This window comes from Chanodichthys erythropterus, chromosome 23 (genome assembly GCF_024489055.1).
Source record: "Chanodichthys erythropterus isolate Z2021 chromosome 23, ASM2448905v1, whole genome shotgun sequence".
Taxonomy (NCBI): domain Eukaryota; kingdom Metazoa; phylum Chordata; class Actinopteri; order Cypriniformes; family Xenocyprididae; genus Chanodichthys; species Chanodichthys erythropterus.
The window spans coordinates 7,504,206-7,648,384 of record NC_090243.1 but is presented as its reverse complement, the minus strand read 5'-3'; the positions used below and the strand labels follow the sequence as shown (position 1 = coordinate 7,648,384).

At 36.3% G+C, this 144,179-nt stretch overlaps 2 protein-coding genes across 4 annotated transcripts; both read left to right on the top strand.

The window, feature by feature from the left end:
• Positions 1-69: 69 nt before the first annotated feature.
• On the top strand, positions 70-16,531 carry si:ch211-161h7.4 (axoneme-associated protein mst101(2)). Of its 2 annotated transcripts, none has more exons than XM_067377649.1 (23): positions 70-400; positions 911-954; positions 1,065-1,129; positions 1,229-1,344; positions 1,426-1,486; positions 1,923-2,124; positions 2,210-2,290; positions 2,366-2,446; positions 2,535-2,693; positions 2,772-3,202; positions 4,050-4,251; positions 4,337-4,417; positions 4,493-4,573; positions 4,659-4,817; positions 8,384-8,808; positions 9,311-9,700; positions 9,879-10,469; positions 10,549-11,170; positions 11,676-11,749; positions 12,005-12,166; positions 15,301-15,461; positions 15,742-15,832; positions 15,911-16,531. In XM_067377649.1, exons 1-23 carry the CDS (start codon positions 392-394, stop codon positions 15,994-15,996), a joined length of 4,374 nt encoding a protein of 1,457 aa, XP_067233750.1. In that variant the 5' UTR covers positions 70-391; the 3' UTR covers positions 15,997-16,531. The 2 variants fall into 2 exon arrangements, with proteins under 2 accessions (XP_067233750.1, XP_067233749.1); XM_067377648.1 differs by having other exon boundaries at positions 8,378-8,808.
• Positions 16,532-62,812: 46,281 nt separating this feature from the next.
• On the top strand, positions 62,813-138,084 carry vipr1b (vasoactive intestinal peptide receptor 1b). Of its 2 annotated transcripts, XR_010893738.1 has the most exons (14): positions 62,813-63,086; positions 78,966-79,056; positions 82,519-82,629; positions 104,475-104,575; positions 107,763-107,860; positions 115,700-115,835; positions 125,625-125,778; positions 125,893-125,953; positions 126,069-126,141; positions 131,947-132,038; positions 134,335-134,464; positions 135,657-135,698; positions 136,525-136,788; positions 136,875-138,084. XR_010893738.1 is itself a non-coding variant. In XM_067377310.1 (13 exons), the coding sequence occupies exons 1-13, from the start codon at positions 63,030-63,032 to the stop codon at positions 136,717-136,719; spliced, it is 1,341 nt and encodes a 446-aa protein (XP_067233411.1). In that variant the 5' UTR covers positions 62,813-63,029; the 3' UTR covers positions 136,720-138,084. The 2 variants fall into 2 exon arrangements, 1 of the variants encoding a protein (XP_067233411.1); XM_067377310.1 differs by having other exon boundaries at positions 136,525-138,084.
• Positions 138,085-144,179: the final 6,095 nt, after the last annotated feature.

The following is a 144,179-nucleotide window of genomic DNA, read 5'->3' as shown; positions in this document are numbered from 1 at the left end:
ATAACACTAGGTGGCAGCATTTCATAGTGTGTCTTCCTCCCGCACAGGAAGAAAATTGAGCGGGAGAATTTGTGTTGTTGTTGTGGGCCAAACACAGTGACGGTCTCTATGAAAGATATCAATGCTTCCTGTGGGATATTAACATTTTATTAATTCCTTTCTATATTGATTTGATCGTAAAACTATCGTAAATGTAACTGGAATTCATGAGCATCGAGACTTTCAAATTGTGTAAGCAAAGAAGAGTGTAATGTAATCGGCGAATGGCGGTCAGCTACTAACGTTAGTAATGGACATGTTTATAGAGAGACGAAGAACCGGAGTATCTGCGGGTTTGTGAGCTTCATTTGCGGACACACAGTATCTATAACCCGGGGTGGACCTCAACACGATGTCGCAGGTCAGTAACGTTAGTTATGGGTGGACTTGAAGAAAAAAATCACCGTTGTTTGTAGCAACCGTTTGTAGCGCAGTCTGTCAGTGGCTGCTGTTCAAAACCTAGTGAGCTCCCTACCTAGACAGCATCTTTGAGCATCATAGGCGCTCAAAATTCTCTCTGAGTAAGCAGTTTTGAGACAAAGCCAATGTCTACGAAACGAAAGTAGATGTGAAGTGACAGTTTAGACTATGAAATATAATTTATTAATATCTATAAGATGTATATAATAGATATGAACACATTATATTTTACAATACATTAAAATAGAAAAGTTATTTTCTAAATTGTAATATTTCACAAATATGACATTATCACACAAATATTGTCTCTTTTGCAGCCTTGAGCAAAAGAGGCTTCTTTCAAAAACCACACTCTTTTTGAATTATATTATAATTGTTATTATATGTGTTTATTACTTATTTATGTATTTTTCCCCTTAATATGAACTTGTGAAGTTTGAATCAATTTCAGGTCAAAGCCAAAAAGAAACTGCATTATTACCAAAAACAGGAAATGTAAGTAATGTGCCATTTTCAAACATTTTCTGTATGGATTAAGTTAATATTAATACTAACTAGCTCAAGTAAGAGGCACATTTCATTACATGTTTGCTGCTGATTTTCAGAGCCCATTCTGAACTCAGTGATGTCTTCCCCTTGCGTGGCATTGACACTCTCTTCGATGACATTGGTAATTATATTCTTACACTCTCCTCATTGCTAAAAATCTCCATTTCATTGTCATTTGTTCTTAGTGTGAAACCATATTTCATGTTGTTGTTATTGGTAGATGCTGACTCTGAGCTGGGTTTGCCTCTGCCTTCTCCCTTTCCCAAAAGCACTCTTGTAAATGGTCAGAAGAAAAGCTCACATTATCCAGAAAAGATGAAGGCATCATCTAAACAGGTACACAACATGGAGTGAATCATCAGAAATCGGTCTGTTTGCCCCAATGTTAATTGTTAATCAGATGACTCTGATTGTCAGGTACACAAGGATACTTTGATCCAAGAAAATGGCATTCAAGAGGATGAAATAATCGATAGAGGTAACCCTACATTCACAACAATCTGTTACAGTTGTATTATTGTGACTGTATGATTTCTGGCTCTTATTGCAGATTTTCTTTAAAGAATACTTCACATTTGATAAAAAAAAAAATAAATAAATATATATATATATATATATATATATATATATATATATATATATATATATATATATATATATATATATAATTACACAGCTATGGAAAAAATTAAGAGTTCTCCAAGTTCTGAACTCCAAGTTCAGAAATCAATGTAAAGTGGTCTCTTAATTTTTTCCATAGCTGTATATACATACAGTGTGTGTGTATATATATATATATACATACATACATACATACAGTGTGTATACATTTTTGTTTGTAAAAACATGTTTAATAATAAACATTATTTTTTGTCATTTAAAACATTATTTTTTTTGTTTCATTCCTAACAAAGAGACTCCATTTAAAGAAATTGTTCCCATAAAGACATCCAGTCCTATTGCTTTGGCAATGGAGAGGGATGAATCTGTGGATGGAGTCAGATCTGTGGCTTATCCTCTTCTCTTTGGAGATGAGGAAGAGGAGCCCATTGGTGGAGACTTCAGCAAAGTGTCCTGCATTCAGCAGTCAAAACCGGCGAAGGATTCCCTCTATGGGTAAGACGAAAAATATTCTGATAACTGATATTGTTCGTTTTTGTTTCATTATCTAACTGTTCCCTTATTTTCTCTGCTCCAAAAGGGATAGCGGGTCTCTGGTATCACCACCAGAAAGACTTGAGTTTAGAAAAACTGCTAAAACAAATGCGGGTTCCTTATCAAGGTCAGTCAACAGTATTGTACATCTGCATATTTTATTATTATAAGAAGAAATATAACCTAAAATGTTATCTTTCAGCATGAAGCTTGCAAAAAACACTAAAACATCAGTGGAAGCCACCCAGTCTTCACCTCCAGAAATGAAGAAAGATTTAACAATGTAAGGAAACTAAATTTTTGTAATGTCACAACTGAATTGTTCCTGCAGATTTCTTAATGAATCTTCTCTTTTTTTTATTATTATTAAGGGATAAAGATCCTGGTCAGCTTTCTCCTGTTTTGGTTCGGAAGAGTCAACCAAAACTTCGGGAGGAAGAGCAATGCAAAAGTCAAGTGATGGAGGATCAAGGGAAAGGATTGTCTTTCCAGCAGAAGCCTAAAAAAGCCTTGATGCCTAAATCCCCATGGTGAGTTTAAAAGTGACGTTCTGAGCTTAAACCACATGCACCATTGTTACTTTATTGTAACTCTTTTCCATTGATAAGTTCCAGGAAACAAGCAGCAGTTCCAGCTCCTCCACCTGTAGATTTAGAGGAGGACTTCATCATCCTGGACGATGAGGCGCCTGTTCATTTCATCATCCCTCGCAAGCCAGAGGTCAAGAACAAAAGACCTGTCCCAGCAGACACTGCAAAGGAGAAGGTTCTTACAGAGCCGCACTCGACAGATCAGCTCTCGCAGAGTGAAGTGGAGATGACTGATCAGCATGAGGCAGATGCTAAAAGAAACAAAGCACAAATCGAGTCTGGTAAACAAAAAATGAAAGGAAAATTTGGAAAAGCTTCAAAAAAGAGTGGCAAAGACTCTGTGACTGGTCGAGAGGATGGAGCAGACTGTGTAACCGAAGCGCTGGAGGACAATGATTGTGATCAGACCTCATCTCAGACCAAACAGGGACACAAAGAAGTACAAGCAGGTAAATCACACTTTTACCAAATTTTTGATTTATGATGTATAATAATGCAGTATACTTTATCAGTGAAGTGTAGTGTTAATTTTGTCAGCTATTTTTTTTATTCTTAGTCCTGTGTCAAATGTACTTTGCTCTTAAGCAATCTTGCGTTCTTGTAATACAATGTCATCATCAACCATCAAAGTCTGGTTACAGTAATCAAGAACAAGTACAGAGAACACATGAAAGTAAATGGATGTGTCCTTGATATCAAGGATGCATCCACTGCAGACTTGAGAGAATCAAAACGTTAAAAATCTTGTTTCATCACAATACAATGTATTGTTGGCTATTGCTGCAAATATACCACAAAACCAGTCACCTCATTGCTAAAAATCTCCATTTCATTGTCATTGTTTCGTGCCATTTGTTCATTGTGTGAAACCATATTTCATGTTGTTGTTATTGGTAGATGCTGACTATCTGCTCTTGAATGCCATATCCTCTTGAATGCCATTTTCTTGGATCAAAGTATCCTTTACTTTGATCCAAGAAAATGGCATTTAAGAGGATTAAATAATTGATAGAGGTAACCCTACATCCACAACAATCTATTATCAGTTGTATTATCGTGACTGTATAGTTTCTGACTGTTATTGCAGATTTTCTTTGAAGAATCCTTAACATTTGATTAAAAAAAATTCATAAAAAAAAAAACACATTTAAAATGTATATATTAATACATGATAAATAATAAAATGAACAGCCAGGCAAGCAGAAAAAATCCTGTAATACAGCTAATTTTTGTTACATTTTCATCACCTGCTCGGCACCTGGAATAATTGTCATATTTCTTTCATTCCTAACAAAGAGACTCCATTTAAAGAAATTGTTCCCATAAAGACATCCAGTCCTATTGCTTTGGCAATGGAGAGGGATGAATCTGTGGATGGAGTCAGATCTGTGGCTGATCCTCTTCTCTTTGGAGATGAGGAAGAGGAGCCCATTGGTGGAGACTTCAGCAAAGTGTCCTGCACTCAGCAGTCAAAACCGGCTAAGGATTCCCTCTATGGGTAAGAAGAAAAATATTCTGATAACTGATATTGTTCGTTTTTGTTTCATTATCTAACTGTTCCCTTATTTTCTCTGCTCCAAAAGGGATAGCGGGTCTCTGGTATCACCACCAGAAAGACTTGAGTTTAGAAAAACTGCTAAATCAAATGCGGGTTCCTTATCAAGGTCAGTCAACAGTATTGTACATCTGCATATTTTATTATTATAAGAAGAAATATAACCTAAAATTTAATCTTTCAGCATGAAGCTTGCAAAAAACACTAAAACATCAGTGGAAGCCATCCAGTCTTCACCTCCAGAAATGAAGAAAGATTTAACAATGTAAGGAAACTAAATTTTTGTAATGTCACAACTGAATTGTTCCTGCAGATTTCTTAATGAATCTTCTCTTTTTATTATTATTAAGGGATAAAGATCCTGGTCAGCTTTCTCCTGTTTTGGTTCAGAAAAGTGAACCAAAACTTCAGGAGGAAGAGCAATGCAAAAATCAAGTGACGGAGGATCAAGGGAAAGGATTGTCTTTCCAGCAGAAGCTTAAAAAAGCTTTGATGCCTAAATCCCCATGGTGAGTTTAAATGTGACGTCCTGAGCTTAAACCACATGCACCATTGTTACCAGGGTTGGGCAAAAGTACATCAAAATGTATTTTAAAATAAAATACCGAATACCTTCATTTTATATGTATCAAAATAAACTACTGTATTTTTGTATTTTGAAAATACTACAAAATACTTTTACAAGGGAGCATGAAATTTCTTCGCAAACATTCCATCAGTTGGTCCATTTGATCGATCCCTCCATCATTACGCTGACTTGATTAAGTAAACAATGTTTGATAGCAACAGCTTTTCTCTGCCCGAGTCATACAATAAATCTGACATATGCAACCAGTTAAAGGCACAATATGTAGGATTTTTAGATTAAAATATTAATTTTTATATTTAATATTAATTAAAAACCACTAAAACAATGTTGTATTTTTTGTTGACTTGTGTACTTACATTATTCCAAATGTTTCCATGAAATTCTAAATCCAGAGAAATAAGCAATTTTAACCAGGACATACACCGTGTCCGTGTGTCGCCTATCAATGACATCAATACCCTCGATTTCCCATTTTATTTTGTCGAAAAAACATGGAAACGTCAAAGACACTTTAGTACTGTATATTATGAGTTTTATTAGACAGGGAAGCAACTGTTTGGATACATTCATCGACAGAAAACTCATCATGTTATATCGCTTAACACATTAAAGGCCAGATTTACTAAACGGGGCAAAATAGCGTGAGAGCGCAATTCCACAAATGTGTTGATGGGAGTGGCAAGTTTTGCACATGATCTGCTGACCAAATTAAAGAACACAGACACGGTCAGTTCATTTACATAATGACTAAAGCAATCTACCAAGAGCAGTGCAAATTAGAGTTGGGTCGCAAATAAACAGAGCTGAATCCTGATGCTAATGTTCTCATCAGGTGCTGGTCGACACAGGCGCAACTTAACATGTAATCTGACAAACACGTACACATACTGTATAATAGTGTTGTCACGATACCAAAATTTGGACTTCGATACGATACCCAACTTAAATATCATGATACCTATACTTAAATGATACTATGGCAAAAACCTAAAACAGCAGAAAAAGTAAATAAATAACATATGACAGAACTTCTTTCTTCACCAGTGTGCAGGCTGATAATTCTGGATTTGAGCTTCATTGCCATGAAGTTAGAGTTAGATTTAATATAATTTTTAATGTTTATTATTTTCATGCTCAATAAAATTGTGAATTATTTGCTGTTATGCTTTTTTATACATTTAGGTGTTTTTGACAGTAAGATTATTGCAAAAATTATTGTATAGTAAATAGAGTGATGTTATTAAAGCATAAATTGGTCTAAAATAACTGTATATACCCTTCACATATTTATGTATTTTTAAATTTATTTTATTTTTGCAACCAGATATCACTTATTAAACTTAGACTCAATAATACACCTCAAGTCTGCTTGCACGAGTAAAATAAATAAATAACACTCATTTAATGTTTGAGAGCATAAACATAATGCTGGTATCACATTCACTAACCTGTCGCTCTTTAAATTCTTTGTACAAATCGGGATGTTTGACAGCAAGATGCTTTTGACTCCCTTCGCTTGCGTTATTTTGTAACCTCTTTTGCAGACGGGCTTTGTGGTGTCCATGGGCTTGCCCTGGCTGTTGGCAATGTAAGCAAAATAATGCCATATTTCGCTTTCGTGCATCTGCTTTCTCAACAATTTGTGGACGGTCTGCAAGAGCACCTGTTTTTGCAACCACACCTCTCGTTTCGTCACCATAAAAGCCGTTGCGCAGTTGAGAGGAATAAAGATTGCCCCCTGCTGTCACACATTAGGAAATACAGCTGGCACTCAAAGTACCAGTACTAATAAAATGAAGAACCGGACCGTTTTTAAAAGCATGGTATCGCGATACCTTTCTAGTACCAGTATATCTTGCAACACTACTGTATAATATAGTTTGCCAAGCTATGTTGGCCTATAGATATAGATATAGGCAAACGATATGTTCGGATAAGGTCTTACTCTGGCATTTCAAAGAAATGGGTTCAGACATGTTTTTTTAGGGCGTTAAATAATGGTGTAAATACTAGTAAACTGACAAGCGCAAACATTAGTAAATCACATTGTGTGATTCATTTAAATACACTCCAATAAATTTTGCAATTGAAAGGGAAACTCCTAAAAATACATATGCAATAAGGTCAGCTGCAAACACAACTCGGTTCACGCATTTTCAGCGCCAATATACTGCGTGTCTTTAGTAAATCTCGACAGTAGTTTTTTAATGCCAAAAGAGGGTTTGCGCTAGCACAAGCTGTTAGTAAATCTGGCCCTAAGTCTTTTTGTTTGAATCTCGTTTTCTTGATTTATCGCGAGTACCATGTTTTACCATGACTAATATCAATCTAGCTTACTGCAGTGTGCAACAAGTGTCTCATAGTAGCCGCTGAGCGAACGCACAGAGTAGCACTATACCAACTTTCAACACACAAATCTAATATGATAAGCAGCGCTCCTTTACCCTACACGCACATGACCGAAAGAAGTAGAAGCGGCGACTGTGGCATAATAAAAGTCCCGCTGCTGTTGAGCTGTGTCGCACTCGTCTCTCATTAGTAATCGCTCCAGTGGGCTCGTTACTGCTCTCACAGCATTCGGTCCTGCTCTGCTTCATACTACAGTAATGTTAATAATCTCTCCATGAGCATGATTTCTGCCTGAGTCCTGTCCCGATTCTTTTCCACCGACTGTAGACGTGAAGACAGCACATCCCATGATTCTGTGAAATCAAGGTGTCAACGAGCTTCGCCTTTTTGAATTAGCGACCTTTAGAGGCAAAAATTTACATATTGTGGCTTTAACAGATCAAACATTCATATATCCCTGTGATCTCGCAGATGAAGGTTATTTTTAAAGTAACCAACATTATAATGTTTGTAAATGACTCATAATTGTATCCTAATTTAGTTACTTGGTGTTTGGTAATGAAGGGCCTACTTTGCATCAGCAACACTGACTCAATGACAACAACTCATTTATAAGAAACAAGTGACAGCACCTGTATTCATAGTAACTAGTTTTTAACCAATTAATCTTAAATAGTAGGGGGTTGCTGCTCGGTAATGTTTTCAAGAACATTATGCAAATTGGTATACTATTTAGCCTAGGCTACCAAAATGAACACCAAAACTTAACATGAACTGATAAAAATTATAGCAATTCATGTTAAAAATTGATGGAAAGCAGCTGGCAGCCTGCACATTTTTTACCTTGACCACCTTATTCCATATGGATCAATTTTCTGTTCTGATCTCAACAAGTCTCTGCAAACTATAGAGTAGGCACCCACCAGAGGCCGCAATTTAATGATGTCATCATGTAGACTTCTTACAAAGTATTTTACAGTATTTTAAAAATACAAAGCCATTTTCATCAACACTATCAAATACAAATTACAAAATACTATTTTGTATTTGAAATACGTATTGAAATACATTTATCATAAATACTGCCCATCCCTGATTGTTACTTTATTGTAACTCTTTTCCATTGCTAAGTTCCAGGAAACAAGCAGCAGTTCCAGCTCCTCCACCTGTAGATTTAGAGGAGGACTTCATCATCCTGGACGATGAGGCTCCTGTTCTTTTCATCATCCCTCGCAAGCCAGAGGTCAAGAACAAAAGACCTGTCCCAGCAGACACTGCAAAGGAGAAGGTTCTTACAGAGCCGCACTCGACAGATCAGCTCTCGCAGAGTGAAGTGGAGATGACTGATCAGCATGAGGCAGATGCTAAAAGAAACAAAGCACAAATCGAGTCTGGTAAACAAAAAATGAAAGGAAAATTTGGAAAAGCTTCAAAAAAGAGTGGCAAAAACTCTGTGACTGGTCGAGAGGATGGAGCAGACCGTGTAACCGAAGCGCTGGAGGACAATGATTGTGATCAGACCTCATCTCAGACCAAACAGGGACACAAAGAAGTACAAGCAGGTAAATCACACTTTTACCAAATTTTAGATTTATGATGTATAATAATGCAGTATACTTTATCAGTGAAGTGTAGTGTTAATTTTGTCAGCTATTTTTATTATTCTTAGTCCTGTGTCAAGTGTACTTCGCAATCTTGCGTTTTTGTAATATGTCATCATCAACCATCAATATCTGGTTACAATACTCAAGAATGTAAGTTCAGAGAATGCATGAAAGTACATGGGTGTGTCCTTGATATCGAGGATGCATCCACTGGAGACTTGGGAGAATCAAAACGTTAAAAATCATGTTTCATGACAATACAATGTATTGTTGGCTATTGCTAAAAATATACCTGTGACCCCATATGACTGGTTTTGTGGTCCATGGTCACATTTATATTTACATTCATAAAACATTGATTGAGAAGTATTCATATTATTCATAAAACATTGATGGAAATTGTGGTGTATTGAAAGAAGTTTACATGTCATTATGTTTGAAATATTGCTTTGTGTGTTAGTTACAGGAAAGAAACGGGCAAAAAGCAAGGCACCTGAGCCTGTTCAACTTTCTGACAAAGATGAAACCGATGCAGGGTGCAGCCAAGAAATCCCAGCTCCTGTGTATAGAACCACAAAGAAATCCTCAAAATCATCTAAACAGGAGAGGCCAGAGTCAAATGAGAAGAGGGAATCCTATAAAGTCACTTCTGCAGCAGCTCTTCACTCCACCAACTCGGTGAAATTCAACAAAAATAGAAAGAACAAAAAAAAGGAGGAAACTGTCTCTAAGACAAAGAAACAAACTTCTAAAAAACAAATAGAGTTGGAACAGATAGATCCTTCCTGTGATGAGCAAGAGCATGACCCTCCACTTGCCCTCGAAGAACAAGAGGAGGAACAAAGGACAGGTTAGTTCCTCTGGACTTTTGCCTAATTATGCTGTGCATCGATAATTACAAAGCAGAATTGTCATTTTAGATAGACGGGCATCTAACACTCCCAACAACAGATTAGGCATCCCTAACAACCACCAGTCCAGTTTTGCTGAAAACTTACAATCTTCTCTTTTTTATTTTTGCATTGTAGCTGTAAATAAACAATCTTCCACCAAGGAAGATGCCATGGGTCCAGGCAAAAAACTGAAGAGAAAAACACAAATGGGGGAACCAAAACCAAAGGATCCACCAACAACTGCATCTGACATTTCGTCCGACAGTCCTCTGTGTTTCAAGAGGAAAAGGAAACCTCCAGGAGCATGGTGGCTCACTAGCCCAAATGAAAGTACCACAGAGCTTCAGCCAAAGCAGCTGTTGGTTGCAGCACAAGGGCCGAAAGCCAGTACAAAAACACCAACGAAGCAAGCAGCTGCTGTTGATTCTGAAGAAACGCAGTCCCTCAAACCTGCCAAGGGAAAGCAGAAGAAATCTAAGACTCCCAATGTGTTGGATGATGGGAAAAAGTTGATAGCAGTTGGTGATAGATATGATACTGGAGCTGAGCAGAAGACCGCTAAGAAGACAGGTGGTCGAAGGAAACCAAAATCAGCAGCTATTCCGCCTCAAGTGGCATCACCAGTTCATGTGTTAGGAGAGGAAGTGGAAGCTTGTCCAAATGAGAGTGCTGGGGAGATTAGTCCAGAATTCTGTAGTCCTAAGAGACAACACAATGTCTTACCAGGTACACTCAATCCAAAACAGGTTTTACTTTGTATGATTGAAGTTTTTGTACTTACCTTTTCCTCCAATACTTAAAACAGGTGAGAAGAGAGTGTTTGACCAGGTTTACTCAAAAGATGTTGGATCTTCACAGAAACCACCTTCCTCTTCTCTTAGAAGACCAGACAGTTCTGCATCAGACAACTTTCCACAGAAAAGACAAAGAAAGGCTCCTTCCAATTGGTGGGAGGCACCGCTGTCTCAGGAACCAGCCGATGGACTTTCACCACCTCACAGTTCTCCTCCAAAAAAGTCCAAACTATCAAACACTCCTCTTCGTGGTGTGTTTAATAAGGAGGGAAGTTCAATGAAACTGCAAAAAACAAAAAATCACACCAGGAACATAAAAAGAAACATAATCAACACGCCAAAGTCAATTAAACGATCTTTAGCGTCAATGAATGCCATTTTTGCTTCAGAAAAACCTGAAAATATGGTAAAAAGTGGACAAAGGTGCAGAAAACAGGGACGCAGAAACCTTCTTCACTCTCTTGAGGACCAGTCAGATCACTCGAGTGAGAATTTGGCCCAAAGTGATGATCAGCTGCAGGGAAACAGACGCTCCTCCTTTGGCTTCACCAGTGGTATTACCGTGCATCCGCCAGGGACCAGAAACAAAACGAGTGTACGAGTATCCAGTGGACCCAACACTTTATCTGATGTGTAAGTTGATTTATAAAAGGCAGATGCCTGGTCTAAACAAATGTTACCTGAGTGTAAATATAAAAGATGCAGATATAAATAAAATTGCCCTTGTCTAACCCCTGCACCAGAACATTGGGATAAAAATAACTGTTGCGTGGTGCACGTCCTGATATTGCGGAGTTAGATGCGTTTATGGGTCAACATATTTTGTTGATCCTGGAACAACATTCTAGTCTGAAAATTTAGTCTTAACCTTATTCCTACCCCTACCCCTAAACCTACCCATAAGTTATCCCAAAAATCAGAGGAAAATGATAGATGAATAACACTGATGTAGAAGCACCAATTCATGTTTTTAAGACTAAACTTGACATAATCTGTAAACTTGTCCCTCAAATCTGATTGGTTGATTTGAATGTTGTTGAACTCCGCAATATCAGGTTATGCGTTGTCTGGTAGTGCAAATAGTCACTCTGTTTAAAATTCTGTGCTTCAGGACTGAGTGTTTTTGCTTTTTGTGTAGTGATGCTGCTTTCAGAAGTGGGCCTTCATCAATGCTTGAGCTTCAGCAACGTGATGAAGAGGATGATGATATTGGTGAGAATTCATTATGTGTAATATATTTGAAATCTGCAATGTGTCATTTCTGTGCCACCAAATGGAATTGCAAAAATAGGTTTATCAAATACTCCCAAGCGCTCAAACTCATACAACCGGATGAGCCAATGTTACTCTGTTGTGCCTCTAAAACAAACATTGATTTGAAAGTTCCACAGAACCATGTGTTTACATTTATCAGGGAAATTGAACACAATTTGTAATTGTAACTCCTTTTCTTTTTTTTTTCCTCAGATTTGCCGTCGTCTAGAGTGACACCCCATGTGCGACAGGCTCCACGGGTGTTTGCGCACTGTGATCTCTGTGGGCCTCCATTGGAGCCTGTTGTCCTGGAAGATGAGGACTGGAACAACCTGCATGCGTGGTTCTCTCACTTGTGGCACCCAGCCTCGAAAAGTAATGACATTACATTCACAAATAAATCAACACACATTTATTTATTCTATTCATTTATTTATTCTATTTCGCATATCAGATGTAGCCATGTTATAGGGACACACTGCCTGAACAGCCTTGTGTTGAATGAAGTATTCATGGGCAAAATAGTGACAGGACAGGAGTTCCCCCTTTCTTGGTCCTGAATGTGTAAACTTTGGCCCCGTTTACACCATTGAGATGCGTTTTGGTCGATCTGATCCCAAGTGCACAATACCAAGTGCAGGTATAAATGGGATATAAAACGTTTTGAGCTTTTCCACTTTCGACCAGTCAAAAATGCATTTGACCGGATTGCTTTCGTTGAAACGCTCATGTGGTCGAATGCGTTCACAAAAGACCGTCTTCTCTCTGCCTACTGACCTACCATGTAAACTTAAGCCAGCTGAAGACCCAAGTTTGGTTTGAAGACGAAAAATTTACAAATGTTCTTTCACCATTGCTGATTTGAAACACGCACTCACCGCATTCGGCATGGTTTTGCGGCTGACGGAACAAAAACACAAAGCTGCTGCTGTTTTTCCCTCAGCTCTGATTACGTTCATATGTACATTACGCAAGCTTATTTTGTACATTAGATCGAAGATCTGAAAAAACAACATAAATTTACCCGGCCATAGACCCTCCCCTCTAAGAAGTTAGGACAGAAGTGGTTGAAAGTACATAAATGTTAATCCACACATGCAAGTTGGCTGATTGCTATCAATAATTAAAATACTTTTAAAATACTTAAGAGTTATTTTTGACTATCTAAACAGTAGAAGCCTTTTGAAATCCATACAGATTTTTACTTCCAAGTGTTGAAGTACAAACTGCTGGAAACTAACTTTAATAACGGCTTGTTTATTTGGTATTGAGTGGACCTCTTGACTGAGTTGGGAATGTGCTTTCAATGAAAATATTTGTTTCCTACCACTTAACATATTGTTTTCCTTTCATCAAGCTTATTAATTAGGGATGTCCAGATCCGATCACATGATCGGAAATCGGGCCCGATCATGTGGTTTCAGACTCGATCGGAATCGGACATTACCTCCCGATCAGGACTCGGATACACATGTATAAGGGGTGCAACGGTTCTCCACTTACGGACCGCACTTGCACTGCGGTCCATCTCGAATGACGACGCATCTATTGGTTAATATGGTTTGTTTAAAATAGCAACGTGGAAAACAGACAGAGTTCAGATAATGTATGTTTCAGTCGATGGATGCACAAAACGTTACAACAACGATAATCAGAAAGCGTGGACAAAACAGTCACTCTTTGTAAACTGTTAACTGCGAGTGCCGTCTGCTCTCATGTCCAGTCATTTACGCCGTCATCACCCGGGTGTTGACACACGTTGCACACGTTGCTGTCTGTATTTAAACTAACTCGTTTAAGCCTTGCTGATTTAAACCTTAAAGAACAAGACGCGAAAGAGAACTCGCGCGCGCTGTGAGAAGATTTGTGTGCGCTCATCCGAAGCGCGCACACGCTTATTCCAGTCAGCGCGCAAATACTGAGTTCTCTTTCAAGTCTTGCGCTTCAGCAGACAAATTCATACAAACATTATGTCAACATGCCCGTCCTAGCGAGTATCCTAGCAAACATAGTCGGTTATGTCTTAAGTGAACGTATATTAGTCGAGAAAGACAGCGCATGTGTAACAGTATATGTAGCTACTGGATCGTGCATGTCTTAAAGGGAAAACAACTATTCCTGCTGCCTGTATTAATGTTAAATCAAACAACAAATAACAAAGAAATCACTCACTGCTCTTGACTGAATAGTTTTTGTAACTTCAATAATGATTAATCTTTATTTATTTTATACAGTAAAGATAATATGCAGTGATATTTTATATTTGATTACTATTTGAAAACCGAATACCTGAAAAACCTGAAAAGCATCCTGGATCTGTTTTTTCGCTCTTCTTTATTCTTTTTTTATGTAGGCTATTAAGTATCGGATCGGGACTCGGTATCGGCAGATACTCAAAATCAAATGACTCGGACTCGGACTCGAGGGCAAAAAAACGTGATCGGGACATCCCTATTATTAATGATTCAAATCTTCTCTTGCAGTATCCAGGCCTGGTTTCACAGACAGCGGTCAGATTAGGCCTTAGTTCAATTAGGACACTTAAGTACCTTTTATAAATGTGCTTTGAGAAGATTTTTTTTTCTAAACAAGAAAAAATGTAGGGTGGGACTTTTCCATCTGGTCATTTTGGATTTGGATTGTTGGATGGTTGTGGTTTGTCTTATGTGACTAACACTCTCGTGCCGAAAAACGTGTTATCAAAGAAGAGAAAAGATGTTAGTGGGAGCAGAAATTTTTTTTGATTAAAGATTATGACTCGAGGGCACATGAATTTTAAAAAAATGATGTGCTGGATAAATCATATATTGCAATGTGCTATAACAAAACAAGAAGTCAATTTTGATTTCATTGTGACTTTTGAAATAGCATAACTATAACCATAGATCAGTCCTTACTACCATTGTACCGTGGTTTTAACAGTATTCAGCTATAGTATTTATAAAACACATTTAGAAACTAACTACAACCAAAGTATCATTCCCCCAATAGATGTTTAACATGAATTGGCAACATTTATGTCAAAATAAGAATTACTACTGTTGGCGTTTTCACAGTAAAACCATGATAAATTGTCAGTTGCCAATAAAAAGGATATTGCTGCATTTGAGTTTATCTTTGACCTTTTTACTTCTCTTTTCCTTGTCATTGCTGTTTATGATGCCGTGGCTCTCCAGCTGTTTGAGATGTTTGACTTCCTCCACAGCACATTAATGTAGAACATTCACAGTAGGATTCAAATGCGTCATGCAGTGCACCACACAGATAATTGGTCCTTGCTGTGAGGTTAGGTGCGAAGCGCATTTAATGCTTATCACATAAAACATAAAAGCCCAGGATGTGAGATGAAACCACAGTCATATTAGAGGCGGTTGTTTGAATCAAATTGAATTACATCTGCATTTTGCAGCATGAATTTTTGCTTATTTTGAATGAAAAAGTGTTGCCGCCTTGTGACTTGTTTCATATAGCTTGTTCATGTGCTGTTTTTTCCCCACCCTCCTTTCTAGATGGACGAGTGATTAGTCCTGATGACTTCCACTGGCACTCCCATGGAGGCCGAGCAATGGGTCACGCGGTTGACCTCCAGAGCTACTCTTTTTCACACGGAAAGATTCTTCTGGGGTCGTACATGAAGAAACCCTCACATGTGGACCATGATATGGTTTCTGTGAGTAGGAAGTGTATTTTTTTTAATCTCTCAGTTAATTGCATAACTGCAATTGTGTCTTGTAGCTGTTTGAGATATAATTGTAAAAATGAGAAGGTTACATGACAGTGACTTGTTTTAAATCCCCTATTCTGCCCATATGATTTTTTTCATCATCCCAAGCTGCCTAATTTGATAAATAATTCTAGAAAATGTTGTCGTACTATAAAAGCTCACTCTATAATTTGTTTACATTTACATTATATAACATTTTAACCTTACTGTGTTTCTTTTTAATAAGGTATTCAGCATTATCTCTAGTTGTGTGCGTGTTGATATTGAGGGTGTAAAGTCAGTCTACAATTCTGGAGAGGTGTTTATGATACCATCTGGTGAGTGAAAACTTATTACTAAATACTAATTACTTATGTGTTCTCGATTTCCTAAATTTTATTTTATTTGTGTTACAGGACAAGCGTATAGCATCCTCAATCTGTGTCAGGAACCCGCAGTGCTGATTTACCACAGGACACAGTCAAATGATACGCCAACCTGATTGACATGATGTGGCTTCCTTTGATTTCTTTGAAATATTCAGCTGCATAATTTTTTTTAAGATAAAACTGTAGATGATTTTGTTTAAAAAAATCATACACATATAGTTGTCTTGTAAAGCTCATAAATGCTAGTTTTTGAGTAAATAACTTCAAGAACATGTCAGACTTGAAGAGACTGTAAAGCATGATTTTATGATGCTATGTAAAAAGCTTTTCAAAACCGTGATCTTATTAATATACGTGTACATTTCTGTTGTTGTTTCCCTTTGGAATGCAACTCTAGCTAGGTTTTGTAAACAAATGTGTTGAGTGGTCAGCAGGGGTCAGCAGATCCTTATATTGCTGTGCATGTCCAACTTTGCCTCGCTTTTATACTCAGAAGTAGTGCTGTTTATTTGAGGTACATGTGAAAAACTGAAGTCTGTCCTTCATTTTATTAATAACCACATCACAGTTTCCATCAGTCTAATCTCATGTACGTGATTTCACTGCACTTGTGTTTGTAATATTAATATGAACTCTTCCTCTGCCCAGTTTGGGGATATATGTATAGATCTGAAAGAAATGTTTTTGTTTGACTGTTGCTGTGTTTAAAGCTTTTGATAAGTAAATTAAATTCAAATTTAAATTATTTTGATGTTCCATCAATTCTGAAAGAGCAATGAGCTGCAGATGCCACCATATCACTCTAAATGTGCTTTTTTTTTTATAAAAGAAAATGTATTTGAAAGAAGCAAAATGGAGACCAATAGTTATCAGATGTTTCAGTTTTGATTGAAATTGTTTATAGATAGATGCTGAAGACTTGTTTGTCTCTATAACAAGATTTAAAAGAAGCCTTGATGTTCGCTTTTGCACACCATTTTTCCCCTGGTCACTTACTCTAAACCCTTTTTGCAAAGACCTGGGGACCTTTTATTGTTTAATTATGCAGCATGCTTTTAACCTCAGACATGCAGTAGGACTCATGAAAAATATGACATGGAACAGCTTTTCATAGCAAATCATGACACTTTAAACAAGTTTGTCCCTTGGCCACCACTAAGAATATTTTGCACAAGTGTGATACTGATAACACAGACTTTTTGTTTATAAAGACAATACATTATTCTTGCTTTTGCCAGCCATGTGGTTTTAGTTAAGATGCCCCCATCTTTCTCTGGAGATTTTCAAACCAGTGAACACAAAAGTCTCTTTCATTGTGTGCCGAAAAAGAGAAATGGTTTGTTTACCACAAATTCCTGTAAATTCTGGACTACTTTGTCCAATCAAACCTTTAGCAAAGGTTGGAACAGTTTCAATTAACCACCAGTCAGATTGTGTTACAGTTTAATCACAGTGAACCTCTCATCTGCAGAAATGTGAAAAAGTTGACAATATACCATCTCTCACTTGGAATCATGCTGAAATAACAGTAGCTACGGGCATCAATAATTTATCTTTATCGTGCAAGTCCACCTGTGGATCCAGTCATTTCCCCTAGAAAAACACATCAGTGAGCTTATTGATGTCGAGAGAGAGCAAAGATATGTCAAACCAAGCCCCTCTTAAATGATTAGCAGTGTTAAATGGAATGACTTTCCTTATTTCTAATTGAATGTCTGGCTAACTGGAAAATGCCAAATGTTTGTATCCTGCAGTTGATGCATACATCTGTTAGGCACAATATGTAAGATTTTTAGATTAAAATATCCAAAAACAAACAATGTTAAATATTTTGGTGACTTACATAATCCCAAAAGAGCGCTGAGTTACCCCACATACGCATGACCAGAAGAAGCGGAAGCAGTCGACTCGTTTGCGGCATAGTAAAAGCTCCACTGACGCGTTTTTGTCTTTGTAGGCCAACCCGGAAGTTAGCGGCGCACGGTTTCCCTCGATTGAAAGCCTATGCATTTTCCCCATAGACTTTTGGAAAATCGCAGAAAATAAGCTCTGTGTTTAACAAAGGGTTATGACACTTACACGTTTTGTCTATCAAGATAATCTGTACAAGTTAACACAACATTTATAGATCCTGAAGCCTAAATAAAGTTGTTAGATATAAAAGGCTAACCGTAGGCTATAAACGGACTACAACATGGTCGCGGATCAACGTCGTCACCACCAAGCTTCCTCAAACTGTATTTAGAAAACAACTTTATTTAAAAAAAAAACATGCTCGCTGATTATGATTTGTGCTGTTATGAATACTTATCAACTTTTTCATGAGAAATGCCATCCAAATGTCCCGTTTTTAATGATGACTTGATGTCTAAAGTCCCCGCCAAAGGAAGTAGTCCCTTTTAGTAATTTGTTAGCAACCGCCGATTTTAAGACACAGTAAAAGTTTAAAAACTCACAAGTGGGTTATAACTGGTGTGTTTTATGTCATAGATCAAAACGTGAAAGTATTTAGAGGCTTTGTTAACCACAGACCTTATTTCAGGCGATTTAGCAAAAAACCCATAGACTTTACGGAGTTGGAACCGGAAGCCCTAAAATGCTAACTCGCTTTTGCCTACAAAAATGCGTCATCCCTGAGGCACTCTATATGTCACGCTTGTCTCTTATTAGCACTCTCCCAGAGGCCTCGTTCCACTCCAACAGCTTTCAGCCACACCCTGCTTCATACTACAGTAATGTTAATAAATCGTTAATACATTAGACATTAGCTCATCCATGAATATGATTTTTGCCCGAGTCCCGTCGGATTCTTTTCCACCGGTTGTAGACGTGCAGACAACACCTCCCATGATTCCACGAAATCAAGGCATCATCAAGCTACGCCAGGGTCTGTATCTCTTACCATTGGAGAAAGCGCAATGGGTAACTTTATCACGTGTGGCACCTCTCAGCCTATCATGTCGCCGTTCAAAACTTCTCCCTGCATACCGCCAATGCATACTGCACATATTAGGCCGGGTTCACACCGCAAGCGGCAGCAAGGTGGAAGCAGTGCGTTAGCGGCGCGTGAGCGTGAACTGCAGCTGCAGAGACGCGCGAGTATTCACACTGTAAGCGTTTGTACAGCGTCACAGCAGCGGCTCGAAGCTACATAAAGTGAGCATTTCTTTACAAAGACAGCTATAAATTTGTTTTTATAAGTTGGTTAAACTTGATAGTCTTGAAAGTTTGTTAATATGCAAGTTATACAACACTCACATATAAACATAAAATAAATAAAAATAAATAAATAAAAGCCTTGTGTCATCCATTGCTGCACACAAATGTGGTAAGCTTTGTGTTTTACATCATCTGACGCATGAACATGTTTACAAGACTGCAAACTCGTCGAAAAAGACAGCAAACTTGGGTTTGATTTGGGTATGCAAAAGCCTATATTGCTGTCTGTGTAATAACTAAAATAATGTTTATATATCATATTTTCTGGCTAGTTTAGTTTAGCTTTCTATAATATACCATACTTTAACCCAAACTGAATAATTAAAAACAAGTTTAAATGAGTAAATCTTCTATAAATATGTTTTAATATTAATTTTCTTTCCTGACATACTTCAGTTCTTGTTAAAACACACTAGATATGCTTATTCTGTGCATTTTGAGCACTTTTTGTGTGAAATCATATTTATTTTGTCCATTAAAGGTGTACTTTCGCTTTGATTGAGCGTTAGCAGCGCAGCTAAAATAGACCCAGCGCCGAAACGATCGCGGCACTGCTGCTTCTGCTCCTGCAACGCGCTGCCGCGCAGCCTCTGCGTGCGGTTTGAATGCTCTCTTCTGTTAACATGGGCGCCGAAAAAAATATGCGCTGCTTACGCTCTGCTGACGCGTGCGGTGTGAACCCAGCATAAGATGTTTAGCTTTTTTGGCTAAAGGTTGCAGGCTTGCCTTCCAGTGGCTTTGGCTATGCCTTTGTTAGGAATAAGCGACCTCTAGTGGCGAAAAATTGCATATTGTGCCTTTATGTTCCAGCAGCTATATCACCCTGTAGCCCAAGACTGGTTGCCCACTGAAGCTAAGCAGGGCTGAGACTGGTTAGTACCTGGATGGGAGACCTCCTGGGAAAACTAGGATGCTGCTGGAAGAGGTGTTAGTGAGACCAGCAGGGTGTGCTCACCCTGTGGTCTGTGTGGGTCATGACGCTCCAGTATAGTAATGGGGACACTATACTGTCAAAAAGCACCGTCCTTCGGATGAGACGTTAAACCGAGGTCCTGTGGTCATTAAAAATGTCCTTTGAAAAGAGTAGGGGTGTAACCCCGACATCCTGGCCAAATTTGCCCACTGGCCTCTGTCCATCACAGCCTCCTAATCATCCCCATACTCCTCTCCACCATTAAGCTGGTGTGTGGTGGGCGTTCTGGCGCAATATGGCTGCCGTCACATCATCCAGGTGGATGCTGCACATAGTTGTTGAGGAGATTCCCCCTTCCGTATGTAAATCGCTTTGAGTACCCAGAAAAGCGCTATATAAATGTAAGGAATTATTATTATTTAAGTCTGTGTCATTGTAAAGGACAAGGTCATGCATAGAAACCCACAAGGCTTGCTGAATGATGTACTTAAAAAAGCTCAGGTGTATACATCAATGTGAAAAATACTGATTAAAATTATAATCTGGACTGAGGGTTTGCATGAAGAGCGTCTTGGGTTGGCCTTTTCTCCACGTATTCACAGTCTAAATATAATTAAGGTCCTGAGGAACTCTGAAATTCAATCAACTTCAACTAGCCATGGGCTGAAAGAGGAAAACAACTCAAAGCTGGTGAGTTTTCAGTAGTTTCATAAGCTTGTGGAGGCACTCTAAGCTTAATGCATTAAAACGCTGCAACCCTTTTCCTCGCTTGGTAACATTGATTACTGCGCTCTCAGATTTGTGGTGCTAAGTGAATCTGAGTGCAGATGGATGAAGGACATGGTTCAGGGTAGAGAGAAGCTCTAAAAGGGTACCAGACACGGGGCGACCGAGAGTTGTAAACTCTGGGGGTGAATTATAAATGTAGAGGAGGACAAATCCCTGCTCCCCAAAGAACTTTTACAGGTTAAAATCCTGTCAATAAAGGGGTCATTATATACATGAGAGTTTTGCATAGTTTTGTTGTAAGGATCTTTGGGGAACCAAAAATGGTTCTTTATTGCATCACAGTGAACCCCCCGCCTTTTAGAAGCTTTATTTTTAGCAATGTATGCAATTTTTTTGTTAATATGTCACTAGTAAGTCATGTAACTTTGTTAACCTTTGGTTGGAGAAGTTAATGGTATGCATTCCTTTTCTGTATTTCAATGTGAACAATTCCAATCAGAACTGAATCTATGAAGGCGCTAATCGCAGTGTGATGGTTTTATGAACAGCAACATTCTGGCACCGAACGTTATCAGAGGATATCCAGAGTATAATGTAACTTCCTTCCATTGTTGAAAATTTTCATTTGGTGCTGCACACATCTGTTAGCTTCAACCAAAGACATTAAAATCAAATCTGCTAAACAATGTGGCTCTTTTACTAAAGCGGTCTCTTAGAACTCTGTGGCAGATCTGGCAGACTTGAACAAATCAAGGAAATTCCCAATGCAAGACACTTAGCAAGACTAATCTGTTACCCAGATGAATGTTGATTCCTTTTATCCTCTCTGCTCTTGTGCTGCAGCTGATTTTTTGATTTTTTTTGGGGGGGGGTTTGAGTTTTACTTTTTGGGATGTAGTGCTTTTTACAGTTGTGTAAATGTGATTGCATCTAACTGCATCAAAATTTGTGAATATGAGGTTCAACAGGAAGTTTAATGTAGATGGTTTGTGCTGTGTTTACATAGGGCAATGTCATGTTTGTCTGTTTTACCAGGAAGCTTTAGGTCTGACAAAACCACAGAAACATTTTGATCTGACAAAGGTAGTCTAAGCCTCTTCCTGTGCGACAGAAAAATGTTCATGTTTCGAAGATGGTCAGCACTTTTGCATTTGCATAAAATGACCTTGCGTTCTGCTTATGACATTCTTTTACATCCAAATAATCAATTCACAAAGGCTTGTCACTGACAAAAAATTGTGACATATTAAAATAACAGCAAATTAAGACTTAAATTGTCAAGGTTTTTATTTTATGTTATTTTTATTTTTTCTAGTCATTGATGAGGCTATTGCGATTTTATCCAAGAGGATGATACAATTGTTGACAAAGAGGCATTTATTTGTATATTTGCATTTGTGACTATGAAATTTGCATAAAAATAAAATAGCATTTAGAACAGCATCTTTTGATTTAGCCAATTAGAATGCTTTGGGAGTGCTTTCTGACAGCTAATTAATTCTGCACGTTCACAATATGCCGTCATTTTAACTGAGAGTGTTATAAATGTGAACTTGGAGTGGTTTTCATATGTTTTGGAGGGAGTGAAATGTTTATGATTTCTCATCCTTAAACAATGTCTTACACAACCAAATGCCCTAAAGGTAGAAGGAAGGCAAAAAAATAAAAGAGACCAACAAGAGGCGGGGCTTTGCTGAACAGTTAAAATACCATGGTTGCGTAAAAAAGTTATTTTGCTCGTCTAGCTTCACAGCGCCTACTTTCATAGAATTTTGAAGTATTGAAGTATTTTCTTAAAAATTACAATCTTAATTATAATATTTCTGATAGATGATGTCATTGATAATATTAGGCTATATTTTGATTGGACTTACAACAACTTCCTGTTTCATGGCGAAACATCGAATTTTGTCAGGCCGCAACGGACAAGCCCTTCAGCAAAAACTCAAGATCTTCAAAATTTAACATCACAAAGGCCTTTAGATTAGACTGACCAAATATGATGTTGATCTGATTAAATCTCTAGGAGGAGTTCGTTAAAGTACAATGTCTGGAAATGCCCAAAACTGCAAATATTTTGCAGAGAAAATTCAAAATATCTCACTTCCTGTTGGGTTTTCAGATTTCGCACCAGAGACTTTTTTGTAGGTATTGGGCTGCTAAATGTGTCTGCTGAATTTCATACGTGTACGTGAAACGTTAATTGAAATTTTGTAGGTGGCGCTATTGAGCCTTTTTGCCACACCTAATTCTGAAACCCATATCAGATGTAAATTTTCACCACTTCTGACACGTGTGAAAAGTTTCATGAGTTTTCATGCATGTTTAGGCCCTCAAATATGTGATTCATTTTGGAAAAGAATAATTGACCAAGCAATTACAATAGGGTCCTCACACCATCTGTGTTCATAACATAATATGAACATTAGTAAAACATTAGAACATATTTTTTGTTAGCTGGGTCCTCTCACATTTATGACATACTTTGATATGTAGCTCTATCTAAGAATCAGTGACAGTTTGGCTTCAATTTGAAAGTCTTGCTGCTTCACAAACATATTGAAACTGTCTGCTTCTCATTTATACTCATTAACTCCAAGAGAACAATTTTGCATTGTTAACAATATATCATGTGGGGTGCGGTAAACACTTCCAGTTCATTGCCCGTCAATTTGAAAATAACCCATAAATGTCTCCATAAATGTCATGTTTTCTTGTCAGTTAAGCCATTGAGATAATTTGGTGGCTGATATATCTAATCACAAACTAATTTTTCATATGCTTTCTTATTTATATTTGAGCCCACTGGATACTTCACTCTCTAGGAATGGATAAATGCTGAACCTTGTATTGTAGGATGACAATTGATTTTCTATTGCCGTTAGTTGCAATTGGACCAAAGTGGACATGAGCCTTGTCCTTGTCAATAAAATTGTTGCACCCTATGGTGATGCACAAACTACACCACCCCTCAATTTCAGCCAAGAGCTGAAAGGTTGTATGCAAAATGTTTTTTTGTTTTTGTTGTTTTTTCTGTAGACAAGGAATTTTTTTTTTAATTCATTTGCCTGTGCTTGTCAGCAAGATACAGCTTACCCACCTTATTGCAAACCAAGTCAATTACTGAGCTACATCATTGAGCATAGCACCATTTAACTCCTTACATATCCAGGGATTGAGAAATTATCACACGTGTTCACAGTCAACAATACAGACACCAAACTGTACAGATTACACAAGCACCAATAATGATCCTCTCTTCACCAAACAGAGGTGGTTAATTAAACTGTCTGGGCTAAAGCTAAACATTGCCTTAAAAATAATAAAAAAAGGAAATTAAAGAAAAAAAGATCCACTAGCCAGCTATGGTCCATTTTTCAATCAATTGATTTCAGCATGAAACTATTCATGGAAATTGAGCCTATTTAGTTTCTTAATGCAACTATTTGCTGCATGGTTTTTATAAAAGAAGATATTTTGAATGTTTCAACTGTTTTTGTCTGCACAATAAAACTCAGTAGGGTCCAAAACAACATTAAAGCCCACACAGGAACCACCTGTGTGGGCAAAAAGAGAATGCGACAGAGCTTGTAATAAAACAAGAATCAACATTGGCTTTGCTTTTTGGAGATGGTGAGACCTGAAGCATTTGAAATGTTGTAAAAGTGACACAGAGATGGCTTTTTATTACTCAACAGGTATAAAGATATATTGCCATATGTAATGCTCTAATAGAGTTTACTGTAGAGCATTATCTATTATGAAGTTTCATTTCAATGTGGTTGCTGTAGCGCTGGTCAGCTTGAGATCCCTTCTATCTGAACTTGCTATCTGTATCTCTTAAGCCTAGCAATAAATGTTTTATGAGCAATATGATAAACATATTCATCCACACAGTCAAGCAGAGCCAAAGCGCAACCAAAACGATGTTCTTCCCTAAAATGCATGCAGTTTTGTTTATTTTTCATGGAATAAATACAGCCTTGGTGAGCATAAGAGCCTTTTTTCAAAAGCATTGTCTTCAGAGCCTACCTTGTTACACAAGCTTTGCAAAAAGCCACACTGTTGCTAACATCCTCCCTCACTTGCACTATTTTCTGCCTGCTGTTTCTGCCCTAGATGTACTTGTGTCACTGCTACAATCACGCTTACAGCTTCCGTGACTGAGAGTGAATTTAAATTCTTATATGCGATATCTCTTTGGTCCCAAATGATTGATGGAATATGCTCGCTCATATTCTGGCTTTGAATCCTCAGGCTGAGATTCTGAGAAAACCGATGACAGCCTAAACAGCCACTTTCCTGCTTTAATGGCTCTGTCACACACGTGATCGGCAGTGATGCACAAGCACCCGCAGGGTGAATGACAGAAGGTGTGATCCCGCACCACATAAGGGGTGAGGCTGCTGAGAGGCTGAGAATTACACATATGTTGGCTTTGTTTGTGTGCATTTGATTCTTAGATTTATTTTTTGATAAGCGTGGTGACTAATATTGAAAACTGTTTATGCTATGTTTATGTGTCTTTGTTTGCTAGAAATTGTTCTCATATACTTAATCCCAGTCAGCAGGTATAGCTAATCCCCATCTGCGTGGCAGCATGGGAATGAAGTGGGCAGGTGGCAGTAATGTAGAGATGCATAAATGCCATCACGTCTTTCTCTGTGCTTCAGCAAATCTGACCTTTTCTGTCTGAATATAAAACCACAGCTGCCCAACTCAATGCAGAATTAGATGCGCGCCTCAACTCTCCTGTTTTCCCCAAAACTGTTCGTCGGGAGCTCCACAGACTCAATATTCATGGTCGGGCTGCAATCACTCATGCTAAATGTCGGTTTTATTGGTGCCAATAGTGCAAATCTTGGGCAATGTGAAACATGCATTGTTCTCTGAGGAGTCCACCTGTCTTTCCCTCATGTGTTAGGGTGTGGAGAACCCACAAAAAGTCTTAACACAGACTGTTACGTGCCCAGAATGAGGCACGGGGGTGGATCTGTGATGGTTTGGGCTGCAATATCCTGGCATTCCCTACTGTGGTTGATGGGAGCGTCACTGCCAAAGACTACCAAATCATTCTAGAGGACCATGTTCACCTAATGGTTCAAACATTGTACCTTGAAGGGGGTGCAGTGTATCAGCATGATAATGCACCAATACACTCGTGACAGAATGGTTTGATTAACATGAAAGTGAAGTTGAACATCTCCCATGGCCTGCACAGTCACCAGATCTAAATATTTTTGAGCCACTTTGGGGTATTTTGGAGGAGAAATTCATAAAACGTTTTACTCCATCAGCATCACGTAGTGACCTGGCCACTGTTTTGAAAGAGAAATGGCTCAAAATCCCTCAGGCCACTGTGAAGGACTTGTATCTGTCATTCCCAAGATGAATTGATGCTGTATTGGACACAAAAGGAGGTCCACTGCCCCTAAACCTACCCATCACAGAAAACGTTCTGCATTTTTTTTTTGAATTTCAAAAAAATTATGTTTTATTAACAAAGTTCGGGAGGAGCACATACAAATGTTCTACCAATCGGCATAAGAGGAGGCCTATAAATACATAGCCGATTCACCTATGTTCCTCGACAGTTTTTTTCTGCATCCCTCCACCATCTCATCTCCTCACACTTGCCTGTTACTATCCTAACCAATGATACGGGGGAGTACTCTGGGTTCGGGTGACATTCCGAGCTTGGAGCCCTCCTCCAGACAGCACGCCAAATACACATACTTTTTATTCTATCTAATCATTTGTAAGTGTGAACTCGTGAAACACTGTTAAGTATGTTTTTTAAGCAGAAAGTGTCCTCATAAACCATGTTTACGTTCTAATACCCATGTCATTAAACATATTTGTTTCCTCAGAACACACACACACACACACACACACACACACACACACACACACACACACACACACACACACACACACACACACACACACACACACACAAACACACACACATTGCATAGACTTCCATTGATTTTATATCAGGCCAATGATATTTTCTATCAGCTAACCCAACCCCTACTCCTAAACCTACCCTTCACAGAAACATGTGCAAAACACTAGATTTAAAGGAACACTCCACTTTTTTTGAAAATAGGCTAATTTTCCAACTCCCCTAGAGCTAAACAGTTGAGTTTTACCGTTTTCGAATCCATTCAGCCGATCTCCGGTTCTGGCGGTACCACTTTTAGCATAGCTTAGCATAGTTCATTGAATCTGATTAGACCGTTAGCATCGCGCTTAAAAATGACCAAAGAGTTTTGATATTTTTCCTATTTAAAACTTGACTCTTCTGTAGTTAAATCCTGTACTAAGACCGACGGAAAATAAAAAGTTGTGATTTTCTAGGCTGATATGGCTAGGAACTATACTCTCATTCAGGCGTAATAATCAAGGAACTTTGCTGCCGTTCCATGGCTGCAGCTGTGCAATGATATTACGCAGCGCCCGTGAGCCCCTGCTTGCACAGGGAACGTGCCTTACAACCATGGAGACGTTTGTGAGAGACGCTGCGTAATATCATTGCACAGCTGCAGCCATGATACGGCAGCAAAGTTCCTTGATTATTACGCCTGAATGAGAGTATAGTTCCTAGCCATATCAGCCTAGAAAATCGCAACTTTTCATTTTCCGCCGGTCTTAGTACACAATGTAACTACAGAAGAGTCAAGTTTTAAATAGGAAAAATATCAAAACTCTTTGGTCATTTTTACGCGCAATGCTAACGGTCTAATCAGATTCAATGAACTATGCTAAGCTATGCTAAAAGTGGTACCGCCAGAACCGGAGATCGGCTGAATGGATTCGAAAACAGTAAAACTCAACTGTTTAACTCTAGGGGAGTTGGAAAATGAGCCTATTTTCAAAAAAAGTGAAGTGTTCCTTTAAATAAAAAGTATTTCACAATATAAGTGAGGATATTTGGTCCTCACAAGTATAGTAAAAAGTACACACACACACACATTAAAATATTAATCAGCACAATTGTTTTTAACATTGATAATAAAAAATAAGAAATGTTACCTGAGCAGCAAATCAGCATAGAATAGCATTGGAATGATTTCTGAAGGATCATGTGACACTGAAGACTGAAGGAATGATGCTGAAAATTCAGCCTTGTCATCATCACAGGAATAAATTACATTTTAAAATATATTAAAATAGAAAACAGTTCTATTTAGCAGTATTACTGTTTTTACTTTTAATTAAATAAATGCAGTCTTGGTGAGCAAAAGAGACTTCTTACAAAAACATATTTCAAACATATTTTCATAATTAAAAAAAACAAAAATAAATTGCAATGTTTCCAAACTTTTCACATGTACATATGTGTGTAGGCCTATATAAAAGAAGTTTCTTTTCATTTATTTAATCAAAAATATAGTAAAAACAGCAATATTGTGAAATATTATTACAACAAGTATTATATTTGAATATATTTTACATTGTAATTTATTCCTGTGATGACAAATGATGCTGAAAATTCAGCATCATTGCAGTGTCCTTCAGAAATCTAAAATGCTGATTTGGTGCTCAAAGGAACAATTCTTATCATTATCAATGTTCAAAACAGTTGTGTTGCTATATATATTTTATGGAAACCATGATACATTTTTTCACGATTCTTTGATGAATAAAAAGTTAAATTAACAGCATTTATTTGAAATAGATTTCTTTTTGTAACAATATAAATGTCTTTCCTGTAATTTTTGGATCAATTTAATGCATCCTAGCTAGTTTTCAATAAAAAAATTTAAATGATAGTTTTCAGAAATGCTTTTTAATATTCCACTGCAACCTGTTTATCATTACTATTATCATATTAACACTCAAGCAGCACATTGCCAGATGCTAGAAGGATCTTCTTTCTGAGAAAGGCTTCATTTGTCTGAGGTTGCATGGCTGCTTTTGGAATGACTTTGCAAGTTGACACTCTGAGGCATTAATTAACAGAGGATTTTTGCATTATTAATAGTGAACATCCCAGAGTCAGTGAAACAACTTTCATTTCCCTTGTGTGTGATATCGCTACAGGGAAGTTACAGAGATCACTAGACAGATGATTCATCCAATCGCAAACTGCTCTGTATGCTGATATATTTCCAATTCCCACACATTCAGATTAACACTAGCGCCTCATTTATGAAAAACCTTCATGTAAAAAAGTCACCATTTATAGGTGCTTTGAAAATAAATTATATATAGCGGTAATGTGAGCATCAATATAATGGGTTATTGCAGCCCTACATTTAATTAACAAGTTGCCTCTGAATAGTTCAGCCAACGATATTATAATGAACATTGCTTGAAAGGAAGTCACAGACTGACAGAACACATGACATTTTAACCATACAACCAGCTTTTAAATACAATTTAGTTATTGCTGTCCTTGGTTGCTTTTCCCTTAAAGTCTAATATATAAGTAATTCATTCATTTAATTACAACTTAATGAAAAATAACTATTTTTCCTTCAGTTTGGAAAAAGAAAGTATGGAAACAGAGGGACAGTAATACACACATACAAGTGGGCATCACCGCGCATAAACATTTAAAATAAGCAACAGTCATAACTGATTATATATTATGTAAAAAATATAACCATAACATTTAAACATGCAAAGTTATATCTAATCTTTCAAGTCCTGTCATGAGCTGCTAATAGGCTTGGCATCCATACAAGGATACCAGAAAGATGTATGGAACAACATATATACCCCAATGCACAGCACAAATGATGAACTCAAATACAATAGGTCTGGCCACTGTTTAATCTACTTACATGTAATGCAAAATTTCAATGGTCGTGTTGTTTTTTTTTTGTTTTTTTTTTTGATGCGCCTAAATGTCTTCATTTTGATGTTTTTGACCATGAGTATATTCATGTCATGCAACATTGTCAACATGAACTCTCTTCAGCACCCCAAAAATGTGATGTCCTCTTTACTGCTATTTTTATGAATTTGTGAATGATGTTACAAACACATGCACCCTTTGGTCAAAGTGGAATAGATGTGATTAAAGTGTTTAGCTGCCTGTTTATTGCCATTAAAATCTGCATACGCCACATATTTTACTATGGTAAAATGAGCTTAAATGGTTAGTTCATCCAAAAAAGAAAATTCTGTCATTAATTTCTCATCCTCATGTCGTTCCAAACCTGTAAGACCTTTGTTCATCTTTGGAACACAAATTAATATATTTTTGATGAAATCCGCTGGTATCTGATCCACACATTTGAGGTCCAGAAAGGTATTAAAGACATCATTAAAATAGTTCATGTGACTATAGTGGTTCAACCTTAATGTTATGAAGCAACAAAAATACTTTTTGTGCGCAAAACCAAAAATAACGACTTTATTAAACAATTTGAACTGTTGTTATACGCATTGAACGCAGTTCAGCGCTTCTGTGTTCTACGTCTTCTTCTTCTTGCGGATTGCAACCATGACTTATCAGGTGCATACCGCCACCTACTGTATCGGAGTATGCAGCATGGATCTACTTTACATAATAATAATAATAATAATAATAATAATAATAATAAAAACATTAAAGGTGCCCTAGAACGTCTTTTTAAAAGATGTAATATAAGTCTATGGTGTCCCCTGAATGTGTCTGTGAAGTTTCAGCTCAAAATACCCCATAGATTTTTTTAAAATTCATTTTTTAACTGCCTATTTTGGGGCATCATTAACTATGCGCCAATTCAGGCTGCGGCCCCTTTAAATTCTCGTGCTCTCCGCCCCTGGAGCTCGCGACTGCCTTAAACAGCATAAACAAAGTTCACACAGCTAATATAACCCTCAAAATGGATCTTTACAAAGTGTTCATCATGCAGCATGGCTAATCACGTAAGTATGGTATTTATTTGGATGTTTACATTTGATTCTGAATGAGTTTGATGGTGCTCTGTGGCTAAAGCTAACATTACACACTGTTGGAGAGATTTATAAAGAATGAAGTTGTTTATGAATTATACAGACTGCAAGTGTTTAAAAATTAAAATAGCGACGGCTCTTGTCTCCGTGAATACAGTAAGAAACGATGGTAACTTTAACCACATTTAACAGTACATTAGCAACATGCTAACGAAACATTTAGAAAGACAATTTACAAATATCACTAAAAATATCATGTTATCGTGGATCATTTCAGTTATTATTGCTCCATCTGCCATTTTTCGCTGTTGTTCTTGCTTGCTTACCTAGTCAGATGATTCAGCTGTGCAAAGATCCAGATGTTAATACTGGCTTTAGTAATGCCTTGAACATGGGCTGGCATATGCAAATATTGGGGCCGTACATATTAATGATCCCGACAGTTATGTAACAGTTGGTGTTATGTTGAGATTCGCCTGTTTTTCGGAGGTCTTTTAAACAAATGAGATTTATATAAGAAGGAGGAAACAATGGAGTTTGAAACTCAGTGTATGTCTTTTGCATGTACTGAACTCTTGTTATTCAACTATGCCAAGGTAAATTTAATTTTTAATTCTAGGGCACCTTTAAATCCTATAATATACCCTATATCACTCTCACGGACCTTCTCCGGGACTGTTCCTGGCTGGTGGAATGACCTACCACGCTCTATCCGAGCAGCCGAGTCTCTAGCCATTTTCAAAAAAATGCTAAAGACGTATCTTTTTCGTCAGCACTTGACCCAGTAGTAGTAGCACTTACCTTGACTAATATTCTTCTCCTATCTGTGTATTTATTTATTTAAAAGAAAAAAAAAAAAAAAAAAAAAAAAAAAAAAATTAGCTATGAGCACTTTACTGACATAACTGTGACTTCACTCAGCACTTATACACTGTTGTTCTCATGTTGATTTAATTGATTCTACTACTCTCATTTGTAAGTCGCTTTGGATAAAAGCGTCTGCTAAATGACTAAATGTAAATGTAAATGTATATCCTTCAGGTATTCCACAACAGCTTTCTGGTTCCATTTTCTTCCTGTCTGACTTACCTTTTTGTGTTCTACGTCATTATTAGCCGGCTCCTGCGTCAGCATCACACGCATGCGTCGTGCTGCTCATGTGTACAGCATCGGCCAATACTGAGCTGGTGTTCAGATGTAAACACGGAAGCGCCGGAATGTGTTCACTACATCAACTGTATATAACAACAGTTCAAATTGTTAAATAAAGTCATTGTTTTTGTTATGTTTTTGTGCAGAAAAAGTATTCTTGTTGCTTCATAACATTAAGGTTGAACCACTGTAGTCACATGGACTATTTTAACAATGTCTGTAATACCTTTCTGGACCTCAAAAAGTGCAATGACATTGCTGCCTATATATGTGTGGATCAGAAACCCTCGGATTTCATCAAAAATATCTTAATTTGTGTTCCGAAAATGACATGAGTTTGGGTTTGGGATGACATGAAGGTGAGTACTTAATGACAGAAATTTCAGTTTTGGGTGAACTAACTCTTTAATTGCATCAATTTGATTGAAGTATTGTGTTTACATGAAGTAAAGTTTAATCGCAATATTGCCTAAATCTTATTACATTGTATAATCGCATTATGAGGGTGCAAGTAAACATTAATACCTTAAAGGCATAGTTCACCCAAAACTGAAAATTATCGCATCCTTTCGCTTCAAAAGGCCTTTATTAACCCTCTGGAGCCGTATAGATTACTTTGATTATGGATGGATGCAATTTTTTGTTTTAAAACGACCATTATAAACCTTGGAGGACTAAAAATATTTTTAAGTATATCTTCGATTGTGTTTGTCTAAAAGAAGATAGTCATATACACCTAGGATGGCTTGAGGATGAGTAAATCATGGGATAATTTTCATTTTTGGGTGAACTAACCCTTTAAGTAGGTTACATAGATTGTGTAATTAAATTATGTAAGTGAGGACTAGCTGAACTCTGCTGGGAATCAAGACACCAATATTCTTGATATATGGAAACTCCTATGCACATTGGCAAGAGTGCAGTCCTCATTAGCAAAGTGCTTAAAGTCTAACTTTTTTTTTTTAAGTACATTTAGCTCATTTTTTTATTCCAAAGTGTTTTGTTAAACTATTTTTAGTGCAAAGCAGTTGAATTTCTGTCAAAGGTCCTTAACTGGGCTTCTTGGCCGAGTTCCCTGGTTTAATGCAATGTTCGATCTGGGAGCTTTCCAGACTTCTGGACAGAATGTCCATGGTCCCCCACTCACTGCTGTCGTAAACTAGCCAATTAATGTAAAAGCTTCAGGGATATCATCAATAACACAGTGACATTTTTAACCAGTGTGTGGCACAAGGACGGTTTTAGTGTTGAACAAGAGCCATGAGGCTTTAAAACAGAATCTCTGAAAGTGATAAAAGTAACTGTCCATTACGTAAGGCTGTCAGGCCTCAGATGGCTATTTACTACCGCTCTTTTGTGTGGCCCGAGGTGTTGTGTGTAAACGCAAGCACATTGTGACTAGTGACTGTCAGAGTCTGCGCACTACCAATTGTATGCCAAATATCAACATAAGAAAGTGTGCTTGTATATTAAAAATGTTGAAATTTACAATAACAAGGCCAGTGCTTTGAACTGGATAAAACTAAAAGTCAGCATTCTGCAGGAGGCACTAGATGCATCCAGGCTCTATTTTGGCTTAATAAGGCCAAAGAGATAAACCTGGTCCCAATATGGCACACATGACGCAGGTAGTTCATAAAGCACCTGTGATGAATTATGAATCGCACATCCTCATAACCCACAGTGCTTATTGCGCAAGTTGCTATTTTATCACCGTTGAGAGTTTTGCACATTTGTTCATCAGGAGGAGGCGCTTACAGGAGGTGGCTGAATCTATAAATACAACAGGGGAACCATTTGATGGTTAGAGTAATTTTAGCTGCTGCGTGCGGAAGTTATCTTGTAAACAGTCAGTGATATCAACACACCTCACTTTCAGAAAGGTGCTTGCATGGCATCTGGGTTTGTGAGATCAAGACATGTCTCTTATGCCATCTGTGATGTCACGAGGTTTCAAAAGAGAGGAGGCAAAAGAGAGATAAGCAAAAATAGCAGACAAGCTGCATGGAAATGAAAGAATGTTTTCCCAGATATTTTCGTTTTATCTTTTCACTCCAAACCTGCCAACAGTTTACTCTTGCATGAGTTTTTATTGATCAGGAACAGAGCTCAGTTATAGATGTACAAACATTTTTTGAGACAAAAATACACTGTTTAGACTGTGGATTTGTGTGAATGAGGATCGTTTTGACAATGGTGTCATCTGTACGCAGAAAACTCAAAGGAAAAACGTATCCGTTTTAAGCATAATTGTTGTCGCGTAAATGTACCCTTAGACAAATCGATCCTACGAATTCGTATGAATTAGCCACATCGTAAAATACGTAAATTGGTCGTGCGATAGCGTTTGTAGTTCAACACAAAATTTGATTCATTTTAGACTTAGACTGTTTCTAATTTGCCAAATTTGTATGAATTCGTACGGATGACCTACCACTAACCCCACCCCTAAACCTACCCATCACTGGGGTTTAGTGGCTGTTTACATTTTCAACTAAAATGTAAAACTTTTTAATGCGTTTCATTGACATGACAACGGTGTTTTGGATGACTGAATACGCAAACATTTGAAAACGGTCTCTGTCAGTGTTGCCAAGCCCACGTTTTTTCCTCGGAATTGGGCTACATTTACACTGTTGCCGCAGGTTGTTTTTCATGTCCGCGGGTTGAATCGACCCAAAATAACGTGATATTTAGTCCCTGGAATGGGAATTTTACCTGTGGAGTCTCGCCAAAAACGCAAATTTTACCCCCCAGACCATAATTTTTACTTTGGGACCGCCATGAAATGCGATTGGGCTAGTTTTGAGGAGCAATTGGGCAAAAACCTGGCAACCCTGGTCTCTGTGTAAACAACAAAAACACGAATCTGCGAAAACAATGACGTCATGCATCAGTCTATAGTGTTTCATCGCCATCTAATGGCCTGCCAGCAGAATACAGCGATTTTTAGTTGATTTCACGGATTCATGTAAATGAGGATCGTTTTGACAATGGTGTCATCTGTACGTGGAAAACTCAAAGGAAAAACGTATCCGTTTTAAGCATATCGTTGTCGCGTAAACATACCCTTAGTCAAATCGTATGAATTCGTATGAATTAGTCACCTCGTAAAATACGTACAAATTGGTCGAGCGATAGCGTTTGTAGTTCAACACAAAATTTGATTCATTTTAGACTTAGACTGTTTCTAATTTGCCAAATTTGTATGAATTCATACGGATGACCTACCACTAACCCCACCCCTAAACCTACCCATCACTGGGGTTTAGTGGCTGTTTACATGACACCATTTTCAACTAAAATGTAAAACTTTTTAATGCGTTTCATTGACATGACAATGGTGTTTTGGATGACTGAAAACGCAAACATTTGAAAACGGTCTCTGTCAGTGTTGCCAAGCCCACGTTTTTTCCTCGGAATTGGGCTACATTTACACTGTTGCCGCAGGTTGTTTTTCATGTCCGCGGGTTGAATCGACCCAAAATAACGTGATATTTAGTCTCTGGAATGCGAATTTTACCTGTGGAGTCCCGCCAAAAACGCAAATTTTACCCCCCAGACCATAATTTTTACTTTGGGACCGCCATGAAATGCGATTGGGCTAGTTTTGAGGAGCAATTGGGTGAAAATTGGCAACCCTGGTCTCTGTGTAAACAACAAAAACACGAATCTGCGAAAACAATGACGTCATGCATCAGTCTATAGTGTTTCATCGCCATCTAATGGCCTGCCAACAGAATACAGCGATTTTTAGTTGATTTCACGGATTCATGTAAATGAGGATCGTTTTGACAATGGTGTCATCTGTACGTGGAAAACTCAAAGGAAAAACGTATCCGTTTTAAGCATATCGTTGTCGCGTAAACATACCCTTAGTCAAATCGTATGAATTTGTATGAATTAGTCACCTCGTAAAATACGTACAAATTGGTCGAGCGATAGCGTTTGTAGTTCAACACAAAATTTGATTCATTTTAGACTTAGACTGTTTCTAATTTGCCAAATTTGTATGAATTCATACGGATGACCTACCAGTAACCCCACCGCTAAACCTACCCATCACTGGGGTTTAGTGGCTGTTTACATGACACCATTTTCAACTAAAATGTAAAACTTTTTAATGCGTTTCATTGACATGACAACGGTGTTTTGGATGACTGAATACGCAAACATTTGAAAACGGTCTCTGTCAGTGTTGCCAAGTCCACGTTTTTTCCTCGGAATTGGGCTACATTTACACTGTTGCCGCAGGTTGTTTTTCATGTCCGCGGGTTGAATCGACCCAAAATAACGTGATATTTAGTCTCTGGAATGCGAATTTTACCTGTGGAGTCCCGCCAAAAACGCAAATTTTACCCCCCAGACCATAATTTTTACTTTGGGACCGCCATGAAATGCGATTGGGCTAGTTTTGAGGAGCAATTGGGTGAAAATTGGCAACCCTGGTCTCTGTGTAAACAACAAAAACACGAATCTGCGAAAACAATGACGTCATGCATCAGTCTATAGTGTTTCATCACCATCTAATGGCCTGCCAGCAGAATACAGCGATTTTTAGTTGATTTCACGGATTCGTGTGAATGAGGATCGTTTTGACAATGGTGTAATCTGTACGTGGAAAACTCAAAGGAAAAACGTATCCGTTTTAAGCATATCGTTGTCGCGTAAACATACCCTTAGTCAAATCGTATGAATTCGTATGAATTAGTCACCTCGTAAAATACGTACAAATTGGTCGAGCGATAGCGTTTGTAGTTCAACACAAAATTTGATTCATTTTAGACTTAGACTGTTTCTAATTTGCCAAATTTGTATGAATTCATACGGATGACCTACCAGTAACCCCACCGCTAAACCTACCCATCACTGGGGTTTAGTGGCTGTTTACATGACACCATTTTCAACTAAAATGTAAAACTTTTTATGCGTTTCATTGACATGACAACGGTGTTTTGGATAACTGAAAACGCAAACCTTTGAAAACGGTCTCTGTCAGTGTTGCCAAGTCCACGTTTTTTCCTCGGAATTGGGCTACATTTACACTGTTGCCGCAGGTTGTTTTTCATGTCCGCGGGTTGAATCGACCCAAAATAACGTGATATTTAGTCTCTGGAATGCGAATTTTACCTGTGGAGTCCTTCCAAAAACGCAAATTTTACCCCCAGACCATAATTTTTACTTTGGGACCGCCATGAAATGCGATTGGGCTAGTTTTGAGGAGCAATTGGGTGAAAATTGGCAACCCTGGTCTCTGTGTAAACAACAAGACGTACCCTTAGACAAATCATATGAATTCGTATGAATTAGCCACCTTGTAAAGTACGTACAAATTTGTTGTGCGATAGCGTTGGTAGTTCAACACAAAATTTTATTCATCCTCATGTCGTTCCAACCTGTATGACTTTCTTTCTTGAAAGAAACTTAAAAGGAGATGTTATATAGAATATTTACATTCTTTTCACACAATTAAAGTGAATGGTGACCAGGGGCTGTCAAGATCCAAAAAAGTCAAAAAGGCTTTGTAATGTGTCATGTCAGATTGGTGTGCCAGATTTATATTATTTTAAGCCATTTCAAATCTAATTTTTGCAATTCGATTATGCATTTGTTAATTGATATATATTCAGTTAAATTTATTTTTGTGACATGACTTGAAACATTCTATGTGAATACAAGCAAATGCAATGGATAATTTGAGAGCTATGGTGGTGCTTTATTGGTCAGTTCAGTTTGATATCACTCTATATGTCACATGCTCTGATCCCTTATCAGGTGCAGTCAGCCTAAACAGCAGATACAGGTTCATATCTTCATCTTTTAATAGCTTTGCAACTAACTTCAGTGATTGTTATGATCTGGGGTTTGGCTCAGGGACATGTAAGACCTATTTTTCCTCCAGCCATTTATAGCTGTTTGGTCTTTGACCCTACCCTATTGGTTCAAAGACTTTTGTAGCCTATGTGATGCTGTCATTTCTCTCTCTCTCTCTCTCTCTCTGTATATATATATATATATATATATATATATATATATCACAGAGAAATATATATAGAGAGAGAATGCACTATATATACAGGTGCATCTCAATAAATTAGAATGTTGGACTGTGGACTTCAGAAAACACAGTGGACCAACTGCAGCAGATGACATGGCAGCCCAAATCATCACTGACTGTGGAAACTTTACACTGGACTTCAAGCGACATGGTTTCTGTGCCTCTCCACTCTTCCTCCAGACTCTGGGAAATGTGTGCAAAATGTGTGTTCTTTTTTATTTAGTACTGTCCTGAATAAGATATTTTGCATAAAATATGTTTACATATAGTCAAAAATAGCTGAATTTATAAAAATTACATGTTCAAAAATTTACATACCCTTGACTCTTAATACTCTGTGTGGTTATCTAGATGATCCACGACTGTTTTTGTGTTTTGTGGTGGTTCTTCATGAGTCTCTTGTTTGTCGTGAACAGTTAAACTGAGCAACATTCAGAAAAATCCTCCAGGTCCTGCAAATTCTTCAGTTTTTCAGCATCTTCTGCATATTTGAACCCTTTCCAGCAGTGACTGTATGATATTGAGATCAATCTTTTGACACTGAGGATGACTGAGGGACTCAAATACATATTTAAAAAGGTTCAAACATCACTGATGATCCAGAAGAAAACCTGATGCATTGAGAGCCGGGGGGTGAAAACTTTTGAAAAAGATGAAGATGTCCAGATTTGCCTTATTTTGTTTAAATATCTATTTTTTTCATTTTGTACTGCCCATCAGAAGCTACAGAAGATACTCATGTTTCCAGGAACACAAATTAAGTAAATTGTATCTTGATCTTCATTTCAAAATGTTTTCACCCAGAAAACTGGAAAACTGAAGAATTTGCAGGATCTGGAGGATTTTTCTGAAGAACGTTTAACTGTTCAGGACAAACAAGAGACCAAGATCATCCAGGTAATGACACACAGTATTAAGAATCAAGGGTATGTACATTTTTGAACGGGACATTTTTATAAATATATGTACTCCAGAGAATGCACTACAAATGAAGCCATTTTTGTGAACATTTTCAGTATTGCTTACACACTTACGTACACAGCAAAGTTTCCAACCATCCTGTATAACAAAGAATAATCCTGTAATAATACAGAACCAAACTATAAGTAAACAGAAATTTGCATTGTGTATTAAATCAATATGGTATTTGTCCCATATTTAGCTGAGGCAACTGCATTTGAATTAGATTCACATACAAGTAGCAATGTTAAAAATTACACCCTGGACCACAAAAAACAGCCATAAGTGTTTTTTTTTTTTTTTTTAATTTGAGATTTATACATCATCTAAAAGCTGAATAAATAACCTTTCCATTGATGTATGGTTTGTTAAGATATGACAATATTAGGTCGAGATACTATTTGAAATCTGGAATCTGAGGCTGCAAAAAAATCTAAATATTGAGAAAATCGCCTTTAAAGATGTCTAAATAGTCCTTAGCAATGCGTATCCACTTACAAAAATACATTTTTGATATATTTACAGTAGGAAATTTACAAAATATCTCCATGGAACATGATCTTTACTTAATATCCTAATGATTTTTTGCATAAAAGAAAAATCTATAATTTTGACCCATATGTATTGTTGGCTATTGCTACATATATACCCGTGTGACTTATTAGAATGTAAACAAGTGGATCTCAAGACACCTTTTAAAGTGGACCTATTATGTCCCTTTTTACAAGATGTAATATAAGTCATAGGTGTCCCTGGTATGTGTCTGTGAAGTTTCAGCTCAAAATACCCCACAAAACATTTATTATACTATCTTGTAAATGCCCAAGTAAATGTTAATTGTGGATGTATCTTTAAATGCAAATGAGCTGCTGCTCCCTGCCACCCATACAGAACAGCTCTGTGCCTTCACCTTGGATACCCTGTCAAAAACGAACAAACCAAAACATTGTCATCATGAAAGTTATTTAAATGTGTTTTAAAGCCATATCAGTTTAAACTTCTGATATATGGTTTTTTGGAGTGCACACAGCTGAAGCACATGCACAGAAAGCTGGCTGTCAGATGTTGTGTTGTGTGAGTATTAAACTAAGTTCTCTTTCATGTCCTATTGAGCTTAATCTGTCAACACAGGCTGAAAACACACAAAGTTCACAGTCGGTTATGTCTGTGAACATAAACAGCAATGAATCGCATGTGTATATTAGATCTGAGAAAGCAGCACAAAATACAGTACCTATTGCTGTATGCTGTTAATATGAGTCAAACAACAAAAGAAAAACAGAAAATCACCCACTGCTCTTGATAGATAAACTTTTGTAGCTTTCATTAGAATACATTTGCTTATCCTTTATCCTTAATGCTCTGGGGAGGAGGTTTAGCTTACTCAGGAGAGGAGCTAAGCTAATAGGGCAGATTCCATCACCAGTTGTGATGCACGTTTCAGATTTATGGGGAAAATAACAAATGGAGTGGATGGATTTTTACCACAATAGGGACACACTGCAGACACATAATTATGTTCAAACACAATATAAAAATGAATTTAGGTCCCCTATGCATAATAGGTTCCCTTTAAGCTATTTGAAAGCATGCTGATTTACACTTTTTTTGGCTGTATTTTGGAAATGGTGAAAAACAAAGGTTTTAATTAGCTTGAGCATTTTATTGGAGCACTTTTTTTCACTAAATGTGTTCTTATGTTAATTAAAATATCTAAAATACTAAGTATTTCAAAGTGTTAAGTTTTTCTTCTGGAAATATTTATGTACAGTCATTCTCCACTGTTATAATTTGCCTAAGCAGAAGCTAAATTGTTATGCGTGTAATGGTCTGTGACACTTAAGTATGACATTAATATTAATTTTTACAACAGATGAAATTAAGTCATATATCAGCAGGTGATGGGATTAAAATAGCATTTTAGCACATCATAGCTGCAGGCTTACTGTGTAGCATTTTATTTCTGTTTACAATGTGGTGAATTATGACCTGACACAATTGCTTTACTTGATTCTGAGATGGAATATGTCATAAAGAAGCTGAGAGTGTCCCTTAATTTTCCTCTGCTGAAGATAGCAATTAATAGAGTGATGTAAGTTGTTCATTTGTTTTAGCATTTATTAGACACTATATATTTATTTTATTAATAAAGACGGATCAGCACTTAGACACATGCCAATGGTGGAAGAGCACAACAGACATTCAAGCCTCTCTGCCAAGGACCACATGAATCAAATGGAGTCCATGGAACGTAGACAGTGCTATTTAATAAACACAAATGCTGGATACATGTGACCTTCAAACAGATGATTCACGTACGTACATTCTTGTGATTCGGTGGAAATCACAGTTTTTTGTTTTTTTTATGTGCTTCCCTGCTGGGGATGTTACACAGCTTCAGGAGAGCAAATAAAGACCACCTCTGTTTATAGGGCTGGCTGATATATACTGCCTTAAATAGTCTGATGAACAGCTGCAGAAATGCTGGAAAACATGCTCACACAATGTTGAACATACCAAGGATGTAATTTCCTGTAGATGAATCCATAAATAGTAAATATTTATTCTATGTAAATAGTGTGATAAAACAGGTCCCCCACAATGACAACTGATTCTGAGACACTTCACTACATTTAAAGGTGCCATCGAACATTTTTTTACAAGATGTAATATAAGTCTAAGGTGTCCCCTGAATGTGTCTGTGAAGTTTCAGCTCAAAATACCCCATAGTTTTTTTTTTATTAATTTTTTTAACTGCCTATTTTGGGGCATAATTAGAAATGCGCCGATTCAGGCTGCGGCCCCTTTAAATGCTGACGCTCCCCGCCCACGGAGCTCGCGCTTGCCTTAAACAGTCCATAAACAAAGTTTACACAGCTAATATAACCCTCAAAATGGATCTTTACAAAGTGTTCGTCATGCATACTGCACGCATGCATCGGATTATGTGAGTATTGTATTTATTTGGATGTTTACATTTGATTCTGAATGAGTTTGAGGCTATGCTCCGTGGCTAACGGCTACTGCTACACTGTTGGAGAGATTTATAAAGAATGAAGTTGTGTTTATGAATTATACAGACTGCAAGTGTTTAATAATGAAAATAACGACGGCTCTTGTCTCCATGAATACAATAAGAAACAATGGTAACTTTAACCACATTTAACAGTACATTAGCCACATGCTAACGAAACATTTAGAAAGACAGTTTACAAATATCACTAAAAATATCATGATATCATGGATCATGTCAGTTATTATTGCTCCATCTGCCATTTTTCGCTATTGTTCTTGCTTGCTTACCTAGTCTGATGATTCAGCTGTGCACAGATCCAGACGTTAATACTGGCTGCCTTTGTGTAATTCCTTGAACATGGGCTGTCATATGCAAATATTGGGGGCGTACATATTAATGATCCCGACTGTTACATAACAGTCGGAATTATGTTGAGATTTGCCTGTTCTTCGGAGGTCTTTTAAACAAATGAGATTGAAGAAGGAGGAAACAATGGAGTTTGAGACTGTATGTCATTTCCATACTGAACTCTTGTTATTCAACTATGCCAAGATACATTCAATTTTTAATTCTAGGGCACCTTTAAAGGTTCAGCCAAAAATTAATATTCTGTCATCATTTAATCTCCCACATGTATGAATTTCTTCTGTGGAACCTAAAAGATGATGTTGAAAAATGTACAAACAATGAAAGTCAATGGGCTCCAATGTTGTTTTGGACCCTACTGACTTCAATTGTAAAGACAGTGCCTTTGAGCCTACCTTACAAAAGATTACTGCAGTTTTTACATATAGAATACTGCAGTTTTTTTGGACATGAAATATTGCAGTATAGCTGCAATACACTTCAAAGTACTGCAGTTGTACTGTGATTATACTTCATTATACTGCAAATCTATGGTTGTGCCTAATTATAATGCAGTTATACTACTTTGTACCGCAATTTTACTTCAATATACTGCAGTTCTTTTTTGTAAGGGTAGTAGAGTATAGACTGTCTACTTAAAGGGATAGTTCACCCAAAAATGAAAATTATCCCAAGCCATACTAGTTGTATATGACTATCTTCTTTCAGACGAACACAATCGGAGATGTATTTAAAAATATCCTTATTCCTCCAAGGTTTATAATGGTTGTGAATGGGTGGCCACATTTTGAAGACAAAAAAATACATCCATCCATAAAAAAATTAATCCATACGACTCCAGGGGGTTAATAAAGGCCTTCTTAAGCAAATCGATGCATTTATGTAAGACACATGTCCTTATTTAAAACTTTATAAAGTAAAATAACGAGCTTTCTGCGCGACAGCCATACGCATTTGACGGAAGTTAACGCTTTTTGGATGTACGTCGAATGCTTATGGCTGTAGCACTGGAAGCTTGTTATTTTACTTTATAAAGTTTTAAATAAGGATATTTGTCTTACACAAAAGCATTGATTTTCTTCAGAAGGCCTTTATTAACCCACTGGAGTCATTTTCTTTTTTTTATGGATGGATTCATTTTTTTATTTTCAAAATGTGGCCACCCATTCATAACCATTTTAAACCTTGATTGTGTTTGTCTAAAAGAAGATAATCATATACTCCTAGGATGGCTTGAGGGTGAGTAAATCATGGGATAATTTTCATTTTTTAGGTGAACTATCCCTTTAATATCCGCTAAGACTTTATTTCGATGGTCCCCCAACAGACATTGACTGTAAGTACGTACATGTCAAATTATTCTACTAACCCTAACCACTAAATAATACTGTAATGATAGTTAGTTGATATGTAGGTACAACATTACTTATTATAGTCAACAAAATGTCTAAAGGGGACCATCAAAATAAAGTGTGACCTAAAACGGTTTCATAAACATTTTTTTCTAAATATCTTCTTTTGTGTACCCCAATAATGACAGAATTTCATTTCTGACTAAAACATCTTGTTTAATACTTAAAGCCACAGAGAGTTTTTATTTTAGTGCAAATAATGACCTAACTCTAACCCACATGAATCATCCTTTACAGGCTTTGCTAAAATACTAAGTGACTAGTAAATTTCGGAGGCTATACTATAATTGACTCTCGCGGGGTCCCTGCAGAGTCAAGCGACAAAAAGACGCAGTGGTGGGTGAGTGAGTCTTTCATGTTGGCAGTTTAAGAGCTTGGCACAATCGCCGATAATACTGAGCAAAGACAGACACAAGGACACTTCAATGATGTTTTATTTATTCCTGAGAGTAAGATTAAAGTGTCCTGGCAAATATCACCAAGCTAATTTGGATTGTCATGAGCATATTGTGTCAGATTGTATCAATAAATCCAGAGTCTGTTTGACCTAATAAAAGGGTTTAATACAACCGGAGAAACTTCTGACAGGATGATGGAATTTGCTCTTCTCTAAAAATCTCTAATCTCTTTAAAAGCTTCTCCTAGCCAAATATGAGTCAGATTTAATGTAAATTTTCTAGCAGCATCAAAACGCAGGGGGGAAACGGGTCAAATATGAGAAAGCAGAAAATATTTTTAGGCTTCAAAACTCAAAGGGAACACATGACAGAATCAGGTGTCTATTTCATGGATGTTATAATGCATGCATGTTGTTGATGTTCAACCTTTTGATCCCACAGACATACTGGTCTTTCATTTATATGCTGATTTCTGTCCCGAGTGAAATTGGAATTGTATTTAAATAATTCTCCAGGTCTGCAGAGAGAGATAAAAAGTGATTGATTGGTTATGAGCAATGACAAATTAATAGATTTTTGTTTTTTGTCCATAGTGTAACGTAAACATAGATATTTGTGAGCTTTTACCATTTTATATATCACTGTTTGTTCTATTTACATTTATATGAGTTGTGGACATTGCCTGTTTTAATTAACGAATGGTATAATGACAAATTGTGCTTCTTTTCTCATATGTCTAAACTGAGTAAACTGCATTTCATTGCATAGGAAACGATAATGAATTTTTTTATATCAGTCTAGGGAGCAAATGATGGGATTGCCATGAAACATTATTGTCATTGTCTTCATCCCAATGAAGTCAAACACAAGCCTCACAAACCAAGTATGTTAAAATAGGTTCCAAAATGTGTTCCAGATATGTTCCAAACACGTTGTAAAATATGTTAAAATGCATAGTTAAAAAAGGAAAGATCTACTTCAACCTTAAAGGGATAGTTCACCCAAAAATTGGGCATAAAAGATATTTTGAAAAATGTCTCAATGTTGTTTGTTTGCACAATGAAAGTCAATGGGGTCCAATCAATGTTGTTTTGGATCCCACTGACTTTCGTTGTATGGACAAAAAACAGTAGAAATATTCTACAAAATTTCTTATGTCATATGGGTTTGAGTTTTTTTGGGTGAACTACCCCTATTAACAACACTTGTTTCATGATGCAAAGACTGCCTTTCACTCAGAAATATGTGTTTGTTTGGAAGTTAAAAATAATCATCCAAATCAACAGCCAAATGATTTTATATTCCTTAGAGAATTATGCTCGTATGGAGCTTACTGAGCCAAAGGCCTAATGTCAAAAGGCGTGTGAAATCTGTCCTCTTGTCAAGTCTCTTGTTTCCTTAGACAGCAGTGATTTCATTTTAGTGTAGCAAATGACTGAATAGTGTGCGGGCACTGACTTTGTTTAGCCTGGAAGGGGTAACTGTTCATAGTTAGAGATCGAATGGGTATAAAGCCATTGTCTGCTTCAATCAAATGAGGCTTTTAGTAGAAATCCATTTTACTGAACAAGCTGAATCATTTCATCGTTCTTTTATCCACTTGGCTTAATCAATTCTCGGCACACTCTTATGTGGAAACCTCTTCTTATTGGATGAAATAGAAAAATAATGTTTTGTTAAGAGAAACAGAGTGTTCTAAGGTTAACTGAGTTTACTTTGACTCACTGTGAGGGTCATGTGAAATTTCTTTAAAGAAATTAAAGTGCACCATGTATCTCGCAGCGTGTCAACCCTCTCAGTCGTGTTCGTACAGAAAACGTGTCATATTCACATACTGAGGCACAGGCTTCCTAATCAGCACAGAAATGATTCTAGTTTTTGTCATCAGTTTTGGTTTCCCTTTCCTACAAATGCAGGACTATGGGTGCTGTGATCACAGAGGAACTGACAAATGAGACAGGAAGTCTCTCAATGGGCTCTGACCTCATTCTACATGATAATTCAGATTAATGAACATCTTCTTCAGCATTTCTTGGTATAAAAAAGTGCAAACAGTAGACGTTTTTGCACTACTCATGGTAAGAGCATTTGCATCTATTTTGTGCTTGAGTCTGGGTGTTATCAGGAACAGGAAAGCATGCTTTTATGTTCAACAGCCTCTATTAACAATAGCAGCGCTGAACAGTTCAAAATGCTTCTCATTGGAATTGTACATTTTCAGCAGCCTCGCAAAGTTATAATGAAGAAAAGTTTGCTGAAAAAGTCAACACAAAAGAAAGCTCATAGCTATAGTAAAAAAAGGAAAAACATTTGTTCCTCTGACAAATTCCTTTTTGTAGCTCTTTTTTCTGTTATTAGATCAGATTAAGATTAGATTATTATTTTAACAAATTAATATATTGGTTTGAAAAGTAGCAGTTATAAATATAAACTGTAACCTGCACTTTTGGTGTCACAATTTTTTCACTTTTTATAAATGTAGAATTTTCATACACTGTAAAAAAATCCCAGTAAAATTTACAGTAAAAAAACGGCAGCTGTGGTTTCCAGAACTTTACCGTAAAAAATACAGTAGCAACGTAAAAAAATATGTTGAATTTACAGTAAAATAACGTATTTCATTAACTGATATAATGTTAATTTACCAACTTAATGAAGTACTAATATCTGTTTTGTACCTTTATAATACACTGACGAAAATATATCGAATGTGAAGTGTCACGCAGGGAATTGTGGGAATGTCAATTTACAGTTTTTCACTGTAAATTTTAAAATGAATTTATATTTTTCACTTTCAAAAACTGTTAATTTAACGGTATCATTAAATGTACTGTTAGATCTATTACAGTTATTCACCGTATATAGTACGGAAACTTTCTGTAAACCAATTGACAGTTTTTCACCGCAGCATTTTTACAGTCTTTTACTGTTAAAATCACGGTCATTTTTTACACACTGTAAAAAAAATCCCGTTGTTTCTACGGAAAAATACCGGCAGCTGTGGTTACCAGAACAATACTGTAAAAATGACATCAAACCGTAAACATACTTACAGTGTTACATGTGAATTTTACATTTTAAATATGTATATTTAACATTGGATTTCAGTAATATTAACATCATTGTTACACACTGTACAATGAATTGTTATTTTTCACTTCCAAAAACTGTGAATTTAATGGTATTTTACCGTAAAATTACATTAAATGTACCATTAGATCTATTACAGTTATTCACCATATATAGTACGGAAACTTTCTGTAAACCAATCAACAGTTTTTCACTGCAGCATTTTTACAGTCTTTTACTGTTAAAATCACGGTCATTTTTTATAGTGCAGTGTAGAATTGACCATTTAAATTATGCAACTGTTACAAGATTTAAAATAAGATTCTGATGTCCCCAGAGTGTATGTGAAGTTTTAGCTCAGAATACCCCACAAATCATTTTTATAGCATATTAAATTTGTCACTTTTTGAGGGTGAGCAAAAATGTTCAGTTTTTGTGTGTGTCCCTTTAAATGCATATGAGATCCCAAGCTGCTCCCAAGAAGAGGGCGGAGTTTCAAGAACTCGTTAGAAGACTCACTGAAAATGTCAGAAACTGTTCAGCCTTTTATGTTCAAATTGGAGTCGGAAAATGATGGAGAGACTCAGGAAGAATTGACAACATGTAGAATGCAACAGGATGTTTCTGAATGGGTAGTTGATGAATTTATGTATAGCTGATGTGGAGTTAACTATCTTAAAGTCATTAATTAGCATATTCTGTCATGATAATCGGTAACACTATTTTACAGTGCCGTAGTTACACGTTACTTCATGTACTTACTATAGTAATAACAGTAAATTATGCATAATTACAAGTAACTAACCCAAAACCAAACCCTAACCCTAACTGCAACTCTATAGTAAGTACATGTAGTTAATTAATAGTACTCAGTACTTATTTGAGTAATTACAATGTAACTATGGAACTGTAAAATAAAGTGTAACCTGATAATCTATAAATTGCTCGAGCCAGAGAATATATGCTGCATGAAGATAGAACAGGTATAGTTTAGTTTAGTTTAATTATGGTTATAACTTGTGATCTTGCTTTTATGACATGCTATTGCATTTGTGTTACGTATTGTATTGCAATAACATGGTCTCACTGCTTTGTTGCATGTTCTCGGGGCCAGGGTTTATGTAAATTGTAGGGTTAGTGATGTCACCAACCCGGGAAGGAACTCATTGTAGTCCCTACCAGCCATTTGTTGTAGTCCTTAAACAGAGAATTCTTTAAAAGAAAATATCTCCCTTTGCTTGAAACTTTGAGTGTCCTAACTTTGCAGATATTGTTTATGCTCTAACAGCAACATTATACACTAACTAAAGTTGAAAAAAAGTGAAATCATAATCAACCACCGCTTTAGACTCTAAATGCTCTTGAATTCTGTCATAGAGAAAGATTATAAGTAAACAAACCAGTTTTTACAAGATGTAATATAAGTCTAAGGTGTCCCCTGAATGTGTCTGTGAAGTTTCAGCTCAAAATACCCCATAGATTTTTAAAAAAATAATTATTTTAACTGCCTATTTTGGGGCATCATTAACTATGCACCGATTCAGGCTGCAGCCCCTTTAAATATCACTAAAAATATCATGTTATCATGGATCACGTCAGTTAATATCGCTCCATCTGCCATTTTTCGCTATTGTTCTTGCTTGCTTACCTAGTCTGATGATTCAGCTGTGCACAGATCCAGACATTAATACTGGCTGCCCTTGTCTAATGCCTTTCATAATGTTGGGAACATGGGCTGGCATATGCAAATATTGGGGTCATACATATTAATGATCCCAACTGTTACGCAACAGTCGGTGTTATGTTGAGATTCGCATGTTTTTCGGAGGTCTTTTAAACAAATGAGATTTACATAAGAAGGAGGAAACAATGGAGTTTGAAACTCAATGTATGTCTTTTCCATGTACTGAACTCTTGTTGTTTAACTATGCCAAGGTAAATTCAATATTTAATTCTAGGGCACCTTTAAAAAGAAAAGAATAAATACAAGAAAAAACTTCATAAGATATTGAGTACAACACTATTTTTATATATCTTGCACATATCTTAAACATGAAATATTGAGGCTTAGGTATCCTTATATCACAAAGTTTGTGATTAATCCACAGCCTAACCTTTAGAATTATAGCCGGATACAAAAATAGTTTACCATACCACAAGTGTGCGATCTCATGCCAGTAAAGCTGTTCAAAGAGCACTGACATTTAGCATTAAGAGCCCAACATGTTATCAAAATCAAAATTCCTTAAAAACTACTGCCTGTCATCTTGGAGTAGTCACTTAGTCGATAGCAGACCTCCAAGGATTGAAGGCTTTTAAGATTTATTGGGTCTTAGTAAATCTTTTAAGTCTTGTTGCCATCGCAGCATTACACTGTCACTATCTCAGTTCTCTGAGACATGAATGCAGATCCAGGGGCACTGGGTTTCTGGTCAGCAAGACAGTATAGTTTTTTTTTAATTTTTATTAAAGTGGCCTATTGGATTTACAGCACTCTGTGCGCTAAACTTAGCTTTGCTTGTTAGATTCAATGGATTTTTGAAGTCAATAGTTGTGAAAGTATATAGTGAACACTGAGATCTAGGTTATGGAAATGCTAAAATACTGAAAACAGTCATGAGTCAACAAGTAACCCAAGTGAGTTTCTTTGAACATGTTGGCAATCAATTTGTACATGATTGTATTTGCTTCCTGTTAAATTTACTCTTTAGGAATAGAAAATTGATTTCAAAACTACACTGTAAAAAAATTTGGTATCAGAACAATGTTTTTTTTGTCAAATCAACTTCGATACTTAATGTGGTTCAGATAACATAATATTTAGAGTTTCTGTTGATTAAACCAATTGCCTTCATTGTAGTAACTCAAATTTTTAACTTCAATGAAGTCAAAATTTTAAGGCAACCAGGTAACTTACTTTTTTTAAGTTAAACCAACAATTCTTTTTTATGTACTGCATTTGCCCATTAACAAAAGAAGACAGTATCATGTGCCCTGGGATCCCAACACCAGGTGGTAGAACATTAATGAGGGTGACACAGCCTCCCTAACCCTTAACAAACTGGTTACATACAGAGAAGAGAAATAAAGGTTCTGTCTGCTTCAGGGCTTTGTAGTTTAATTAGCCTCATATAAATAGGCTGTTTAGGAGTGTGGTCTGTGACCATGTTGTCCCTGTACCCTTGAAAAGCTCAATAATCTGCAGTACGCCAGCTATGGGGTCCTGCTCTCATGCAGGCAGGATAATGACCTCTGGGAGGATCTGTCGGTTTTTTTGAAAGTCAAAAGCAGATGCACTTTTATTCCGAAGTGATGCTGGGAAGCGAATAGATGAATGGTAAATGACTGCAATCCACATGAATGCATGATTTAACAACAACTTCAAAGACATGTTGCCAAATAATAGCCTGGAGATCTTTTATGATTTTTTTGTAAAGAAATAAAATACATGCACCCCTGGCATCTGAACTTCTATAGATCACTAGTCGTTTCTCGGGAAAGGGGAAGGAAATTGTTAACACTGCGTTATCCTTCCCTTGGTGTCACAGTCTCAATATGGAATAAAATCATTCTCACTTCTGACCTCATCCGTCACTTCAAAAAAGGACTGATGTGTTACCAGATGACCTCAGACCAGGATGAAATCTATTCTGAATCACGATCCTTGCATGAGAACCCATTCATCTGCTTTGGATTGATATCAAATAACAAGATTCACAGGTGAGTTTGCATACCTGGTTAATATTCATGTCTATCATATCAACACATAAAAGGTTTCATGCAGGGTAAGAATAACCAAAACTACTTTTCCCAAAACAAACAAAAGGTTTCATGCAGGTTAAGAATAACCAGAACCACTTTTCCCACACTATTCCCACAATACATTGCATTTGCAAGAAATTTCTGCAAAAATAAACAGTGTATGGCTTCTCTGCCTCTGAAACGATTTTTATTTTCAACTGACAGTAACGAGCCTTCTGATTTTTCTGTTTCTATTTTTAACGATTAAAACAATTTTCAGTGGAAAAAATTCCAGTCCTGATCTACATATTTAGCTTATTGAAAATATTGTTTCAATTGGAAATATAGATTACAGAAGTAAAATGGATTGCAAATGCCATTTCATCTTGACTTCAAAGGGGTGGTTGATTATGATTTCACTTTTTTAACTTTAGTTAGTGTGTAATGTTGCTGTTAGAGCATAAACAACATCTGCAAAGTTACAACGCAAAGGGAGATATTACCGGGTTAGTGACATCACTAACCCTAAATTATACATAAATCCTGCCCCCGAGAACACACAACAGAGAGAGCGAGGCCATGTTGGGCTGCTTTAGAGAAGAGTTGTTGTTGCCATGCTTTCATTTTACGCTGGACTGCTTCACAAACGAGGGCTGGATTTGCACAAAAGATGAACATGCTAGTCGATGAGTTCAATCAACTCCACATACATTTATCCACTAAATGTTCAGAAATGTCCAGATACTTTCTATAAGTTGTACCTTCTTCCTGAGTCTCTCCATCAGTGTCCGACTCCAGTTTGAACAATGTAAGGCAAAATACCCCATAGATTTTCTTTTAAATAATTTTTTTAACTGCCTATTTTGGGGCATAGTTAGAAATGCATCGATTCAGGGCTGCTGCCCCTTTAAATCTCGTGCTCACCGCCCCCCCAGAACTCTCGACTCTATCATTGCATAAACAAAGTTCAAACAGCTAATATAATCCTCAAAATGGATCTTTACAAAGTGTTCATCATGCAGCATGTCTAATCGCGAAAGTATGGTATTTATTTGGATGTTTACATTTGATTCTGAATGAGTTTGAGGCTGTGCTCCGTGGCTAACGGCTAATGCTACACTGTTGGAGAGATTTATAAAGAATTTTTAAAGAATTAAGTTGTTTGCGAATTATACAGACTGCAAGTGTTTAAAAATGAAAATAGTGACGGCTCTTGTCTCCATGAATACAGTAATAAACGATGGTAACTTTAACCACATTTAACAGTACATTAGCATCATGCTAACGAAACATTTAGAAAGACAATTCACAAATATCACTAAAAATATCATGATATCATGGATCATGTCAGTTATTATTGCTCCATCTGCCATTTTTCGCTGTTGTCCTTGCTTGCTTACCTAGTCTGATGATTCAGCTGTGCACATCCAGACTTTACTGGCTACCCTTGTCTAATGCCTTTCATAATGTTGGGAACATGAGCTGGCATATGCAAATATTGGGGTCATACATATTAATGATCCCGACTGTTATGTAACAGTCCGTGTTATGTTGAGATTCGCCTGTTCTTCGGAGGTCTTTTAAACAAATGAGATTTATATATGAAGGAGGAAACAATGGAGTTTGAGACTCACTGTATGTCATTTCCATGTACTGAACTCTTGTTATTCAACTATGCCAAGGAAAATTCCATTTTCAATTCTATGGCACCTTTAAAGCTCCGCCCTCTTCTGGAAAGCAGCCGTGAGAAGCAGCAGCTCATTTGCATTTAAAGAGACAATTCCCAATTCCCAGTTTTCTTATCCAAGAAGCCATTTCACACGGATATACGTCACAATACAGAAGAAAAGGCTTTTGCAACTTCTGTTTCATCCCAACTTTAATGCATAATTTTAACTTATTTAAAATCTGAGACATGGTTGAAGAGAACCAAATGAGTGTGGCTATAGAATTAGGAGCATATTTCCACACAAGTAGACCTAATATATTACGAAATGTCTCAAACAGCCAGAGTCTTAATATTCCAGCTATGCAACACTTACTTCTGAAGACAAACTGTGCTGAGTAACGTTTAGTGCACTCTTGGGTTCTAAAAATATCTATTCACCCCTGAATGTCCATTACGCCATCAAGGCTATTTAGTACCATGCTGTGAAGTGCGAGGTTGTCGTGTTTTTCAAAGCACCCTCTTTGGCATGGTTTATAGTGTCTCCCGTGTGGCTTCTCATTCCTCAATCCCATTCTGTAAACAAACACATATTATTATGGTTACTTGATTGCCCACTAAGCTCCAACTGTGTGCTTACTACAAATAAAATCACTTCTATAAATAGACAAGCTAAAAGTTCTGCTGTAGTGGCAGTTCTGTAGTATTTTGGGCTTTTGTGTGTGTTTTTCTGTGTAACCAGTCTAAATTTGTTTAAAGGTGTGAGTTGTGTGTGATGGGAGATATGGCCTTTGTTTGAGAAATTTAATTGCTTGCAACTTCTCTTACATCCCTGTGACAGAAGAGATGAAAGAAAGAAAACAGAAAAAAATACATATATAAATTGAATGGTGCTGGTCCATGTTTAAAACAATAATAAAAAAAATAATCAAATGTGTGTTATTGTTTTCATGCAATATTGTTCCACAAGTATGTGTTCTCATAGGGTTTATGATATAACACATTTTAGACACAGTATTGTCACTTGCTTTGTCTATTTTTGCTCCATCAATGAAAATAGTTCCAAAGGAAGCCACCGCAGAATGAACAACAGTAACACACAGTAGTGGAGTTCCTGAATCAATCAGTGTTCTGATGAATCAGTTGAGTGAATGATTCAATGACTCACTCATTAATCTATAAAGACAATAGATACTTGTTTAATTTTTGAACAAATGTGTTGAATTAATGATTAAGTAACTCACACATAAAGTCAGTTGCTTGTTGCCACCTACTTGCTTAATGATGAAACAGTTTTTCATACAAATGCATATCCACAGGAAAACACAGATTTATATGTTTATATGTAGAACTGTTTTGTACCATACAAATCCATATAAATGCGCTTTTCACCAAAAGTAGCATATTGTATTTTGTGCACGATAATGTACAGTGAAATTAGAAAACATTAAAGTTCTTACACAAAACACCAGCTGTGTAGTACGGAAGAGGATTAGGGCCAAGCAATAATAAAAAAATAAATCTCGAGGTTAAAGTTGTTAAATTTCGAGAAAAAACTCTTTAAATTTAGAGAAAAAAGTCTAGATAAAATGTTGAGAATAAAGTTGTTAAATTACGAGAAAAAATTCATTAAAGTACGAGAACAAATTCGTTAAATTATGAGAAAAATTTTGTTAAATTTCGAGAACAAAGTTGAGATAAAATGTTGAGAATAAACTCGTTAAATTACGAGAAAAAAACTTGTTAAATTTAGAGAAAAAAGTCGAGATAAAATGTTGAGAATAAAGTTGTTAAATTACGACAAAAAATTCATTAAAGTACGAGAACAAATTCGTTAAATTATGAGAAAAATGTCGTTAAATTTCGAGAAAAAAGTCTAAATAAAATGTTGAGAATAAACTTGTTAAATTACGAGAAAAAAAATCATTTAAAGGTCCCGTTCTTCGTGATCCCATGTTTCAAACTTGAGTTAGTGTGTAATGTTGTTGTTAGAGTATAAATAAAATCTGTAAAATTTTAAAGCTCAAAGTTCAATGCCAGGCGAGATATTTTATTTAACAGAAGTTACCTACATCTAACGGCCAGTTTGGACTACATCCCTCTACTTCCTTCTTTAATGACATCACTAAAACAGTTTTTTGACTAACCTCCGCCCACAGGAATACAAAAAAAAGGGGGCGTGGTCTTGTTGCGATCCCACGGAGAAGAGTAAGAGTTGCGTTTGTAGTGTTTGTCGCCATGTCGTCGAAACGGTGTTATTTTCATCCCGCAGTCCAATCACCTTTGTTTGGCCTTCCCAGGGACGCTGTACTTGATCAATGGTTACAATTTATGTTTAACTCTGTTCCCGAAAATTATAATTGTGGTATCCTTACTGCAATAGTTAATGTTGGACTGCAGTGCACATAATGGCCACAAGAAGGGACTATGTTTATGTATATGGCTGTTTTCCGTATGAGGTACTCTTCTGAGTGAGTGCTAACGTTGTACATTTTCTGTCGCTGCTTGTGGAGATTAAAGAGTTCAGTCTCTCGGGAATTATTGTCTTTTGTGTTCATTCGGCACAACACCACAATAATCCACATGTAAAACTATGTGCAGCACACGTTATGGTAAGAGGTGTGACCTTTCCGGGCAAGGTTCGCTAAAAAACTGCTGTCGAATCACAACACAGGAACCGCTGGCACAATCAGAACTCGTTACGTATTTATCATCAGCCCGTTTTTATGACAGTGGAAACAGCCGTATACAGATAAGTAAATTATGTGAAAAATACTGTTTCTTTACACGCGAAACATGAACACATGTTATATTGCACACTATAAACACAATCAAAGCTTCAAAAAACCACGAAAAACGGGACCTTTAAATTTCGAGAAAAAAGACGAGATAAAATGTTGAGAATAAACTCGTTAAATTATGAGAAAAAATTTCGTTAAATTTCAAGAAAAAAGTCCAAATAAAATGTTGAGAATAAACTCATTAAATTATGACTTTATTCTCAACATTTTATCTCGACTTTTTTTTCTCGAAATTTAACAAAGTTTTTTTCTCATAATTTAACAACTTTAATCTCGAGATGGTTTTAATTTTTATTATTGCTTGGCCCTAATCCTCTTCCGTAGTGTAGACTATACAAGATCATGTGGAAATTTTAATTTTTCTGTAATGTATTTTTCTGCTTTGTATCAGATGGTTTACACCACTGATGAAAGAGTTTTTGTTCATTATTACTGATTAGCGCAAACCAGGATCGTAAAGTTGACGCCTAGTAATCTTTAACAATTAAGTGATTGTTAAACCCAAGCAGCATGTTGGAGATGTTGGAGCCTACTGAAAAATTACAAGCCATTTACAAGTCTCAGTGAGTGATTTTACACAGCAATGATTAATGTAGTTCTGTCAGCACACAACAAAGTTTGTTAATTACGGAATGGCACATTTTCTTCCTCGCATATACGCCCAATAGTGAAACATGTGGAAGCTTGTGTAACTAACAAGCCTGCTACTTTTTCTGAAGCCTTGAAATATTCTCACTAATGATGTATCCATGAGGATTTAAACAGATCTTTTAAAGAGTAACTTCTGTGTAATTTTGACTCACTCTTCAAGGAAACAGACCTTCATTTTATATATAACAGTGATGCATGAAAACATGTCTGGCACCTCAAAATCCCCACACTTTCCTTAGCCTCAAAGGAACTTTATTCGAACAGGTTTCATTGATTGGTTATGGAATGTGGAAAACAGGAACTTGGCAGAAAGTCATCTTGTGCCCACATTTTGGTCATAATCGTGAAAGGGCATGTCAATTAAAATGTGAAGTCTACCCTTCTAGTTTTTGAACTTCCAAGCCTATACTGAGTGACAGTGATCTTTTTTAGGCTTCATGGTCTATTTAGTTTGAGGAGGTCTGCTTGGGAAACTGATGCAAGGGAATAGAAGCCAGACTGATCTATCTTTAGCATTAGCCCAGTGAGTTATAATTCATCGATATATAAGTGCTTTTGACATATCTCACCCCTTCATTTAGTTCCTCTCCTGAATGAGAGGGATAGATGAAATGACCGTGAGGTAAAACAGGAAACCACGCTTCCAGCTCCGAGTAATTTTCAGTGGCTATGAACAGTGGTGCAATTCTAATGATCTGCGGTGAACGACCAAATTTTGAAAATGACATCATGTGACTTAAGTTTGATACATGCTCTGAATTTTGAAACAAAAGCCTTTGAATGCCTTGAATTCTTTCACAAAGACAATGAATGATGTGGTGCTTGGTGGGGCCGAAATCGAAAAATCCACCATCATACAATACTACACTTCAGAAGGTACTATTATTTCAGAAATAGTAGGAGTACTTGCTAGTATGCTGTTCTGAATTCAGCCTGTCACATCATTTGAATTTAGCCTTCTATTCGGTTGAGTTGTAAGAGGTAAAATCAAACATGTTACTTTTTCTAATCTAAAACAGCTCTTTTCTAGGTGTGCCACCCGGAAGTGCTGTCAACCTGTTTGTTTGTAAATAGCAATTCCTTCTTTACAACAAGAACAATGAAACAGCCATGAGAGCAGTGCCAGGACCAGTATTTGCATTTACTGAAAAAGTGAACGTCAAGGGTTTTCAATGGAATGAGAAAATTATGCTCTAAAATGATTTTCTATTTGAAGCCAGATCTGAATAAGTACAATGCTATCCAAAGGTAAAAATCTGCATAAGAATACACCTGTCCTTACTGATCCAACCCTTGAATGGTTAAGTAATTAAGATTCTCATTTGCTTCTCTTTTTCAAGTGACCTTAACATCTTAAAACCCTAGAGTGAGTATGTATCTTGCATATAAACTTAGGTCAGACCTTAAAATGTACCATGTCCTTATATTATCCATTTAATTGCTTGGAAAAAAACTATATATTAAAAATGAGTAATGATGGTTTGTGATGGTATGAAGGGTACATTTACATGACAAAAATGTACTAAAAATGGAAAAATTGTTCCTTTGAGTTTAAAGGTGCCCTCAAATTAAAAATTGAATTTATCTCGGCATCGTTAAATAAAAAGAGTTCAGTACATGGAAATGACATGCAGTGAGTCTCAAACTCCATTGTTCCCTCCTTCTTATATAAATCTCATTTGTTTAAAAGACCTCAGAAGAACAGGCGAATCTCAACATAACGGGGTGTACGCCCCCAATATTTGCATATGCCAGCCATGTTCCCAACATTATGAAAGGCATTAGACAAGGGCAGCCAGTAACGTCTGGAGCAGCACAGCCGAATCATCAGACTAGGTAAGCAAGCAAGAACAATAGCGAAAAATGGCAGATGGAGCGATAATAACTGACATGATCCATGATAACATGATATTTTTTGTGATATTTGTAAATTCTATTTCTAAATGTTTCGTTAGCATGTCGCTAATGTACTGTTAAATGTGGTTAAAGTTACCATCGTTTATTACTGTATTCATGGAGACAAGAGCCGTCGCTATTTTCATTTTTAAACACTTGCAGTCAGTATAATTCATAAACACAACTTCATTCTTTATAAATCTCTCCAACAGTGTAGCATTAGCCGTTAGCCACAGAGCACAGCCTCAAATTCATTCAGAATCAATGTAAACAATATAACAGTATACAATACTCACATAATCCGATGCATGCATGATGAACACTTTGTAAAGATCCATTTGAGGGTTATATTTGCTGTTTGAACTTTGTTTATGCACTGTTAAAGACAAGCGCGAGCTCTGTGGGCGGAGAGCACGAGAATTAAAGGGGCAGCAGCCTAAATCGTCTCATATTTAATGATGCCCCAAAATAGGCAGTTAAAAAAATTAATTAAAAAAAATCTATGGGGTATTTTGAGCTGAAACTTCACAGACACATTCAGGGGACACCTTAGACTTATATTACTTCTTGTAAAAAGCGTTCGATGGCACCTTTATCGTACAGACGATAACATTGTCAAAACAATTCCTGTTCACACAGATCTGCAAAGACGATTAAAAATGCTGCATTATGCTGTCAGGCCATTAGTTGGCGATATCACTTTGTAAAGAAATATATGTGCCTAATATGCATCCGCATGACGTCACCAGTTTCACAAATTCATGTTTTTGTAGTTTACATGGAGATGATAACGTTATCATTTGCAAAACCTTGCACTTTGAAACCCATTTTCAAACGTTTGCGCTCTTCATTGTTGTGTAAATGAACGGTCAAAACACATAAAAGATTTTCCATTTTTAGCTGGAAAGGGTCTAGTGTAAAGTAAATGGTCTCTAAATGAAGAACAACTTAAACACAAAAGCCTCACTATGTTAACTGCGTATGACAACAGTTCAAATTGTTAAATAAAGTTGTTATTTTTGTTTTTGCACACAAAAAGTATTTTTGTCGCTTAATAAAAGGTTGAGCCACTGTTGTCACGTTGACTAATTTAACAATGTTTTTACTACCTTTCTGGACCTCAAAAGCTGCCTATGTGTGGTTCAGAACCCTTGGATTTCAACAAAAATATCTTAATTTGGGTTTCTAACGGGTCTTTCGGGTTTGGGACGACATGAGGGTGAGTACTTAAATGTGCTGTAGAACGTCTTTTCAAAAGATGTAAGTCTAAGGTGTCCCCTGAATGTGTCTGAGAAGTTTCAGCTCAAAATACCCCATAGATATTTTTAAATTTAACTGCCTATTTTCGGGCATCATTAACTATGCACCGATTCAGGCTGCGCGGCCCCTTTAAATCTCTCGCTGCCTGCCCTCCCGAGCTCTCGACTATAAGTGCAGTTATACAGTGCATAAACAAAGTTCACACAGCTAATATAACCCTCAAATGGATCTTTACAGGATGCTCGTCATTCATGCTGCATGCATACATCGATTCCTGTGAGTATAGTATTTATTTGGATGTTTACGTTTGATTCTGAATGAGTTTGAGGCTATGCTCTGTGGCTAATGGCTAATGCTACACTGTTGTTATACAGACTGCAAGTGTTTAATAATGCAAATAGCGATGACTCTTGTCTCCGCGAATACAGTAATAAACGATGGTAACTTTAACCACATTTAACAGTACATTAGCGACATGCTAACGAAACATTTAGAAAGACAATTCACAAATATCACTAAAAATATCATGTAATCATGGATCATGTCAGTTATTATTGCTCCATCTGCCATTTTTCGCTATTGTTCTTGCTTGCTTACCTAGTCTGTTGATTCAGCTGTGGACATCCAGTCGTTCTGCCCTTGTCTAATGCCTTGAACATGAGCTGGCGTATGCAAATATTGGGGACGTACATATTAATGATCCCAACTGTTACGTAACAGTCGGTGTTATGTTGAGATTCGCCTGTTCTTCGGAGGTCTTTTAAACAAATGAGTTTTATATAAGAAGGAGGAAGCAATGGAGTTTGAAACTCAGCGTATGTCTTTTCCATGTACTGAACTCTTGTTATTCAACTATGCTGAGGTAAATTCAATTTTTGATTCTAGGGCACCTTTAATGACAGAAATTTCATTTTTGGGCAAATTAATCCTTTAACTCTGCACTTTTAATGAATATACATTAAGATATTTATCTTATAGAGCCACAAATTCTTTTTGATGAGATGTAACACAGGCATAATAAGCTTCAGTGTAAATGTTGCATGCACAGAATTGCCGTTCCTCATTATTTGCATGGGGAAGAGAGCATATCAATCATTGAACATTTAGATGTGGGGCGGCTGAACCTCAGCAGTGTCAACACAGATATTACAGTGAGTATTTTTCTCTAAATGCGATTTAGTTAGTTTAAATGGAAAAAGATTAGAATGTGCACTGCTCTGAGACACAGAAATGAGCTTATTAATCACAAGACATGCTGTGTCCAGCCTCACATGCAAACAGATGAAAGATATTCTTCTGTCTAAATCATTCTTATTTCAGCATAATTTCATTGAGGGGCCACTGCCAGATAGGCAGATGTAAATAATAAATATTTACAACATTTGCATATATCCAATGATTTTGTGAATTGTGAATATCATACACAGGTGGACTTGTGTTTATTTAGGTTGTGATACTTTTTTCATTGGCATAAATAGCAAAACTGATTTACCCAAATTCATTCTGGTTAATTATCGTACCTGTTGAAAAGCTCACTTTAATTTAATTACAGTAATTTCTTATTTGAAAGTACAGAGGCTATTTACATCAGCATTGTGATGGATCACTGTGTGAAATGGAATATAACAACATAATCATGGCACTTATAGGCTTGTATTCAGAATAACGGATTCTATTAGTGTTTTAATTAAATTATTTTATCTCTAAATATTCCTCAGACGACATACCCAATCAACCAGTGCCCTTTCCTTGAGCATGGCACTTAACCTCAGGTTGCTTCAGCAATTATTATACTATTTATAGAGTTAAAAGTCACTTTGGATGAAATGTGTCTGCTAATGACAAAGAAATTTTCTGTTCAAATATTTGCTGAATGCTCTAGATAAATATTTCAGACAGTGTTTGAATTCAGAAGTCGAAGAACAACATCTCAGGACATCAATTTAATATATACTACACTCTTGAGAAAAATGGTTCTAAACAGTACCAAATTAGGCTTCTTCGGCTTGTAACAACAGAGAACCCTTTTTGGTGCTAAATAGAACCCTTTTTATAAGGTTCTATAAAGAACCATGCTTTGAAAGTGCTATAGGACCTTAATGGTGTTATAAATAACCTTTTTATTAAGATTTTATTTTCATTAATATTAGTATATTAGTAAGTTACAGTGTGTCTCTTCTATTTGTTTATGTAAAAACAATAATGTTTACGAAGGCCATAATTAGCAAAAATTGACAGTATGTGAGCCCTTTAAAATGTTAAAAGGAAAAATATAAAGTCATGGGATAGCTTTAATGTTTTTGTGACTGGGTATGTTTATGTGTAAACTGTAACAAGTAAAAACTAACAATATGGATCATAAATTCAATATCTCTGTTACTTAGTGGAGAGGATAACTGAACAAAGCTGCTCACACTTACATGTTCTGTTAAACTAAAAAGAGAAAAAGACATGAGTGGTAGGAAATCAGTAACAACTTTAATGTTACATTTTGACATTTTAAGAATTTACCTGTTGATAGTGTGTTGACAGTCTGTGTAATTAAATGGTTGATAGCTCCAGAAAATGGTGGCTTTGACAGTTACAGATTTGAAAAACAAAAAGGCTCGAAAAAAGAACCCTAAACTCTAACACAAAGAACCATTTTAGCATATAAAGGGTTCTTCAAGACGATATGGTTCTAAATAGAGCTGTTATACATGTAAAGAACCTTTAAAGAACCATTTTTTTTTTCTTAGAGTGTAACACATTTAAACAAAACAGCGTTAAAATACAAAGACAACACCAATGGAACACAACATTAAACTCAAATTAAACTCACAACAATAAACTCAAACTCAAATTAATGTAAGATTCACACAAAAATGGTCTCCTTCCCCATAAATTATAAGGCTTTGGCAATTCAAAAACATCTTTTTTAATATAATATATATATATATATATATATATATATATATATATATATATATATATATATATATATATATATATATATATATAAAAAAAAAAATATATATATATATATATATATATATATATATATATATATATTTTTTTTTTTTTTTTTTTTTCTCCGTAGGCTACTCAGTGCATCCTAGGCCTACTTTCGTCAGACCTGCTATTACGTGTAGCTACTGTGAAAACAAACAATTTCATTAAATGTCATCCTCCTTACTCTAGGTAGACGATATAATCCCTGAAATAACAGAAGGTTTCTGTACAACAACAAAATAGCGATCTGCAGTATGAGCAGCACAGTGATATTTTGCACGGGTTTCGAAACGACTGGAAGACGTCATCGTCCAATCGGAAGCCAGCGCAGGTACTACTATCAGTTCGCATTGTTCAGGCAACTCGCAGTTTTTGTTGTAGGCCTATTGTATTACATTTTTGGTCAAAATTACATTTTTTTTTGTACATAGAGTCCCTTTTTGATAGCCTCTAACGGTGCACAGCCTACATGGCCATTCAGACTTAAGCGTATTTGAAAGCAAACGAGACCAAACAAGCCCACACATGAATCATCTTCTGCAGCCAGGTGTTCACAAAGAACTTAGACCTTGAAATTTCATCCATTGCTTTCGCACCAGCGCCACAAAGACAGTCGTAAGCTGATGACGAACAAGAGTGATGCAGTATTGAGTTTTGTCAATATCTCGCAAGTAGTGAAGCTGTGAAGCTCCTCTCGTGCTCTGACTGTGATTCGCTCATTGGTCGCTGAACTGTCAGCAGCTCGAGCAGCGATGAGCCACTCACCCGGAGGACTGCTCGCTCACGGCTCTTATGATGTCCCCTCATCTGAACTTATGATTTACTCATCTGCCGATGAAACAGATAACGTTTGAATGAGTTACACGTTTGTAAGAGAGCAGGATAAACTTTACGGACTGTAAAGTTTTTTTTTTTTAATGGTAAACGAACATTACGGAAGAAAAAGCAGCTGCGATGGACGCTTCAAAATTGGTTTTATTAGTTTTAACGGTGAGCTGCGTGTTTTCTCCGGTAAGTATTGCATACTTTGTTTTTGTGTTATGGTATTTTAAATAGCATATACAGTTGGTTATTGTTTCATTCCAGGCATTATGAGATGTCGCTGACATGTATAGCCTATGTCTCAAATTATTTTAAATCCATTTGGTGTGAATTGTGTCATTTGTACTTCGCATATTTAGTAAAAACCATAAATCTGAATAGAAAGCCACCGAGAAGTTGGATGCTGATTCAAGAGCAGTAGCCTAGTCAGTGCGCTTGAGACGAGTGAAGGAGTCGTGTATCTTTTACTTTACAAAGGCATAATAATGTTGACTCAAGCAAGTAATTTGTAATTGTCTTTTTAAGACAGTGCATCTTAAAATAGCCTACTACTTTTTAACCTCGCAGAATGGGGTGAGCTCACCTGTTCAGATAGCGAGGGATCATCTTCACGTAGAAAATTACTTAAATTCAGTTACATTTGAAAATAATTTAGGCTTTAAATTATGATTTTAGGTCATGATTTTAGTTTCCCATATTTATTGATTTTTATGCATTCATAGCACCAGTCCCCACAATAATCTCAGTGAATCTATCTATCTATCTATCTATCTATCTATCTATCTATCTATCTATCTATCTATCTATCTATCTATCTATCTATCTATCTTGGTAATTTATTACTTTTTGATTATCAAATGGTTAATTCCATTGGTTTGTAAATTGTAACTTGCTCTATTTATTGATTTCTCTCATATCCATCTATACAGATTCTGTTCTGAATCAATCAATCAATCAATCAATCAATCAATCAATCAATCAATCAATCAATCAATCAGTCTATCTATCTATCTATCTATCTATCTATCTATCTATCTATCTATCTATCTATCTATCTATCTATCTATCTATCTATCTTTTGAATTAACCTTTAATATGTGATTACAGTGTGTGATGTTTTTTTTTTTTTTTTTTGGTTATTTATTACTTTTTCATTATCAAATGGTTAATTCCATTGGTTTGTAAATTGTAACTGATTGATTGCTCTATATTTATTGAATTCTCTCACATCAATCTATAGCCTACAGATTCTGTGCTGAATCTATCTATCTATCTATCTATCTATCTATCTATCTATCTATCTATCTATCTATCTATCTATCTATCTATCTATCTATCTATCTATCTATCTATCTCTCTATCTCTCTATCTATCTATCTATCTGTATATGCAGAATAATCCATACAGTCATAAGATTAACACATTTCCATATTAAGGGAAACATTATGCACTTTGCAAAACCAGAAAAAAATGAAAAAATTAAACTTTGCAAAACCAAAATGTTGTAAGGTTCTGGTTCAGCTATGATACACATGGCAATTGTAACCGAAGCATTCGCTGATGGTGTAAATCATACACTTCAATTTTCACAAAAGCCTCTCACCTGCACTTTTAGCACACTTCACCCTCTTGAATCACTGATAAAGGCAGCAGTGGTCTGCCACTCTCTCACCATGCCATGAGTTGAATGAAAAGACATTTTGGTACTGACTAGGGAATTAAATGTACCAAACATCAGCTAAAAGCATCCTTTAGAAGACATTCCTGCTGCTATTTATTTGAGCCAAAATGAGAATTCAGGTTGACTTGCATGTTGGAGGATGTTTCACACATGATGGAAAGCAGCATGATTGCAATGGAAATGTATTTGTTTCGCTTGAGTCACATTATAATTGAGCTGTATAAGAAGCTGTGGATTTTCTGGTCTGAGTTTAAACATATTGTTAACCTTTGGAGGACTGTAGTGATAGAATAAATTTTGTTCCTTGCTATTTGTTTTGTCTTGGATGGATAGTTGGCATCAGCTCAGCTGCCTGCTCTTACCAGCTGCATGTTTCCAAATGATGTAACATCTTTAGCATTTGAATTTTAACTTCACTTCTAAAAATGACAGTTCCAAAAGAGGGTTTTCACAGCAATGAAATTTCTAAGTGTAAAGAACATTTTAATGATATAAAGATTGTTTTTCTATTTTAAATAACCTTTTGTGCATTCTGTTGATGTTAGAGGTTCTTCATATAACAATCAATGTCAATGAAGAACCTTTATTTTAACAGTGTTAGGAAGCTTATGGATGGTGGCTGCCACCGCCTTCTTCACTAATTTACTTTATTCTAAGGTCAACAAGCTTTCAACTGAGCTTGTTTTCAAGCTGATATAATCTTGACACTCAGCTTCATGGGAGATGAATGTGTGCTTCACACTTTCTCTGAATTCTAATGATCCTGGAGGGAAATTCTTAAAGACAAGAAATCATTATGTAAAACAATTTATCTAGCATTTGTTTTTGATTAAGAAGCAACTATTGTAGCATAATCAGCAACAATACAGTTTGAGTCCTGTAAATACAGGTAAACAATGTTTGATTATTTCATTTTATTTCCATTTCCATAACAAATTTCCACCTTACTCAAAGAGTAACGCTTAAAGGATTAGTTCACTTCGGAATTCAAATTTCCTGATACCATGTCATCCAAGATGTTTATGTCTTTCTTTCTCCAGTCGAAAAGAAATTAAGGTTTTTGAGGAAAACATTCAGGATTTTTCTCCATATAGTGGACTTCAGTGGGGATAAACAAGGTCCAAATTGCAGTTTCAATGCAGCTTCAAAGGGCTCTACGCAATCCCAGCCGAGGAATAAGGGTCTTGTCTAGCAAAATGATCTGTCATTTCCTAAAAAATAAAAATAAAAATGTATATACTTTTTAACCAGAAATGCTCATCTCTGCGATGCACCACGCATTACGTAATCACGTTGGAAAGGTTGCGCCTGACGTAGACATAAGTAACGATCCAGTCTACAAAGCGAATGTGCAAAGATCTAATCCAAACAACGTTTACAAAAAAAAGGTAAAACAATGATGTCGGACCATTTAGAATTTGGAGGAGACAATGAGATGGATTTTTCACCCTAGCGTGGTACTTCCGCGTACATCACGTGTGACCTTTCCAACGTGAATACATAATTCGTGGTGCATCACAGAGCAGTAAGACAAGCATTTGTGTTTAAAAATTATATACATTTTTATTTCTTTTAGAATATGACCAATTGCTTCACTATAAGACCCTTACTCCTTGGCTGATGCTGCATTGAACCTGCAATTTGGACCTTAAGCCTGTTGAATCCCAGTGAAGTCCACTATATGGAGAAAAATCCCGGAATGTTTTGAGAAGAAAGAAAGACATAAACATCTTGGATGACATGGGGGTGAGTAAATTATCAGGAAATTTTTATTCTGAAGTGAACCAATCGTTATTAAAATCGGGCCTAGATTAAGATGGAATACTCTTTTTGAAGACATGTAGACTAAAAGAACACATTATAATACAATTACTTTTAAATACAACAAATTATTATTACTTTCAATTGCTTTTGCTCATATTTGTCAAGAAAAGGGCCTTTAGGAAACAAATGAGGAGTTTCACAACTGGAGATGTGTATGCATCATGATAATGAGGTTTTGTTACAGCACACAAGTTTCCTGATGCAAAACTATGCCTTCAGTAAAAGGTTTGTTCTTGTTTACTGCAAAAAAAGAAATTTTTTGCTCCTTTTGTGTCTTATGCACTGTCTCTTGGAGCTGTAATGATATAATCAAAAGAACTAGATTTATATTTTGATAAAAGTATTCTCTTAAGTTTTTTTTGGCTAAAAGTTGAGTGGCTTTTTTGCACTTGAATTCATTCCTTCACCTTCATTCTAACAGCAGGAAACAAGCGTTTAAGCCAGCAGACTGTGTGTGTGGAGAAAGTTTTCCAGACAGATTATAAGAGCTATTCACTCTCTGAAGAGCTAGAGCTGGAACTGAAGAGAAAATAGTTTTATTTTTCCTCAAGTCTTCCGACTGCAGCATCATTCTGTGCACTCCCACTCCCAAGAACACTCCCACCATCACCCAAACCTCATCATGACATGCACTTTTGTCAGCCCACCTCACTTACTCATGAAGAATAGATGTGAGACACATGTTGCTTAAGCACCATGACAACGTCCTTCATCTGTATTCTACTGTATACAACCAGCTATATATATATTCAAGCTAAGTGTTTTTCACTCACTTAGCGTTCTGTCTTTCTCAGGTTGTCCTATCTGGCGGCGCCCATATGTGCCAGGCAATAATCATTTGATAAATCAGATGAGAAAATGGTAAATTAAATGAGCAATCAATTATGAAGTGATAGATAGAAGAATCAAGAATTTGATCATAAATATATTAAAATATTTTAAAATGCTATTTTCAGTTTAGCAATAGACAATGTAGACGTTTTGATACTAAATTAAATATGAATATATGATGATAAAATCTATCTATCTATCTATCTATCTATCTATCTATCTATCTATCTATCTATCTATCTATCTATCTATCTATCTATCTATCTATCTATCTATCTATCTATCTATCTATCTATCTATCTATCTATCTATCTATCTATCTATCTATCTATCTATCTATCTATCTATCTATCTATCTATCTCTGACTGCCTGTCTGTTCATTCGTTCATTCATGCATTCATATATGATTCTGCCACTCGGTCTCATGTAGGCAGCTTTGTTGACATATTTTCTTTGACTGTAAAGGTTTTGTTAGTGTGAAATCATTTAAACAGCTGCTGGAAACTCCCCCAAACACTGGTGTCATGCTTCAGTTGTATACAAAAGTTTTATAATAACAAAACCTGACATGTTTTTATTATGTAGTGGTCGAGGGTCCTCAGTTTTATGAAGCGGCAGAAAAATCCCTAAAATCTTCTCTTATCTAAAATCATGGTGTGACACAGAGCAGATGTGTGTGCAGGAAGTTTATGGTTGTCTCTGGGGTGGTCATTTATGACTCCACGCTGCATAGTCTGCTGAGTGATTAACTTGGGGTTTTCACTTACAGCAGTAGTGTGAGTGTGCAACAGATGTATTTCCTGTTTATTCAGGTTTATATTGCTTTTCCTCTTCTCCTCTTTGCTCATAAATAGTACAGGTCTGAACTTCTTGACAGCAACAATATTTTTGTGGTCAACAGATTACATAACAAGACCCCAAATCACTCTGAACACCCGCAAAGAAATCTGCATGACACACTAGCAGCACTTGCTTGAGTTTAAACTCATGAAGACCCTAACTGAGGCAATCTCAGCATGCAGTGAGTGTGCAGAATTAGGAAAAATGCTGTGTTTTAGGTTGGCTTTTGATTTTCAAGTGATTGTGGTTACTTACAAGATGGACTTATCAGTGTTTCATCCACTGATGTGTGTGTACCAGTGATTGATTGTTGATTTCATTGTGCACTTTCAATATCATTGGTCTTGTTGGCTTCCCTTGTAAGTTATGGTGACATGAGATTTATCAGGATCATTCCAATTAACCATTCAGCAGAAATCAAGTGCTGTTGTAGACAAAATGTACATTTGGCAGATCATCTAAGAAATTAAAGGAAAAAACATTACTGTAATGATCTTAAGGATCTGTATCGGGGTCAATTAAGCAGTTTTTTTTAACTCATCGATGTTGGCTATCCTTAGCCCGATCCTTTATTTTACGTCAGCTGTCAGGCAGGTGTCGTGCAGTAGGTGGCGATATGCACCTTCAAGTTGGCTTACCAACTGCCATTAAAGGAAAAGAAGAAGGTCAAATATGCTTGTGTGACGTTCGAGAACCAATGAGGTCTGTTCTAGCGTGGCAGACACGCACATTCGAGCTTCCATGTTTAGCATATCTGCTGCCAGACTATCTGAGACGTCGTTGCCATAATACTTTGCTATGGGTTTACTTCTGACTTGACTGACAGACTGGCATTCTGACACTCTGAGCGCAATGCTTTCTAACCTTACCTAACATTTTACATCTTACTTTTTTTTGCAGTTATTCTGTTTGTTTTACATAAAATACAAGAAGTTTATATCAGTAGTCCCATGTTTATCATTTTAACCACGCAGTCTGTTAACATCGTCTACCATTGTAACAGATGCACTCCCAGAGTAACAGAGTTCCATATATTGGAATTACTCCATAGGGATAGATGCCCCCCCCCCCTTTTTTTTTGGTTTTTTTTTTACATTTGAGCCCCTGCACACACACAAAAAAAAACTTGATTGGGACATCCCTATCTCAGACTTCTCAAAGATTTTGAAACTAGCACAAAGAATTCAAAGAATAGCTTTTTAATTACAAACCTGATTCCAAAAAAGTTGGGACACTGTACAAATTGTGAATAAAAAAAGGAATGCAATAATTTACAAATCTCATAAACTTATATTTTATTCACAATTGAATGTAGATAACATATCAAATGTTGAAAGTGAGATATTTTGAAATGTCATGCCAAATATTGGCTCATTTTGGATTTCATGAGAGCTACACATTCCAAAAAAGTTGGGACAGGTAGCAATAAGAGGCTGGAAAAGTTAAATGTACATAAGGAACAGCTGGAGGACCAATTTGCAAATTATTAGGTCAATTGGCAACATGATTGGGTATAAAAAGAGCCTCTCAGAGTGGCAATGTCTCTCAGAGGTCAAGATGGGCAGAGGATCACCAATTCCCCCAATGCTGCGGCGAAAAAATAGTGGAGCAATATTAGAAAGGAGTTTCTTAGAGAAAAATTGCAAAGAGTTTGAAGTTATCATCATCTACCATACTGGATGCCCGTGATCTTCGGGCACTTAGACAGCACTGCATCACATACAGGAATGCTACTGTAATGAAAATCACAACATGGGCTCAGGAATACTTCCCGAAAACATTGTCGGTGAACACAATCCACCGTGCCATTCTCAGTTGCCGGCTAAATCTCTATAGGTCAAAAAAGAAGCCATATCTAAACATGATCCAGAAGCGCAGGCGTTTTCTCTGGGCCAAGGCTCATTTAAAATGGACTGTGGCAAAGTGGAAAACTGTTCTGTGGTCAGACGAATCAGAATTTGAAGTTCTTTTTGGAAAACTGGGCGCCATGTCATCTGGACTAAAGAGGACAAGGACAACCCAAGTTGTTATCAGCGCTCAGTTCAGAAGCCTGCATCTCTGATTCCAGACCACATACTGCATCAATTACAACATCATGGCTGCGTAGAAGAAGGATCCAGGTACTGAAATGGCCAGCCTGCAGTCCAGATCTTTCACCCATAGAAAACATTTGGCACATCATAAAGAGGAAGATGCGACAAAGAAGACCTAAGACAGTTGAGCAACTAGAAGCCTGTATTAGACAAGAATGAGACAACATTCCTATTCCTAAACTTGAGCGACTTGTCGTCTCAGTCCCCAGATGTTTGCAGACTGTTATAAAAAGAAGAGGGGATGCCACACAGTGGTAAACGTGGTCTTGTCCCAACTCTTTTGAGATGTGTAAAATCAATGTATTTTTCCCTTAAAATGTTACATTTGATATGTCATCCATGTTGTATTCTGAATAAAATATTGAAATTTGAAACTTCCACATCATTGCATTCTGTTTTTATTCACAATTTATACAGTGTCCCAACTTTTTTGGAATCAGGTTTGTACTTCATTACAATGATCAAGACAATGGGAAAGTTCAATCTGTAAAATAAGACCTAAGAGAAAGTATAGTCATAAATGAAAAATAATATGCAGCAGACAGTTACTTTGTTGTTAATCACAAAATTTCCTCTGGATTAAGTTCTGGCTAATAGAGACTATAAAATTAATTTACAGGTAAGAAGACCCTTTACATTTGACTTTACATTGATTTATTATTTGACACCTAATTTTTGCAATTTGGTAAATGGCTGCTGCTTTCCCAAAAAGGTTTAAATGGTCTTGACAACAATTTATATATATATATATATATATATATATAATGTAGTTTCATGTAGTTTTCATGTAGTCCCAAATTCTGTCCACAATATTAATTTCAACAGTATAGTTTTTTCTCAAATGATTTGACAGATTTCTTTGACACTTTGTCTTTGTCAACACTTTGTAATTGTCCTAAACAGATTGTAAGTTTTCATTGGTTTCATACAGATTACAAATCGTATGCATAATTTTCTTAAAACATTGTGTACAAAATTCGCAAATCTGTCCTCAACAGTTCACACAGCTAACCAAAATTTTAATATACCAAGAAAAAAAATTCAGCTCTTTTTATGGATTTTACAAAAAAATCACAAACATACCATGTACCATTTTACCAAACACAACAAACAAAACTCTGTAATTTGTCATATTCTCTCAATTGCACAGGGAATGATTTCAGTTTGCCCCAAACTGTCTGCTGGGTTAATAATACACAGGGAAATCTTTCTGTTTACACTGCTATCACAATTTCGTAAAAACAGTATAAAAACAAAAGTAGCAAACATTTGACAAAAAAAAAAAAAAAAAAAAGCATGAGAAGGGGAAAGGAAGAGATGTAAGAATGGAAGGTGGTGGAAAGAGTTAAGGAATGGTTGTAATGAGAGGTAGAGGAAGTGTGGAACAGGTAGAAAGAGGGGAGAGAAGGAGAGAGATTAAGAAAAGGAGGGGGGATAGAAAGAGTAGAATAGGGATAAAGGTGAGGAAGTAAAAGAAGGTTAAAGTGGAGGCATTGATGTAGTGGAAAGAAAAAGAGGAGAGATTTTAAGAAGACATGAACTTAAAGAAAGGGGACAGCAAGATAGAAGAGGAGTGAAGAGACGTAGAAGGTAGACTTTCAAATGAAATTGGAATCACCCTAATTGACCATGTAATAAATCATGGCCTCTTCTTGAGTGTAGCTAGGAAACAGAACCAAAGTGTTACTATGGCATTCCACTTCTATACTTATGCCAAGTTTACACTACAGGACTTTAAATGATGTTTTATTAACAAAATTCGGGAGCAACGTTCAAATAATCTGACTAATCATCACGTCATTTCGGCCAGCTGTCAGCAATCAGTAATCAACACATCTAACCAATCAGCATGAGTGAAAGCATATATATATATAAGACACGGTCGACTCACCCATATTCCTTGACAGTTTGACAGCATCCCTCCACCACCCCGTCTCCTCACACCTGCCCTGGTTACTTTCCTAACCAGAATGGGGGGTACTCTGGGTTCAGGCCAAAATACTGAGCTCGGAGCCCTCTCCTCGGACAGCACGCATACTACTATGCATACTATTTTACTATCTGATTATTTGTAAGTGTGAACTCGTGAAACGTTAGCAGATCGCTGTGCTGTTCAGACTACATGACTTGCTGTGGAGTCTTGAAGTCATTGTGGTGTTCACACTACTTGACACTACGTAAATGATCCGCAACAGAGGGTTACACACTACATGAGCTGACAACAACTCTGTCACCCAACGACTTTATTTGAAAATGGACATTGGGAAGAAATTAGATTAAATTTAGTAAAAAAAATTATAAATTAAATGAATATTCCAGCTGACCTCCCAGAGTAAATTCCACCATTAGAATGTTTCCTTTATTGTTCCCATGACACTGTATGACAGATCTATCGATTTTCTCACCATGTCATCGACTATCTGATATTCCGATTCTCATATATTTGCAAGTGAGTGTTTTATCATTTAAAAACCTACATCATGATCTTATAACACGAGATGGGTGCGCCTTGTTTGTTTGCGCTTTAGTTCAGTCCTATCAGTCGTATTTATAAGCTACAGCATCTGAATTCATCCATTTGTACCGAAATACATGTGGCCGGTGAACTGGGAGAAGAATAGAATGAGCTTTATAGTTACCTTATGTGTATCTGATATGAATAAATTTCTGTAAATTATAGGCTATTTGAATGGATTGTTATTGCTGCTTCCATAGACATCAGTGTGTATTTCATTGGCTGTTGCGTCGCGACACGTGACACCACAGGATATCGAGTCAGCTGCAGATACACTGCAAAAAATTCTGCTGTTCTTACTTAGAATTTCTGTCTTGTTTCCAGTCCAAATATCTAAAAATTCTTAGATCAAGAAGCATTTTCTTGACAAGTAAAAATTATTTTCTTGTTTTTAGGAAAAATAAGTCAAAATTAAGTGAGTTTTTCCTATTTTGCGTTTCTGTTGATTAAACCCATCACCTTCATTTTATTAACTCAAATTTTTGATTTCAATGAACTCAAAATTTCAAGGCAACCAGGTAACTTACTTTTTTAAGTTACACCAACAGTTCTTTTTTACAGTGTGATGACAATAGAGAACACACCTGTAGTTTTGATTATAGTATTTACTTTTAATAAATGCATTACCAGAAAAAATGCAGTGTTTTATTTTGCGGTAAAGTTGAACCGTTTGGCTAAGGTAAGAGTATGTTTATTTGGCTGTGTTAATTGTTTTGACATGAGTTTGGAGAAATGTGTCAAATCGATTGAGAAAGAGTGTAACAGTCCAATTACAACATTTACTTGATATTCCTCAAAAAAATTTAAACACATTTGAACAAATTACCATGCTGTTGACAGAATTAGTAATTAGTGTCAATCTGTGTAGAAAATAAATGAGAAGAGATTGGCCATTTGCTTTGATGACAGTAAAATTACATGACATGTCAACTGTCCAACTGCGCTTTAGCCTGAAAAGCAGTGAAACAAAAGTGCATGTCCCAGTGTTACCTGATACTTCTGATCTCCTCAACAGCAGACATAGTAATAAAAATAAATAGTTCACTGGCAGCACATTACTGCTGTCAAAATACTGTTAAGTGTTCTCAAATAGTCATGATTTTGAAATAATACAGAGTGCCGTGGCTTCTATGCCGAAGTGATAAACAGAATTGTCAGTGAAAGCACTAGAGTTTATAAATACTGCAGATCACCCATATGGATGGCATATGGCCTGTTTGTAATTGAGCTCACCAAAAGTGAAGCATCAATCCAGACAGTATTCAAAACAATTGCACACATCGCCTTTAAGTTGTAAAAGAATCTGTGTTCCTCAGCCAGCTCTGTAACACTACACTAGACAGTTTTAGGGAACATCTGCTTGCCAACTTGCCATTTGTTACTTCCTCGCTATGTGTAGAATCTGCCGCCTGCACTTACACTAACAGGCTTGAGCAGAGCGGTGCTATTATCTGGCTCAGGAAAGAGCGTAGCAGGTTCATCCCAGAGGTCAGCAGATGTTCTGAGAAGTCATCTGAGGCACAGGACTTCATTATTCAGCTCAGCTGTGTGTGTGTGTAACAATCCTGCGTGCTGTGTTTAGTGGTATTAGTTGCGGATTTGAGCTGGATCAAAGCATACACAGACCAACTGCCGTATTATTTTGAGACCAACAAACTAAACAGTTAATAAGTAAGGGATAACATGCATCCAGTTGAAATAAACTGATCAGGTCTTGTACCTCCCTGAAGGGGTTTATTTTGCAATAATGACCTGCTGACTATCTTTTATCTTGCTTATTTTTCATCTACTTTGCAAATAAATGAAGAAATGAACATAAAATGTTAATTTGAGATGAATTATTTTATTATGTGATTTGAAAGAATTGATTACAGAAGGATGCGAGAGGCAAGAAAACACAGATATGTGGGAAATCGGTCACACTGGGTTGTTTTAACCCAGCGGTAGGGTTAAATGTTTGCCCAACCTGCTGGGTAGTTTTATTTAACTCAAATATTGTTTAAAAATTACTGCATTGCTTAATTAAAATTAACCCAAAGTATGTTGGAAATGAACATTTATTAATGTTCAATGAATAATTATTAAACAATAAACATTTATTAAATTGCTTATTAATAAATTTATATTAATAAACTATTAAACTATTACATTTATATTAATAAAATATTAAAGCTTATTAATAAACATTCACCTTTTGTCTATTATTGTTGCCTCTAATTGCATCTGGATTTTAATTTCCCAACTATTTTGGGTTCATTTTAAGCTAGTCATATAGCAATTTTTAAACAATAGTTGGTTTAAATAAAACTACCCAGCAGGTTGGGCAAACATTTAACCCAACTGCTGGGTTTGTCCATTTTCAACCCAACTTGGGTTGTTTTTAACCCAGCATTTTTTAGAGTGCAGTTACGCTGTTTAGTCAATATATTTAACTGCAGAATGCCACGTTTGAACAATCAGAATCAAGGGATAAACATTTTTAATTGCTTGAACTAATGTTATTATGACTAATTAGTCATTTCATAATCAGTGCATTCTCAAAAAAAAAAAACATAATAATTAACTTTTTAAAAAAAAATTTAACAAATATTAACCAGATTACTTTTTATGAAGAATATTTAAGATTCTGTACTACAGGTCATGTATCAAAACTTTTGACTTGCAGACCCCTTGGTACATGTGAACCATGGTTTGTTTAAAACTTCTAATGCAAAGTCTTTGAGCGATAAGATAATCTGATCTCTAATATTGCAACACTATTTTCTTGGTGAGCTTCTCATTTGGCGTGTCAATGAGAAGCTCTGTGGTTGATGTTCTGTCGCCAAGGTCTAGGTCTGAGTCATTGCATGGTCATTGTTTAGGGGACAAGCCCCCGCCCTTCTGTCTCTTTCTCTCAAATGCCACTGAAAAGCAAGGCTGACATTAAATAAATAGATCAATACTGCCCACTAAGACAGTTTAAAGATTCTTTTGGAAGAATATACTCTTTTGTCAAAGCTGAAAGTGAAGTGTTGACTGCATAGACACTTTCAACAACTTTCTTTGTCGTTACTGTCTCTCGAAAAAACTAAAAACATATTAAACTACTCAAAGTGGTTTTCTGGTCTCCAAAACTGGTCGTGTTTGTTGGTTTTAGAGGGGTTTGGGGCATTTATCAGCTCTGGTCGATAGCCGAACACTTGTTTGGTCAGGCTGGGAGACCAGCTAGATCATCTTAAACCAGCATAGGCTGTTTTTTTTTTTTTTTTAGCAGGATCCTAGACTTATCCACTGAGAGGCGGATTATGCACTGATATTTTTGGAAATGAGCTGTTTGAGGGAAAAAAGTGTAAAAACACAAGGCTTGGACCAGCTAATGACCAGCTTAGACCTGCTATCATGTTCCAAAACACAGCAATCCAGCCTAAGCTGGATTTTCCAGCAGGGAATCCACTTACATAGTTGAACTCTCACAAATAATTTGAGCATAAACACAAATATGTGAGCTGAGTGTGTGCGCTTCGCCAGGAATGCATCAGCGATAGGCCCATTGCCTGACCCTCCGCTTTATTGGGTCGCTTTCACACGCAATGGACCCTGCACCTGATGAAGGCGCCAACGCAGAAGGAAGAATGCGCATCCGTTATCTGATGTAACTCTGAGGGGAAATATCTGAGCGAATTTGGCAGATTTATTATCAGACGAATAGTACACTGTTATTGTAATTTAGGCAAATCAGTGTAAACAACCTCTAAATGGCTCCTTTGTCCTCATTTTCTGTGGAGAAGCAAATAATCTGCTCCATAGAAACTTCTCTAATGCAAACCTGCAGTTTATTAATTGTTTCCATGAATGAAATGATGTTACCAACTTTGACTAGCATACAGGATACAATCTTGTATACTTTAGACTGAGAAGGCAATTATTAACCAAATATAACTACATTTTCAGTGTTGTTTCAAGTGTATTTTTGTGTACTCTTCCCTTCCACTCCTACTTTTACAGTGTCTTAAGAGCTACACAAGGTTAGATGATGCAATAAAAAGTATGATGGAATCTTCTGCGGGTGGGGATTATAGGCGCACGCATGGCTGATGATAGCAGTGAAGCAGCCTCTCACTGAGCTGACCCTATTATCCATGCACCAAAGTACTGGAGAGTGACAGCTGAAACCGAGCAAAAATAGCACTGATATTTTCAGCATCATTTCTGCTGCTTTCCTTATAAAAATTTATCATGAAATGCAGCTCCATCATTTTGATATTATTGACAGTGTCACAGAGCAGGTAGACTGCATTACAGGGCTTCTCTTCAAGCTATTTTGAAACAGCTGTGTGCTTCTAATTGATTTTCACTTTTTCTGTTTGTGGTCAGTTGAGTCCTCAACTCTGGTCCTCGAGGTCCTGCAGATTTTATCTCCAATCTTGATAAATTTCACCTGCTTGTTGTAATCCTAAAGATCTATATTAGGTTGTTCAGATGTTTCATTAGGGCTGGAGAGAAACACTGCAGGAAAGTGGACCTCGAGGACCAAAGATGAGAACCCCTGATCTAGAGCGTCATTTTCCCCCTTTCCTTTCAGTTTTTTTTTCAGTTTTTCCAACAAAGATTTTTGTTGGATTTTCACCTTGACTTCATCACTTAATTTTGCTACTTAAAAAAATGCCTTTTATGTATAGATTTTATTGTTTTCTCCTTGTCTCAGCAGACTATGAAAGTCAATTATATAATTATCAATAAATATATGATTAGAAAAAAGATTCACAGTAAATTCACAGTATGTATTTGTTATAATTATATAATTTATTTAGTTTTTAATATTTATTACATTAAATGTATTTGTTTCGACTGTCCTACAGAATCTTTTATTTGATTGTGTATTTAGGATACATAAAGAGTGAAATTTGCCTCAGCAAGATTTAGAATTTGGCCCCTTTTATTCCAAAAATGCCTTTTCCATCCATTTCATTTCCATAACTGAATGCTGTTAAATACATTAAATCATTAAAAATGTGGTAAAAATGTTCATGACTTTTAAATAGAATTGTGTACGTATACAGAATTCTGTTATATTTTAATCAAATCTTCTTTTGTACTTTCTATTCATCAAAGAATCCTGAAAAATGTATTACAGATTCTACAAAAATATTAAGTATTAATATTTAATATTATAAATATTAATAGTAGTATAAATAAACTGTTTTCAGCATTGATAATAATAAGAAATCTTTCTTGATCATCAAATCAGCATATTAGAATCATTTCTGAAGGATCATGTGACACTGCCTAGAGTAATGATGCTGGAAATTCATCTTTGCCATCACAGGAATACATTTTAAAGCATATTAAAATACAATACAAAAAGTCATTATAAACTATAATAATACTTTACAATATTACTGCATTTTCATTCCTGATTTTCCATTCATGTCAGTGAGTTTAGATAGTACTGGACCCAGCAGAAGTGCTTAAAATCTAACTTTTTCCATTTCTCTGTAACTTTATCTTGTTCTAGATCACAGATCTCTGGCCTGTGCCCTCTGGCTCTCACATTTAAATGCACAGACACACCTATACCCACCACACACACACACACCAAAACAGAAGCACGCCCAGATGCTAACTCAAGACAGTAAGCACAGCACCACAAACACCCACACGCATACAACATTATTAACACTATAGGGATTCAGTCCACCCTGTCCATTAAACCCCTCTTCCCCTGCACCACGTCTTCATTGACCTTCTCAAGCTGTTCGTTGGACTTTCACGTTCTTATTGACCGCAGGCTGTCTGCCACTGACTGTCAGCATGAATTTGTCATCAGCAGTGGACATCAGTGAGCAATCTGACGATTACTCACTGGCCCCACACGCCTTTCCTCCCTTACAGGCATGATATCATCTCCACAGCGCAACGCCGCTCTTTTGTCTGTGTGCCACTAGCGTACAGCTGAACAACGGTCAGTCATTTTGTCAATAAGAATGGTGTATGGCAAACTAAAAGTCTGATAATAGTTTTAAATTTGTGAATTTTCCAAGCAGTCTAATTCCCAGTAGGCCTTAGCTGTAAATATTTAGCCACAATAAGCCCCTCTGAGACTTCTCTGCAATCCATAAATATGCATATGAAATGAAAGCCTTACAAGATGAAAGCTGACACCTTAAAGTAATAGACTATCCTGAGAAGAATATTGTGGTGAATCACTGATACGAAAGAGATTGAAGCTTTGAAGGCTGTGATGTAGTTGAACAACTGAAATATTCTCTCTTTCTCTCTCTCTCTCTCGCTGTCTCTTTTGCAGGTTGGTGCTGTTCAGATGTGTGACGTGGTAAATGAGATTGAGCTGGCAAGAGCGAGGTGCGAGAATAAAACAGCAGGAAACGTCACATCAGGTGATTTTTACAAAATAACGTTGCTTTGTGCCATTTTCACAGTCAATAAACAATTTTGCATTGATGGGGAAAAATAGATGTAACTGTAGATGATAGAGATATGTTTGGTGCTGAAACAGAACAAAACTAAAAGTCATTTACAATCTAGAATTGATATGAAAAACATTTCTTTTTTTTTTGAAGTGGACGAAAAAGTCAGACCCCCATCATGGATAGAAAGCGGAATGAATGAAAGGATCTGCTGTGCCCACAAGCATTTCATGTAGCTGTTTGAAGTGAAAGCCCTGTAGTGTGTATTGTGCATTATTATGGTATAGATTTAGATTTTTTTTCTTAGATAAAGAGCATTTCAGCTTGATAGGTTGGGTTTTTAAGGTTTAAGGATGAGCAGCTTGGTAGCTAATGAATCTAGAGGGAATTTTTAAACAATCCATGTAAATCTTTAAAGCTCTGCTGTGACTTTTTGGTAATTATTGTAGTGGATTCTGCCTCATGTGCAGTTTTGAATAACATGAAATTAATAATAACATGAATTTATCTGGTGTAATGCAGGACGTATCACAAAAAATACCACTTATTTGCATCAGAAGACTCATCTAAAGTTTGCATATTGTGAGCTCTGGAAAACTGGAATTTATAGTATAGGTGTCATTCAGCAGCCACTTATTTGCATAGAGCAAAGAGACATACTATAATCTGGTTCAAGATCTACACCTGATTAAGTTTGTGAGTTTATGTTTGGGAAAACAATGCCTTAAACCCACAACCCATCTGGAGATAACTGTTAAACACTGGTAGATGAGCTGTAGTGCTATTGGTAGCCGTCTTTTGGAAGACATTAAGTGCGATGATTCTTCTGATGGGTTGGTCACATCCTAGTATTGCGCAAACGCTGTTCCCTTTCCCCATATTTTAGGTGAAAATGCATTCATACATACTGCTGAACACATCCAAGATTGGTTTCATGAACATCAGTGTGCAATCATATTTCTTTCACAAGCATTTTAAATTGAACTAAACCTTTTGAGCATTAGTAGTCAAGGCATCTACTTTTTCCTTTCAGAGTTTCCTAGTCAGTGTGTATATAACCATATTGCTTTGAATAGATTCACACATTTATCAGATTTCAATTTAAACTGAAATCCTGTGAGGATTGATTTTACATGAATTTACAATCTGTGTGCTGCTGTCCCACCCGCACATCTATACACCTAGTGTCTGGATGAGGTGGATTTTTAAACGGGCTACTTGGCTCTGGAACATTCTGTTGTAGCTTAGAGAGGACAAATAAGATAAACTAGCTGTCAGTTTTCCACATTCACAGTCACAAACCAACTCACCTCTCCTCATGAATCAGAGGGATACATTCTGGGGGCATGAGAAGTATCGTAAATATTCAAAATATTACGGGTAAAGCAATAAGCTGATACCATATCTCAGTTTATTGTACTCAAAGGTGTCTAACTGAAGGATGAGGGAAGTGTGAGTTTAAGAGTCCTCATGTTACTTTTAAATAAATCCATGGGTAAATTTAGGCATTGAGTACACGTAGGACTTAATTAATGAAACCACTAGTGAAATTAACCAGTGACAAATTTGTAAAATTTTTCTGATGAATAATTTACTGGACCACTGGACGTATTTATCTGTATAATGATTAATCCATGTTTTTGTGCATGAAAATAACAATTTAATGTAGTAAATATATGCTTAAATAGAAATGTAGTTTTTGTAAAAGAAAATATATACACACTTATGTACATTTTATCAAACAAATATTACATCAGCATATGAGAGTCACTCATTTAACAAGATTTCTCTTTTTAACAGTTTTAAATTCTGAAAAAAAGATCAGTCAAGAATAGAAAATTTTTGAAAATATTAAAATCAGGCAAGTCAGAATCAGAATTCGTAGTTAAAAATGTCTGTCAAAATATAACATACAACTTACTGTGTCCGTCAGGAACCAAGACATGTTGAATGATGTTAAATAACCCCACAAAGTATTTTCGTTTGGATTACAACTCTTTAGCATGCAGTATTTCACTCAGTTCCCTGATCATTCAAATTCAATTTCAGCAACTGAAGAACAAATTTATACTCACGTGTGTTATGTATTATGCACGTTATCATCTCAGACAGCATGTTGAAGCTGCTAAGTCCACTATTTTCTCTCTTTTCTCAAAAAGTGATGACGTAAAAACATCCAGTACTGTGGGTTTTCCAGGAAATGCGTGTACTCCCTGGACCTCTGCTTCTCGTAAATACTACTGTGTATTGTGCATGTTATTTTTTGACAGACATTGATGTCGTGATTGAAAACAGATGGATTGTAAGGTAATAATTATTTAGTTCTTAGCTGGCAAGAATTCAGTGAAGTGAATGATATGCTCATGAGTGTGTTTACGTTTTTGATGGACGTGATAACATGCGTAAGGGGTGAACTATGTTTGATTTTTGGATAATTTGGGTAAAATTTTGGGTAAAACGTGCTGGAGACGTTCAAAATGCTTTTTCTTGGTTCATTATATTTATTTTACAGAATTAAGTTTATTTTGTGGCTTAAATAAATGACTCAGAGACTGGCATGTTCAGCAAAAATGTTACATTCAGCTGTCGCAAAATCAGTGAGTTTTAAAAATCAAGTTTATTTTTATCAGGAAAGGATTGTTTTTGATTGTTTTTGAGTAGTTTTAATGGTCTCTTTTAACAAAAATATTTTATTTAAACCCATTAAAATGCAGATCCTGTTGTAAAAAATAAGTTGTTTTATTAGTACCCCTTAGCTGATTTTTGACTCATATAAATATAGTGAATACAGTAACGGCTGAAAGGAAAATACCCAAAACACCCAAAACAAAGAAACGGCTGAAAGAGAATACCCAAAACACCCAAAACAAAGGAAGGGCTGAAAGCGAATACCCAAAACAAATGATATCTCATGTTTAACCAACTACAGAGACATCAGAGCCAGTGCCAAATGACAGAAGGACTCGCCAAGATAAGGCTGTTCTCGGCGGGCACATTAGTGCTAAGTGCCTGGTGATCAACCCCGAAAACATTGAAGCAAATTTTTAGAGGTGTTATCTTTATAAATAAACTCCAGATTTAACGTTTAAACAACTACATTCTCGCAAATCTCACCTGACAAAACTACTAAAACTATATTCTGTGACACATCAACAGTAGTATTTAGAAAATTATAGTGGATTTTTGTCCTCCACCATTGACGCACGTTGAGAGAAATGCTGCCTGCCTAGAACGCGTGGAGTGAAACAAACGGTAAACAGTCCCCATGCTGATACTGGTGATCCACACTTCAGGAAGGCGTCTCAGCCAATCAGATTCAAGGACCAGAACTAGCATAAGACATACACTTAAAACCTAATTGTGTTTTTTTGCTTTTGCACAACAGGGATATATTGAGTTAACGCTGAGTATTGTACTTTATTCTTTTGCCAGGCTGCAAAGGAATGTGGGATATTATTGCTTGCTGGCCATCAGCCAAAGTTGGGGAACATGTGGTTATTCCTTGTCCAAATTACTTCAGACACTTCTCTGATCATCATGAGGGTAAGTTGAAATCACCATCAAAAACCTTTGATGAACTTCAAGGCATTAAGCAACAGTTGTAACTCCTGAAGAAAAGTGTAAAGTGTCTTTTGTTATCTTGTCAGTCGCTGTCATGGGCTGTCACATTGCTGTAAAACTAAAAGTTTAGAGGCACTTCAGTGTCTGAAGTTGTTCAGGATCTAATCTGAAACTCCCACATGCTCACTGGAGTAGTTTCTTTGATATAAGACTTCTCAAGGCAAACTGGTGTGCTTGGGAAAATGGTAACTCTAAAATGTGCACTTAATTGTGTACAAGTGAATGTACAAGTGGTCAACATAATTAATAGCATGTTTGCAGAATTCATAGAATGATGAAAATTATTTCAGACATTAAACTATTTATAGACAATGGAATCTATATTTAGTATATAAATGCAGATGTTACCACTGGAGGTTACATTTTACATGCAGAACTGCTGCTTTGAGTGGATGGAATGGGTAATTCATCAGGAGGCAATTCAGACCCATTGATTATGTACTGCCATTAGGTCATGCTTGTTTATCTGATCATTCTGTCTCAGCCACATCTCGCCAGAAACTATTAATTAAACTCATTAAAAGTCTGGCAGAATACCAGGTTTAACAGACTTGCACAACACCCTTTTTTTGCAGTGCATTTTTAGGTATTTTATCATACATGGATGTCTTAGTGCAAAATAAATTTATATTTATTTATTTTTATAATCATTCATTACAAATAATCCTTTAAATAATATATACCATGTTATTTTTGTGTTATACTTGTCTGAGGTCACTAGTGAAAATCTAGGTTTCAAAAATTTAAATGAAAAAATGTCAAGCGTCAAAAAAATCTAATTATTCTTATGATTATAATTTGTATGATAATTTGTAAAGGCAAAATAAATGTTATTTATACCAGAAATCTCAAAATGTTGAATCCCACTGTAAACTGCTCTTTTGTAGTAACATTTATCAAAATCTGCAATGCTGTATGTTAAGTTTTGCAAAAATGTCAGTGTGTAATGCAGAATATGCATTAGGTACAGTTTACAAGGAAACCAATGTCGATTCCATATAGTGGAACTACAGCCTCTGTGTTGGAGGATGTAAAGTGTTTCTGCAATGATGAAAGAGCCCAGAAAAGGAGAGCACATCTCCTTTGAGGAGCTCTTAGTTTCAGACAATTATTTTCCAAACCGGAACACTTTAGGAATGACCTGTGAGAATGTAAGATTCTGCCATTTTTCTTTCTTTCATTTTTTTAGTGATTTAAGCTTAAAATGGGCACCATAAATGTAAGGATTTGGTCTATATGGGCACCAAATAATACTGTGAGTTTTGATCACGTCACTTAAGGTGAGTGTGAAAGTGTCAGATGATTCCTTCTCAGATAACAGGGAGACCAGCCAGGAATTTCACCATGATATTAAAGAACAATCAAAGACAAATAAAAATTATGTAGATTAAAGGAAATTTGCCATCTGACCAATCTGAAGGATTTATGAGATATTGGCTAACTTGTAGAGCCTCTTCTGTGTTATCAACACAAGGAAGACATTTTAAATAAATTTTAAATAAAGATAAATGTTATTAATAAAAAGATAAGCAAGAGTAAATCAACACTACTAAATGAATCCCATGAATGAGAAAGGAATAAAGTGCATAAGATTTAGTGATTAAACTGGATGTGGCTATGGCAGTTATCTTAAGCGTCAAAGAAAAAAAAAAGAAAAAGAAAAAAAAGAAAGATTATTTGTTACTGACTAGCATCAGTTATATTACTTTTAATGTAAAATCATATACTGCTTTTCATATAAAATATATTTCTATATATTGTAATCATTCACAATTACAGTGAGCTCATTGTTTCTGCCTAAAATTAATACATGATGTTAGCTAACTGTGTGATTTGTTTACAGTATGTACTTTTCTGAAATACATTACTTGGACAGTCACCTCTGATAACAGATCACTCTAAATTGTATTGTAGACACATGCATTTTGTGAAAAGCTGCTTTGAAACTATATGTATTATGAAACGCGCTATATGCAAATGAATGTGAATTGAATATACAACAATGCCAAAGTCTCTGTAAATAGGTTTGTTTAAGTGATATTTACGGTCATGTGCTCGAGTGTGCAGTCTGATGTCGGTGATGTTTTCCAGTGGTTGTGCTGGGTAACAATGCAGTGGGGAAAGGGGCCAGAATCTGTTTCAACAGCCTTAAACATGAATCTCTGTGGGATACGGATCTCCTGGAGCACCAAAATGGGTCCTAAAATCTGGAACACGCAGATGAGGCCCTGAAGTAGGTGCAGAAGGTCCTTAACAATCTGGAACATGCAGATTAAGGTACCTTGAAGTGAAGGTTTGCTCTCCTGAGCCTAACTTTGTTGCAAATGTGTCAGTATGCCTTTTGGCTCTGTAGGCCAGAGACACAGAACTTGGCGAATCCGCTTTTGTCTCTTGGCATGGAGACTCGGGACGTGTTGTAATCGTTACTGTCTCGCTGGACAAAGGCTCTGAACGTAGTGTTTTTTAATATCTGTTTCCTCACAGACTGGACAAGCCTCACAAGCTGTAGAATCAGAGCATGGAATCTGTTTCTGTTGCTGCCTTCCCCATTGGAGGCCGGAGGCTCAGAACAAGAAGTGTCTTTTGAAAGGGTACATTTATCCCTTTCTGATGAGGAGGAGATTGTAATTTGGCTGCTGGCATCAGAGGGGGCACTCTCCTTTCCCCTGTGAAACTCATTTGAATAATCTAAAGCACACAGTTAATACAGTGTCTTTACAGTTTTAGCATTTCTCACTTTCCAAACCACCACCAGAATACCTTTGGCAATATTCTAAACATATAGAGTCCAAACAAAATGGAAAAAGACTGGCATGCATTCTTTCATTTGTATATTAACAGCTGAATTTGTGTAATGTCCAACCAAAATGTAGCAAACCTTTCTTCATTGTTGCAGTTAGAGAGAGGCCCTGCCATTAAACTGGGCCCCGGAATGTGCTGTTCCCTACAAATAGTTATATGGAACTTTAGGCGAGTCTTGTCATAGTGTTTCCAGGATAGCAGTCTGGATATTAGATGCAGCTCCTTCGCTTAGCAGAGAGGTTAAAAATCACTGCTGTGTGAGAGAGTTTTCATGCCAGTGACATTTCTAGGCTAAAGGAACAGTGGAGAAATGAGTGACTGAAAGTATTGATAAGAGCCAATGCTGATAACTCAAACATAAATTGTTGTTAGCAACAAAGAGAGAGATTTTTTTTTAGAGACTTTTGTCTTTTTGTAAGGTCACTTTATATTTTGCATTTTTTTCAAATGCCTTTTATGTATATTATTGTTTTTCCATTTTACAAAATCCAATCTTAAAATCTGAAAATCCATCAAAAAAAGTACTTAATATATATAATAATATCATAAAATATTTAATAATATCATAATAACATCATAAAATAGTCATAGTAATAATAACATAAAATATTTCAGTATTTGTTAGAAAATTATTTATATACATTTTTTACGCATAATGGCTGCCACAATTTCCATAATGTTGAATAATTATGCTCAGGGACGTAGTTAACCCCCCCAATATTCAAATCCATCAGTGATAACCCCCCCAATATTTCGACATGAAAATCACAGTAGATCTATACTAAAATATGTATAATTCATTTATTTGGTAACAATAATTTTGTTTATAATCGAATATGTGTTTGTCATAATAAATTAGTCAAAAAATACCCCCCCCCCCCCCTCCATTGAACCGATTGGTAACGCCCAACCAATGTGCGTCACACTTTCACCAAAACAACGCGAGTGGTGCTGTACTGTTTGAATGGAGAGCACGGGTAGCACCAAAAAATGAAGAGAACCGCTGCCCAGCCGACTATATTAAACTTCTGTTCAAAGAGGGACGTTAAAAGAATAAAGCATGTACTGAGAAGGAGGTATGAAAACATTGTAATAGCTAAGTACACTCCACATATATTTTAGCTAGCTAATCCATTGCAATTTAGCCATAACTATCAGTGTAACTGTAACCAATTACTAAAACAGCCATCTATTTTGTTACTTCATTTTTCAATAGTGTCTTATCAATGACAAAAGTATTCAAATCGGTGTTTGTTTTCTTCCTTAATTAATCTGACTATTGAACGAATTGGCTGAATGAACGATTTAAGTAGCTCACTCATTAAAACGTCGAATTGCTGCCACCTACTGGTGGTTTCAATATTAACAATTTCTTTCTTTTTAGAATCACTCCGTTATGTTAGAATTTGATGAATGGTTATACATAAATTCCATAAAGTTATGACAGATAACCAAATCTACGCCCTTGATTATGCTTCTAATTTGGTTTTTTCTAAAGTTTAGAAAAACTTGGTTGACAGCAGTGTCAGTGAAGAGCTTTTCGGATGAAATATGTGTAATGTGTGAAGAAATAACATCACTGTAATGAGTATTTTCAGTTTTAGTTTAGTTTTCAATGTTCTGTTTTCCCTGTTCTTGTTTGCTTGTGTTCCCTAGTTTCCTTGGTTTATAATTAGCGCTACACCTGTTCTGTTTTAGATTACTCTTTCTGTGTATTTAAGTCCTTAGTTTCCTCAGTTCTGTGTTCTTTTTTGTTAATGTTTGGTTGTTGTTCCCTTATTGTTCCCTTATTGGATGTACTTTTTGTGATTCCTTGTTATAGTGCACTTCTTTATAACAACCATTCGTGACAATCACTTGTGAACAGATTGTTTTTAATTGTAGCAGTACTTTTACAAATTAAGCAAAAAAGAAAAATTGTATTATTATAATGCATAGTTTTTTTTCATATGATTTTAATGTGATTATAGGTTTTAATATGATTTTTGAATGGCTTACATTTTCTTTAAAGGTGCAATATAAGGGATTTCTGGGAAAAACTGTTGAAAATTTAAATCAACTAAACAGACAATTTAGTGAATATTTGCTAGATGACTGTTCTTTGTGTGCTAAAAAAAAAAAAAAAAAATGTTTGTATGGATCGGACCATTTGGATTTGTAGAAAGACTTAAGAATGAGAGATAGCTGAGATATAACCAAAAAGGAAAAGGTCAGAGGAATATAATTGGAAGAAGGGTCAGGCAAGAGCTAGGATCCACATTAATATTGAAAAAGGTTGCTTTGTTTCTGCTAGATATGCGAGTAGCATTGTTTTTTTTGCTGTTTCACAGAACCAAGATACGCCACAGCTGATTCATCCATACTTGCGTGAGCTGTCTGATGCACCAGCTGTTACTGTGTTACATAGCGTGTTCATTATTTTTGGGGATGGAGCAATGAAGGTATCAAACTGTTCTTACTTATCACTTGATCACCTGTATTTCAAGTACAGACAGTTTGTTTCTGTATGGAGGTGTATTTATGAGGTATTCATGGAGGTCCTCAACCTCAACATTTAATTAAACAAGGCTCTAATCTTACTCTTGTTATGTCATTTAATCCTCTCAGGAGAGCTTAATTAATGAATGTTTGATTAACGAGGCACAGTATGACACCTGATTCTTTTTTTTAAGCGCCTGTGTATATATCACAAATCATTAGTTCATTCAATCATCTAACAGAGCTGCTTGTTTCATATGCAGCAGAGTGTGAAGACGTGTGAGTGCTGAATATAAATGTAATCATATTCATTGATCTTTCTCCAAAAGAGATCAGTCATGCACTCTGTAACTTATATGATTCCCCACTGGCAAATAGTGAAGCCTCTCTGGTGCTTCCTTGTCATAGGATGAGTTTAATTTTAGAAACAGTTCAATTAAATGAAAAAGAACAGTTACCATCTGAGCCCTGCTTTGCAGATATATAGCTGTGATGTTCTGAGCAGTGTATAAACTCTCACCTCACAGGGTCCCTATATGAAGTGTTCACTGCTCCCTAAAAAAACTGAGCAGGGACTATCTGTAAAAGTTTACTTCAGCTGAAATATTTTTTTTCTTGAATGCCTTGCATTGCAATGTCATCAAACTTGAAGCAGACTAGGTCAGACCAGTCATAGGCTGTTTCTCAATATGCGTTCTTCAGCGATCTTGCGTCCTTGTGTTCTTGCTTTACGTCATCATCAACCACCAAAGTTCATTCCAATACTCAAGAACGCAAGAACGGAGGACGCATGAAAGTACCCGGATGTGTTCTTGATATCGAGGATGCATCGAATGCAAAATTGAGGGAATCGAACCGTTAAAAATCCCAGAAGACGCTGCGGCGGTCGACGTACGGAAGCCTGTAAGCTTTGAAGTTCTCGAGAGATTCCAGCTACAAGCTCGCAAATACGTGACGGCTCGTGAAAGTAAACCGTTTGTTTTGCTTAATTTTAATAAAATGATAACCTGAAGAAAGCCTGCAGTATTTTTATTGACATATAAAAAAAAATCTTAACATTGACAAAGCATAAGAGCCAAAGGCTACTCATATTCATAAATACACGCGGTGAAATAAAAAGATAATTATATGAAATATTTTTTTTGAACAGGTTATGACATTTGTTTGTGATGTTATGTTGTATTTACTGTGCATTAGCCACTTATAATATGCTGGGACGGTCAGTTGGTCAGTTGAGCAACAAGATCGTAGCACATCTCAATTCTCAAATGATGCGTTCTCTGTCCTCGCGTCCTTCCGAGATCGTTCTTTCAAGGTCGCCTGGCAAGACCGGACTCCACGAGAACGCAAGTCCGTTCTCTGCGTTCTTGGAATTGAGAAACAGCCATAGTCTTATGATGATGTAAAGATACTTACATTTAAAAGAAAAAGTGTGTGAACCACTTGCAGAATCTGTTAAAATGTGAATAATTTTAACAAAATAAGGGATATAATACAAAATGCATGTTTTTTTTTATTTAGTACTGTCCTGAGTAAGATATTTTACATAAAATATGTTTACAGTCCACAAGACAAAAAAATAGCTGAATTTATTAAAATAACCTCATTCATAAGTATGTGAACCATTGATTCTCAATACTGTGTGTGGTTACCTGATGATCCACGACTGTTTTTATGTTTTGTGATGGTTGTTCATGAGTCTCTTGTTTGTCCTGAGCAGTTAAACTGAGCTCTGTTCTTCAGAAAAATCCTCCAGGTCCTGCAGATTATTCAGTTTTTCACAATCTTTTGCATATTTGAACCCTTTACAGCAGTGACAGTCTTTTCACACCGAGGACAATTGGGGGACTCGAACATAACTATCAAAAAAGGTTCAAACATTCACTGATCTTCCAGAAGGAAACGTGATGCATTAAGAGTTGGGGGGTGAAGACTTTCGAATTCAAATATCAAGGTAAATTGTATTTAATCTGTCTTCCAGGAAACATGTAAGTATCTTCTATTGCTTCCGAAAGGAAGTACTAAATGAAAAAAAAAAGATATTTAAACGAAATAATAAAAAATTTGGACATCTTCATCCTGTTCAAAAGTTTTCACCCCCCAACTCTTAATGCATCGTGTTTCCTTCTGGAGAATCAGTGAATGTTTGAACCTTTTTTAATAGTCGTGTTTGAGTCCCTCAGTTGTCCTCAGTATGAAAACACAAATCTCAAAATCATTCAGTCACTGTTGTAAAGGGCTCAAATATGCAAAAGATGCTGGAAAACTGAAGAATTTTTGGGACCTGGAGAATTTTTCTGAAGAACAGAGCTTAATTTACAAGGTACTCATTAACAGCCATCACAAATAAATAAATAAATAAACAGTCGTAGATCATCCAGGTAACCACACAAAGTATTAAGAATCAATGGTTCACATATGAACAGGGTCATTTTAATAAATTCAGCTATTTTTTTTTTTTATTATTATTTTTTGTCTTGTGGATTATATGTAAACATCTTTTATGTGAAATATCTTACTCAGGACAGAACTAAATAAAAAATAACATACATTTTGTATGATCTCTCTTATTTTGTTAAAATTTTTCACATTTTAACAGATTCTGCAAGTGGTTCACATACTTTTTCTTTCAACTGTATATATATTGACGCAAATTCACATTTCGATTCGATTTCGATGTCATCAAACTTGAGGCAGACTAAGTTGGATCAGTCTTAGGGTGCGTTCACACTTGTAGTTCGGTTCGTTTGGTTCATTTGGTCCGGACCAAAGAAGAAAAAAAAAATGTAGTCCTGGTCCGGTTAGCATTCACATTGGCAATTTTATCACATGTCTTTATCACATGTCTTTATTACATGTCTTTGGTCCGTGTTGCGTTCATATATCATTCGAACCGCACCAGAGTTTGTTTGGTGTGCACCAGGGTCCGGATGGCAGCGTTCACATATGTTCAAATGAACCGCACTAACCGAGCAACTGTACCAGGGTTCGTTTTAATCGAACCAAACATGACAAGTGTGAACGCACCCTTAATCTTATGATGATATAAAATGTGACGTCTCGTTTTGTTTTTGTTTCATGTTTTATTTTGAAATTCTCTTAGTCATGTTTCCTATTTGCCATGTGCTTCCCTTGTTTGTAGGCTTGTTCAAGATGCATTGGCGCTGCGCAGACTGAATGGTGTATGACATCAAAGTACCATGAGAGCGTTTGGAGAGCATACGACTCCTTATGCTTTTGAATCGCTCTCACGGTACTTTGATGTCATACACCGATCGGTCTGTGTAGCGCTGATGCATCTCGAACAAGCCTTGTGTCTTGTTCTCATGTGATCCTGCCATGTGCTCCCCTTGTCATGTCATATATCATTGGTTTATTTGATCATGTTCAAAGGTGTGTCTTGTCAAGTCATTAGTAGTCTGTGTATTTAAGCCCTCATGTTTGCCATGTGTATTTGTCTAGTATTGTGTCAGTGTAACCACTGTTTGGTGTTTTTCTAGCCAAGTTTGCCACGCCATGCCAAGCCAAGTATTCGCTTGTTAAGTCTGACATCACGCGGCACTGCTTCTGGGTCCAAACGCTCTATCTCATACCACAAGAAAACAACAAACGGTGCTAATATACACACACGATGTGGTGTAATACTACCAAAAAATTATAATCATAACCTTTATCTCCATACCAAAATTCCAGATGGCCAGACAGTGACTCATCTTTTATAAATCATTAAAATATTAATGTTTGTGACGCTGTGAGCACGGAGACTGTTGTGTACACTGTAAGTATTTTAAATGATTAACTTTTTAAAATGTTAAATGTTTAATATGAATAAATAGTGCTCATAAACGACCGTCAAGATGGCATTCTCAAGTGAAACGAGTGGAGGCTTGGACCCAGAAACAGCGTTCCTTACGTACAAGCAGTGATAAAACTGCACTTGGGTTCTATCAACTTGCCATCAGTGGACTTGCTTACATAAAAATACATAAATTGAAATCAATAACTATTAAATACATAATAATATAATATAATATAATATAATATAATATAATATAATATAATATAATATAATATAATATAATATAATATAATATAATATAATATAATATAATATAATATATGCATACATTGACACCAATTCATGCTTCGATTCGATTTCGATTAACAGGCTTGAATTTGATTCAAGTCCAATTTTGATTCCTTCTGATTCATTTATCAATTCATTCATTTATATATATATATATATATATATATATATATATATATATATATATATATATATATATATATATATATATATATATATATATAATCTGGTACAGTGGATGTCAATTTTTCTCAAGGAAAAATCTCTCAACTAATGCTGAATACATTTACTGTTTAAAATTAACAACTGATTTGTGTAATATAATATAATAATATATAATAATACACACATATATATATATATATATATATATATATATATATATATATATATATATATATATATATATATATATATATATATATATATATATGAACAGTTTGGTTCAAAAACGCAATAAACGCCATTTTCAAAAAATTGAGTTTTCGCCAAAATCAGTATTGTATCTGGTCCGTGTACGTTTTGATAGTTTGTTTTCCAATTTGAAATGAAATACACAGAAACGAGAAAACGGTCGTTTCCCGTTTTTTCGTTTGTTAAAAAAACCGGGAAAACGAGATTTTGACTCGATTTTCGTTTTTTCGGGTCACGGATAGAAAACGGAAACACGACTTCAAAACTCGTTTTCCACATGTGGGCGGTCATTACACGCCCCTTTCAGCCGATTGGTCAATCAAATCTGAGCCAGTGACGTCATCTTCAGTTCGTTCAACAAAATAACAGTCCTCTGCCGCTATATCAGTAGATGTCATAAATCGGCTTTCTTCTGTGCAACCTAACGCGTATTTCACAGAAATATTTATTTCAGAAATGTTAATCAGCACACAGACTGTTATAATGCTGTTTGTAGTTTAATATGCATAGTGAAACTGCGCTACCCACACAGAGGAGCGGATGAAAAGCACAGATTAAAAAAACAAAAAACAAACAAACAAACAAAAAAAAACCGTACAGTTTTTATTTTATTCTATTTTGAATAAATAGAATAATTCACAATAAATAAGTAGTGTAAGCAATTTTGAAAAACGAACAATAGCTCATCTCTCTTTGTTTATTTATTTTATATAGCCTAACATTGCCTGCTGAATATAGGCTAATGTTAATAACCCTTTGGTTAAAAGATTGAGGGAATAGCCTGTAAAGATCAAACATTAAAGATCAAAATTACAGCTACATAGCTATTTTAGCTATGACAAAAATAATATATAAATGTTAAGCCAAAACGAATTAATTTAAAGCTGAACTGAAACAGAAACCGGCGTTAACTACCTCTCTAATTTGACACAAATCCAAATGTTTCAATATTCACGATTTGGAGGCTAAACTATATTTATTATTTAAACGCTTTTATTGTAGCCTACACAGACTACTTAAAATGAGCAGTATAACTTTTTATATATTTGGTTGAATGTATGTTATTTTGACAGTTAACAGGCTGTGATGTCAAGTTACTAAAACTAATGTTGTGTGAGCGCGTGAGGCGCCGACGCGTTCACTTGAATTTTCTTATAAAAGCGGAAACAACTTAAAATACTCAGACATTTATGGTCAAATATATGTAACACCATTCGAATCTGTGAAGGGTTAAATAGGCCTATTATTTTGTACGCTCACAATAAAAACAAAACATTGCTCGTAAACAAAGAAATGTTCTGCCGTCTCTGTTTCCTTTCTGTGAACTTCTCAAAAATGAACCGACACTCATATTGTCGCATTTTTTCCCCTTTCATTTTGGTAATATGTTAATTACTTAAGTGAAATAAATTTCGCGCACAGACATAGGCTATTTATTCCTTTTATATAATTGAATCCTTTGTTCTCCGTTCACAGAAGCGCTGCAGGTGCGTGATGATGATGAATCCTCATGTTCTGTTGTTTATTCTGCTATTTGTTCATGTAGGCTAAAACTAAACCCCTGGGATTTGTTTAATGATTCACAGACATTTATCAATTCTATTTTCGTTTAATTCCAATTTAATATAATCTTGTCGGTTAATGAAACGATGATCGCACCAGTTGAAAGTCAGGGGGAAAAACAGAAATTATATTGACAAGGCAACAATAATTTTCGTTTAGTTTAAGTTTTTCAAAACATCCACAGAACTGCATAGCTACAGTAAATTTTCCCGCTGTTTAAGCCACGAATATTTACAAAATAAAATAATTACAAAGATGATAAAAGATAACAAAATAATTACATAGATAATAAAAGTTAAAAAATGTTTAATATACGAGAGTTTTTGTTTTGCTGTTGTCCACTAAAGCAATTGACGCAGAATCGCCAATAGCCGTTAAATCGAAATTGAAAGTAAAATGTTCAGGGCTGGGTTTCCCAATAACGATGTATCTTAGCTCTTAAGAGCGCTTTCTAAGTGCGAGGTTACGAACGCTCGCTGCAATTCCACGTGCGTTTCCCAAAAATGCCCTTAACATGAACGCGCGAGAACGCGCTCTACGTGCTACTTAAGAGTCGCTGTCCGTTTCTCAAGTGCTGAATATTACCTTATAAAATCGTATCCTTTAACGTTTAACCTAATAATCGTCACCTGATGTGGTTTAAAATGAATAAATAAATAAAGATACCTTTCAAAAAGATTAAATTAATGTTCTTCTGGAGGAGGTAGAGCTAAACAAAGATGTAATTTTCAGACGATTTCTTTAAGCTATATATATATATATATATATATATATATATATATATATATATATATATATATATATATGTGAAGACTTCAGATGCAAAAGCCTATAAGTGCCGTCTGAAATGTTCTTCTAAAATTAGCATTTTTATCAAGCTTGTATGTTTAGGTTCAGTAATTTCACTTTAATGGCAATTAATAGGTCATTTTCTTTTCCATTAATGTGAAATAACTGAACATAAACATAGGCCTACAAGCTTGATAAAACTGTTCATTTTATAAGAAAATTTCAGATGGCACTTAGAGACTTTTGCATTTGAAGTCTTCATATATATACACACACAGTCAAACCACAATTTATTCAGACACCTTGAACATTTCATTCATTATTACAGATTATTCGCTATAGTTTTTTTTTTTTTTTTTTTTTTTTTTTTTTTTTTTTATGGTAGTAAAATATGACAAGATCTCAAATAACACTTTAGCAAAACATGGTCAGGTCAAAGTGTCTGAATAATTTTTGGTTCCAAATTTGTATCAATTTTACTGGTAGTCCACTGTATGAAGAATTTTTGGGCATAATATGTCACAGTTTACTTTATTTTGTCATTCTCACTTACATAAATTAACTATAGTGTCTATATTTAACTTAAATTAATTATAGTTTATATATATATATATATATATGTATATATATGTGTATATGTGTGTGTGTGTGTGTGTGTGTGTGTGGTGTGTGTGTGTGTGTGTGTGTGTGTGTGAAATCAATCAAACTGTGATTCAGTGTTTTTGAAGTTAATATCTAAACTTGTTTATGTTTTAAAATTTAGTTTATAGTTGAAAAAAGTCAGTCACTTCAGAAACACGGAAGAACTCCTATAGTATTTCATAGAGCTTTAGGCCATGGGTGGTAGGCCTATATAAAGCCTATATAAAGGGTATATAGGGTGACAGTAGTACAAATTATGTACTTCATCTAGCCAATTTCTACAGGTGTACAGACAATTTTTTTATTGCAGACATGTTTTATCAGCACTATTTATGACATCATGTGTATTTTTATTTTTTTATTTTCTTCCGTTTTCTTTTCATATTAAACAACAAAGAGGATTTAAGAGGAATACAGTCAAAACCTTAGCTATGTTATACACATTGCACTTGAATAAAGGTGTAATCTGCCGGTTGTCCTGTAGGTGACCTCATAACTCTGTCTTCTTACGATGCACTTAGGGCTTAACGATTACTCCTGAGCACTCGTAGATCTACGATCATTTTCAAGTGCAACTTAAGTTACGATGCTTTTGGGAAACAGACCTTAATATTAAGATCACTCGTACGATCGTTTTTACGATCAACTTAGGCTTACGATGCTTTTGGGAAACGCAGCCCAGGGCCATTTATAGCTAATTCATTCAAAAGCGAAGGAAAGACAGAAAAAGTGAGGATAGCAAGTAAACTGTGACATATAATAATGTTCACTGTGTTCATAAAAGTGTTTAATTTAAGAGATAAAATCTGTATGGCCATTTATAAGCTAAGGAAAACTAAAAAGCCCCCCGATGGTGATACCGTTATTAGGTGTTGCCACCTAGTGGATAGCCTATTTTCTAATATGACTGCATAGTCTACTGCAAGGAATGCGTCTGCTAAATGATTGAATTTAAATGTATAAAATGTAAACAAAACATTAAAATAAGAAAAAAAAAAAATGAGTGCGGTAGCCACTGATCTATAATAGAGAATAGTCTATCATTATGTATAGCCTATTGATCGGTGGTAGTAGCCCAAAGGATGTCATGCGCTTGGTAACAGATGTAGAGGCATTTACATTTTACATTTTAAAAACACAATGCCAGCTTAAAAACAGACTTAATTAAATTTACTGTAGGTTTTTTAAACTTTTTTTTATCTGTGCAAACATATTTCTGTGAAATACGCGTTAGGTTGCACAGAAGAAAGCCGATTTATGAAATCTACTGATATAGCGGCAGAGGACTGTTATTTTGTTGAACGAACTGAAGATGACGTCACTGGCTCAGATTTGATTGACCAATCGGCTGAAAGGGGCGTGTAATGACCGCCCACATGTGGAAAACGAGTTTTGAAGTCGTGTTTCCGTTTTCTCTCCGTGACCCGAAAAAACGAAAATCGAGTCAAAATCTCCTTTTTCCGTTTTTTTTTTAACAAACGAAAAAACGGGAAACGACCGTTTTCTCGTTTCTGCGTATTTCATTTCAAATTGGAAAACAAACTATCAAAACGTACACGGACCGTATCTGGTCGGTATTGAAAAGTCATTTATTAATTTTGCGCAAAATGTGATATCCGTCGTGTTATTCTGTCATGTTTTCTCCCTTTCTTTTCAAAACGTGACAAACGCCAGTCTCCTTTTTCTGCAAAACGCGATATATCCACTCTCAACCAATCACAGCGCTCCATTCCACCCACTGTAAACATTAAAGGCTTATTTAAAAGCCATTTTTAGTACCAATGTACTCGGCAAATGTGTTTATTTAACCGTGCGGTGGCGCCAGATACTCTTTAATCGGTAATGACAAATAATTTATAACATTAACAAGATGACCATTTTGGGAGCGACGGCTGAATGTATTTTTAGTAAAATGCCTGTATATAAGATAAATATTGGCAAAGTTTAAGCTCTGTCATATATGTGAATCAACTTACTTTGTTGTGTATTTTCAATTTAAAAAATAACTTTTATATTGATGGATTAATTGCATTTTGAAAACAAAAGTGTCATGGATTTATTGCATTTTGGGGAAAAAATAATACGTTTTTATAATAAACCTTTTAAAATCAAAATGTAGATTTGAATTTTTTATGTTTTTATATCCAAAAGATGCTATGTGAAAGTCTGAAACAGAAAATAGTGGTTTTCATCTTGCCACTTTCTTGCTAAAGAAAACACCTTTTTACTCAAATTAATCAAAACGGAGTTCATTAAAAATATATATATGCATACATGTGCATTTATGAAAAATAATTATAAATGTTATTAATAATTAGAATTTTAATTCATATTTTGTCATACTTAAAGGCTTGAAATTTATTTAGATATTTTTATGTTCGCAATGATTAATATGAAAATAAGGGTCATGGTTCAGGGTTCATTTACAGTATGAATGTTTTTCCTATGTTGCATCTTGAGATTGATATTTTCAAATAACTTTGTGGAAACCAAACATGAGGTGAATTACTTTGGGTAAAAACCTTTTCAACACATTTATTGTAGCCAAATTTTGTGTACTGTGGTTTGCAGTGACTGTTGACTTAATTTGCACTTCCTGTGAAGTGATATATGATAACATTTACTCTCCTTATGATTTGGAAGCTAAAAATATTTGAAAATCCTGCATATAATACTGTTCTGGTGCTGATATACTGCTTAAATACTATTCAGCAGCAATACCTTTCACTTAAGTCCCACACATTTCTAATGGATTTTCATTTAAAGCATATGCAGTACAATGCTCTCTCTGAATGGGAAAGGACAGATTAGGCTTTTCAGAATGATAAAAGTCTGTCCGTAGTTCAATACCGAGGATTAATGTGACACTCTGGATTTGCTTCATGGGATCTCTGTGGCTTATGACAAAGCCGGAGGTCCACTAGAATAATGTGTGAGGATGGATATATTGCATGTGGGTGTTTGTGCACGTTGATAAATGCGAGAGGGTTGGCGTCAACCTTACATGACAAACAAAGCTTACACTAAAAGCCAAGAGTACACTAAAAGCCAACATCCCATTCAGTAATATTACACAAGCTTTCAGGTGCTGGTAACATGTTTGTGTAAAATTAATGTATTAAAATTAGCAGATTTTAATCCATGTCTTTCTGTTAATCTCAACAATATGCATATCATATAAACCAGGGAGTAGCATCAGGTATTAGCTGGATTAGTTTATAGCAAGTGAAAAAGAATCTTAATCCTAAATGTTAAGCATGACGTACCTATTAATATTAATGCATTCATTTATTTATATCAAGGTTAAAATATTGGCTTTTTTATGGGGGGTAATAATTACTGAAAGTGTCTCCAATGATTCAGATGTTGTGTGGTGTGCTGTTGGATTATGGGAATGAGATTTTGCATCTGAAAAATTTTGAAAGATACATTACATGTAAAATGTCGAAAAATAAATCATCTAAAAGTCGAAATTCAACTGGATTTCAAGCAGGTGGCAAATTGTTTTAGATGGGATCATTCAACATTTTATTATTATGTCATTATCTGATAAGCTTTTCACACCTCAGACAATTTTGCAAAGAAAAATATATATTTTTTTTATCTTGTCTGTTCTGATAATGTTCTGACAGCTTCTCTTGTGATTGTTTGCTAAAAAAACTTAACTAAAAATAAAACTGACACTAAACCATAAAAAACTTTTTTGTTACTTAATGCATTCTCATCCTAATGCATTCTCAATGCATTCTCATGCTAAACATGGCCAAAGTTTCAAAACATGATTTGGACGTACAGTATGATGGAGTATTTCTGTGCCAAATACACTACTAGTTTTGGAGAGTTTTTTTCAAGTATGGCCTTTTATCACATAATTAAGTGTGGAATTCCTTGTGTAGGCACTTCTCCCTGATAAGTATGCACAGATCAACCAGAGCAAGAGCACGCCCATCAACACATTTCGTTCGGGTTACAGAAGCCAAGAGATTTTTCAACTATGGTTGTGTCCCAATTCAGGGGCTGCACCCTTCGAAGGCTGCATTTGAAGGCTGCATACATCATCGAGGCAGTCTCATTTAAGAAAAAAAAACATTAAATTGCAAAGTAAGAAAGAAATTACAGTATTTTACACCTCACAATGAATCTCAGTCAATGTTATAAAGGTTACTTTTTCTTAAATATGACATCCTTGATGGCGTATGCAGCCTTCAAATGTGACCTCCGGAGGACGCAGCCTCCAAAATGAGACTCAGCTCCTGTCACCAAAGGAGTGCGTTTTTGGTTTAGGAAAAGATTACCTTTTTCAGCTTTCCAAACAACCCAGCTTTAAGGAAACAGTGGATGAAGTTTGTTTTTCTGGGGCAGCAAAAGAGTTTGTATGTTTGTTTGTTCCCCGGAATTTCAATGATGAATGCTTTGTAAACAAGTCCTAGTTCGGCACTGGATCGCGGGCGGTGAATAAAACTGCATCAAATGTCTGTGTTTTGTTGGCAGTTAGCGTGCAAGTGCATAAAATGTAAAAAACACAAACGTTTTTTGTTCACTTTTTATTTATAATGATGATCTCTACACAAAAGCTGTGACTGTTTAGCCCCGCCCACGGCACTGATGGCGGGCACGCCTCCAGGAGCTTGGCTTTTTTCGGAAAGTCTCAGTACAGCATATCTATCTTTTCTAAATATGATAAAACTAAAGACTTTTCCGAGATATAAAGGATGCAATACTACTCTACAGGTACTCAAGAGTAACATGAGATTGGCAGAAACTGTGTGTGTTACCTATACTCTTTAAATAAAAATTCATTTATTAAAACAGAAAATATAAAAATAAAAAAAAAAATAATTAAAACTATAATAGTATCTCAATGATACTGTTGTGGTATGATGACAAAATATACTTAAATAAATAAAATAATTTATACACTTTTTTAACAGGATCTCTAGATTAGTGAGGTACCACTGAATTTCCCAAATCTGCACGAACCAACAACTACCTCAAAACAATTATCTGCAGTTTTAAGTAGTCTACAGATTACCCTTAGTTTATAATGTCCTGTATGTTACAATAGCTTCACTTTTACTGATCTATAGTTTTACAGACTGTTGTTTTAGTCATATTTTATTGCCTATAATGGACTGTATAATTATCAGTAACAGAAAAACTTTAATCGTTGTTAATCACAAGTTAAAATTGAAACATAATAATCACTTCATTAATCATTGCAAAGATGATTAATCTGTTGATTAATTTAATATTGGTATTTAATATTTAGGTCTGTCTTTTTTTAATGAGCCAATTAGCCAATCAACTTACTGACAGAAACCTTCATGTTCAACCTGCTTTTGTAGCCTTGACATTCTGAAGCTCTGTTTAGTACTTACAGTTATTGACTTTTTATGGTGCATCTTCCAAATGACAAATAAACAGATCAATACATATTAAAGAAACAATAAAAATCTCAACAGATTATTAGAGAAACAAAAGCCTAATGACAAAATGTCACAATGTAATCTTTGTTTAATTAAAAGAGAGATAAAATATACTTTTCTTAATATTTGTATCTTGGAGTTATCCATGGTTTATTCCAATTTTTACACAGGCACTGTATATAGTTGGGGGTTGGAAAGATCAGCGCTTTTTGTTTTTGTTTTTTTGACAATGCCATGACAGATTTATTTTGTTTACCCAATGTTTGACAGTTGGACAAATCTAGACATAACAATAGCCAATTAATAGCCAAATAGACCTTATTATCAATTACCCTTATTTTACCTTCTTCAAATTTAATACAAATTTAATTTAATAAAAATTCCATTAATTGGCCCAAAAAAGTTAATTTACCAATAAGTCTTTCCAACAGTTGGAAAACACATCATACTCTATTCTACCTGTCAGTATGATTCATTCAGCTGTGGACTTCATTGTTATATCTAGATGGAGGTCACTGCCTGTAAGGGCAGGCACAGGTGGTCTTTGTGGCTAGATTTAATGCATTTAAGCTGTTTCTGCTGGCATTTGTTCTTTTTGGAAAATAATTTGTTGTTTTTTTAAAAAGTATGTTTTTCATTTCAGAGCTCTGTTGTATGCCTCTATTCAATGTCCATTTTGTAATGTTATGAAACTGCATTGCTTTTTTTCATTCATTCAGTGTTCACAAAACAAGCGCATTGAAGAAAAAACACACGGACTCATGCACCTACAGTCTTTTTAATTCAAGCCTGAGTAAAATTGATTGGCTTGTTTTGGATCAATATGTGACATTGTAACACAGGATCCGCTATGAATTCACTGAGGAGGAATTAAGTGTCCTTCCTCCTGAAGCATACATCATATTTTTCAAAATCTGTGGACCATAAGACAATTCTGTCTCTAAATGCATCATTGTAATGGGATACCCGTACCTAGTCCTTGAATGTCTCCCTTATTCTTATATAAAAGGCTCTTAATTGAGTCATAGATTGTGGTATAATTCAAGGTAAATTATCTCATAATCATTTGAACAGTAGTTTATTAGTCTCAATTCAGTTTGTCAGTAGTGTAACAGTAGTTCAGCTGTTTTCAAAGTACTATAGCTTTTCCAGTAACAAACTTTTTTTTCAATGAGTATCTAGTGCAATATGTAAGTCTTTTTTATTTTTACATTTGTATTATTAGATATTTAGGTAATTTGAAATCCAATAATTATGTTTAAAAGTGTAATTCGGCAATTTCTCTAAACAAATTATTGTGTCACTGGTGCACAATGAATTCTGGGGTAGGCAAGGCTGTGAAGGATCCATCTGTTGTATACTTCATTTCACGGGAAACGAAGGATGCATTTGGAGGCCGCATTTGAAGGAACCTTCGAATTGGGACAGACTTCGTCACGCCATGGTGACGCAATCAGCCTTCGAATGTGGCCTTCAAAGGATGCAGCCTCTGAATTGGGACGCAGCCATTATGTGTAGTTGGAATGTCTGATCTTTCTAGTGAATCAATTCATCCTAAATTATTCTCTCCCAAATGTAGAATTGGAAATTCAGATTGTTCTAATGAATCAATTCATCTTAAATGTTTTTAAGTCTCATAGGCCAACAATACGGCCATATAGGTTGTTTGTCACTTCCCTGAAATATGACCCATAGGAACGTTTACTAAAGTTGTGTCCCTATCGACAACGGGACACTTTAATTTTAACTTTTATCTGCGTCATATTTCGGGTTTCGTGCTCAATTGGTAGAACATTGCAATATACAACTATATGCAATCATGTGATCATACGATCGTGGATTCGATTCCCAGGGAACGCATGTGCTCATAAAGTGAATATGTACTATAAATCACTAAGGGTAGGTTTAGGGATGGGGTAGGTGTAGTCGTTAATAAAAAAAAGAGTTTTGCTAAATGGATATAGGACAAATGGTGGGTAAGGGACCGTGTTAAAAGTCCACACATTGCATTTAAATAAACACGCATTTTGATTGGTAACGATGCTCATACGTCATTTCATGATGACGTAACAAGACTGTCATTATTTTTATTTTTATTAAAATGTAAATATAGGTCATAATAAGAAAAAACCTATAGGGTCGTTTTTTTGGAGAAGGACAGTCTCCATAGGCTGCATCTGAAAGTTTAAAAAAAAAAAAAAAAAAAAAAAATTGAATCGATTGTCTGAAATCAGTTTTGCGAGGTACCTTCATGCCTAAACGCTGCCTACAAAGTCATTGCCTGAAAGGCAGCAAGGCAACAAGTTTTCAGACGCAGCCATAGTGTATGTTGATTTCGAACTGAACAAACTCAAAGTTTTAATAACACATAGAAACAGATGATCCCTTACAAATGTGTGGCTAAAATGTGATTAATTCTAGTGAACAATTCATCCTAAATGGTTCTACCTCTCATATATAAAGTTGGAAAGTCTGATTCAGTTCTCTCTCTCATATGTAGCATTGGAAAGCCTGAGTCATTCTTGTGAATTGGTCATGTTGAATGATTCATGTAAATGAACAGATTTTAAAAAATGATTGACAAATTTAAATATCCATAGTATATGTACTGTTTTTGACTTGGTTGTGTAAATTAGGATGTTTTTGTTGTATTTAGTATAAATTTATCAGCTTAAGTTTAAAACTGTCTGGCTAATTTTTCTGGCTCTGATTAAATTACAAAACATATTAAAAAAAGTTGAATGTTACTTGGTGGCTGTGGTAAAGTAGTGTACAGGAAGTATAACAACAGTCTTTAATATCACACTTAGGAAATTACAGAAGAACTCAGGAGAATCAGATAACAATAACTTAATTCAAAGACGATACATGACAAAGAACTAAGGACAACTCAGAAGAGTAATGAGGGAACTAAACAGGAACAGCTGAACAGAATGAATAATGATTTACAAATGAAAAAAAAACTAAAAACTCAGGCAGACATAACAGGAACTAAACAGAACATACATGTAAAAAAAAAAAAAAAAAAAAAAAACGTAAACAGAACGTAATTGTCCCTTAAGTAACTTCAATGTTGTTTGCTAATTTTGTTCAAAACTTATAATGCAGTTAACTACCTTTTCAAACAGTATTTTGACTGTAGCTTAACTACTTCCCTAACTCTGTTTAAATCTTATGACCTAAAAAAGATTTTCTTTCCCAAGCATCTCAATAATTCATTATTTAAATTTGTACACAGCATAGATCAAAACAGTACTCTCACTGAATCACAGTGCTCAGCTGGGTCTCATTGCGTATTGATTGGATGCAGAGTTTTGCATTCAGTGGGCCACTGTGCATTGAGAAGTGCCAAGAAACACCTCAGCGAGAGGGGTGACGTGGCCCAGCATTTCTCTGCTTTATTCCACAATGCCATTTAACTTTGTGTGGACTCACTCCAGGACGCCAGCTCTCAGGGCTCACTTTGTTTTAGTTAAAGTCAAAAGAGTAATAAACAGATGCAGCTTCTAAATAGAGCAGCCAGCATGTGTATCTTGAGGTTAATGACCTTTACATTTTTCACACAGGTAACCTCTCAAAGACTTGCACTGCTGATGGCTGGACTGAGATGGACCCGATGGAAATCGCAGTGTATTGTGGCTATAATCTGAATGGCACTATTGACGATGTAAGTACAAATTGTTTACAAAAGCTCTTTTCAAAGAGTAATTGTTTCTCATGGGGACGTAAGGTAATTTGAACATTTACAGTATAGGGGCTAGTCAAGTCATTTGTATTGCCATCCCAGTTTTTTTTTTTCTCCAACCATCTGCGTAAAAATTCCTGGTTGAATTACTTACTAGTCTTGATGAATACCAAGGTAATGTGTTAATTTAAATGCCATCTGAATCCACATTTCTAAGTTTACAAGAAGGGATTAATTCAAAAGTCATTGTCTAAATGCTTTTTTGACCACTGCCAAGCACCATATGGTAACTGTTGTGTTTCACAGTAATGTGCACACATTTTAAATGGACACTTTTATTACTGAAATGCTGGAAACTGTTTACAAGAAAAAGATCACTTTACACTCTACTACAGTGAATGGGAGCTATTAAGAAGACAAAGAAAAAAGAGAACAAAATCATGTAATTTTTTTAAATATGCTAATTTCCACATTTTTTAAATGATATCCATCCTTTTGAGAGATAAAATGCTAGACAGAAAACCATTTCAACCATAGCATGTCAATTTTCTTATTTTTAAACAGGATATTTAAATAATCAAATAAATAATTAGGGGTGTAACGGTACACAAAACTATAGGTTCGGTACATACCTCGATTTTGAAGTCACGGTTCGGTACAGCAGGGGGCAGAAAACTAAATATAAAATTGCTTTTTTATTATTAAACTTTTTTGAACAAATGTGTCTCTGTGTTTAAATAAATTCAATTATAATTAAAATTTTCTTAAGGTTAAATATCTGTTCTAATGCTGTAAACTATACAGGGAGCCCTTACTTGCACAATACTATAAAAATAAAGGTTATAATTAACAACAGAGCCCAAACTATTACATTTAATTGCTATTTATTTTTAGACAGAATAGGTTAGTGATATAATACATACTCAAATAACAAATTGTTTGCAAACCTTTAAACTGTGCATAAGGCAGTTTTTGCATCTATTTATAAAATGATGTTTTTACTCCAGTTAATTGTTGAAATATAATCATTACACAGTGGCTGTGTACTAATCAAGACATCACTAACAGGTTAAGTAAAATATAATGAATATAGTCTAATACAGTGCATATATTTAGCGGAAGAATTTCTCTAGCAAACTAACACGCTGTGGACACTGAATGACTTGCCTAAGGTAAATGTAATGCTACGTGACATGACATTTTGTTTATAACACATATTGGTTATTGTTTATATTGTTTCATTGATGTCTTTCCACCACTGAAACACTAATTGAGCAATTACACGAGATATATGTTTCATTAAGTACTGTATAACTTTAGATGTTCATTCATGTTTATTTTGTAATTAGTAATAAAGAGAAAGAGATGATCATTTTCACCCGCGCTGTTCATTTGAACTGAAGCACCTATAAAATGATCTGTCATGCCACATTAAAGAGCATCAAAATGGCATTTATAGTTTGAATTTCATGAGAAAATGACAATTATATGTCTGACCACGTAAGCAGCACATTCCTTGGTTCGTAGTATCACAGAAATTCGTTCTCCACTGTGAATTAATTGCCACCTGAGGTGCATGCAAATTTATTTTAGACAGTCCTCATGGCTCAAATAGTTTACTATCTTTAAAGGTGATTAGAAGACTTTAGAGAGCATCATACATGCAAAATATCTTAGGAAAGTTAAGTCAAACTAGTGTTTTCAACTCCACTGGCATTATACAACACTGAAATGCTCTTGACGTATTGAACTTTTAGCCTACGCAAAGTGATCGTTCACATGTTATGATGAGTGTTCCTCACCCCCATAAAACAAGCTTTACCGTTCACCCTTTTTTCAGTCAACCTCTCAGCCTCCTTTTCCAGTCTGCCTTTTATTGCCTAGTGCAAAGTAACAAGTCCAAACATAATATCTCCTTTATTTAGCGATGCACATCGGCGTATTCCTTGGATGTATTTGTAAACACACAAAAAAGCCATCGTTGAAGCAGTGATTATATAACATGAAACACCTTGATCTTTTGGGCACAGTGTAGTTAAGTGAAGAACAAATGACCTTTGCCCTTTGATGAAAGCTTTCCCAGCATGTTTTCACATCAACAGGATGGGTAATCAGCACGCCCGGTGGGGGAATATGTGGGCATGGGACTTAAAAGGAATTTTATGTTCTTGTTGATGAGTGTCTGATGCTCCTCGTTGCCATGTTCAGGTTGTTATATTTGACTTTGGTCAAAGACTATAGAGGGGGTTATTTAAAATACATTCTACGCAGGTGAGTCTTTTAAAGATTTGCGTGGGAGAGACAGCACAGTACCCATTCTTCCCACAAAAAAGATAACCTTGAGTAAGAACCCTTCTTTACAGACATCAGGATCCGATAAAATGGACAAAAAGAGTTATGGTCAGATACCAAGGATGTTGTTTTTATGAGCTGTAATGTTTGTGTAGATTTTTTGAGGGGCACTGAATGCATGTTTTGACCCCACTGTTGTCATACATACTGATAGCAATGTGCTTTTTAAAAATCTTATATTCAAAATCTTGTAGTAAAATCTTGTATTGAACACAATACTAACATACTGCATGTGAAGTACTTTTTTTAGACCAAGGCAAAATGTAAATGTCTTGCCTTTAAAAGAATGGTTTGCTAGAAAGTGCATTCAGTGATGTTAAGAAATATAATTCCTTAATCAAAAGGTTTTATACACTACTGTCATTCAAATTTGTAATGATTTTGAGAAAAGTCTCTTATGCTCACCAAGGCTGCATTTATTTGATCGAACACAGTAAAACAGAACTATTGTGAAATATTATGTCAATTTAGAATAACAGTTTTCTGTTTTAATATATTTTAAAACATAATTTATTGCTGTGTGTAACGTTTAGTTGCTGTAGTAAATTGCACGATGATGATGGAGATCAACAAAAACAGGTAAGTATCTTATTAGAAACTGTGACAACAGATGAGTAACTATGGAAACTAATAAGGAACTAGAACACAGGCAAAGAGGAACAGGGAAAACTACAACACAATCAAACTGAACAGAGCTAAATATAAAAAGTTTAAAAGAACAGCATTTGTTTGAAATAGAAAACTTTTCTCACAATTACTCAGAATTAAACTGAGTCCAGTGCTGTTTTAACTAGTGAACACATTCTTTCTTTTGCAGGATAGTTTCTTCAGGTCGGTAAAGATTGGCTACACCATTGGACACAGTGTTTCTCTCATTTCTCTCACTACTGCCATTGTAATACTTTGTATATTCAGGTAAGAAATTCTATATTTGTCAAACTATGCTTACATATAGATCTAACACTTGCCAAGACATTGTGGTTAGACTATATTTTGTTGTCTCTGTTACAGTGTAATTATACATTTTAAGCACTGAGTAATATTAATTAACTTCATGTAATTACTATAGAGTTAGGGTTAAGAATAGGGTTTTGAATTAGGCTTAGATGTATGTAATTATGCATAATTTATAGTTATTACTATAGTAACTACATGCATGTGACAAGGACACAAGTAAAATTGTTTTAGATGTATTATGTTTCTACTAGTACCGTATTTGCTTTAAGTAGTTTTAAAGAACCCATCCAAGGCAATTATTTCTAGGAAAAATGGCAGTTCAAATGAACTGAGAGTGAGCTAATATCATTTACATATTTTAACATCTTCTTATAAATTAATTGCATGAACAGTGTTCAAGAACAGGTTACAAATACAAGGTGTATATATATATATATATATATATATATATATATATATATATATATATATATATATATATATATATATATATATATATATATATATATATATATATATATATATATATATATATACATATATATTTCAAGGATAACATTTTGATTAAGCTAATGGTTAACAGGCTTTAAACACAAAAAACAGTGCTTCATGCGTATTTAAAGCCAACCCTAAATGCACCAGGGGGTGTCATGAAGCGAATCACTGAATCACTGAAGCTTTCGAGGATTAAGCAGCGAACAACATGCTTCCATCGTGAGACTACAGTGATTGATCTGGCTCACTAGAGGCAGAACTCCCTGCTAATGACAGAGATAACAGCTTTCTTACATGTATTTTCCATCACACACATTTCACCAAAGACTCCATGCCATTAGAGAATTAGAGTGCTCATGAATAAACCCATGTGATACTTTAAACCACAAACACCATTTAAAACCATTTACATGGCACCAAGTAAGCATTCAAATCATATAGGCAACATTATTTATGTATGGATTAAACATTGCATACGTTTGTAGTGGATTAGGCTATTTATGATGCTGTTTTGGTGGCTCATGCAGTAACTGCTATGGATGTATCCTGTTCATAATAAGGTGACCAGATTTCTGAAATGGAAACCAGGGACATTTCCTAGTTCAGTTGTCAAAATACTATCACTGGAATATCGGTTTTATGAATTCAAAAATGAGGACAATAAATTTTGTATGTTTTGTTTTTTAATTGTGGGTAATATAATAATTAATAATTAAAAAATGAGGACAGTAAATTTGCATTTTAGTCTTATTTTGAGTATTTAAAGTATGTACTTTATGCAAATGTAATTGTTGCAAGTGTTATTGCTTAGTTTAGTTTTTATTATTCATATTGGAAAACATACCTGTATCTCACCAACAATATAGTTAAGATGTGTGTGTGTGTGTTGGATTTTAGCTTAAATTAAACCTGTTCATCATATAAAGCAATCATGTCTCTTCAGAAGATTTGGATTAAAATGCTCTATTCATATGGACTGTTTTAAAGATCTCTTTATGAATGTTTTGAACCATCAGAGTTTGAGGGAACAGACTTTCAGTGGAGGGACAGAAAGCGCTCATATTTCATGAAATATATTATTTGCGTTTCGAAGATGAATGAAAGTTTTATGAGTTTGGAACAACTTAACAGTGAGCAACTAAAGACAGAATATTTATTTTTGACTGAAATAACCCTTTAACACGAATAGAAACCGATAATAGGGGTGTAACGATACGGTACGTAACTCGATACTGGGTTCACGATACGATACGTATCACAATATTTTGAACAGAATTTTAAAAATAAAACTGAAATTCAAATAACATATTTATTTAAAAAAACATTAAAAAATAACTTTCTTTGTTGTACATACAAGATCACATTTCTGTATTCAGACCTTCTGTATTCAGATTAACAGCTGAATAGGTTTGTCTGTCACTGAAAAAAATGTTACATTTAACATGAACCTAGAATTAAGAAGCCTAAGACAGAACTTCTTAAAGCTAAGCATCGCAAGCATCTTTTGCTTTTCCGTGAGCACAGCTGTTGCTGTGGCACTGCAGTGAAAGGAAACCACGACTTTTTCTCACGCGACCAAGTGAGAGACTGACACGAGAAAAGATTCTTGCAAGATTCAATGTGTGCACAAAACACTTACTGAACTAGAGAGCTGATTGAGACACACCCTTAAAGGGATAGTTCACTCAAAAATTAAAATTTGATGTTTATCTGCTTACCCCCAGCGCATTCAAGATGTAGGTGACTTTGTTTCTTCAGTAGAACAAAATGATGATTTTTAACTGCAACCGTTGCAGTGTGTCAGTCAAATAATGGGAGTGAATGGTAACACAATTTATAAGAGTCAAAAAATATGCATAGACAAATCCAAATTAAACCCTGCGGCTCGTGACATCACATTGATGTCCTAAGACACAAAACGAATGGTTTGTGTGAGAAACCGAACAGTATTTATATAATTTTTTACCTCTAATACACCACTATGTCCAACTGCGTTCAGCACTCGGTTAGTGAGGTCTGATCACGCTCTGACAACGGCAGTGATGTCTTATAATTATAATTCATTCGGCCCTATAATACACCCGGCGCAATGCGACGCAAGGCGCAGCGCAAGTGTGTTTGCTAGCTTGCGTCTGCCGCCGTTTGTGTTTTCCCGTTCAGCGCCACGTCCTTAAATTAGTAAATGCATTTGCGCCAGTTAGTGCGCCCATGGGCGTGCTGGTCTAAAAAAGAGGTGTGTTCAGGCACATTGCCGGCGCATTGCTATTTTAAGGAGCTGAAAATAGACTGCGCCATAGACCAACTCAAACCTAAAGTCTAAAGTTTGAAGTCAATGGCGCAATATTTTTTGTTAGAGCGCGTTGGTAGAAACTGCGCGTCCACAGTGCGCGTTGACTTTGCTTATTACACACAGGGATGCGCATCACACAAACATGCCAAATATTAAAAACAAAAGGATTACAGTGTAAAAGAATATTATTGTGTAGGCTACATACATATAAAAATGTAATGATGAATAGTCATTGCGTGTATTAGAATTAGGCTACCTATTTTCAATTCAGCCTATTACTACTTATAATGATGAACGAAATTGGCTTATTAATTGAACAATCGCGCCAATACACACACATATATATTAACTGACTCATTGCGCGGAGCTATGTGAAAGCCTGCATTTGCAAGCCCGCTTTAACTTTGCGCACGAGCAGATCGGTTTCTTTGCTTGAAAAGCGTTCAGCTTTTCCGCCAACAAATTCCGCCATGTAAATAGCAATCCGCCATGGCGCGGGCGCATCTCGCTCTTAAAGGGAATGGGGGATGACACTCTGATTGGTTTATTGAACGTTACGCCCATTACTCATTAAGAGAATAGGGACAACCCATTTCAAAAATGCGCCCCGGCGTTCCGTCGTTAAAATAGCAAAAGTGCATTTGGACACGCCCTGAGTGCACCTGCGCCGTGTGCTTTACGCTTTGCATTTAGATCGTTAAAATAGGGCCCAATGAGTGCGCTACTAATGTTCAGTTCAAGAGATTTCTGCAACTGCGATGAAAACACACGTTACGCTGCTGCAGAGTAGGTCACGTCGGCAGCTCAATCAATAGGATTAGACTGCTGTCATATCGTAAAAGTATCGCCACCACTCTATAATACATAACGTAACATTTTTGCATTGCGAAATATCGTACTGTGATATATATCGTTACACCCCTAACCGATAACGATTGATAATTGATGATAATAATATTGTGTCCAGGTTAAGTTCTTCAGTAATTAGTCATTTTGTTAAGTTCAGTAAGATTGACCAAGTAATCAGTGTAGCTTGCAGCCTCCTCTGTTGATTAAAGTAGCGATACTGTATGTAGAATTTAGAAACCCCTGTTATTGGCGACACCTGTGGCCATTATGTGAACTGCAGCCAGCAACTTATTGCTTGTGCTCGCACTCATGCACACGTAACGTACAAGAGACTGAGCGTGATTCAAGACCCCGATATACTTACAGCAAAGTTCTTTTTTTGTTATTAACTTAAAAGTAAAAGTAGTTGGAAATACCTTTGCAGCGATAGACTTTTAACAAACATCCTGACACCATCCATGCTGTGCTGTGCACTTTCCTCTCAATAACAAAATAAACACAACAAAAAAAATGACAGCATGAGAAACAGCAGTTAAGAAAGCATCTGATCATAGTGATGTGAATATGTTAGCACAAGCAATTCACCAGCCTCATGATGATAGATGAGGTAATTAAAATTGCACTGTTTGGTTATAAAGTTTGAGACTATAGACTATATAGATCTGGCTATGTCAGACTATAGTTTGAAATAATCCCTTTTCTTTACATGACACATTGACAGTACAGAATGGCTCTTTCAGCATTATCCTGAACATTGTATAAGCATTCATTTCATATGTGTCATTGAACGGAAGAGAGGATCTTGGGAGTGCACGTAAATGTCACATCCTTTTGATTTTCCCAGCAAAAACATCCTGAGTCCTTCACATAAAAATACATGCTTTCATAGACAACCTAGGAAGTTGGGAAAGGTCTTGTTTTTTACTTTTCATTAGAAGCTTGTTCACACATTTGCAATAAAAAAAGCAATTGATACATAAAAATATAGCCTTCTTACAGCCTCTTTAAAATATTCACTGTACGGTGTGCTAACCAACAGGCTATGTTGGTCTGGCTTTTTTACATTGTATATGCAGGCTGTTTAGAATGTGCTATAAAATGGGCATTTTTGGGGACATGACTCCAAAAACCAGGACTGCCTCTGGTTTGCATCAGTTCGCCAAGGCTGACCTATAAAAATGCATAAGTTCTGCTGTAAACAGTCATAAACGGATACTTACAGCAATTCACAGCACACTTATTACAGCGGCAATCCTCCCTGGAGCATCCTGGGGTTAAAGTGCTTTGCTCAAGGGTACAAATATGATAGTTCATAGCTTCCCCTTCTGATTACCAACCTGAGCTTTAAATACACCACAACCCACCCTAAATGCTGTCATTCCCATCAGTAATAAGGTTCATGTGTATCACCAGAGTACTGCTCCTCAGTAAAGCTACTCGTGTTCAGCTCTGCAGCAATGTAATCAGTCCTAATCCCATCTCTTAACACTATCTGCACTCGAACTGCAGGATTAAGCAGTCTTAACCGAGACTGTATCAGTCTGATGTGGGATTTCAGGGACTGACAGGGGTTGAAGACCTGATCACACCTCAGGTTATTATTGCCGGTTTGAACACTTGCTCCCACTCCATTGAATGACTCGTGTCACAAGTTGTCATTGCTTGGTGGAAAGACAGTCTGTGGTCTAATTAAATTGTTCCCTTACCAAGAAACACTTGGTAAAAATTTTATAGTGTCTAAATCTGTCAGTGGTATATGTCAAGGTGATCCTGCAGATGGCCACACACTAGAGATGCAACATAGGCCTGTGTATCTGTAAAATCATGCTGATAGTGTCAGATCACAGCATGTGAAATGAGCAAACCAGAGACACCATGCCTGTGCATGAGTGCTAGGTTAAAGGAAACATACTGATTTGACCTTTAACTCAAATGAATGTAAAGTTAAAGTCAGTCAGGGAGAACTGCGATGTTATGCAATGAGAACGGCAACTTGTATAACCAACACTGCTTCATCACTGGTTCACATGTGTCCATTTTTTTTGCTAAACTAAACATAATTTGTTTATCCAAATGATTTGACCAATGTTTTTGAGTTTTACTTTTAGCTACAACTAAAAAAGTCCATGCAAAAAAAAAGAGATTTTTAAAAAAGTAAGGGCTAGATGCTGTAGTAACCACAAAAGCGAGATTCATTGATTTCGGCCTGCTATAACATATAATATTTTTGACCCATCTCAGCAGACTTTTGCCACAGAAACAAAACAATTGGATTTCCGGAGTAATCAATAGTAACTTTTCCACACATTGTTTAGAATTCATCTTACTGGACACATAATTATTACAAATTGAAGTAAGACATCACCAATGAAGGTAGACAAATGAAAATCCAATACCGTAAGTCAAAAACCAGACAAATTCTAGGAAACTCAATATGAAAAGACTTTTCAATGATGAAATTGGTAGACAAAAGAATGACTGGTAACACTTTGCAATAAGGTTTTATTTGTTGACAAATGATTAACACCACAACTGTGACTTTGTTCCATTTTGTACAAAATAGAGGTATTTCAAAACAAACATGCCTGTTAAACATTAAAGCACACTAGTTTGATAAACGGTGTAATTCTTTTCCATATCATGTTGAATATTGACAAATTTATCCACAAATAATGTTTTGGGGGTTTCTTTTCAATCAAAAACTGAGGTGCATAAGCTCAGATCAATGAGGCCTATGATCAATCAGTTCCAAAAATAAATACAAAACTTGTTCTAATTGAAAGAAAACAAGTAAAACAAGTTTTGACCGGGAACACAAAGGTGTTACAGTGTTTTCAACACAGCACAAGAGTTAATAATAAGCTAGTGAAAGCTAAGTTTCCTCTAAATTATTTACAGGTCTTCATTACATGCATTCCTTGTCCCCAAATTCAGTAGACCAGTGATAATACCTCTTGTGGTGAGATAATGACATTACATATGTGACAATACAGTAGTTTATGTACATTTTTTAAATATAGCTTTGTGAGAAGTACATTACCATTAAAAATTTTGAGGTCAATTAAATTAATTATATATAAAAATATTTTTTCTTTTAACAGAAATTACTACTTCAGCAAGGATCCAAATCAGCATTTTAAAATGATTTTTGAAAGGATCATGTGACACTGAAGACTGCAAATTTTAATACTATTCCAAGTCAAGTCACCTTTATTTATGTAGTGCTTTTTACAGTGCAGATTGTGTCAAAGCAGCTTTACAGTGAAAGAAGGAACATAATTTTGGCTGTACAGCAGCTCTAGAAGAAAATGGTGTCACAATATTATTATAATATTATTAATTCCACGATATGATTGTTTTTTTGTTTTGTTTTTTTCAAATACATATTATTTCTTTCATAGTCATGAGTGACAATGGGATTTATTTAGATTATTCTGATAGGGGACCCAGCAATCAATTTATTATTATTTATTATTATTTTGTATTGTCTTGTATTGTGTTATAATCTAACAGCCTATACAGCATGCCAGCTTTAAATATGTAACAAACTGTAGAATATTAATCTTTTCTTTGCACCAGAGCTCAGAAAAAACCCAGTGTTTAAAAAAGTGTCAGCTGTTCTACAAGTGTGAGGTATAGACAATATAAACAAAAGAAATAATGTTCAGGGTGTTCTGGTACTATCAGAGTGCCTGGATGTATTCTTAAAAAAATAGTTCCCTATTAAATGAATATTATGACATTATTTACTCTTTTATGCCTCCAAACCCTCCAAATATGACTTTCTTTCTTCCATAGAGTAGATGCAGTGTGGTCAGTATTTTGTCTGCATGCCATAGCTCAAAAATATTAAATAAGCATGTTGGACATGAGCAGCTACTTTGAATTTTAAATCAGATTTTGTGAATTCCCATGTTTACAGTAAGTAGAAATGACAGTGTGTGAAATGGACATCACAATGCAACAAATTATCTGTTAAACGAACCCCTTTGAAGGACAGCTCAATTAGGATTTAATTTGTAGTGTAATTAGCTGTCATTTTTTCCCATTATTAGTTCCAAGGACAGGATGTAATTAGGGGGCAGGGGACTTCCCATTCAGGCTTAACATATTTTAGGTTCAGTCCATAAGTGTGGCTGATTGTATTCCTTGTATTCCCTCAGGAAACTCCACTGCACGCGGAACTACATCCACATGCACCTGTTCGTGTCCTTTATTTTGAAAGCCATTGCTGTCTTCGTCAAAGATGCGGTGCTGTATGATGTTGTTCAAGAGTCTGACGACTGCTCCACTGGCTCTGTAAGTTCATTATTGCACAGTCTATTTATTTATTTTCTCATAGATCCCTCAGCAGTCTGTAATAGTTTCAGTTAGCAAACCATGTGAGATCCACACGCAGCAAACCAAGTATTCATCTAGCATTGTTAGTAATCAGCATAAATATAGTATATCCCAACTGACCACGTTTACATTTTTTTCATACTCATGGGTCTCGTGGTGTGTTAACAGAAGTGTCTTGGGCCTCTCGACTGTTATGTCTGCTGCTAAACATCCACGGGCATAACTTCACACTCGCTGCTGAATTTACTGCTGTTGGTGACCTCTGTTTGAACCAGCTTGCGAAAATGCTTGTTCCAATCATTCTGGATGGCGTATACTCCCACTGTTATTGTTGTAGGCCCTCAAGCCAATTCAATTTCACAGATTTTTCTTTCACAACATTGCAAAATCACAAAATGTGATGTGAATTTTAGGTCATTTTTTACACTGACACCATAGGGTATATCTTTTGTGCTAGTTTTACAGTACTGTGCTAGCAAACTGATGTATACTGGTTTGCTAGTGTCACACTAATCTTCTTATTTAGTTTAACCAGTAACATTTCCAGAAACTCCACCAGGACTATAGCTGGTTGACTAGTCTCACCAGCTATGTTTTGCTTAAACACCATACTAGCCCCAAACAACAAATCAACCAACAGAAATTTGTAATAGCAGATGGGGGAAGTGACAAAATTAAAACTAAAAAAGTGGATAAAAGAGTGTCAGTGACAAAATTAAAATTAAACAATGCAAGTAAAACAACAAAACTAGTAAAACTAGTAAAAAAGCAAGTAAAAGAGTGACAGTTACAAAATTAACATTAGACCATGCAAGTAAAAAAGTAAAAGTAGTAAAAAAGACAGGTAAAAGGGTGACAGTGACAAAATTAAAATTAGACCATGCAAGTAAAGCAGCAAAACTAGTAAAACTAATAAAAAGCAAGAGTGACAGTGACTAAATTAACTTTAGATCATGTAAGTAAAAAAGCAAAAGTAGTAGTAAAAAAAAAAAAAAAAAAAAAAAGACAGGTAAAAGGGTGACAGTGACAAAATTAAAATTAGACCATGAAAGTAAAACAGCAAAACTACTAAAACAAAAAGCAAGTAAAAGAGTGACAGTGACAAAATTAAAATTAGACCATGCAAGTAAAACAGTAAAACTAGTAAAAAAGCATGTAAAAGAGTGTCAGTGACAGAATTAAAATTAGACCATGCAAGTAAAAAAGCAGAAGTAGTAAAAAAGCATGTAAAAGAGTGACAGTGACAGAATTAAAATTAGACCATGCAAGTAAAACAACAAAACTAGTAAATCTAGTAAAAAAGCAAGTAAAATAGTGTCAGTGACAGAATTAAAATTAGACCATGCAAGTAAAACAACAAAACTAGTAAATCTAGTAAAAAAGCAAGTAAAATAGTGTCAGTGACAGAATTAAAATTAGACCATGCAAGTAAAACTACAAAACTAGTAAATCTAGTAAAAAAAACAGGTAAAAGGGTGACAGTGACAAAATTAAAATTAGACCATGCAAGTAAAACAGCAAAACTGGTCAGATAAATTTTTCATGTTTCCATCTAGACCTGCACCAGATCAGCTTAAACCAGTCTGGATCAATTCATGTTTGTTTTAGTTGTTTAGTTAAAAATAATATTTAGCATGGTTGTTCCAATCATCATTGCCTGACTGCAGGGGTGTGTTTAGGTTATTGGGGGCCCTAACCAAAATTCCAGGAGGGGGCCCCAGCAAGCGTGTTCAGGGGCAGGGTTGAGGGGTCTGTAGTTTACTTTTTTGTAGTGAGTATATTGTGATTTTTCCCTTCCAGCCTCATACTCACCCGTCCCAGAGTGACACCCCATAAGCACCACCACATTCACTAAATGCATCAAATGCATCTGATCTAGGCTACATGTAATTCTGAAACAATGTGTATGTGTGTGTTATCAACATGTCAATTTATTATAAGCAACACAAGACTTTAACAGCCAATGAAATTTACAGCTGGAGAGACTGGACTGATTTTCTACCATTTAGTGTCAATCACCATCTAACTCAGTTAAGAGCCTTAGATGTTATATGGTCCCTGGATCATAGGTTTTATCAGCTGGCAATTTTCAATGCACATTAAAGAGTGCAAGTTGCAACTATTATTAACAATGGAAAGATGAGGCTTATCAGTATGTCACAATATCACCCTGTTTGGACCCTGTTTTGCACCATTTCCTGCCATCATCATAGTTATGCAATTCAAGTCAATCATTTATTTTGTATATACTGTATAACAGTACATGGCAACTAATGCTGTATAATACACATGGTAATCAGTTGGTACTACATTAACATTGAAGGTTAAAATGAACCAATTTGTTTACAAACTTAAATTACACTTAAGGAAATTTTTATAATAATAAAGTTATAATAAGCATACTTACTTTAAAATTATTTCTACTCCAGTTCGTTTTTTTAAATATAGATCAATTAAATGGTGGCTGTCAACTTGACAGATTTATTCAAACATGCATTAATTAGGTGATTAAAGAACGTTAAAAATATATAATTAATATGTAATATGGTGCATATATTTAGCCAAATGCTCCTCTCTAGAGTTAATTTTTCTAGCTGACTAACGAGTTTATGGTCACTGAATATGCTTGTTCTGAGGTAAATGTGACGCTACGTTTGTTTGTTTACTAGCTTTTTTATTACCGTCTTTCCATGGTTGAACACTGAGTAAGCGATTACACGAGACATGATAAGGATTTTGGTTAAGTTGTTCTGTATCTTTTAACATACCTTTAGGTGTTCATTCATGTTTATTTTGCGCTGTAACTTGTATTATAGCAGAGGAGAGTATCAGTTTACGTGTGCGTCAGGCTGCCTCTTCTCTTTAACTGTCATTAATCTGTCAGGAAACATAAAAGAGCGCCAGATCCGTATCCTCTCAGTCTTGCTTTTTTAAGCGGATATACGGAAATCCTTTACCTTTCCTAGTGGGTATAAGGCATATACCTGCGTATCACGTAGACTACACCACTGGGGGGATCTCCCTAGGGAGAAATCGTGCTTTGCGTGGTGGGTAAACACGCTACTGCCTGACTGCTAGTAATAGTGAAGGACATTTTCTGACATGACTCAGCTGTTGAGCTGACTATTGATTGAACTTGACAAAAGAGGATAAACCTCTCAATAAATGTTCTTATCTCAATGTGTAGAGTGAGTGTGCTTCTAAAGCAGGGGTCTCAGGGTGCTTTCACATTAGCACTTTTGGTGCGCACCCGGGTTCGATTGACGTCAGAGTTCGGTACGTTTGGATGATGTGAACACGGTCTTCTGAACTCGGGTGCGCACCCGCGAATCGTACCCGAGTCCGCCAAAAAAGGGTGGTCTGGGGTGCGGTTCAAGTGAACTCCGGTACGGTTCGTTTGTGATATGAATGCAAACGTACCAAATTGCGGAAGTGAACCGCTATTAGTGCCGTATTATTTGATAAAAATGTGAGTTTGTGTGTGTTTCACTCACTTTCCCGATGAGCGTGAGTCACGTGCTGCAAACAGAGAGCTGTAGCGTAGCTTTTCTCATTTCTGCTCGCCTTCAGCATTGTACATTCGCGGCAGATAGACGCAAGAGCCGTTATGAACAAAACCAACGGTTCAAAAACAAAAATATAAAAGTGAGGAGAGCAACGTTATGCATTTTGCCACCTTCTCCTTTGCATCGTTACTAAGCAACGTAGTAAAGAGCTGCTGGTTTGATGACGCAAACGAACCGCGGGTCGGACCCAAATAATATAATGTGAACACAGTCCAGTGGGCGCAGGGGGAGGGGGGAGCAATCGAACTCGGGTTCGGTCCAGGCAATCGAACCAAGTGTGAAAGCACGCTCAAACTCAAATTGGCTGGGCGCCATTGCTGTGATTGACACCTCATAGGAGGGCCATTTTAACATTCAAGCACAAGAAAGCACATTTCAGAAAATGTACTTTCCTTTGCATTATTTCTCATGTACTTCAAATTTCATTACTAAAATATTTTTGTCATATTTAAAAAATGTAAACAGCAGTGTCTCTATCATTGTTACATACAGTATTAGTTTTTAACAGTTAGTGCAAACATTTTCCCTTACTTTATTTTAGCTTAAATAACAACAAAATCTTGCACCGAACAACACTGTACTGAACAAATGCAATCCCTGAATACATTTGTGCACTATTCTATTTATTGCCAGACACCTGGCAGCACTTCTGCTCACACAGCTGAGCCACATTTGTCCAAGATGCCGTTTGAGCATCGGTAGCGTTTATCGGTTGCATCGGACATGATTTGGTGGTTTAAATCGACGCTTGCGACTTGCGCAAGTGCTTTTACTCTGGGCAAGCATGCTTATAATAGAAGCGACGTGGTCGCTGACGCTCCTGCGGTGTGACGTGCTCGTTTTTTCAAGTGCGCCTATGCTGCGGCGAGATGAATACATCTCAACTTTTCAGAATGCCAAACAGCTGATCATAGCTGTACAGAGCAGGTTTTTTTGTTTCTTATCTCCATAAATATATCTCGTAGTAGAGCTAATGCAAGAACTAGAAATCAATTTATCCTTTGCTGAAACTTAGCGTAGCAACGACAGACGCCATGGGAGCGAAAGCACTTTGGAAAGAAATAGCAATATGTGAACGGTGACGTTTTTTTTGCATATCAAAGAAACAAAATAAATTAATGCAATGTCCATCTTTCTTGAAACTGTGTTCCTCATCCACTTTCCTTTTTGGTTTGGAAAAAAACATATTTCATTCGCACTTTGCAGCCCAACAACAAATAAACTACGAAAGCCCCGAACCAGCTCTCTCCTTATCAAATCTGCCTGCGTGCAGATTTTTTTTTAATAGAATCATGCCATTCTTTTGAATATGGAATAGGGTATGAAACAACTAGAGAATAATAATAACAATATTTTAGCAGGGCGGATTATGTTTTATTTTTGAGATCTGTTGCGGGCTGGGTGAGGGGTTGACGGTGGGGGGGGCATAAATGGCCCGCGGGCCGACAGATTGAGACCACTGTTCTAAAGTAAAGTGCCCTGCTGTAACACATGTCCAGTTTTCAGATCTGGTGTCTCTCAATGTCTGCAGTTTGAGCAGGAATTTACAATAGATCAAGGCCGTCTGTGAGATCTTCAGATGTATGATTCTCTTTCAAACTCTTTCAAGCGTTTGACTTTTAAGGCAAGTGGATTTTAAATGCAAAATGCTTTTTACAACAATGATTGTAGGTACAAACAGGTTTGAAATGGCCTGAAACACTGTAGCAGAAAGGATGCACACGTTTAAATGTAGACAGTCCAATCGAGTTGCTCTTTTCACGGGTCATTTGCTGAAAATTCATGTCGCTCCAGGCTTTTTCTGTGGAACAAAATGTCAAATGAAAATGTCTATGAAAACTGGTTCTACCTCAGAATTTACCCCCAAAAAAAAAATAGTCACAAAAAATTCTAACATATTCTTATTTTGGTGCCAAAACAAATGAATAGCCATCTCTTGACATAAATTGCAAAAGCCACAGTTTACATCTGTATCTACAATTCATACTGATTCGTACATCAGAGATTTGGATCCATGTTTTTTTTCACCCATTACAGAGCCTATATATTACACTGCTAATATATAGGCTAAACAGTGCCCCTCAAAACACCTTACATCATTCATCTGCATAAAAAAAATATTACTAATCTACTGTGGAATCAGTGAAATATTCACAGCTAGGTTATGTGTCAAGCTGACTTATTAGCGTTATTCTCACCTTTAAATAACAGTAGGCCCATGGGGAATGGCAGAATGACTGATTTCCATGAAACCAGTGTTACAAAAAGAATTAGTCAGAGTGGTTTTATGTATGATACATAATAAATGCATTATAAAAAGCAGTTGAGAGGTCCGGCTCAGCAGAAGGTGTTTGTTAGCCATTTGTGTAGTTGAGCCTGCAGCGAAAGCTTTCTATTTATTTCAGGGCCATGTGCCCTGAGCAAGAGGCTGCAGCTCTCAGAGTAATTTGGGATGATTTGTGTGCATTAGAACTATGAGCCGGATCCATTCATCCTGCGCTGCCTCATTTTACAAGCCCAAAAGGAGAAAGCATCATTCAGAGCCTTCTGCTGTCTAAACTGTCAATTGCTTCATCCACCCAATTCTTTTCTTTTGCCTCTAAGGCAGGAGCTCTCATTTTTAAAAGTGTTGCAGAGAGGAACAGAATTTAAGATGTGTTAATCTTTCTATGATCCTCAGATCACGGAGCTCAAAGAAGTATTTTTAGAAAGACTGAGAGTTTTATTGTTATGTACAAAACTACATATTTTCAAAATCAAGGTGGGTGTCTGAACTCGACCTATCAATCTTTTGGAAGCCCTAGGTAATAGGTGCTTTTAAAGGGATAGTTCACCCAAAAATTCATTTACTCACCCTCAAATTGTTCCAAACCTGTATAAATGTATTTGTTCTGCTGAGAAACAAAGGAAGATATTTGGAAGAATGTTTGTAACCAAGCAGATCTCGCCCCCCATTGACTACCATAGAAGGAAAACAAATACTATGGTAGTCAATGGGGGGTAAGATCTGCTTGGTTACAAACATTCTTCCAAATATCTTCCTTTGTTGACATAAAATTTACTGGCCATAAATATATGTTTTACTGTTTTTGCAAAAGCAGACAGGTATGATACCAAACTTTTAGATACCAGTGAATATTCATAATTCTCTATGCCAATTTTGATACCACAGATAAAAACTACTAGCTTAACTAACTAACTAAACATTATTAAAGACAAGTAAACTGTCATGAATTGGTGGTGTTGGCTGTTGTGGCAAGCATTGAGCGACGTCAACAACTGATGATCCAAACGCAGTTTATTGAGAACACAATCCAAAGTCCATTGCTGTGAACCACGAGACAAGACTTTGCAACGAGACAAACAATAGAACAGGGTTATGAGGAGAGAGACACAGGAATAACGAGGTAATGGGAAATAGCTGCACATGATTACACAGATCAGACAGACAAAGCATTGTGGGAAACTGAGTCCATGATGTGTGTATTGTCAGTGGCAGCTGGCAGGTGTGACATAAACAGTCAGTAATAAAATAAGAACAAATAATCAAATTATAAGCAATAGCACATATAAATACAATAGAACAAAGATACAAATGAAATAAACAGTGATTTTCAGGTTTTTCAGTCCGGTCTAACAAGTTCCCTTTCGTGTTTTGCGCCTAAATATTTAAATTGGCAAGGCTCAAACTTTCATGGCAATGCCACAGTGGCCCGTCAACTGTTCCAAGCGTTGTTCACATTTGTTCATGCTCATGTTCTCACAACATTGTTTTTTTAGTTTTCATAAAAATGTTACTGGCCAACTGGAGATTGACACCATTTCATATTAGCCAATCACCGATTTTTACTTGCATTTGGCGCTTGGTGAGTGTTAATTTTAGGCCCTGTATGTATGCATGTATTATTTAATTTATTTAAAATATTTTCTTAAGCTATCTTTAAAGGTGCCCTAGAACCAGTTTTTACAATATGTAATATAAGTCGAAGGTGTCCCCAGAATGTGTCTGTGAAGTTTCAGCTCAAAATACCCCATAGATTTTTTTTTTATTAATGTATTTAACTGCCTATTTTGGGGCATCATTAACTATGCACTGATTCAGGCTGCGGCCCCTTTAAATTGCGCGCTCAACCCCCTTTACAAAGTTCACACAGCTAATATAACCCTCAAATGGATCTTTACAAGATATTCGTCATGCATCGGATCATGTGAGTGATATGAGTATAGTATTTATTTGGATGTTTACATTTGATTCTGAATGAGTTTGATGGTGCTCCGTGGCTAAAGCTAACATTGCACACTGTTGGAGAGATTTATAAAGAATGAAGTTGTTTATGAATTATACAGACTGCAAGTGTTTAAAAATGAAAATAATGACGGCTCTGGTCTCCGTGAATACAGTAAGAAACAATGGTAACTTTAACCACATTTAACAGTACATTAGCAACATGCTAACGAAACATTTAGAAAGACAATTTACAAATATAACTAAAAATATCATGTTATCATGAATCATGTCAGTTATTATTGCTCCATCTGCCATTTTTTGCTGTTGTCCTTGCTTACCTAGTCTGATGATTCAGCTGTGCACATCCAGATGTTCTGCCCTTGTCTAATGCTTGAACATGGGCTGGCATATGCAAATATTGGGGTCCTACATATTAATAATCCTGACTGTTACGTATGAGATTCACCTGTTCTTCTAATGTCTTTTAAACAAATGATATTTACACAAGAAGGAGGAAACAATGGAGTTTGAAACTCACTGTATGTCATTTCCATGTACTGAACTCTTGTTATTCAACTATGCCGAGGTAAATTCAATTTTTGATTGTAGTTCACCTTTAAACACAATACAAATAAAATTATTATTCTTGAACACACTGTCTAGGTTAGAAGTTGGTAAGATTTTAAAATGTTTTTGAAAAAAGTGTCCTATTCTCACCAAGGCTGCATTTATTTGATAAAAAAAATACAGTGAAACAGTAATATTGTGAAATATTATTACAATTTAAATATATTTATTTAAAATGTAATTTATTCCTGTGATGGCAAAGCTGAATTTTCAGCATCATTCATCTTCAGTGTCACGTGATCCTTCAGAAATCATTCCAATATGCTAATTTGCTGCTTAAGAAACATTTATTATTATCAATGTTGAAAATTGTTGCTTAATATTTTTGTGAAAACTGTGATCAATGAAATTCAAGTGAACAGCATTTATTTGAAATATACATCTTTTGTAATATTATAAACGACTGCTGTCACGTTTAATGAATTGAATGCATCCTCTTCTTTTTAAAAAAGAAAAAACTCTTACTGACCCCAAACTTTTGATCAGTAGTGTATGAAGAAATGAACATTTTAGCTTTTTTTATGAGGTACTACTTGAATATTTGGTTATTTCTTACTTTAAAATATTTTTCCCTCTCTCCTTTGCGACTCCAGTTTGATACTCCATGAACTAACCATCTTGCACATCCCTATAGTTTATTGTAGTTTCATTGATATGAACATCACAGATCATTAACTGCACTTAATAACAGTTGTATAGCACCACATCTAGAGGCCTCAACAACATAGTTTTGTTTATATCGAACAGTCAAAAGTTAGGAGTCATTATTAATTCATTCTGCTCTTGAGCATGAGGACATGGCATTTTCAGCGTGATGCTTTATCTTTGCCCTGTTTTTTCTTTTTGCCTTCAACCACTTACACCCTCCTGTCTGATTTCATTCCATTGTGTTTGTCTCACAGTTATTTGTTTATAGTCTTCCTGCAGTCTGCCTGCCATGTCTCACTGTCTTCCCGTTACAAATCCTCTCTACCTCCCACCGGTTCCACCCAAACAGAACCACTGCTTTCTGGAACCCCAAAAAAAGGGGAACACTGGCTAGGCAATACATGACTTACATATTTACAGATATTAGGGTTTGTAATTTGAGGAATTACAAATATAATTTTATTTTTCCCTGTGTATGTTTTTGCTAACTTAAAAAAACGTCCTTTTAATTACTGTTCAATGAAGGGTACCTTGGGGGAAAGCAGTAGTCACACTGCATACTTTGTTGTATCATCATGGTAAATATCAGGATGCACCTACTCTGCTAAAAGATGAGCATTCAAGGGTGTGAATGACCTCTTTAAAGCCATTTTTATTTCCTCTGTCTCTGATTTTCAGGTTGGCTGCAAAGCTGTGATTGTCTTTTTCCAGTATTGCATTATGGCAAGCTTCTTCTGGCTCCTTGTGGAAGGTCTGTATCTTCATGCTCTGTTGGCCGTCTCTTTCTTCTCAGAGAGGAAGTACTTCTGGTGGTATATTCTGATTGGTTGGGGTAGGTGTCCAAATATTTATGTGCATCTTACTCACCCTTTTGTTAACCTTTGATATACTGATTATGTCAGTAAAGCGACTGACTCAAACACGCTCTCATTTTACCTTGCTGCAGGAGGCCCAATGATTTTCATCATGGCTTGGAGCTTTGCCAAGGCTTACTTCAATGATGTGGGGTAAGGTAAACGATTCAGTCAAAGGCTTGAATGATTTTATGTAAAAATCAAGACATAAAATAATGCAAGCAAAAATGTATACATGACATTTGTATGTAATTTTTTTTTCCCCCAGATGTTGGGATATAATTGAAAATTCTGACTCATTCTGGTGGATTATCAAAACCCCGATATTAGCTTCAATTCTGGTGAGATGCCCTTTGTCTCCTACAGTATCTGACATGATATGTATTTTATATTTTTGTGCTTTTATATATTTGCATATTTTAAATATTAGTTATTGTGACGAGTGTTAACGAGCGCCAGCTGCGTGTTGCACCGGTCTCGAGTCTCTCACGGAGGAGCTCCGGAAGCATAAAAGGGGAGCGACGTTCAACATTCAACACCATTTTCATATATAAAATAAACAAATACAAAACGAAAGTAAAACATAATAAAACAGAACACAAAATCCAGGCCTGATCTTCTCTCGTCCTTCAATGTCGTCGTTCCCCTTTTATGCTTCCGGAGTTCCTCCGTGAGAGACTCAAGACCGGTGCAACGCGCAGCTGACGCTTGTTAACACTCTTGCCACCGGCCTCGTGCCATTCTCTCGTGGCTCTCGCCCGTCACAGTTATTTTTAGATTGTGCTTTCCATATTTGTACTTTTTAAATGCTTTAATTATACACTACCGCTCAAAAGTTTGGGATCGGTAAGATTTTTAATGTTTTTAAAAGAAGTTTCATCTGCTCACCAAGGGTGCATTTACTTAATTAAAAATACAGCAAAAACAGTAATATTGTGAAATATTATTACAATTTAAAATAACTGTTTTCTATTTGAATATATTTTAAAATGTAATTTACTCTTGTGTTGGCAAAGCTGAATTTCAGCATCGTTAATCTTCAGTGTCACATGATCCTTCAGAAATCATTCTAATATGCTGATCTGCTGCTCAAGAAACATTTAATGTGTACAATTGTACAAAATATTTTTGTATTTTTTTTTCAGGATTCTTTGAACAGTGTTTATTTGAAATCTAATCTTTTGTAATATTATAAATGTCTTTACTGTCACCTTTGATTGATTTAATGCATCCTTGCTGAATAAAAGTATTCATTTCTTTAATTTCTTTTCAAAAAAATAAAAATAAAAATTCTTACTGACCCCAAACTTTTGAACAGTAGTGTGTAATGCTACAAAAGCTTTGTATTTCAGATAAATGCTGTTCTTTTGAACTTTCTATTCATCAAGGAATCCTGAAAAAAAAAGTACACAACTGTTTTCAACATTGATAATAATAACAAATATTTCTTGAGGAACTAATCATTGTTACGGGTGGCTGGTAGAGAGATGAGGCAGATACGGATTTCCACGATAATAGAGACTTTACTTCAAACAATGGCAATGAACAACAGACAGACACCTTAACAAAACAGAGAACGGACGAGGAGTGAAGGGAGTGAGTGCAATATAAAGGGAGTGCTAACAATAGAGTCCAGGTGCAGGTGATGAGTGATGATGAGGAACTGACGAGGGAAGTGAGTGCAGGTGTGGAGAACAGGAGGATTCTGGGAAATGGAGTCCAGGGAAACAAGGGATCTGTAACAGTACCTCCCCCTCCCGGTAGGCGCGTCCTCGCGCCGTAGATGTAACAACCGGGAGGGGGGCGGGCGCCCTGGAGACCTCAAACCGGAGCAGGGGGATGAGTAGACTGGAGTGGAGGTCTCCAGGGCGGGCTCAAAAGCCATGGCGGGTCAGGGGCCGAAGGCAGCCATGGAGGGTCAGGGGCCGAAGGCTGCCATGGAGGGTCAGGGGCCGAAGGCAGCCATGGAGGGTCAGGGGCCGAAGGCAGCCATGGAGGGTCAGGGGCCGAAGGCAGCCATGGAGGGTCAGGGGCCGAAGGCAGCCATGGAGGGTCAGGGGCCGAAGGCAGCCATGGAGGGTCAGGGGCCGAAGGCAGCCATGGCGGGTCAGGTGCAGCGGGCAGCCATGGCGGGTCAGGTGCAGCGGGCAGACATGCAGCGGGCATACATGGCGGGTCAGGTGCAGCGGGCAGCCATGGCGGGTCAGGTGCAGCGGGCAGCCATGGCGGGTCAGGTGCAGCGGGCAGCCATGGCGGGTCAGGAGCCGAAGCCTTCGAGGCGTTGAGCCCAGGCGTCGCTGAAGGACTGGCGGGTGATGGCGGAACCGAAGGCTCCGCCGACCGAAGCGCAGCCGGGGCTCCAGAAGGCCGCAGTGAAAGCAGAAGGACAGCCAACAAAACGAACACCGGGGGGAGTGAGGAGGCCAACTGAATCCGAGGGACGGAGTGACGGAGCGGAGACGGAGGAGTGAAGTCCAGAGGGGAGGGCAGGCTGATGAATGACCAAGGTGTGAGTGGAGGCAGGATGGAGACTGGTGAAGCTGGAGGACTGATGGGCAACGGTGGAGCAGAGGGAGGTTGGAGCCGGGGTGAAGGTAATCGCCCAGAGGTCCGAGGTGGAGATCTGGGCGAGGGGGCTTGAGGTGGAGGTGCAGTATAGACATGACTAGGAGGAGGCGGGAGAGGGAGGCAGGGAGGGAAAACAGTCTTTGGGCTGGAGAGTTCAATCACAGAGACCATACTAGGAGCGGCTGGCTCGGCGGCGGCGGCTGGAGCGGCAGGCTCGGCGGCGGCGGCTGGAGCGGCAGGCTCGGCGGCGGCGGCTGGAGCGGCAGGCTCGGCGGCGGCGGCTGGAGCGGCTGGCTCGGCGGCGGCGGCTGGAGCGGCTGGCTCGGCGGCGGCGGCTGGAGCGGCTGGCTCGGCGGCGGCGGCTGGAGCTGAGGGCTCGTAGGCGGCGGCTGGAGCTGAGGGCTCGTAGGCGGCGGCTGGCGGTGAGGGCTCGTCGGCGGCGGAGACTGGCGAACTGAGGGCTCGTAGGCGTCGGAGACTGGAGAACTTTGCTCGGCGGCGGAGACTGGAGAACTTTGCTCGGCGGCGGAGACTGGAGAACTTTGCTCGGCGGCGGAGACTGGAGAACTTTGCTCGGCGGCGGAGACTGGAGAACTTTGCTCGGCGGCGGAGACTGGAGAACTTTGCTCGGCGGCGGAGACTGGAGAACTTTGCTCGGCGGCGGAGACTGGAGAACTTTGCTCGGCGGCGGAGACTGGAGAACTTTGCTCGGCGGCGGAGACTGGAGAACTTTGCTCGGCGGCGGAGACTGGAGAACTTTGCTCGGCGGCGGAGACTGGAGAACTTTGCTCGGCGGCGGAGACTGGAGAACTTTGCTCGGCGGCGGAGACTGGAGAACTTTGCTCGGCGGCGGAGACTGGAGAACTTTGCTCGGCGGCGGAGACTGGAGAACTTTGCTCGGCGGCGGAGACTGGAGAACTTTGCTCGGAGGAGACTGGAGAACTTGGCTCGGCGGAGACTGGGGTTGAGGGCCATTTCATCCCCTCAAATACAATTAAAATCCCCACAGGCACTGGAGCTGGCTCTGTGGGGACTGGAGCTGGCTCTGGAGATACTGGAGCTGGCTCTGGAGATACTGGAGCGGGCTCTGGAGATACTGGAGCGGGCTCTGGAGATACTGGAGCGAGCTCTGGAGATACTGGAGCGGGCTCTGGAGATACTGGAGCGGGCTCTGGAGATACTGGAGCGGGCTCTGGAGATACTGGAGCGGGCTCTGGAGATACTGGAGCGGGCTCTGGAGATACTGGAGCGGGCTCTGGAGATACTGGAGCGGGCTCTGGAGATACTGGAGCGGGCTCTGGAGATACTGGAGCGGGCTCTGGAGATACTGGAGCGGGCTCTGGAGATACTGGAGCGGGCTCTGGAGACATTGGGGCCGCTTTCTTCCTCCTCCTCCGCTTACTGGGCCCAGTAGCGGAATATGGGTCCAGCCTGGGGCAGGCAGGGAGTTCGCTGGAGCGGTGTGCGGAGGAAGCCGGAGGTTGACTAACTGGCCCGGCCAACCGTGTTTCTGGATGGACCGGACGACAACACTGATCCTGAACCTCTTTCACTAAGAATTTGGAGCCATTCAACCACAAAATTAAATTGATAGTTTCGCTTAAGGAGAAACAAAAAACAGGTTCATCAAAACGGATAGTGTCGTCATCCAATCCATCCAAAAACAGGGAGATCAACTGAGCGTCGGGCCAGTTAGACAAGCAAGCAAGCTCAACGAACTCCTCCACATACCTCTCCAGCGAACGTCCTACCTGCAGGAGCCCGATAATGCGTTCGCTGGCTGTTAGGGTGAGAGGCGATGGAGGAGCTGGATCCAGGGAGCTGGGGAAAGTCTCCATTCTTTTTTTTTCGTGGAAAATCCGGTCGGTTTTGGTCCGTTCTTCTGTTACGGGTGGCTGGTAGAGAGATGAGGCAGATACGGATTTCCACGATAATAGAGACTTTACTTCAAACAATGGCAATGAACAACAGACAGACACCTTAACAAAACAGAGAACGGACGAGGAGTGAAGGGAGTGAGTGCAATATAAAGGGAGTGCTAACAATAGAGTCCAGGTGCAGGTGATGAGTGATGATGAGGAACTGACGAGGGAAGTGAGTGCAGGTGTGGAGAACAGGAGGATTCTGGGAAATGGAGTCCAGGGAAACAAGGGATCTGTAACAATCATCATATTAGAATGATTTCTGAAGGATCATGTGACACTGAAGACTGGAGTAATGAAGCTGAAAATTCAGCTTTGCCAACACGAGAATAAATTACTTTGTAAAATATATTCAAATAGAAAAGTTATTTTAAATTGTAATAATTTTTCACAATATTACTGTTTTTACTGTATTTTTAATTAAATAAATTAAACCTTGGTGAGCAGACGAAACTTCTTTTAAAAACATTAAAAATCTTACCAATCCCAAAGTTTTGAGCGGTAGTGTATATATGTTTTTCATTCTTTAGTATTTTATATATTTTAGTGCATTCTTTTTAAATTTATTTTTAATTGTTAATTATTTTTTAATTTATATTTAGATATTTTATTTTCTATATTTTCATTTGTTTGTATTTTATATAGTTTTAGTGCATTCTCTTTTCTATAGTTTTATTAATGCTTTGATTTTTATATGTTCTATATATTTTAATATATTATCAGTCTTTTATATTTTTATATAGTAATTTTTTTATATATTATTTTATTTTTATTTTTATTTTTCTTTGGAATTTTTGTATATTTTGTCAATTTTTTGCTTTCTCCTGAAAGAAAAGGCAAATTTTCATGATCTTTATTATGTTCCTACAAATCCATGGGTTAATCTGCCTCCACATAAGTAACATAATTTCCCCTGTAATAATTACTGAAAGCTCTCAGATTACAAAAAGTGATTAGATACACATCTCTCTTTTTTTTTCCTCTCAGTTTTGCTGCTTGTTTTTAACCCTTACAATATGATGATTTGCCTTATAGTCATGAGTGTTAAGATTTAAGTAACACACAAAACGTGTTGACGTATGTGCCAGGCAATGTTTCCCTCCATGGATTTACATTATACATGAAACATCAATAAGGGCTGACAGGTGTGAAAAACATTCCTAAAAGCCTTTCTTAGCTTTTCTTTTAAGAGATTTAAGGGAAAGAGAGAAGCAATTGAGAGAGAGAGAGAATGAAAGAGAGAGACAGATCCGTCACTCTAATCGAATGTTTATGTCAATTTATTTATAGTGTCTGGGTTTTGCTATTTTAGGCTGGAATACTGAAGCACTTCTTGTCTTCCTCCACTCAGACATGCCTATTGCAGAGTTACTGCTTGTTTTTGCTGGTCAGAAAGTAAACAGTCTTAATACAGTCCATCTTAGAGTTAATGTTGTCTATCTCGCTGCCATCTTAAGGAGGTAGTTTTGTTACTTATCTTTGCTAATAGACGTCATTCCCTGCTTTCTTCGAGAAGCAATAATAATCACTGTGCTTCAGGACCACTGACTTTATGACCCCTCAGTGATTTCAGGAATCTTTGCTGAATCACGACACGAAGCTGTTCAAAATAACAACACCCACTATTTGGTTATTTTGTTTTTCCACCAACAACAGATGAACTTTATCCTGTTCATTTGTATCATCCGGATACTGCGGCAGAAGATCAACTGTCCTGACATTGGGAGAAATGAATCAAACCAATATTCGTAAGTATTTTGGAGTTTTTGCATTAAAATAAGAATAATTTTGTAATGCTGCCTTCACATGCTCTCGGAATTATCATAAATACGAGTTTCCTAAGTAAAAATTTCACATGAACACCATCCCATTTCGAAACTTGAATGTGACGAGCTCATAATCACGACTTCAGAAGTGGGATTTATCAAATTTCCGATAGCACAGGAAGGCAGAATTAATCTCCTCACTCTGCTGAGAAGACCAGCTTGAAATTTAAAAGGAATAGTTCACACAAAATGAAAATTCTGTCATCATTTACTCACCCTTGCATCAAAAAGCCATTTAACTTACTTTCTTCTGTGAGACACAAAAGGAGATGTTAGGCAGGATGTTAGTCTGGTGTGAGACATCTTGACAAATGTGAATGAGATTCGAGAACTGCAGCAAAGATGAAGATTATCTGTGAATAGCGACTTAAATTTCAGTCTTCAGTCCTTACAGCTGTAGTATGACTTCAGAATACTTATACAATGGAATATAAGAAATGAGTAATATGACTACACTGTAAAAAAATAAAAAGTTGAGAAAACTTAAAAGTTTAAGGCAACAAACTTCAGCAGATTTTTGAGTTTTCTCAACTTGTATTCAGTTTATACAACAAAAGTTGAGAAAACTCAAAAATCTCCTACAAAAACAAGTTGAGAAAACTCAAAAATCTGCTGAAGTTTGTTGCCTTAAAGGATTAGTTCACTTTTAAATAAACTTTTCCTGATAATTTACTCACCCTCATGTCATCCAAGATGCTCATGTCTTTCTTTCTTCAGTCAAAAAGAAATTAAAGTTTTTGATGAAAACATTCCAGGATTTTTCTCCTTATAGTGGACTTCAATGGGCACCAAACAGTTGAAGGTCAAAATTAGTTTCACTGCAGCTTCAAAGAGCTCTACACAATCCCAGATGAGAAATACGTGTCTTATCTAGTGAAACCATCGCTCATTTTCTGAAAAAAAAAATGGAAAATTATATAAGTTTTAACCACAAATGCATATCTTGAACTAGCTCTCTTCTTCTTCTTCTCTATTTGAATTCCAGCAGTGTAGACACTGCTAAGTGTATTACTGCCCTCCACAGGTCAAAGTTTGAACTCATTTTTATATGCAATATGCTAGTGCAAGTATATAACAATTAGTTCAAACTTTGGCCTGTGGAGGGCAGTAATGCACTTAGCAGCGTCTACACTGCTGGAATTCAAATAGAGAAGAAGAAGAAGAGAGCTAGTTCAAGATGAGCATTTATTGTTAAAACTTATATAATTTTCAATTTTTTTCAGAAAATGAGTGATGGTTTCACTAGATAAGACCCTTATTTCTCATCTGGGATCGTGTAGAACAATTTGAAGCTGCACTGAAACTAATTTTGACCTTCAACTGTTTGGTGCCCATTGAAGTCCACTATAAGGAGAAAAATCCTGGAATGTTTTCATCAAAAACCTTAATTTCTTTTCGACTGAAGAAAGAAAGACATGAACATCTTGGATGACATGGGGGTGAGTAAATTATCAGGAAAATTTTATTTATAAGTGAACTAATCCTTTAAACTTTCAAGTTTTCTCAACTTTTGAATTTTTACAGTGTACTTTTACTTTAAATTTTTGTATCCTTTTTGAAGCTTGAAAATGAATAAATCATGATCGAATATTCATTTTTTGGGGAAACTATCCATTTAAATGCTGGATAAGATTGGTTAAAGTGGCTAAGTGCTGGTCTAGCTGGTAGACCAGCCTGAGGCTGACCAGCAAAACCAGCAGAAAACAAAAGCCACAAGAGTCTTGTTGGTTAAAATTAGATATGAAGTCTGGTGAGGACATCAGCTTCTAAAGCACAACTTCTGCTGTAGACCAGCTATTCTGGTCTTTTTGGCTGGGTGAGGATGGGAGGTACATGAGAAACATTTTAGTTTATGTAATTTTAACACAGGCATAAAATATGGGGATATTTTAGCTGGTCTCTCTAGCAGTGAGTGAGAACTGGCTGCACTGCAATCTCATCATCTAAAATGTCACTGGCTCTCTCCGCCGTTGTTCGGATGATTTAATGTCCTTTGTCCTTGAGTAGCTCTGCACTATGCAGTTCGCACAAAACAAGACTCATTTCTTAAGCACCTCCAATTTTCTACCCAGCATCAGTAATGTTGTTATTCCAAAAGCATGCTTTTCGATATTACCTCGTAATAATATCATTCTCAGCCCCACGCTGAGTGCAGGTTATGAATGACACCAAAGTATCGCATAAAGCTATTTATGTTTTTTCTCCTCTTTTCCTATAGGAGGCTGGCAAAATCCACACTTTTGTTGATTCCACTCTTTGGGATAAACTTCATCATATTCGCTTTCATTCCTGAGAACATAAAAACTGAACTAAGGCTTGTGTTTGACCTCATTCTTGGGTCATTTCAGGTACGTCTGAGGATTTAATCACTCAAACTAGCTGTAAAAACAAAACGTAGAGCCCAAATATCAATAGTCCCAAGTGACAGGAAATGCTCTCAGGCTAATGGTAGGACTGTTGTTCAGATAGCAGAATAGTTTAATGATGTCTGGTAGAACTGCTCAGGGGTCCTCAAACAGTCTCCGAAGAGAATCTCTGTCTCACACACTTTAGCTATTGGCTGTTGTTGTTTTTTTTAATGGCATAATTGGGTGTTTCTTCAACTGTGGGCACTTTTTACCCTGCAGATGTTTAGAAAATAAATGCTTTTAAAAACACCGTTCACACTCATTAGTTTATTCATTTTAATTTAAGATCATGGACATTTCCACCACATATCAAATGATGTAATGTGTTTAATGACATTCTGTGTTGGAAATTATGGTGGTGGAAGAAAAAAAATTAAACAAAATGTTTGACTCCTTTGTCTTAGCAAGGTATTTTATGCTTTTTTTGTATCCTAAATACATATACATAAATACAGCTTGATTAGAAATGACAATCTTTTTTATTAATTTTATTTTATGATAATTTTGTATTCTCATTATACTTTTCAGAAAACTTCATTAGGGTAAACAAAATGCCACAGCTGTAGTCAGTTTTATTTAAATCATTTTTATACAATAAATATTGAAATTATTTATGTTTTATTTTTTGTTAAGATAATCTTAGCTTTAAAGATGAATTTATATATATATATATATATATATATATATATATATATATATATATATATATATTTTTTTTTTTTTTTTTTTTTTTTTAACAAGACTGAGTAAAACAATAAAATCTTTAAAAAAACAAATTTGAAGGCATGGTAGAAAGTTTTCAAATGTGACCTTCATATTAAAAAACAACCACAAAAAAATATAAGCTCTGGGGACAAAAAATACCCCAATTATAAGTTTCTTAGCCACCAGAGTGACTAGCATGAATTCAAGAAGGATCTGCCCTGCTTAGTTAAATATACTTATGTCTGCTTCAGGAGGACTCACCAACCTATATTTTAAGTCCACAGTTATACAATCTGGTGGGAATCTCTAGACATTTAGCACATTGTCATTCATGTGTGTAATGCTTTGAATGAATACCCTTGCAATGCCTACACTGTACTTCAGTGACGTTTAAGTAAGTTGATTTACTTGATACTTGTTTTAACAGGGTTTTGTGGTAGCTGTACTCTACTGTTTTCTGAATGGAGAGGTAAGATATGGATGGATGGATGGATGGATGGATGGATGGATGGATGGATGGATGGATGGATGGATGGATGGATGGATGGAATGTTTTAGGTGCATTAATTCACAACTGATCAGAAGGCACTTCCTATATTTAAGTTTTAATCAATTTCTCTAAAGCTAAAAGCTAAAACGCTGGAAGCCTGTAATTGGCTTATATTCTGTTAGCTCACATAGGCTGTAAATAGCTCTAGATGTACTGGCAGAGGTGGCCTATTACTTTGATATATGCATTGATGTTCATAGCGTCTTGGGGCTTCTTGCTTGTACAGATTAAATAAAAGGGTCACGGGTGCAGGCTGTAGCACCAGGTACATTCAAATAATTTGAAGTGTTCTTTATCTGCACCACAGATAAAGTTTAGCAGCTATTGCACAAACGTATACTGCTTTCTATGTGTAAAATGATGTTTTACCTTAAAACCAATCCAGACTTATTGGAAATATGTGACTTTGGCTACATTTCTAGAAAACCTAAAATACACTGCTCAGGGAACATTTTGTCATACATTTTCAGGTGAAATGAACATTGGAGGTAGTAAAACACCAACAATTTTTGTTCCTTTTCACACAAATTATGATTAAAGATTTATTTATGCATGGTTCCTTGCACAATGCTGTAATGAATTCAAAACACTTTTACGATAGTGCACGATTTGTAAACTTAAAAAAAAAAACGGCATTTTCAACTCATTTTAATGTGATTTTTTTTTTTTCAATTTTGTACGAAACTGCAGAGCATGACTGCATTTTATCCATCACCAATTGATTGGATTGGATCTTGTCTCTCAGGTCCAAGCTGAAATCAAGAGGAAATGGAGACGATGGCACCTTGAAAGATTTCTGGGTCCCGACACCAAATACCAGCACCCGTCCATGGGCAGCAACGGCAACAACTTCAGCACGCAGATCTCCATGTTGACTCGCTGCAGCCCCAAGACTCGTCGTGCCTCTGCGTGTCAGGACGAAACGTCCATCACAATCTAACCTATCATCTAAAATGACGTGGTATTGTCACACCAGAATGAGACTGTGAGAGGCCATGACGATGTTCCGGTACTGAAATAGTTCTGAATTTCAGTTACTACATATAATTCTTTGGAGGTATGAGCTACTAAACCTTACATCTTTGCTGAATATAGTGCAGTTTGATGCCATAGAAGTCATTGACGAGGTACGTATGAAAAACTCAATATCAGATCACCTTCTGCAACACATAAAACCTGTAAATAAAGCCACGGTGATCTTTTGGAAAGCAGAGATATTGTAGTTCCAGACTTTTTCAGTCATTTTATGCCGACTTGGCTCAGCAAGGACACAGATGCAACAGCATCGTCAAGAATGAATGATGATACGTTGTAGGAAAAAGAGGTTAGGGATTCTCTACCTGGACTGCTCTTATATATTTTTGCTAATGAGGTGAGTTAAAAAACAAAAAAACAAAACAAAAAGGCAACCAAAAGTGGATTGTTGAATATCCAATATATGGAGATACACTGTAGAGACCAAATGTGATGTTTCTTTGAAACATGTTGTTCATAATTTTTTTTTTTTTTTTTTTTGACGATGTTTTCAGATCTGTGTGTGTGTGTGTGTAGGCACGTTTGGAAGCCGAATGCCCTTCTCTGCACTATCATTCCAGATCAGTCATCCCAGCAGTGTCAACATTCAATGTGCATGCTTGTTTTACTGTCATTGTGCCATGTATCGCAGTGACATGATGGTTTTATGGTCTAATGACAAATCCTTTTGTGCAAAGAACAAACTATCCATTGTGACATCAATGTTCCTGCCAAGGACGGCACTGTTGGAACTTGATTAAACTGTCATGGACTTTGACAATGCTTATTATTAATCTTAATGAATAATACACGTCGACCAATTCATGCTAACAGTGGAAGTGGTACTTGAGTGCATTGTAAGTCTTTGCACTAATATTATTGGTGTGGCATCTGTAAACTTACCATCTCCATTGTACTGTGACACAAAATAGATTTTCATGTCCTTTCAGTGCTTGTTCAAGTAGAAGGATTTTGGTGTTTATGTACAAGCTAAATGGAAATGAAAAATGCAGGCCATACTGTCAGACCAATGCTCTTGTCTCACAGTTTTTATTCATTGGGATGGACTTGCAGCCAGATCAAGGCTTGTGAAGTTCCGGAAAGCGACTCAAACTGGGTCAGTGCCACATCAAGGTAGTTCAGTGTGGATTGTGGTCTCTCATGTTTTTGTTTCCAGTGGAGTGTAAAATAATTATGTACAGTCACATCTAATAATATATAAAGGGAATGTACAGTAAATAAATTTTAAAGGGTTAGTTCACCCAGAAATTAAAATTATGTCATTTATTACTTACCCTCGTGTCGTTTCACACCCTTGTGTTAATCTTCGGAACACAAATTAAGATATTTTACTTGAAATCCGATGGCTCAATGAGGCCTCCATATGAAGCAATGTCACTTCCTCTCTCAAGATCCATAAAGGTACTAAAAACATATTTAAATCAGTTCATGTAAGTACAGTGGTTCAATATTAATATTATAAAGCGATGAGAATATTTTTGGAGTGCCAAAAATAACAAAATAACGAATTATTTAGTGATGGCCGATTTTAAAACAATGCTTCAGGAAGCATCAGAGCACCGTGAATCAGTGTGTCGAATCTGCTGTTCGGAGCGCGAAAGTCACGTGATTTCAGCCGTTGGCAGTTTGAAACGCGATCTGAATCATGATTCGGCACACTGATTCACTGTGCTCCGATGCTTCAAAAAGCAGTGTTTTGAAATCGGCCATCACTAAATAAGTCTTTATTTTGTTATTTTTGGTGCTCCAAAAATATTCTCGTCGCTTTATAATATTAATATTGAACCACTGAACTCACATGAACCGATTTAAGTATGTTTTTAGTACCTTTATGGATCTTGATAGAGGAACTGACATTGCTTCCTATGGAGACCTCACTGAGCCATCGGATTTGAACTAAAATATCTTAATTTGTGTTCTGAAGATGAACGAAGGTTTTACGGGTGTGAAACGACATGAGGGTAAGTAATAAATGACAGAATTTTCATTTTTGGGTGAACTAACCCATGCTACAGATGGGGCGTCTCGCAAAGGTTGTAGTAAAATATATGTATTTAAGTCTCAAACCACTGCCCAACATTGTTCGATTACTTAATTTTTTAAATGTTAAATGTGTGATTAGCCAGATTACCTCTCATCTGTCACAATAAAGAATGTATATTCTTATAAAAATATGTTGAAGTTGAATAAAATGTCATTTTCAATATATAAAAGATCAAATATCACTTTAAGTTAGCTGGCTTTGTGAACTTTATATAAGTGCTTAGGAAAAGGTGCCTATTTTATTCAGTTGCGCTGTACAGGCTGTGTCTGGTTTTGGAATGATGTGTACATACACTGGTTGTTGTAGATTTATTTGGTGAAGCTTAATATGTCAGCACACGGCAGAAGAACTGGATGTTGTGTATATTAACTGTGTATTTGTGCTGTGAAAGTGAGTAATATTTGTCCATACCGCATGCTATACGGGCAACATACGGTACATTTCAAATAAGAAATTCACAACAAGCATGAACCAAATTCTTTACAGTCATGTGTACATATACTGAATATTTTTGTATCCACATTTAAACAAGCTTGATACATGGTATATGTATTTTTGTAACATTTGGGACCATTTTCCATTGTTGTTTTAATGTTCACAATCAACAATTTTAAATAAACAACTTAAGCTGTACATATGTATTGCAATTTTGTGACTGCATATAGACCTTCTGTGCCAGAGAAACAAGCACGCAGCCATCTTTAGAGTTTTGTCTTTGAACTTGCGTTTTTGCGCAGCGCAGAATAGGGGAAATCAAAATTGTTCCTATTTACTTTGTTAGCACACATTATTAATCTTGTGGTGAACAATTAATCTGTGCAAGTTAATCCAGATAAAGTATTATCTTTGTCTTCATAACCTAAAAATGGTGTTGAATTAGCTCAAATGTCTTTTTGTTGTTGTTTTGTTAAAGAGGACCTATAATGCCCCCTTTACAATATGTAGTATAAGTCTCTGGTGTCCCCATAATGTGTCTGTGAAGTTTCAGCTCAAAATACCCCACAGATCATTTATTATAATTATTGCCCCTATTTGGGTATGAGCAAAAACACGAGGGTGGAGCTTTAACAGCTCGCACTTCGTTTGCTCAACAACAACAAAGCTGGAGAATCTCACACCGCCAAATTGACGATTGTCAGTAACGGTGTAACATTGTTCAAACCGGAGTGGAACACTGAAGGAGAGACTCAGGAAGAAGTTACAACTTATAGAATGCAACTGGACGTTTTTGAACGGTTAGTGGATAAATTTATGTTGTTGCTGTGGAGTTGATTCAGCTCATCGATTAGCATGTGCCGTCATGTTAATCTTTTATGCAAATCGAGCACTAAATTGACCCTCGTTTGTGAAGCAGTCCAGCGTAAAATGACGGCATGGTAAATCGGATATAAGCCATTTGTAGTTTGATTTCACCAAAAAGTGTGAACACTAGCTCTGTTTCAGCATTCCAACTAACCATTACGCCAACAAATTATGTGTTTGTGGGCGGGGCTCTCTGTATATCTGACCAATAGCAGACAGTGAGAGTTCAGAAACCTGCTTGAAAATATTATTTTTCTACCAAGTAACATGGATTTATAACAAAATATTATAGAGATGCTCTGCCTTTGACATTAAAGGTGCCCTAGAACTTCTTTTTAAAAGATGTAATATAAGTCTAAGGTGTCCCCTAAATGTGTCTGTGAAGTTTCAGCTCAAAATACCCCATAGATTTTTTTTAATTCATTTTTGTTAACTGCCTATTTTGGGGCATAATTAGAAATGTGCCGATTCAGGTTGCAGCCCCTTTAAATGCTCACGCTCCCCGCCCACGGAGCTCACGCTTGCCTTAAACAGTCCATAAACAAAGTTTACACTGCTAATATAACCCTCAAAATGGATCTTTACAAAGTGTTCGTCATGCATACTGAGTATTGTATTTATTTGGATGTTTACATTTGATTCTGATTGAGTTTGAGGGTGTGCTCTGTGGCTAAAGCTAACATTACACACTGTTGGAGAGATTTATAAAGAATGAAGTTGTGTTTATGAATTATACAGACTGCAAGTGTTTAAAAATGAAAATAGCGACGGCTCTCATCTCCATGAATACAGTAAGAAACGATGGTAACTTTAACCACATTTAACAGTACATTAGCAACATGCTAACGAAACATTTAGAAAGACAATTCACAAATATCACTAAAAATATCATGTTATCATGTATCATGTCAGTTATTATTGCTCCATCTGCCATTTTTCGCTGTTGTTCTTGCTTGCTTACCTAGTCTGATGATTCAGCTGTGCACATCCAGACGTTCTGCTCTTGTCTAATGCCTCGATCATGGGCTGACATATGCAAATATTGGGGGCATACATATTCATGATTCCGACTGTTACGTAAAAGTCGGTGTTATGTTGAGATTCGCCTGTTCTTCTGAGGTCTTTTAAACAAATGAGATTTATATAGAAAGGAGGAAACAATGGAGTTTGAAACTCAGTGTATGTCTTTTCCATGTACTGAACTCTTGTTATTCAACTATGCCAATATAAATTCAATATTTAATTCTAGGGCACCTTTAATAACAAAAGATATGTTATTTTTTCCCTTTAAAAGTTAATTTATTTAGCTATTCTGGCTATGATTATAAATTAGTTGCATTTTCTTATTTGATTTTAGCATTGTTTTTCCAGACCTGTGACAACACCAGTCTTGAGTTCTTTGGGTCATTGAAGTTTAAAGACTTTTGAAGTGCATGTCGTAAACCACATTAACATGTTTATATTGATTGTTTCCTCGTGTTTTTGCAGATTATAATTATCAATGAAACCCCAAAGGAGGGTTGAAGAGCTGAATAGCAGGGACAATAGAGAAACCATAGTAGATAAGGAAAATGTCATGTTTCCTGCAGGATCGACAAGTGCTGGCACAATGGATTGCTGCAATTATCTAGTCAATTATACAAAAGCCACTAAAAGTAAAAAAAAAAATGTGTTATAGGTGTTAGCATTTGCTTCTATGACTTTTCATTCAATGCCAGAAGGCAAAAGCAGAATGATTCTTCAAAGTATGTCTGGGATTTGAGCTCAGAGGGGAAGCTGTGTGTTTTAGTTGTGAAATTTACACAGCAAATAAATAATTTAGCTGAATCTCTCTCAGGGAAACAAGGACTGTGACACAGGGCATATTCTTTGTTTTCTTAAAAGCAGATGGAAAATAGAAAGGATTTGATATGACAAGTAACCCAATCAACAATCTCAGCAGTTTTTTTAATTAATTTGTGTAAAAAGTGTCATTTCATTTTGGCATTCATACTGGTATGATCTCATCAGTCGTAAAAATTTCAGCTCTTTAAAGGTGCCCTAGATTCAAAAATTTAATTTATCTTTGCATAGTTGAATAACAAGAGTTCAGTACATGGAAATGACATACAGTGAGTCTCAAACTCCATTGTTTCCTCCTTTTTATATAAATCTCATTTGTTTAAAAGACCTCCGAAGAACAGGCGAATCTCAACATAACACCGACTGTTACGTAACAGTCGAGGTGTACGCCCCCAATATTTGCATATGCCAGCTCATGTTCCCAACATTATGAAAGGCATTAGACAAGGGCAGCCAGTAACGTCTGGATCTGTGCACAGCTGAATCAACAGACTAGGTAAGCAAGCAAGAACAATAGCAAAAAATGGCAGATGGAGCAATTATAACTGACATGATCCATGATAACATGATATTTTTAGTGATATTTGTAAATTGTCTTTCTAAATGTTTCGTTAGCATGTTGCTAATGTACTGTTAAATGTGGTTAAAGTTACCATCGTTTCTTACTGTATTCACAGAGACAAAAGCTGTCGCTATTTTCATTTTTAAACACTTGCAGTCTGTATAATTCATAAACACAACTTCATTCTTTATAAATCTCTCCAACAGTGTAGCATTAGCCGTTAGCCACGGAGCACAGCCTCAAACTCATTCAGAATCAAATGTAAACATCAAAATAAACACTGTACTTACGCGATTAGACATGCTGCATGGCAAACACTTTGTGAAGATCCATTTTGAGGGTTATATTAGCTGTGTGAACTTTTATATGTTGTTTAAGGCAAGCGCGAGCTCTTGGGGAGTGGAGCACCAGATTTAAAGGGCCACACACCCTGAATCGGCTCATTTCTAATTATGCCCCAAAATAGGCAGTTAAAAAATGAATAAAAAAAAATCTATGGGGTATTTTAAGTTGAAACTTCACAGACACATTCAGGGGACACCTTAGACTTATATTACATCTTTTTTTAAAAAGTTCTATGGCACCTTTAATATGTCATTTTTTAAATTTCTGGATTATGCTTTCTGTTACCCTGAGTGAATCCAATTATAGTCACACCATAATATGGCTGCATTATGACATAAACTTACATCAGCAGGGGTCTGACACGAAATAATCATTTCCAGTCACTCATCTGACAGCTGAGAACATTATGAATAGTCAAAGTAAAACACTCAAAAACACAAATTTGTGTCAGCAATGGTGAAAGATTAATTTTCTTAGTGTGGTTTCACCTTCTTTGTCCTTTAAGGAATAATTCACCCAAAAATGAAAATTCTGTCATCATTTACTCACCCTCAATTTGTTCCAAACCTGTATGGATTTCTTTGTTCTGCTGAACACAAAGGAAGATATTTAGAAGAATGTTTGTAACCAAGCAGATCTCTGACAGAGATGACAGAATTTTTATTTTTGGGTGAACTATCCCTTTAAATATCTCTCTTATAACACCTAATTGCTTATGTTACAGTCTCTGTAATCATTTAGATTTAGGCTTTAAGAATTTAGGCTTTTAGATTAATGCTGTGAAAATAGCAAGAAATATGAATATATATATGTTATTCATTTATGTTAAATTTTTTTGAAACAAGCCTAACAACTAGAACCTGCTTCACTGAATTCAATAAAATGTAAAAAAGAGCAGCGAGTGCCTGTATTTTCATTTGTGTTTTTTTCTTTCTGTCTCCTAGCAGTTTAGTACACATATCTGTGTTTTTGTTTTGAAGGGTTCACTGCTTCAGTCAGGGATCATCCATCTGCCAAGGTCAGGTTGTACTGATAACAAAATACATGAAAAATAAAGCTGTCAGAATGCTCAAGAGGCAAATATATTTCATCTGTCCCAGCTTCATTTCAGCCTGATACCATACAAGTTACTCACAGTAAAAAGTGGTATGTAACCTGCAATGGAGCTATTTCTACCTAATCTGACCCTTAAATTAGGTTTTGTTGATGAATTTAGGTTGATTGATGTTAAATAATAGTTTGACTTGAATAGAATTTATTTATTTATTTA

What these genes read in the sequence shown, in the direction of transcription:
- si:ch211-161h7.4 (XM_067377648.1), top strand. An exon ending in CACTCTCTTCGATGACATTG is followed by an intron (nt 1,130 to 1,228) that starts GTAATTATATTC and finishes TGTTATTGGTAG; the next exon opens with ATGCTGACTCTGAGCTGGGT. An exon ending in GGATGAAATAATCGATAGAG is followed by an intron (nt 1,487 to 1,922) that starts GTAACCCTACAT and finishes TTCCTAACAAAG; the next exon opens with AGACTCCATTTAAAGAAATT.
- vipr1b (XM_067377310.1), top strand. Translation starts at nt 63,030, where the DNA reads ATGGACGCTTCAAAATTGGTTTTATTAGTTTTAACGGTGAGCTGCGTG. An exon ending in GTATATTCTGATTGGTTGGG is followed by an intron (nt 125,779 to 125,892) that starts GTAGGTGTCCAA and finishes ACCTTGCTGCAG; the next exon opens with GAGGCCCAATGATTTTCATC. An exon ending in GCTTACTTCAATGATGTGGG is followed by an intron (nt 125,954 to 126,068) that starts GTAAGGTAAACG and finishes TTTTTCCCCCAG; the next exon opens with ATGTTGGGATATAATTGAAA.